This window comes from Sceloporus occidentalis, unplaced genomic scaffold (genome assembly GCF_023333645.1).
Source record: "Sceloporus occidentalis isolate IW3139 unplaced genomic scaffold, rSceOcc1.0.p SCAF_124, whole genome shotgun sequence".
In the NCBI taxonomy this organism is placed as follows: domain Eukaryota; kingdom Metazoa; phylum Chordata; class Lepidosauria; order Squamata; family Phrynosomatidae; genus Sceloporus; species Sceloporus occidentalis.
Window position 1 is genome coordinate 2,091,356 of NW_028317104.1, and position 144,179 is coordinate 2,235,534.

Sequence of the window (144,179 nt, forward strand, 5' to 3'; positions counted from 1 at the left end):
CTCAAACTGGTTTCTGGAACATGACAATGAGTTCACTGTGCTCCAATGGCCTCCAGTCACCAGATCTCAATGCAATAGAGCACTTTTGGGATTTGGTGGAACGGGAGATTTGCATCATGGGCAGCCGACAAATCTGCAGCAACTGCGTGATGCCATCATGTCCATATGGACCAAAATATCTGAGGAATGTTTCCAGAACCTTGTAGAAAGTATGCCAGGAAGAATGAAGGCCGTTCTGAAGGCAAAAGGGAGTCCAACCCGGTACTAGCAAGGTGTACCTAATAAAGTGGCCAGTGAGTGCATATAAAATATACACATTGGCTATAGCACTTTATATACATACTGTAACTCTACAGTACAGTACACATATACAAACACACCACTGCCTCTCAGCTCACATATACAAACACACCACTTGTCTCAACAAGACATACTGTTGGGACCCCCAAGCTCCTCCCACACACACATGATTTAACAAACTTATACACACTCACTAACAAATGTACACATGCACAGTTAAATACTGACATACTTACACACATACTAACATACACACACTATCATGCTTGCACACACTAACACACTTCTACACACATACTAACATACATACATACAGTAACATACTAACACACACTGCGCCTTGTCTGTTGCCTTGGCCATGGTCTTTGGTACTTTCTTGTGATTAAAGATTTTCTTATTCCAAATGCAAACATTTTTTTACAAAAAACGATAGTTGCGCCAGCCGACACCAGTATCACACCAGGAAGTCCATGCATGTATAAAAAACATACATTTATTGGTCGTCCGTGGACAATAAAATCCTTGTTCCGCTTATTTACGGTATCTTTGTTTACCTCTCCTTTTTACAGTTTGTACGCATTAATGCCAGTTATCTGATGTCTGCATGTGCTGGGAGCACCCTCAGATTTTTTTGTACTGCCCCAACCCCACAAATAAAAGTATATCACAATTTTAAAGAACTGAGGTCCCAATACACTTAAACCAGAAAGAATTATAAGATACGTATTTTTACCCTAGACACCTACTCTGTGATTCCCCAGTTCTGTTTATATGGTTTCGTAGATGGCAATATGTATGACTAAGGGCTTTGAAAATGAGGGAGCCCATGTAGCCATGGGTTAGGAATCAACAAGTGACATACCTTGTGTTGTTATGTGTGTCTTAATCTTGTTGACATAAGTGTATTTTATTTTGTTTATGTTTTTATCAGGGTACGAGCAGATCTTTATGTATGTCCTATTAAACTAGAGTAAATCGTTTTTGTATTAAGTAGAAAGCCATCTCATTGATCATTATTTACCACAAGTGACATTATACATCACCAACTATATATATATATATATATATAATATACCGTATTTGCCCAAATGCTCTGAAAAATACCCCTCGTCTTGTAATCGGGGTCTGACTATGAGACTAAGATCCAGATCCCCCGCAGCGATGCAGGGGACCTGGATCCTCCTGTGTTATGCCCCCCCACCAACTTACCGGTGCTTCTGAGTCCCCGGTGCTTAGTCCGGGCAGCGTGTAGAGCTCTACGCGATTCACGTAGACAACTTCCGCTCAAGCAGAAGTTGTCTACGCGAATCGCGTAGAGCTCTACACGCTGCCCGGACTAAGCACGGGGGACTCAGAAGCACCGGTAAATTTGGAGGAAGGAGGGGGAGGGAGTGTTAAATGGGGGGGCATAAGGCATTTCTGGAGGCAGAGGGCTCTGTGAAATGCCTTTTAACCCCCTTAATGCCACTCTGCCTCCAGAAATGCCTTTTAACCCTCTATACGCCACTCTGCCTCCTGAAATGCCTTATACCTCCCTATAAGCTAATATGCCTTTTAACCCTCTAAATGCCAGAGTGGCATATAGGGGTATAAGGCAATTCTGGAGGCAGAGTGGCACATAGGGGGTCAAAAGGCATATCATGGGGCACAGTGGCATATAGAGGGTTAAAAGGCGTATCATGGGGCACAGTGGCATTTAGAGGGTATAAGGCATTTCTGGGGCAGAGTGGCAAGCCTGGGGGCAGATGTGCATAACTGGGGGGGCAGGTTGAAAAAAAGAAAATAAAAACAAAATATTTTTCTCAATCTTAGCTTTTATTAACAAACAATTGTTCACATAGTTTACATGAATTAACATTTACTGGTAAAACCTTTTTCCTATAGGGTCGTCTTATATTCAGGCTTTTTCTTTTTTTCATAAATTAATATTCAGATTTTGGGGGGTCATCTTATAATCAACTATGGTATATATTTGGAGTCTCCATCTTTCCACAATGGAAGGACACTCACTGTCCAGTAGGAGGCATGAATGAGACCACTGGGTTTCCTTTACACTGATGACTTAGTTTCACAAGGAAGGGGACACCATTGAACTTGTAATGTGCACCAAATACAAACACTTTTTTTTTCTTTATCTTACCTTCTAGAATTAAATAGAATGTGCCTTACACAGTGCTCTGCAAAGTTATTGCAAATGTGTTGATTGTCTACATTTTTTTCTCTACTAAAAGTAAAATTATGCTTTTCAGTAAATTAGTTTTCCTTTTTACGGGTATTACTTTTTATTTCATATGTTTACATGCTTGTGTGGAACACATATGGTTCATAGAGTCCTAGTGGCTACATATGGAGCTGATAGGGAAAGTCTAGGGGCAATTATTACTTTGCCTCCATTATTATTATCCTCTATTACTAAAAATGTGCACGTATGCACAGATGTACTTGGTCATCTCCAGCATGAAATCACTAGAAACATAAATTCCCAAAGAACCATAAAAGCAAACATATCCTAAAATTTGCTGCTTTTCATTCACCATGGCATGATGCTGCTTTAGAACAGATGTATTATTACTTAACTATCGTTCATGGCATGTAGTCGTTTTGTACCTACAACTAAGGCTTTTCTGCTACCTAGGGTAGATCTTCTGAATTAGACCAATGTCATTAGATCAGTTCATGAGCTACATGAGATTCACCCACCAAACTAATTTGGCAGTAATTTTTACTCCAAAGACAGTGATTCATTATTTTAAAACTGTATATAATACCGTATATCCTATTATCATCAGTTGTATCGCCATTTTGGAGGTTGTGACAATAAATAAAACAGCCAACATGCAGTTTATCATTTGCACTGCAGTTTCCAACAATACAGCATTCATTCATACAAGAGATGGTTTATTTATAGTACAGCACCAAATGAAAACTGAATTAATTCAGTGTTCTGCTTGTAACATGCTGTCAAATTATGTCTGGGCTTTCTGCAAACCAGAAGACAATCTGAAAGCCTTGATTGTTTTGTTCTTTCTTTTGGTGAATGTGCTTACTCAGAGGAATCCTCAGGCAGCAAGGGTTCTTCGAGGAAATTATAAGACAGAAGAGACATCTGTGGGTAATTCAGAGGAAATATTAAACTGACACAAAATGACAAGGAGACAAGTAGCATAAAAACATATTTTAATCACTATGGGCAATGGTTAATATGCCGTGCCCTTTTTTCAAAAATAAAAATAGAAATTTAAAAGCAACATCCCCCTTAAGTTTTAGACTATGCTATGTTTACCGACCGCTTCTCTTTTAGGTCAAAATCCTGTTTAAAAAGAAAAAATATGTAAGCCATTACATAAAAAATACATTCATAACCACCAATCAAAATCTCACAAGATATGTTTTCATAGGGAAACAGAACTTCTAAGTCTGTTTTTGGTATTATAGACACATTTTAGTTGTCAGGTGATATCTTACAAAAGTGTTTAGTTCTGGGATCTTCTTTGCACTTGCCTGCTCTGTTAATCTAAATTAAACTTCAAACAGGGGAAAACCAGAATGTCTCTAAAAGTATGTTGTATGCTGGGCTATGTAAAGCATATACTTTATCCCAAGACACAGAGCCGGCCTTAGGTGTTCTGGCGCCCTGTGCGGACTACTCCTCTGGCGCCCCCCCATCCCAAAAAAAGAAAGGAATAAAAACTTGTAACAAAACTTGTAACAAAACCCCAATCACTATATACTACGCCAAACATTGATGTGGTCTAGGCCTACCACTTAATTGTCTGGCTTAGTAGTAGGGATGCACCGAAACGAATTCTGGACTGAAACCGAAAGTGCAGCATTTACCTGGCCAAAACCGAATATGACCCCCCCCAACAACATGAAAAATCTAACACTTTTATTTAAAGTAAGTAACACACCAAAATAGGAGAAAACAATTAAATAATATTATATATATAGTCCAAAAATAGTTACCGGCACTCCAGGGACTTTCCAAATAACCACACAAACAACTTCGGTTTTCAAGTCTATATATATCATATATATATATGATTAACAGCAATCACATTCCTATCATGCCCAGGCATACCCAGATTCCAGGATTTACTCGCAGACTTGGCATGATAGGAGTATGATTGCCCTATCTACCCCTTCTCACTCTCTTCTGCCGTATCTACCCCTTCTCACTCCCTTCTCCCTATCTACCCCCTTTCCCCTGTCTCACTCCCTTCTCCCTATATACGCCCTCCTAACTATCTACCCTTTCCCTCTTTGAAGATCACTTACCTTTCAGGAGTCCTGCGGTGGGGGTGCAAGGCCTCTGCCTCCCAGCTCTGCCACTGTATGGAACAGTATAGAATGATGGGAGTTATGATGTACTTTTAGAGCATAATTAGATCATGAAAAAGACATTGGAAATGGTACAGCATAACACCCATCACTCTCACACACTTACCAATCCACACACATACTAATCCACACGCATACCAATCCACACGTATACCAATCCACACGTATACACTAATCCACACGTATACACTAATCCACACTTACCAATCCACACATATATACCAATCTAGACGTATACCAATCCACACGTATACCAATCCACACGTATACCAATCCACACGTATACCAATCCACACGTATACCAATCCACACGTATACCAATCCACACATATATACCAATCCACACATATATACCAATCCACACATATATACCAATCCACACACATATACCAATCCACTCTCACTGAATGCTTTCCTACCTTTCCTCTTTTCTCCTTACAGCTCCTTTTCCTCCTCTTCGTTCTTCTTCTTCTTCAGTTCTTCTTCCGGGTCAGAGGGCACGGACAGCGGTGGGCGCGGCTTCAGTGTTGTGCGCCGGGATCTGACAACAAACCCCGGCGCACAGCAGCTGTTGCCGCGCGGATCACAAGGGAGCGGTATCGGAGGTCTTTAACAGACCTCCGGCTCCCTTGAGTGATGTTAAGCCGGGTTCAAGGGAGATCCTTGAACCGGCTTAAAATCACTCAAGGGAGCCGGAGGTCTGTTAAAGACCTCCGATACCGCTCCCTTGCGAGCCTGCTCCTCCAGCGGCGGACATTACTGTCCGTCTCTGGAGGGGTGCCGGGTGCCCCCCTGATGAGCGGTACCGGGTGCCGCTCGCCCCCCCGCTAGGTACGCTGCTGACGGCAGCGGTACGCTACGGTGGCGGCGGCGCCCCCTGGAGTGTGGCGCCCTGTGCGGTCGCACAGGTCGCACACCCCAAAGGCCGGCCCTGCCAAGACATAAGGGCATTGTAACACAGCGTTTGTTGTTATAGAAGTTATTATCATCTTTTTAAGAATTATGAGAAACTCAAGCCTTTGGATGGAAACAAACTGCTTCCTAGCACATTACATTTGTTGCTCTTTTTATAAAACACATTTTCAATGTTTGCAATGGAACAGCAACTACAATAAAGTCCCAAATGTGACCCATTATGATTATGATGCTTTTTACTTCACTCAAGTTTATTCTTCTAGAGTCTGAAAGAGCATATTGACCTATATATGTTGTTTTATACATGATGTACTAGTAGTGTTTATAACTTAGTAAGTTGCATTAAAGTTAACAGGAAAAAATGTGATGTATAGCAAAAAGGTTTACTACTGTGCTTAAGGTATTCTAACACAATTCATACTACTAAATTACTTTCGGACCCAAACCCATATGTGCTGTTTCCTTCCTTGATGACTAAAGAGACCTTGATGATCCCTTTACTAGAAAAGCAGAATAGTTAAGCGAGTATAAAAGCATCAGTGCCCTGCAACCTTAAATGTCATGATAATATGTATGTAAGTAACATAAAATACATTTATACGTGTCCTTGATTACATCAATAGTTTTGCAGTCTAGTAATTCTACATTACATACCCAACAATCAGTTTGAAATATTGAGAGGTCCGACAGTTCAAGAGAAAGTGGTATCTTGTAGAATTGTTAACAATATCAGGGCAAGCCTATATTAGCTCTTAATTGGGAATTAAAATTATTGTTTTATCATCCATACAAAGCCTATCTTACAAAGATATACTGTGACACAAATGAAATCAATTACTGAAGTATTTGCAGACTTACATTGAGAAACACTGCTCAGTTACTCATTCCTGTTTGCCTTCTGACATTGGTCATCATACAGCAGCAGTTATCTGCACATCCATGTGTGCCTGTACGGACACTGGGGGCACATAATAATGATGGCCCACTCTTCTCACCTTGCAGTGAATTCACCAAGCTAGATAGGTTAGAGTGCCATTGCATTGAAACATGGGCTTAAGAACAAAGGATAACTTCTTATATAAATGCAATGCTTGCTATATGGAAAGGTAGGGACATTTTATATTTTATTTAAACATAGACATAACTGTTTAAATTGTCTTCATGTATGCCTCCTCTTGCCTTGCCCCTTACATTGTTTGGTTCTGTCCCATTCGTTCAGTTCTGACTCAATGTTTTCCCATATCTCTCTTTTTTAATTTGCTACCATCTCTAACCATCTGTCAACCACCTTGCTTAGCCATCAAATAACATTTAATTTCTTTGAGATCCATTTCACTTTTTTCCTTTACATTGAGTTGATAAAGAGAACTGACCTATACAGGAGGTTGTTAAGAAAATAAGCCATTACTCAAAAGTACAATGTGACAGTACATCTGGAGATTGCCACAAAGAATGAGAGTGCTCCAGGTGCAGTGTGTAAAAAGGGGTTTGAACAGGGGTATACCTACAGCATCTGTGTCCCTATCTCCTTTTCTGCAGGTCCACTTTTTCTCTTCTCCCCGTGTCTTTCTTTGTCTGCTATGTGAATCAAGCCTCCCAGTGAACTTCTGCAAACGGGCAAAGCCTCTGGGCACACCCTCTTCCCCGAATGGAGGCATAGGTGTTATGCTGACACAGGCAACACAGGTTTGGACCCACTAAGCAGGTATGGTGATGTACATGCCAGGTAGTAGTACAACAGGTAGGCAGATCGGGGCCAGAGGCAGAGAAGCGTAAACAGGGACAGGCCGAGGTCGGGGTAGTCAGCGCAGGTGCAGGGTCAGGATACAAAGCCGAGGTCGGGTCTAGGAGGTTTAAATAGAGCCCAAAGGCGGGGAGAGGGGAGGTTGTGTGCACGCATTGCACAGATGTTTACCAGCTGCCAGAGAGGAGGATCCAGGTCTCCTGCAGCGCTGCGGGGAATCCTCCTCTCTGGCAGCCAGTGAATGCTATGAATTTTCATCTGAAGTTTGCTGGCTTTTTTACCCCCACTCTTTCACACTCTCTAAATATCTCCCTACCTTCTCTATTGACCACTTCCTTTCACGACTTGCATCTCTGCTTCCCCATGTCGCATCGTATTTTTATTCATCTTCTTGTTCTTGTCTGTTCTCTATTCTCTCTTCTTTCTTTGTCCGCATCTACGCAGACATAACTTCCTGGGGAAAGGGAGAACTTCCACCAAAATGGCAGTGGACATTGGGGGAGAGGACTTCAATGGAAGCACCGCCATTTGGGCAGAAGTTCACCAGGAGGTTATGTCCGTAGAGATGCAGACAAAGACAGAAGAAATAAGGAAGAAAAGAAAACACAAAAGTGAGGAGAAAGAAAGTGGTCAGCAGAGAAGGTGGGGAGAAAACAGAATTCTTTGTCTGAAAAGGAATGGGTCAAAAACAAACCAAAAATTTTTTTATTGTATTTGCCCCATTTGCACATGTCTACCATTTGGGGAGAAAACTGTCCATTGATAAGCCCCAGAACTAAGGAAATGTTGGTTCTTATCACCTTCATTGTTTCCCTTTATTTTTCTTTGCTGCTTCTAACATATGGTTGTAACAATTTTAGTAGTTGCAAACTTATATTATTAATTGGAAGATAGGAGTTCTACCATTAATAAATAATTAATACATATTGTAATAATGCTGTGGTGCTAATACTAGCCAACACAGACATTTTACATATTTTAGATAACTGCGTTTAAATAACCTCTTAACGCAGAATCTCACAGAATCTCAGATGTACCAGGATATTCAAGGGAACGATCTGTCAGTATAACAAACTTAACCAACTGTTAGTTCTGAAAGTGTATTGGATAATTTGTTAATGAACCAGGTTTGCCTGTTACCAAAAGACAATGAGTAAAGCAGTGCCCTTTAAACTCTTTATGGAGATGTTCATTGTAAACAAGTATACTCCCCAGGTTGTGTTTCGCACTAAATCCCAAACTGATCCTGAGTCTGACATGATGTCTTTATAATGTTACTTTTCTGTAAACTATACTTAAATTTAATTGTATTAAATGTAGTATTTTACATACCAAACAATACAATAAACATAGCTACTACATTAATGTGCAAATTCTTATGGACCTTTAAATTGGTTGTAACTCTGCAAGTGAACCAAGGGGGAAAAAACAGTATGCTACAGAGTAACACAATGAAGATTGACAACAACATATCATATATGTGTGATGGAACCAGGCACTTAGTTTGTTTAGTAGTTTTCACCAAGATTTGGCCTCAATTAAGTGGCAGAATTTGATGGGTTTAGATATTGGACAAAAATTGCTGTTCATGAAGTGGGACCTGGTTTCTGTATTCATTTTTATGGGGCTAGTGAGGAAACAGGAATATAAAGGAACAGATCAACACAGAATATAAGTAATTTCAGTCGAGTCACAGCTTCTCATACTGTTACCCTAATAAACCAGGTCCTATTAAATAGGTGACTGACTCAGACATTAGACCTGTTTTAAAATTAACACCCAATGAGGTTTAACTTAGTGTTATTACATCATCTGTTTCGGGGTACCAAACTTGGTCTTTTTAGACTAAAATAGCAAGCAGCTGGTTAATAGAGTTACATTTATTTCTCTGGTGTCAATAAGATTAGACTATAATAAAATAATGTGTTGCCATAACAATTGCAAATTTCAGATTCAGTGCCTTGTGTTCAGACACCTGGAACTTTAAGAAAAGAAGTTGTAGTACCGTGCTGCATGCTGCTCTTTTTGTCCTAGTAAATCTATTAAATCCTTGCTATTGTGTGAAATAAAAGCCAACCCTGGTGAGGAATTTCATCTTTCATGGACCTGTATAAAGTAAACTGACAGAAAAAGTCTTGGGGGAGAGATCAATGTGGAAAGTGTGTTAAGTAAACTGTTTTTATTGTCAGGCTGGTGGAAGTCACACTCTATTACCTGTTAAATCCAGCCTGGGATTATACCAGACAGCTGTAACCCACTGAGTAGAGTTTGAGAGTGTAATGTGTGTACCTAGAGTATTTGGCACCTGGGGCGGATCCTGTATGTGGCACCCCCCCCCCCCCCACACACACACAAAAAATAATAATGTTGGGAAAAATATTTATTTCACAAACTTGTAAACTGAATGTCAACTGGAAAAAACTAGATTAATTACTCATTTATAAATAAATAAAATATGTTTAAATAAATAACATTTACTGAACAGATATGGAACTCTATATACTGAATCGAACATTGATGGTGGTACGGCGTAACTCCCATCACTATACACTGAGCTAGACAATGACGGTAATGCAGCATAACCCTAACACTATACATTAAGACAGAGGTAGGCCTCTGCCCCCAAAACATCCTGTCTGTGCCACCTCTGCCCCTGAAGCAGCCTGCCTGTGCCACCTCTGCCCCTGAAATAGCCTGCCTGTGCCATATCTGCCCCTTTAGAAGCCTGCCTGTGCCACCTCGTTACCTGAAGCCAGGGCCGGCCTTTGGGGTGTGCGACCTGTGCGACCGCACAGGGCGCCACACTCCAGGGGGCACCGCCGCGGGGTCCGCCGCCGCTGCGCGGTCCGCCGCCGCCGCAGGGTCCGACGGCACCGTAGCGTACCGCTGCCGCCAGCTCATCAGGGGGGTACCCGGCACCCCTCCAGAGACAGACAGTAATGTCCGCCGCTGGAGGAGCAGGCTCGCAAAGGGAGCAAGGACCGGTTCAAGGATCTCCCTTGAACCCGGCTTAAAATCACTCAAGGGAGCCAGAGGTCTGTTAAAGACCTCCGATACTGCTCCCTTGTGATCCGCGCGGCAACAGCTGCTGTGCGCCGGGGTTTGTTGTCAGATCCCGGCGCACAACACTGAAGCCGCGCCCACCAGTGTCCGTGCCCTCTGACCCGGAAGAAGACAGAAGAACTGAAGAAGAGGAGCGAAGAGAAGGAAAAGGAGTTGTAAGGAGAAAAGAGGAAAGGTAGGAAAGCATTCAGTGAGAGTGAGAGTGGATTGGTATATGTGTGGATTGGTGTATGTGTGGATTAGTGTATGTGTGGATTAGTATATGTGTGGATTAGTATATGTGTGGATTAGTATATGTGTGGATTAGTATATGTGTGGATTGGTATATGTGTGGATTGGTATATGTGTGGATTGGTATGTGTGTGGATTGGTATGCGTGTGGATTGGTAAATGTGGATTGGTATATATGTGTGGATTAGTGTATATGTGTGGATTGGTATATGTGTGGATTGGTATGCGTGTGGATTGGTATGCGTGTGGATTGGTATACGTGTGGATTGGTATACGTGTGGATTGGTATACGTGTGGATTGGTATATGTGTGGATTAGTATATGTGTGGATTGGTAAGTGTGTGAGAGTGATGGGTGTTATGCTGTACCATTTCCAATGTCTTTTTCATGATCTAATTATGCTCTAAAAGTACATCATAACTCCCATCATTCTATACTGTTCCATACAGTGGCAGAGCTGGGAGGCAGAGGCCTTGCACCCCCACCGCAGGACTCCTGAAAGGTAAGTGAACTTCAAAGAGGGAAAGGGTAGATAGTTAGGAGGGGGTAGATAGGGAGAAGGGAGTGAGACAGGGGAAAGGGGGTAGATAGGGAGAAGGGAGTGAGAAGGGGTAGATAGGGCACAAGAGAGTCTGCGAGTACATCCTGGAATCTGGATATGCCTGGGCATGATAGGAATGTGATTGCTGTTAATCATATATATACATATATATATATATATAATATTGTTATTTAATTGTTTTGTCCTATTTTGGTGTGTTACTTACTTTAAATAAAAGTGTTAGATTTTTTTATGGTGTGGAGGTGTCATATTCGGTTTTGGCCAGGTAAATGCTGTACTTTCGGTTTCAGTCCAGAATTCGTTTCGGTGCGTCCCTACTACCAGGGCCGGCCCAATGCAAAATGCCTCCTGGGGCGAATTTTAAAATGCCGCCCCCCCTTTTCTACCCGAAAACAGCTATGAGGACATTTTTGGAGTGTTCCCTCTAAGATGAACCATTCAGCATTGACATTGAGAAAAGTACTTGTAAACACACTGTACATTTTCATAGCAACAACATCTGTTGTTTGTAACCCTCTAAAATGTGGTCTGCATAGTTTCTGTCCTACTTTCCTAGACAGAACACTAATTCCAATTGTTCTGTACATAATGACACCATTAGATGACAAGTGAGTCCGAGGGATGTTCATATTTATCTTCTAATATTTCAGAGACATTTGTTTTGGTTGGAGGCAGTGCTTTACATAGTTTGTGACACCGTGACCTGTGTGAGCAGCCTACTCTAAAGAAGTGAACACATCAAGGTCATTTAGATGGGAGGGACAGTCAGTGGGACCAATGCCACGACAGTCCATTTAGGAGAAGGATGATATATTCAACTGATGATGACAAGCTGAAGTTGAAAAATTGCGGTTGTGCAGCAGAGAAGAATTGCAGGAGGTTTAGGATACAATCAGTACACTCACACTGTATGAGGTACAGGTTGGTAAAGTGGACCCGGGATGACAACTAAACGTTTATGTAGTGGAATAGCCAGCCAGGTCCTGAGCCATTAGTCACCCCCCATCCATAAGTCTTGTGTGTAAAAAAAAAAATTATATCTGATTCATGCATATAGACAAGAGTCTGTCCATGGAGCAAGGTAGTCTATTATGGCTGCCTACTAACATGGCAGCAAGGAACAAAAAAAAGTAACAGCAGACAACCAGTCAATCTCTTGTGATGCCAGCTGGTCAACACTCAGGATAAAAAGTCTAATCTCTGTTAACATGAAGGGATCAGTAATTGTAACATTGCATGATGTGTCCTCCCTCTCTAAAAGTGCTCCTAAAAATAAACACCTGTGATATGTGGTTCTCCTACATTGGCTTTGCGTGCAATCACCTGTAAGTACAACAACATATGTTGGATACATTGCCTAAGGAGACAAGCCTAGTCAATAACAGACAAGCCTAGTTTTTGTTACCAGGGGCGTAACTAGATGCCTCAGGGCCCGGGTGCGAGAATCTGTTAAGGGCCTAGGTTCCAGCACTTACACATCCATCCAGTAAATGCTGGAACCTAGGCATTATGGGACTGTGATTGCTGTTAGCAATCACACTCCTATCATGCCAAGTCAGCCAGTACATGCTGGTACAGGGTGGCTGTAAGTGCAGACCCCATACTGCTGGCATTATCACTACACAAGGGGGGCAGCTGGCCAGGTTTCAGCATGTACTGGCTGACTTGGCATGATAGGAGTGTGATTGCTAACAGCAATCACAGTCCCATCATGCCTAGGTTCCAGCACTTACACATCCATGCTATCACACACACACACACACACACACACACATTTATTCATATAATCATTAATTCACAGATTCATTCCCTCAATCACACAAACTCATTCAAACACCCTCCCCACCCCCTTACCTGTACTGCAGCTCCCTCGATGCCGCTCACAGACTTCAGCAGGGGGCGCGGCCTCCCTCTGCTAAAGCACAGAGGAAGTAGGAAGTCACGTGAACTCCGCTTCCTCTGTGCTGTCCAGAAGACCCTCCCACAAGTAAGTAGCAGGGCTTGAGGTGCGGCTCGTGTAAGATCGGTTGCCCTGGCTGCCGATCTTACGCGGGCCGCACCTCGAGGTCTCGCGGGCCGCATTTGGCCCACGGGCCGCATGTTGGACGCCCCTGCCTTATTTAAAAAAAAAAAAAAAAAAAAACGTAAAAAAGATTTCGGGCGGCCCCTTGGCTTGGGCCCCCCTGCCGCCGGGGCCCGGTCGCAGTCGCGACCCCTGCGACCCCGGTAGATCCGCCACTGTTTGTTACATTTACTACTTGTTTTGGCAAATAATGGAAAAAGAATGTAGACTGTTTTCCACAGGATGCCCTAAACTAGGTATCTATGAACAGCTTAATCTTTTAAAAAAAAAAAATAGAGAGAGGTTTCCCTAGGTTAAGTGTAAGTTGTTTTATGGTGTTTATAAGGTTAGAATTTAAATTAAACTATGAAAATTGTCCTGGCCTCCCACATAAAGAAATGTGTCCTGACCTCAAGCACTCAAAGGCTTAACGGCAGCTCACACTTTGGTTAACCACACCATTTACATTCACATTTACATGCATTCATTAGGTCAAATACCCAGAGGTCATATTAACATATTTCGGTCAACTCTTTTTTTAAAGGTAGATTAAGGTGTAATACCACAGGCTAGTTGTCAACACATCCCATACATTCCTCTGTTCCATTCCTGTAATACTTGATCTTTGTAAATATTTCTATTCTCTCTCCTTTTTATGTATTCTGTCCAGCTGAAAAGTGGTTAGGTAAATAATAAATGCATGTAAATATATTAATAATTTGTTTCATATTCCTGGTTTGTAATTCACATGTATATTTATCTTTCAATATAAGTGAAACATCGCCAGGGTGATGTAGGTGGTGGGTAAACCAGAACCGCAGCCCTCACCTCCTGCAGGAGTAAGAGATACACTGCCACCACCACCATCACACCAGACTCCTTCTTTGTGTACTACAAAGATTGCATAGGGTTCCTCGCCACCCTCAGCATTAGCTGAGGACACCTGAACACCACATATTGACTAGATAGAGTTTTCTTTGAGAATAGCCTGACGTCAGGCAACAATTCTGACATGAAAGACATTTAGAAGATTTTGTCCCAATTGAACAAGAACCAACTGTCATGATTTCCATGCCCCCACCCATTGCAACATTTGGCCACTGTAAACACAAGCATGCTCGGAAGATACCTTGATCTTTTCACTGAACAGAACATATTAATACAGTTAATCATGGAATGGCTACATGACATCTGTCCTTCATCACTTAAAATGTAAAACTCACACACAAAGGTTTGAGATGGCATTGTTTTACTTGTTAGAGGCAATGTGCACAAATGTAGTTAGTACTATACTATTACTATTCATATGCTCAGTTTAGAATTGTTTCATTGTCTTATGTACGGTATTTAAACTTGCGAACTGGTAACCAAGCCTATTAAATTGGTATGAAATATATCTCCTGTGTTTCTATGGACATGTTTTTAGTGTGGCCACGGTCTGGATTAAGCAGCTGCTAAATGGACAAGCCTATGAATACCAAACCATCCAGTTTTTTATAACTTGATTTTATTTCTTTAATGGAGGCCATTGAATTGGGCTTTAAATGGGCTCCAATATTTGCCAATTATATACTTGCATAAGGTCCTGTCTGTCAGCACTGACAGCTGCAGGAACAGTATAAATGGAGCATACTTGATCTGACTTTCTTCTTCTTTGTGTACTAAAGATACAGTTACAACGCTAGACGTAGCTATTAGTTGCATTAAATGTTTTTGTTTTAACATCATTTTTCACATGTTTTACCTGTAACACAGTACAATTAATCACACACACTCCTGAACCTATTTGTGCGGGAATAGAGGAGGGCAGGTGACATTTGGGCCATAAGGCAAGGCAAGCCCAGCCTAGGGCCCCTGTAACATAGTTGTGCTTAAAACACCTTCAGAGGAATCTAATCCTTATTTGTGTTTTGTTATCTTAGAAATTATTTGTAAGAGCAATTATAGTGTTAAACCTTATAGTAAATACTACAAAATTACATTTTCATTAAAAAAAACTGCTTAGAAAAAAATAAACAGTAAAATAATGTTATATATGTGTACAGTTCATCATACAGGATTCCTATTGTGTCACAAAGTATCTTAGCTGGCATGTGATGCCATCTTCAGGATTCCTCCTGTGTTAGAAAGCAAATGCTTGTCCTGACAGGTATATGTCAAATAAACAACACATGCAAACCCAACATTGCATTCACGGGATCTGCCTAGCACCCAGACTGGACACATAGGAGATGCCATCTTTCTCCCCAAACAGCCTCCCTGTGTTATTTTTGCCACAAGCAGCCTTCCTGTGCCATGCTTGCTCCAAACAGCCTCCCTGTGCCATGCTTGCCCCAAACAGCCTCCCCTTGCTACAAACAACCTGCATATGTCATCTTTGCTTTTAAAAGCCTGCTTGTTCCATGTTTGCCCCTCACTTACACAATACATGCTATCACACACAACTCATCCGTTCACTCATTCACAAATACTCATCCATTCACTAATTAAAACAAAAACTGTTCATGTGCCAAATCTTACATACACATGTAGACGGTTTTATTTAATTTTTCACAGGGCCAAATGTACATACAGGCATGTCTCTTTTATGTGCCCATCAGCCTGGCTGTAGTCGTGCAATCTTTTCTTCCTTAAAATAAAATATAAGCACTACTTAATAGTTGTAGGCTATTGTAGGGCCAATGGGAATGCTGTTTGTTATAGTTATTTTAATTTAGTCTTTTCTAGCAGGATATAATTTGATCAACACAATGTCACAATGGCTAATGTTTAGTTATATAACTTATTTAGAGTCGTGACTAAAGAACAACTTAATGTCAGCTCTCAAAACTGCAGCTATACCTATAGCGTAAATAATGCAATGACTATCCTTTTAAAATACCATCCATTTTTAGGATGATTGAGTTACTGGAGATATATTTGCTATGAGGTCTGTGTCTCCTGCATCAGGAATTTAAAAGCAGGAGATGCCAGAAGATCCACCCTATATAAGGCAAACCACCATGACAGGTGAAACATCTCAATACACAAATTAAGCTTGATTGTTAGTAATAAGAACTTACTAAACAATTTGCTCATTCATTCAGAAAAATGTGCACAGCCTATGTTATTTAGGACTAATATACTAAAATGTATTTAGTATGCGGGGCATAGGGTCTGTGAGAGAAACATGTTAAGTAACATTACCATGCTGTGGAGCAGTGGCAGCCAAAAGCTGATGGGTTCTTTTTCTTGAACTAGCTTTTGACCTACTTACATTTGTTTAGTATGTTAAACATATGCAATATACACAAATGTATCATTACCTCCATTTCTTGAGTTGTGTGGTGTTGTCAGTCGAATTGAGTTGCTCAGGCTAACTGAAACTGAGAACATTGCGAATTCATTAAAGTGAACTCAACTGTCACCTCCAACACATGCTCAAACCCACTTGACTCAAGCCAACTGAAGTCACACCTTGCCACTGTTGAAAAAGTGCTTTGAATTGACATTAAGGTACTGTATCTAGGGATGTACCGAAATGTACCGAAATGAAAAGCCCAGGTCTCGGGGTAGCAGGGTTGTTGCACGCTCCACTTCCCGTCCACTTCCTATAATTTGTGTGTGTCTGGTGACATCGGCGTGACTGTCCACTGATGTTAGTGGCACCGCACCAGACATCAGCAGTATCTCCTACCCACATATAGCTAACAAATGAGCACGTCCTGTGGCCATAATGCAGCGTTAAGCACTACAACAGGAATAGCTAAAGTCCTCCTGTGGTAAGTTTGTTGGTATACAAAAAACAAAAACTGTCTGCGCTTCTTATCCTAATAAAGTTGGCAACAAATATATAAACATAATATAAATGAGAGGTTTTGGTTATATGAATTGGCCAAAGCATAATTAAGCTCACCCGTAAGTTTGCTAGGTGCAGGATCTGCACACAAAAGGTTGTTAGTTCAAATTCAAGCAGATGCTTTCCAATGGTGTCACAGCCAGCTGGCTAAGTATATTTTAGTTAGACTAAAGCAAAAGCATAGCCTGGGACAGGGTCTTTCAATGGTAAGAACTCACCCTACAAGTGGGGGGGATCTGTTTTTAAAAAAGACATTATGGAGCTTTAAAAACTGTACATGTGAGCTACAAAATTAGTAAGATGAATGGAATACTCTAGTTATGAAGAAAGGCTGGAGAAGTTTAATTTGTTTACACTAGAAAAAGGCATCTTAGAAGAGATGGGACATTATTAAACCATTCATACAGAAACAATGCCAGCTGTTCCCTACACACAGACACAGCCTTGAAATATGGGCTTGATGGGTTTTTGATCCAGTGAGAAATCAGATTGGCATTTGGGAGTCAACAAGGAATTCTTCCCTTCTCAAGGTACAATTAGCACAATTACTTCAATGAGGGTTTTTTTGCCTTCGTCTGGGTCAGCATAAAGGTCTTTGTGTCTTTTTTCCTCTTTTTTCAATCGAAATTACTATTTTTTAATTATCCACCACACCTTCTCACTCTATGCTTCCAGACTGCTGACCACATAGTAATTCAGAGACAGTGCTCTGTAGTCCTGATCATAATACGGGTGATCAGAGACAGGGGACCATCCATACCTGAAACCCCTGAAATCTCAGGGGAGGGTAGAATGTCTGTTGATAGCCTTTTCCCTGCTCTTGCAGCTGCACAGATAAAATCACTCTAAGAACAGGCGATTATATGAACTGATTTAGAGCTCCAGGACCTGGGTGCAATGGTCTGCTGAAACCTGCAGATGTATTCACACTTGCTCTTTTATAGGAAGAAATATTATTCCTGGTTTGTATGTGTGCAGAAACAATACTACTTTAATGCTCCAATGTAAGGTGATCGCATGTCCCTGTTTTCAAGAAATATTACCCTGATTGTCCCCGGTTACTATGTATGTCCCTAGGAAACCTCTTAATCTGGCAGGCATGTTATGAATACAGATTAATTTGTATTTTTTTAATTAAAATATATTCTAAAAATATTTTTTTTCTAAATATATTCAATAAAGCTGGGGATCTAAAATATTTCCTGGTTGATTTCCTTAATAGAATGCCCTATTTAATAGCATATCAATGACATGGAATGTGAGAATTACATATTTACATATAAGTTACAATTATATTGTAATTATATATATCAGAAAACAACTTACTGTTTACCTATTTATATCTGTTAACATTTTAGTATCATATATATACAAATACAGTGTGCAGCTCTGTAAACATACTTTTTTTTAATGTTTCATCCTTGAATAGAACTTTCAACTCATTAACACTTTATTATTGATATATTTCTTTTTAATAATACCAAATGCGGTGTACAGTTCTGTTATCATAACATTATTTGTTTTAATGTTCCTAGATTTTATATTAAACATCTGCTCTGCCTTCGCTAATATGATTTATGTTGCCATGTAACCCTTAAAACTCTTGAATAGTACTTTGGTGAATGTTTTTTTGGGGGGGAGGGGACACAAATTGCCAATTAGCCTATTGTTGAACCTGATTCTGTGTACATTAGTTAGTACAACAGCTCTCGCTAATATTAGGTCATAAGTGATGTCACCACCCACTGCTTCTTACAGCAAGAGGTAAAACAGATTTAAGTGGAATATGAATAACAACAGCTAAAACAATGTGAAAGCAAATTACTGTCATAAACATATTTATGTGAAATAATACATTTAATGAAAAAGCATATAATGTAGACATTTGTGTGTAAAGATTGTTTTTTTAAAAAAATCTAATTTAAAATGATGCAGATTACATTTAAAAATGTTTAGTTATGATTGCAGACAGAGGTTAGTGTAATTATTGTCCTTGTCACTAGACAGATCTATTACATTGTCTAAGGCAGGGGTCCCCAACCACCGGGCTGTGGACTGGTACCGGTCCATAGCCCATGAGCAGCAGGGCCACACGATGTGACCACATGTCCCAGAATCAGTGGCTTCAAACGCCGTCGTTTTTTTTGATGCAGAGGAGAGAGAGGGGCACTGAGTGGTCCCTCATGAAGTTTTTAGCAACCGCTCGGCACCTCTCAGTCTCTTCCGCGAGGCCTCCAGCTCGGTCGCTCAGCAGTGAAGCAGCGTGCACCGCGGCAGAGTAGGGGGACAGAGGGCTCGCGATCCCACCTTAGGACTTCTGGACGGGGTACCCTTTTCTCACTATCTACACCCTCTCCCCCGTTTCTCACTATCTACCCCCTCTCCCCCTTTGAAGTTCACTTACCGTCCAGGAGTCCTATGGTGGGATTGCGAGCCCTCTGTCTCCCTACTCTGCCGCGGTGCACGCTGCTTCACTGCTGAGCGCCGGAATATGAAATGAATAAGGAGTAAGAATGAGTGAGAGAATGAAAGTGGAGTGTTATAAATAATAATAAATATATTATTAATAATAATAGATAATAATAAATATATTATTAATAATAATAATAATAATAGAAGTAAAATGCACACGAAATGTAATGCATTTGAATCAAACCCAAAACACCCAGCCCCCGGTCCGTGGAAAAATTGTCTTCCACAAAACCGGTCCCTGGTACCAAAAAGGTTGGGGACCGCTGGTCTAAGGTACTGTCCAATTATCTGTAGCATATTGAAGCCAGGGCAGTACCACTAGCTGTCCCTCCATGCCACCATCATTCTTCTTTTATAGTTTACTTCTGCCACAGCACAGGGCAGAAGTAAACTATCCACTGTGCTGACTTGGCACATCCTCCATAGTGTCGGCCGGGAAGTGGCATCCAATAAGGCGATCGGCACCCTGTTATATTGCAGAGGGACATCTGCCCCCTGGACCTGCCACAACCTTTTGGAGATTGATCCAGGAAAAAAAATGGCAAATGTGGGCTTTATTTGGCAATTTACCTTTGAAAAAATAATCCCGAATTGCTATGGCTAATAAAAAATTACTATTGATTTACTGTCACAACAAAAAAGTCATCTTATCTCAGTGGAATTAGTGAAAAAAGCCATGAATGTGTAACTATACTTCAAGGTGTTGCAAGGTAAGAGGCGCACTTGAGCTGCCAGTCATCATGCGCCAACTTGTGCTTCCCTCTATCTCTGGAACCGGATGCAACCTGACCTGCAACCTCTGACCTCACACCAAGTACCAACATCCCTGTACTTTTCCTAAATTTATATTTTACTGCCATTAAAACACCAGCTAAGTAGCATTATTATCTATGTCCTGTCCTACCATACATGTATGCTACTTAGTCTGAATAATCTACCATTTGATTTTGACACTATAACATGTGTTTAGGCATTTGTCTTCCTAGCGATGACACATGCCTGTATCATAGCCTCGTAATGTGAAAGTCACTTTAGTTCATACCTCGGAAGCTTAGTGACATGCTTAAACTTGATCGCCTTCCTCAGATGTTAACAAGGCTGGGTAATTATAGCATGGTGCCAAACTGTGATTTCATCGTGCCAGGCCTTCTCTGGCAATGAGAGAGCAGCGACAGATTTGCAGTCATAACTCCCTTTTAGAATCCTAGCTCTATGCTGCTTTCATTGTTGTTGCATTTGAACTAAAATATTATTGTACACAGATCTGCAAGATATCCCCACTGCTGTTGTAAAACACAGCCATGATGCAAACAATTACACAGACACGCACTCCTTCCCACATGGATGTTAGGTAACCTATGGTAACTATAGAAAGGTTTTCTGTTGGTTTCTGACTATAGAGATTTATGGTCACTTAAATGTGTTGTTCAACTTAGAGAAAATATTAAACCTTTAAGGAGGAAGGCTATTGTAGACTTCCAGGGCCATTGCTGTTTTTCAAATTCCCCTCTTTTTTATTAGGTGTATCCAGATAAATGTACATTAAAATAATATGTAATTTATAATAATAAAATATTTTTAAAAAGGGCAAAAATTGGGAGAGAAACATATGTTTTTGATTGTCACGGTAACCCTCTAAGGCTGAGAACTCATGGGGGTATGTTTGAGTTTGGGAGGGGGGCACTCGTGGATTCCTAGGACTCCTTACCTGCCTGCCCAGTTCCCTCTTATGTCTAAGTAACCCTGTGCTGACTGGGGGGCAACACTCGGTGGTGGTTAAAGAGAGGGAGCTTGTTTGGGAAGCCGGCCCAAGGCAAAATGCCGCCTGGGGCGAATTTTAAAATGCCGCCCCCCCCTTATCTACCCTTCCTCTCTCTCCGTCCCTGCCGCCCCCACCCCCATTATCTACCCTTCCTCTCCCTCCGCCCCCCCCCCTTGTACTTACCTTTCAGCAGTCCTGCGGCGAGTCTCCCTGTTCGGTCTCGGTGCCGGCTTGTAATGCTGAGCGCCGGAAATCTTCCGGCACTCAGCATTACAAGCCGGCACCGAGACCGAACGGGGAGACTCGCCGCAGAGGAGAGAGCGAGGGGCTCTTTCTCTCTTTCGCTTTTAAAAAAAAAAAAAAGGGCTTGGGGTGGCAAAGTGCCGCCCCTTCAAAAGTGCCGCCTGGAGCGGTTGCCCCACTCGGCTCCATTGTCGGGCCGGCCCTGTATCTGTGCTGTCCTCAATAATGATAGTTCTGTTCACCCCTACACTAAGTCTCGGCTAGTGCTTGGGGAATATGAAGGGTTAATCCTTTAGTGCAATTAAGCTTTCAAGGGCAAGGAAGATTTCTATGGTGGAGCCACTTGACCGAGTACGGGTCTCCGTCACAGTGATATCACTTTGTTTTTTTTCCTCGGGATAGGTGGCTCTGCTACAAATAAACCCAGGTTATGTCAACGCAATATCCTCCCAAGGGATCTCTCTAGTAACTTTTTTTGTGGGGTACCTGGTATGTCACCATTCAGAAATGGGTTAATTGCACTCTTTAGCATGTTAAGCAAATATTACCTAAAACAGCACATGAACATATATGTTTCTATGGCAACAACCATCATTATCTGCTTTTATGTCACATGACACATACATTCTTTATGGGAAAGATTAAGGGTTAGGAATGATGTTTCTGATACTGCACTAAGTTACCAAAATGTTAAACACAGCAGTTGAAACGGCATATTTAATGACATTTTGAAATATGCAATGCAAAGGGTTACAGGATTTTAAAAAATCACATATAAAGTTAAAATAACTGTAACTGTGAATTTATGGGGCAGTAGAAGTATTGTTAAACACTCATCTACACACACCAGACAAGCCAGAAGGCTTGCTTTTCCCTCAGATATCTCATGGTGCTTTCACAACCACAAGGGATTCTGGTTAGGCACATGCAAACAAGGTTAACAATTATCACCTTTGCCTCTATATCCACTTTATACATGGATTCCTTGAAAGTAATTGCCCGCTGTACAAGACAGCCTTTAGACAAAACTCAGGAAGAGGTACAATAGCCAGATCACCACTCATGGACAGCTGTTTCGTCCTTCATGGGACTCGTCAGCATGAGGTTGTGATACTGGCTTAATAGTATGAGGCTTGGGGTAACTAAGAAATATCATTACATAAGTTGTGGTGGGTAAAAGGTAACAGAAACTGTCCATGAGTGGTGATCTGGCTATTGTACCTCTTCCTGAGTTTTGTCTAAAGGCTGTCTTGTACAGCGGGCAATTACTTTCAAGGAATCCATGTATAAAGTGGATATAGAGGCAAAGGTGATAATTGTTAACCTTGTTTGCATGTGCCTACCCAGAATCCCTTGTGGTTGTAAAAAGCACCATGAGATATCTGAGGGAAAAGCAAGCCTTCTGGCTTGTCTGGTGTGTGTAGATGAGTGTTTAACAATACTTCTACTGCCCCTTAAATTTAAGTGGAAGGGTTTCCGTTACCTTTTACCCACCACAACTTATGTAATGATATACTGTGAATTTATGTCACCAACATAAAAATTATGTTCCTAACATATGGTGTAAAATCACCTGTGTGATTGCAGGGTTATTGGGTTAAAAGAAGGACACAGTCTACCAAGTGGCTGCATTCCCCAAGGAATTGTCTCATGAGTAACCCCTCGCCTGCTATGGCCCTTTTGTTTTCTAATTGCTTCCAGCTATTTCCATAGAAATCTCACTGGAATCTGGGGAATCTAATTCTGCACACCAGGCATGTAATGGAAAGAAAAGAAAAAAAAAGAAATTAAATCTGCATCAGCTACTATATAATTCAAAATATAACATTATACATTATGTTCTAACAGCTAATCCCAACAGTAAGTAACATTCTGCTTTTATTGATTCGTCTTTCTAAATTACGTGTTAAATAGTTTTAACGAAGTACAAGGTATTTACTGGGCACTTACGTTTAGTTATTATCAGAAGGTCTGAAGGCCATTAAATTCGGTCATAAATAAGCATGTTTTGTATTAAGTCTAAGGGGTGGCCCACATGAGCTGGCGTAGGGTAAACCAGAATATTAAACTGAAAAATGACAACTCAACCTACTCATATATCTATTACATTGGGCTAACTTGTGATGAGAGATGAAGATTTATTCCAGTGTCCAAAGTGTACCAAGGCTACTTTCTCAACATGGCCACAAAGTAGAAGTAAAGACTCGGACAAGCCCTGCTCCAGTAAAACATTGATGTTTTATTGTCTTCATAAGGAATCAAAATACTATCAAGGAGATTGGGACAGACAGATGAAGGGGAGGACTGAGGTTTGGAAGGGGGAATGAGGGTCCTAGAGAGAGGGAAAGGATTAGAAAAATGTTGCGGGGGACAGACTTTTAGGAGACTTGTCTTAACTATGTAATGTACCATAACTAAGTGTATTACTACTTCTATGTTTGACTGTGTTATTCTGTTATTTCTAAAGGCAAGTCTATATAAACAATGTAATGTAAACATTTTAAACAAAAGTATCAAGGTCAGGAATGTCTTTTCCAGGAATGTCTTTTCTAGGATCGTCTAAACCATTTCCAGGAGAATGGAGAAGAGCAGGAAGTGGAGGAATACAGGAGAGAGAGAATGATAGGTAAAAGGATGACTGTAAAGACAGTGAAGGATATAAGGAAAGAGAAATGGGCTGGGATGGAAGAAAGAACAAAAAAAGCCTTTATTGGTCTTTAGTATGCAGATCCCTTAGTGAAGACTAATGAAGTCCTTGTATCTTGTTGATTTCAGGTCTTAGACCCATTTTTTGCATATTATGCCAACTGTGATATCTCATGCAAAGTAAAATAGTCTTAGATGTTTAATATCTGTAGTATTATGTGTGCCTTCTTTTCACCTGTTGGTGAATATGGCTTGGGTGTAGGAAATATCCCACAGACCAGTGACAGCAGGACAGCATCAGATGTAGCCGTTAGTCCAAAGGTTAAGACAGAGGGCTTAGGATAAAACCCCAAATAAATGCCAGATGTCAGTACACATGCAGTAAATTAAGGTAGAAAACAGAAGACAAGGTAATGAATAGAGGACAAGTTTTCACAAGGAGAAACATCGCCTCTGTGTCAGAAATGGGTGAGGATGATGCACTGCCCATGCGACTCATACATAGGAATTAGATCCAGTTTTAGCGTTTATGTGAGCGATTCATGGCTCTGTTGCGTTTAGTAGTTCTCTTACACACAGTAGAACATAGCAGTGCTTCCCCTACAAGCTCAGTGCCCTAGACCAGTCATATAGTTCATCTATATGATAAGGCCAGCTCTGATAGAGACTACAAAATCAAATTCAGACTTTCAGACACAGTACACGGAATGTAGAGTATAATAAAGCAATTCCTGGTCAACAATCAGTACAATTGTGGATATCTTATAAGGGTTGAACTTGATTGATGTATGCATTTTTTAACATTTAATATGTGAAAGTATATTTTGGTATCCCAATTTATTATTTTATAGAGAATTTACAGCATCCCACATTCTAATTTAAAAAGCAGCAAAACCCAGGGCCGGCCCAAGACAAAATGCCGCCTGGGGTCACGGGCGTAGGAACCGGGGGGGACGGGGGGGACAGATCCCCCCAGGAAATCATAAGGGGGGGCCGATAATATAGAAATCCCCCCCAGGGCTGTACGTGAGTCGAGTGCACTCACAGCTGCCCGATCAGCAGCTGCAGCCTGCAGGACTGGTTAGGGAAATCCGTGATCTCCCCAACCAGTCCTGCAGGCTGCAGCTGCATTAAGGTCACACTCACCAGCGTGCTGTCTGTAACTGAGCGCCGGGGCGACGGGATATGACGTTTATATCCAGCCCCGGCTCTCAGCATAAACAGCTGTGCGCAGCCGCACAGACTGCGAGCGGCAAAAAGGAAAGTTGGAAGAGAAATCAGAAAGGAGGAAGAGAAATCAGAAAGGAGGAAGAGAAAGCAGAAAGGAGGAAGAGAAAGGAGGAAGAGAAAGGTAAGAGATGTGGAAGGTGGGGGGGGTATGATGTAGAAAACGAAGGTGGGTCAGGTGGGTAGGTGGGTACAGGGCCGGCCCAAGACTTAATGCTGCCTGGGGCGAAGTTTAAAATGCCGCCCCCCCCAGCCGACGCCGGGGGGGGCGGCATTTTAAACTTCGCCAACGCCATTATCTACCCTCCCCCTTTGTACTTACCGTTAAACAGTCCAGCGGCGAGTCTCCCTGCTCTGCCACGGTGCCGGCTTGTAATGCTGAGCGCCGGAAATTGACGTCACTTCCGGAGCTCAGCATTACAAGCCGGCACCGAGACCGAGCTAGAGGGCACACAGAGGAGAGAGAGGGGCGCCGAACGGGTAAGCGAAAACCACTCGGCGCCCCTCTCCTCCGCTTAAAAAAAAAACCGCGCGGGGCGGCAAAGTGCCGCCCCTTCAAAAGTGCCGCCTGGGGCAATTGCCCCACTCGGCTCCATTGTAGGGCCGGCCCTGGGTGGGTAGGTAGGTAGGTAGGTGGGTGGGGGGGTATGATGTGGAAAACGAAGGTGGGTGGGGGGTTATGATGTGGAAAACGAAGGTGGGTGGGTATGATGTGGAAAACGAAGGTGGGTAGGTGGGTGGGTGGGTGTGTTGGGTATGATGTGGAAAACGAAGGTGGGTGGGTGGGGGGGATATGATGTGGAAAACGAAGGTGGGTGGGTGGGGGGGTTATGATGTGGAAAACGAAGGTGGGTGGGGAGGTATGATGTGGAAAACGGGTGGGGGGTCTGATGTGGAGAACAAAGGTTGTGGAGGGGGGTCTGATGTGGAGAACAAAGGTTTGGGGGGGTCTGATGTGGAGAACAAAGGTTTGGGGGGGTCTGATGTGGAGAACGAAGGTGGGGGTCTGATGGTAGATTTGTGTGTGCATATACATATGGTGAGGCATGTGTATGGGTACTTGGGCAGGCATATGTGTTTGTGTATAGGGCAGCTGTGTATATGTCCATGTATGTGCATACGCGTATATGTGTACGTCTGTATGGGCAGTATATATGTGTACGTCTGTATGGGCAGTGTATATGTGTACGTCTGTATGGGCAGTGTATATGTGTACGTCTGTATGGGCAGTGTATATGTGTACGTCTGTATGGGCAGTGTATATGTGTACGTCTGTATGGGCAGTGTATATGTGTACGTCTGTATGGGCAGTGTATACGTGTACGTCTGTATGGGCAGTGTATACATGTACGTCTGTATGGGCAGTGTATACGTGTACGTCTGTATGGGCATTGTATACGTGTACGTCTGTATGGGCATTGTATACGTGTACGTCTGTATGGGCAGTGTATATGTGTGTATATAAGGAGTGTATTTGTCTTATAGTGTATACGTCTGTGTAAGTATGTGCAAGGGCAGTGTATATTTATGGGGAGGCGTGTGTGAGCAGTTTATGTATGTTTGGGCAGGCGTGTATAAGGGTAGTGCATTTGTGTGAGTACTGGCAAGTGTGTATCTGCAGGCAATTGCAGCGTATATGTGTGTTTTTGTGGGCAGGCATGTGTAAGAGCAGTGCATATGTGTGTGTATGAGCAGGCATGTCATACTTAAAGGGAAGATAATGATTCCCTGTAACACATGTTTAACCCATTGTGTGTGTGTATGTTAGTGTGTGCATGTGTGTGTATGTTATTCAAGTGTTTAAGCGTGTGGATATGTTCCTGTGTGCATGACGTGTTAGGAGTCTTAGATTGTTCCTTCAGTACATCATAGTAGTCTCTGTGGCCGTGTCCAGTGGGGTCCATCTGTGGTTGTAAGATTTTTCTTTTTTTGTGAGTTTCTGTGGGAATTTTCTCCCATTCATCTAGTAGAACGTTTTATGAGCTGAAGGTGATATACCAAGACATTTTGGACAACACTATGCTTTTAACTTTGTGAGAACAGTTTTGGGGATGGTCCTTTTCTATTCCATCATGACTGTGCCCCAGTGTACAAAACAAGGTCCATAAAGGCATGGTTTGCAAAAATTCCCCACAGAAACTCTCCAAAATCTTGTGGAAGCCGTTATAGCTGCAAAGGGGGACCAACTACATATTAATGTCTATGTATTTAGAATGCAATGTCATAAAAGTCCCTGTTGGTGAAATGGTCAGGTATACCCTACCAGTAAAAAAGCTACCCCCCCAGATTTTTAGGGGTTCCTACGCCCATGCCTGGGGTGAAGTTTAAAATGCCGCCCCCCCCCATTATCTACCCTTCCTCCCCCTGTACTTACCTTTCAGCAGTCCTGCGGTGAGTCTCCCTGCTCGGTCTCGGTGACGGCTTGTAATGCTGAGCGCCAGAAATGACGTCATCTTCCGGCGCTCAGCATTACAAGCCGGCACCAAGACCGAGCTAGAGAGCTCGCAGAGGAGAGAGAGGGGGGCGCTGAGCAGGTACTGACAACTTGGTAAGTGAAAACCACTCGGCGCCCCTCTCTCTCTCTCTTCCGCTTTTAAAAAAAAAGGGGCTTGAAAAGTGCCGCCTGGAGCAGTTGCCCCACTCGGCTCCATTGTCGGGCCGGCCCTGGCAAAACCATTGAACACAGTCAACCCTAATAAAGGAAATTCTTAAGTACTGGCATGGTAAAGATTATAAAACACATTCCTAACCTGCGAAAGCTTAGTGATTGGAATCACCTATGTTCAAGCAGGGGTACTATTATGACTGCTGTATTGTGTATATTCTTGGTTACGTAACAAGTGTTCCCTCTAAGCTGTGCGCTTGTGCGCGCGCACATAGCTTTTTAAGAGAGCGCACACGTCCAAAAATTGTGCGCACAACAGTTTTTCCCCAAAAAAGAAAAAAATAATATTTTTTTTTAAACTTTATTCAGCGCGGATATTGTGCGCACAAAATGTTTGCTCTGTGAAAATTTTTGCACAAGAGAAATTTTCTGCGCACGACAACTAAGAAAAATTAGATGGAACATTGTACGTAACCCATGTTTATGCATAATCATTAGGGGTCCTCTGGATTTGATTATTTTAATGAGTGATATCAATAGATGAGAACACGGAGTTATCACACACCGGTATCCCACTGTACAGCACCAGCTCCTGTCCTTTACATGTGCATCCGGTTGCAGCAGCAAGTCTAGAATGCTTGTAGTTCTCATAGCATCCTGTAGGGGGTGTTGTGTTTCTTCTGTGATTGGCTCCCGAGTGAGTCCTGTCCGATTATAGGCTGCAGTAAAGTCGGAGTCTCGGTACTCGGCTGCAGACACGAGTAGCACCGGTACGAGGCCGGCAGATGCGGGACGGAGGAATCCACGCCGCGTACAGCTTCATTTGTATTTAAATAAGCATTGCGGGTTTATCCATAAGAAGCTAATGGATGATTTGGAAATGAAGCGCAATCCAATACATTCAGAAACCATATAGTGTTTTTTTCTTTTTAACATCTTTAAGGACATTTCTAGTACGAGGGAAAGGAGCTTTTTTTAGAAAATGTTTTTATAGAAAAGATTTTTCTGGTTGTGCAGATCATTCATTTAGCGATTTGTTAAAATCCCCGTGAAGACCATTGTTTGTTATTCTGGACTCGGGAATTAGGCATGATGGATACAAGCTGCCTGATCCCTCACACGCAGACCCTACTGAGAACCGACCCCTTCTCCGAAAACTACAGCACTGTGGGGAGAGAGCTGGGCAGGTAAGCGGGGCGCCGCCGTATTCCATCGCGCAGTACAAAGCTGAACCGTTAACATGATGAGGCGTGGGATCGGCAATGGGCAGCACAAGGGACGGCAGTATTGGTCGTATGTGCAGTGACCAGATTTTAATACACTGCCGTTCAAAAGTTTGGGGTCACTTGTATTTGAAACGACCTAAATTGTTCCATTAAAATAACACGAAATGGATCGGAAATACAGGGCAGATGTTGTTAATGTTGTAAATGGCTACTGGAAACGGCCGATTATAATCCAATATATATATAAGTATTCCAAACATATGATGGTCCAAGCGAATGGGAATGAATGACAGATACATTATTTGACCAGTGGATGCCACTAGATAAAGTGTTAAAATTCCATTTTTTTTTCAACAAAACCCACATTTGTTGTCCTATCAATTACAGCAGCTCCTGGTTATGTTCTGTGTACTGTCTAGACAAGTAGCCATGGCACATTAATTGCATTGAAAGGTATAAAATATGTGTTTCCCAGCAGATCATTAGCAACCTTTATTATATATTTACTTATCCTCTCTGTCTGATTATACCCTTTGTTCAAATGGGTTAACATAACAATGATCATTCCTCATTAAGCATTCTTCTGGAGTTGCAAGCCTGGTGAGGCTGTTTGTAGGTTATACTAATAGTGATTTAGAAATATTAAGACACATCAAACGCTCTATGGAAAACTATTTTGACCAAGTAGTTTCTGTCTGTATTGATATACTGTATACGTTTGTTTACATTAGCCACATTTCAGTATCACCTTAAATCTTTTATTTTCATTTAATAATCAATCTGTAATTCAGTTATCTTTCAAGTACCTTTCTATAGATCTGCATTTTCACAGTTTTGTTCTAGAATCAAACTTTTTTGATTGAGTTTGCAGTTCTAGTCTCTCCAATTGCAACTCCATTCGCCAGTCAAAGGCAACCGTAGGGGTATATTGTAAACACACAAAAGTCAATATTGTTTTTAAAACACCTTGTTCTTTATATCTGTCTTAAACCTCAGAGCACCTTGCTGGTAAGTTCACAGCTTTTAGATACCTGCAGCATGTGTGTTATTTTAGTCAAGGTGATTGTTTTGAAGATATTTGGCTTATAATTGGGGGCTTTTTACTGCAAGGATGCAATCAGAAGCTAAATGTGGTAAAACTAAGAAAACAATTTCTGGTCTGAAGCGTTCTTCTTTATCGTCACATGGACTGCAAACAGGGCAGTTAAGATGTCTGCTCTTATAGTACACACAAGTTGTTTTCTAATGCATACATATTGCTTCTTTTAATCTCTAAAACCATTGTCTAGATTTATTAAGTGTACTAAACTGTAAACTGAGATACAAGAGTATCTGTTGATTTCCCAAACTCCACATTTAATAGTGCAGCCAGCGACTGGTTCATAGAGCCAGAACACAAGATAAGCCGTTTCCACTCAGCAGACGCTCACACCTGGCCAGATGGACACTTCAAAGACCTTCTGTTAGATTTTGACTGGTTCCGGCTCCTGCTTTTTCCCCAAGTTCAGTAAGGTAGCTGTCGCAACCTGTGCCCCGGCCCACTCAGTTCTTTACGATACTGCCTCCTAAATGTTGCAAATATTAACCGAAACTAGGCATTATATTCTTACCTATAATGTGGAATTCTACTTTCTATTTTAAGAGCTTGAAATAATGTGTAACAAAGACACTGGTATTTTAAAAGCATTTGGAGCTACAGAAAACCAAAATACAAATAGAAAATCCACCCTTAACCTTTCTGTATTTTATGTGCTAGACTTTTTGAGGATAAAATAATATTTGCGATATACCAGTGTTTCTTTGCTTAACTTTCCAGGATATTGAATATTCTGTCTAAATGGGAAACACCTTTAATAGGTTTCAGGTACCCAGGAACACCTTGATTTCCCATCTCGGGCAGTTCTGAACACCATATCATATCGAACAGCCCAACAGTATTTCACATATGGTTTCACATGGCTTTATAAGTAACACCAATGTTAGAAATCCAGACCCAGCATTTAGTTGGGACACAAGGATGTGTTAATTGGTGTCTGTCCACCCATGTGGCCACCCAACACGTTCCATAAACCCACATGTTAAATACCACATTTACTTCGTTACAAACAAACACTTAGAAGCACATTGACAAGTCTAATGCTTGGTAAACAATACTTATTTTACTAAACAAATAAGAGACAACGTTCGTCCACCACAGTCTGATTCTCTGGAGTACAATAGTGTACATCAGATTTTTTTGTATTTTCTACTTTAAAAGCAAGCATTTATTACGAATGCTTTTTGTAGTGAAATGCTACTTCCAGACCAGAATTATATGTTGGAAACACTTTTTTTGCCTTAGTCCTTGAACAACTTATGAAAACATTTTTCTTTAATCTTTTATACATTTCATATCTATTCTTTCTACATATTCCAAGCTACTGTTTGGAATGTGCTTAGAAAAGTGAGGAAACATGACAAAATGTAAGGTTTTCATTCATATTTCATGAACTCGGCAGAAGGTCCTGTGTGTTTACGGAAGTGTTGCTGTTTACCTAAAATGGTTAATCTTTATGACGTGTTTACAAGCCATTGAGGATGTTAAGGTACTATTTTCAACTAGATGGGTCAGCATTTAGTATATGTGAGTTTAGACATCCGGGTCAAATTTTATGGCCCAAAAGATTTAGAAAAACCATGGCATTGTAAATAAAGCCACATAACACTTTATACAAGCTCAGTATGAAACAGCTTAGTTGTGATAAATTAATCTATTTATGACCAGATCAACCACTGATGATCTTTTCTGTGAGGCTTAGAGTTTTCCTCTACTAGAGGGGACATCCTGCAGCATATCACATATAGTGCATCGCCAAACATAACAGGTCAGGTAAGTAAGAACCTGCTCACAAGCAAAGATGTTTTTTTCTGTATCCTTACCCAGTAAGTCGATAGAGAACTTCCTGCGTTTGAGGTCCCTGTGGTTTTGCTGGAGCCACACTGATTTTATTAGCACAGCACACAATAAGAAAATGTAACAGAGCGTCTGGGAATGCTAGCATGGGATCTGAGCAGGGTCAGGTACTTCGATGGTGCCTGAAGCCATTCAGCTATACATTTACAGAAGAAATTGTATCCTGCCTTGTTTATAACACAACTCTGTGAGCTGATGGATTGGAATTCCAAGAAGCTTCCACCAGGTCAGGAGACAATGACTGTTTGACCTATCATCTCGTCATTTACTGTCAAAACTGGTCTTCCATGTTCTCTAAAGTATCTGTTCCCATGGTTGTAGAAAAAACTGTCCTTCAGTACAGGCATACCCCACTTTAACACAACGGGCCCAAAACCTGTATGTAAACCAAAAATGTACTTAAATTGATGCACTCCCTTTTTCAGTGCATTATTGCACTGCAATGGTCTGATAATTTCCACCACAAAACACGAAACGGCCAAAAGACACCTAAAAAACGAACAGACGTGCTGGTGTCATGCCTTTATGTGTCATGCCATTCTCGTGAAGCGTGCGAACATGGGTTACTCGGTAACTATGTCCTTACTTGGGAGTGTCCTTGAAGTGAAAGTTCTTAAAGCGAGGTATACCTGTATCTTTCAAGTGCATCTGGTTACAAAAGTAATCAAGATCTACAGATCTACTTGATTGCCACTATGTTGCCATTGTTTTTCATCAACTTTTCTGTTTTGTGTCTCTACCACTGCTTTATAAAATGACAGCATTTTATTTCACACATCCCCTTAATTGTTATTCATACCTTGGCACCCCATACTTTTGCATAGTATCATATCTGATATTATTACTTTGATTCAAGAGTGTCTATCCATTCTGTCTTTATCATACCCCTTTAATATATATATATATATATATATATATATATATATTAGAAAAGCTGCATACATTGTTAGTTCTAAATAAATAAGATAACAATAATCCAGAAATCAATGAGGATGAAAATATACATACAGGGCATTCACTCCCCTTTTTGCTTTCTATGTTACATGCCTAGTATTCTGCTTTCTAATACTCATGACCTTTCCTCCCCATGGAAATCTAGAATGTTACCCTGACAGAATTACCCTGACAGACCATCTTAGGCTGGGGCCTCTTTTCATGTTCAGCATTTTTCATTGTCTCTGGGGATCTGGTTGCAAAACAGATCTTCCCTTTTAATTTTCAATACTTATGCTAAAGCTTATTCTTATCATTTTTCATTAAACAATTTTTAAATTGTTATATTTATTTGATTACTATGTTTACCAAAAAACTTTTTCTTTTTCATTTTTCTTTCATCTCCATCATCCCATTTTTGTGACTACCTTGCAAAAGTGCGCCTTTACCTTCACTGAAATGAACCATTTATTTCTTTACCCCCCCCCCCACACACTCTATCTACCTGGTAAACTTTCTTAATTACAGAAAAATGTAACAAAAAACAAAGATAACTCCAGCTCACCATTTAGATGTTTTGCAGAGACGCTTCAAATTGCAGGGAGCACGGGATAGAAGGCCGAGCCATATCCTCGGTTAATCCAAATGACAGTTTAGATAGAAGATCCAGCTCCACAAATAAGGGTTAAAAATTCAAAATTTAATTAGACCAGTTAAAACATGATAGACAAAAAAAGAGAAAAAAAGAGAGATGTGCTCAAGTGATTGAGAAAAAATACGCCAACGCGTTTCAAACCTTACGGTTCTTAATCATGGCCAAGGTTTGAAACGCGTTGGCGTATTTTTTCTCAATCACTTGAGCACATCTCTCTTTTTTTCTCTTTTTTTGTCTATCATGTTTTAACTGGTCTAATTAAATTTTGAATTTTTAACCCTTATTTGTGGAGCTGGATCTTCTATCTAAACTGTCATTTTTCTTAATTACACCTTTGAGTCATTCCCAAGCTTACTTAAGCCAGTGCAGGCCCAAACAATACTCATCTCTTTCTCGAGATCCTTCACTGACATCATATCTCCTTCCAAAGCACAAGCCAGTGTTATTTGGTAAAGGCAGTAGGTGCACATTGCTTCATTAATGCTGGAATACCAACTTTGAGAGACCTTTGGACTTATTGAAGTTGTGGGACAAGTGTTTTTCTTACAGCACTACAGTATTAATTTCCAAGAAACATGCAAAAAGGAGAAATCGGGCATTTTCTACATCCCAAAACATTGTCATCTACTTCTACATAAACCTCTACAATTTGCTGCCTTGGATGACTGCGCTGTAGTGATTGTAGGAAGCATAGATCCTCATTCTTTCCGAGGGGCATTATAGGGTGTTGTTCTATTTTGTAATGGGAAAAAGGACCATACATGATTTTACCTTAAATCTCAATCCAGTTTTACCCAGCTTTAACTGTGACTCTCTCTAAATCCCAAACGTTTGCAGTCCTTTCTATAACCTAATGTCCCCCATCAATACAATTGTCTTTTCCTATCTTTACATTCTTTACAAGTCTATTCTGCCCTCATTAATCATATTTCCTTACTCCCTCCTCATTGAAATGATCCAAACTTTTCCTGCCCTCATATGACCCTTTGTCCCACATATGTCCCATATCATCATTATTCTTCCTTGTTCCCATACCCCATGTATTTATCCTTCCACACTCCCGTTATCCGTCTCCAACTGTAATGTGGGATTGACTGTGGTTCTTTGTCAAAAATTATACACATTTCCTACATTGCAGGAAAGTATTCCTCTTACAGTAAACTATATCCCCATGCCTTTAGAGTTACATTGCTGGGGCTTTAGTGAAGTTCCAAAATAGTGGAATCCAAAATATTTATTAAAAGTTTAATTTTAAGAGAATGACTGCTGGATTCAATCATTGGACGGCTGTGATTCACTGTCAGCAGAAGCTATTTTGAGAGAGTAGACCGATGCTTTTAAAAAGAGGCATTTAGTGTTATAAAAATTGTATTTGGGGCAGTTACATTGATACAGGAAAATTCTGACTACTGAGACAAGCTGAAGTTGTTAGTGAAGTTTTAGATTTTCTTCTTGTTTAAAGAATCAGTTGTCATTTGTTTTATACGTAAATGAGCCTTACTCTTACTCTAATTCAGAATTTCTACATGAAATACATTGCAAAGCAACTTGGTTCTGCCCCCCTTTCATCACCAGGCTAATGTGCCATTGACAGTATTAGTATTATAATCTTTATTTATATAGCGCCAACAGTTTACGCAGCGCTTAATACAATACATAAATTCAAGGGGTATGACAAGACGAGAATTGACAGACTAAGACAAACCGATACATTAGGTGGAGAGAACCCTGCTAGCCAGCTTACATAGATCGCTTCTGCCAACGTTCACTTCTAAATCACGTGGCTTAGTAACAGGACTGGAACCTGGGGAGGAATAAGAGGCCTTGGTACTTTTTAGCCAGCAGCCAGCAAATGATGTATGTGGGACCAACAGCTGGATACGTGCACGTTTTTTTTTATACTCCTGCAGCATGTGTCTGCGTGATCTATTGCTGGGGCTGCAGTTTGTGGCCCTACATGCCACCAGCCCATCAGATTCTGGGCCTGCTTGGTAAGAACACATTGTTTCCAAGTAAAATGCTGCTTTACTGATCCCTCTCTAACAGCTGAGAGCAACCACTCCTTGGTTCACTGGTCCAGTGTATAGTGCCCTTTACATACATTTTACATAATAATCAAGTAAATCCACTTATTTGTCCCATACAGCCCCCAGCAACGTGTAGGCTCCCTTTGTACGGGACACATTGATGGTTCAGAAAAACTCAGACGTCAATGTGATCTTGGCAACAACAATTTCATTCATAAGCTCCTAGTTTACTCGCTCAAACAAACATCTCTGTTCTGATAAAGATTAAAAACAACAAAGGGGTGTATTAAGGATAACACATCGTCTGTTGTTATTATCAGGACAGTAGGGTGGAGGAGGTTTGAGATATGTGAGCTAAACCTTTCCTGACCCAGAGCACTAATTTATCAAGAATTGGAGGAATCTGTATACAGAGAGTAAAGCCTGCTGCTTGTGCATCAAAGAAAGTAGAGGCATGCCGTATATCAACACGGAACGCGCATGTTATGTGGGTTATGCCCCAGAGACTGTCCTGGCTAGAAGGGTAAAAAAGCAGTTTCACTGTAGAAGAAGATTTACCTTTTTTATAACCTATTTATCCAGGCGTCTCAATTGTCCCTTTTGTATAACTGAAACTCAAATTCTTTGGCCTTACTTTACTACCCTAGTGTCCCTGTTGTCAGGACAGGCAGGGGTATCACAATGCTTGCTAAACCTATCTAGAATGTTTGTTTAAGCTTCAGAAATTACACTGCAGTATAAAGTTTGGGTCAATAAAATAACTTTTCTTGGTAATACAGCTTTCAACAGATTATGGGACAGCTAGATATTTTCGCCAGTGCCCTCCACCTAATCATGGCGCTAAGGGACGTGTCCCTAAAAGGTAATTTCAAATTTGGGGAGATATGGTAATCAAAAGAAAATGTAAAGGCTTTGAGTTAACATGAATACAAAATATAGTGTACTGTTGTATGCCAAGTAAGGACTGTCTAAATAGATGTATTATTTTGGAAAATGTGGAATTCATTTAATTTTACATGCTGGGCAGTCAAGGTGACCATGAGTGGTGCCTAGCAGTCCTTCCTGGTCAGAGACGGCGATGGGGAGGCCACTACGGCTTCTAATTCCTAATGAGTAAGTCAGACAGACAAACTGTGTACATGACTATAAAATGGAACTGAGCATCTTCATGTAGTCGAAACTTTACCAACCTCATTGTTAACGTCTAACTAGCATATTTCACACTTAAAAAGACACAAAGCAGGCTTCAGAAATGCAGATGGTTTGCAAAGATTTGTGTTTACGATCTCATCAATCTGCTCATATCAGAATCATTTTAACCTGACGTAAGTGAACAATTATTGTTTTCTCACAAATTATTAACATATGTCTTCAGTTTCTCAATAGATCCTGACGGGCCAGAGAAAAAGTGTTGTATATATATATATTTATATATACATGTATATACATGTATGTATGTGTGTATATATATATATATATATACACATATATATACATACACACAAGTACAGGACATATATATATATATATATATATATATATATATATATATAGAACATTTGGTTACCTATTTGTTCAGTATTTTCAAGAGTCTGCTGATGAAACATTCTTTGTCAAATTACTTTCCACTGAAGCGACTGTTTCTTTTGTCGATGTTCTTTTCCTATCTTTTTAAGTATTATATATTCTTTTATTTTATTGCATCCAAATCTAAAGTGCATTATGTACAGAAACAACTTTGGATTGCGACATAGACAGGTTGCTAACTGCTTCTGTCAGCAGCTTGTGGTTAACTGAGAAACATATAAATCTTTCAAACAGGGCAGGACCTGGAGTATCCTGGGACTGTACACTCTGTTATTGTCTATGATGTATTAAATAATAATACAAATGAACACATCACTCTTACATAACTAATGTTCCAGACACAAACGTGCTTGAGAACACCTTAATAGTCAACAGTATTAGTATTTTTATATTTAAAAAAGAATTAGATTAACACCGTAACATTTTACTCTGAATGCAGAAATATTTCTGTGGAGGGCGTACGTAACAACTTCACTGAGATGTAAAAAATCGACATTCCTCCCAACCTCCCCAGGTCTTCTAGAGGTCTTCTCGTAGATTGCTTGAAAGAGAGTTGTTGAAAGATGAGAAATCAGTCCTTCCCACAGGAGAAATGTATCAGGATTAACAGCAAAGGTTCCAATTTAGAAATTGTGACGACTAGAGAGAGTCCCACTAAAAGTTTACTTTTTCAAGGTTTTAAAAACACTCTTATCTTCTCCAGTGCATTAGTATGAGCAAACACGATATACTCTGCAATTGCAAACATCACAAAGAATATGACCTTCTAACCTGCTGTCTCGATAAAGAGCTCAGTCACCACCGCTACAGACTTTCCCATTAAAGCAGTCTTAACCAGATTCCTAATGTTCATTAGTATTGCTTCTTGTATCTATCTTAGGAAAATGTAAGATGCTGACTAGGCACAAACCTCCATGGCGTAAATGGGGTGGCTACAAAGGAGAGCTCTGATCTCGCCAACAGATCTGCCCCTGGCTTTGTGATCGAGCGTCTGGTGCTGCCTTAGGTCAGTACGCTGACTACAGACAAACACGGTAAAGAAATTCAAGAAAGCCTGGGTTATACATAATACCACCTTAAACTCTGCAATGTGATGACATTTACTAAGTATCAATCAATGGAAAAGTGTAGAAAGGTTGCCGGCATTCACTAAACTGCAGTGCAGGTCTTATGGATGCATGCCTTGCTCCATTGGTTTGCAAAACCTGTTCTGAAGCTTGTGTATTCTGAAAGGCTTCACTTGCAACGCAGGATAATTATATTAAAACGAAGTCTATATTACTGGCAAACTTACTGGCGAGGTTTTAGCCTGCTCTTTTAGATAGAAAGACTGTATTCCAAATTGCCTCCGTGTCCGGTGAGGGGACTAGTGTCGCCTAAGCATGGGGTATTTACCTTTAGCACTGCCTTAGGCCCTACGCGCCCAGTTTCCGCATTCTGGGCATTGGGATTGGAAGTCATATCCCGGCACTCCACAATGTAAACACAGCTCAGAAAAAAACTACGGAGAGCTGCACTGACCGTGCATAGCCCTCCATAGAGATAATGGCTGCTTGGCAAGATCAGCGATCCCACTTTTAACTGCCCAATTGATTAGTGGCATTGTAGGGAACCTGAGACTCTATGATATACGGCACAGGGGCTGCCATCCCCCTTGACCTTCCACAATAGGCCAATCCAGCCTAGGCCAGGCTACATCATAGTGACAGAGCAGGGCAGTACGAGGGGAATGCATGATTGACAGCAGAAATAAGATGATTAGTTAGAAAGTAAAATAGGTAGGCAAGGTGGGTAAAGAAAAACCCTTGTGTTTCCATGAAAATCAGTAAGAAGAAGAGAGTCTGGTTTGTTAGTCTAAATATATATTTTTGCATAACTAAATCCTGAAATCGCACAAAACACTTGTGCCTTTGACATCAAGGGCATTATTACTGGTATTTCACAACTTCATTTTGCATGAAATGTGTAATTTGTTATAGAAAGAATTTTTGATGAATCTACTTTCTTATTACTTTTCTTTCTTGACCTTGATGATTTCAGTGTTTCTGTCCCAAAGGCGCTACTTGAAAACATTTACTTTTCAAGCGTAATTTGCATTCATGTGGGAATCTACACATGGCTACATTTAACCTATAAGGTTCATTTCTATTATTTCATGCCACGACAAGAGAGAAAAATATACTCATTGTTTTTTTACATTGTTTTTATTTGTTTGTACAGGGAAAAAAGAAAGAAAAAATATGGAATGATTGCATTCCAAATAAAAAGATTTTATATAAGGGTTTTTTATAACTGCATCCATAAATCTGATTCCTTTTCACTGCCCTTATGGTCTATCTTTTAATCTAAAATAGAAATGCAATCATGCGTCATAATAGGGAAGAATTAATTTGAGGCATATTATTTTTATTATTATTATATTTTATATAGCGCCAACAATTTATGCAGCGCTTAATACAATACATATATTCAAGGGGTATGACAAGACGAGAATTGACAGATAAGACAAATATCACACATTTTAACTATGTGGAACCTTATCTGTTACAAGCACGGCTCATCAGGCGGGGTTCCTGTTGGCTCCATCCTGTAACATGGATTTTAAAATAATGATATAAATTGCTGAATAGAATTACGTAATGGTGAGATTTGCGTCTGCGATGGGGTTCTGGCACATTATCCGTGTTGCCTATATTCTCTATAGACATACGAGTTAATGTGCCTCATGATTGGGACAGGGTTCAAACGCACCACAACCATTCTTTTAAGAACTGGGTTTGTTTAATTAGTGATACAAATGGATTGCTGGGCCACTCGGTTGATCATTTGTCATTTCCGCAAGCCACAAAGTTCTTATTGCAAGCACCTCGTCCACGTGGTTTTCACTTTGTCCCTTCGTATAATTGATGTTAACAAGAATAATGGTGATAAGAAGGAACGTGCTTCATTGCGAAGATCTTTTGCCACCTAGCAGCACCTGTATCAGTTCCCAAATGGATTTGGCAGTTTTAGCAAACAGGTTGCAATCTGCCTGGCTCCGTTCTTGAGATAAGGTCTGTCCTTTTTAACTATGAAGACAGACTCGTGGCGTCTGAGAATCTCAAGGTTACCTGAATGTATACAGCACCTGGACTAGGTCGAGTGGCTAAAGAGCACAGATAATCTCTTTGACATGTGGGATTATTGGTAGAAAATCAGGTTGGGTAAGAGAGAGATTTAATGAGTGTAATCTAACTATACGGCTACGTGGGTTACAAAGAATCTTTCCCAAACACTGTATGTTTGGCTGCTCTGATCTGTTGGATAAACAGAGTTTAAAGAACAATGTAGGAGAACAAGGCCGTATATTTACCCTTATTACACGTAAGGGTAAAGAGTAAGACATGTGTCATTTATAGTCCCGATTAACAAAAATTAAACATAATTATAGGATAAATTCTGCACGCATTTAAAAACTGTAGCTGATCCCCCTTCTCCCATTGCATACAAACAATGCTTTGTATCATACCTTGAAAACATACAGAGCGTAACTCAAAAACCATTGTAATAGGATACAGTGAAGTGCTTTACAACAGAAATGTAATTTGGGGTCCCTTTACCGGTTTCGTTATCACATTGGGAAACCTGTCTGCCAAGCTATTCTGCAAAGAAGTGTCCTTTTCCCTTTTTGTCACTTTTTTTGTTCTGTACATATCAGACCCGTAAGATGTATATGATACATCAATTTTAAACCCAAATCAATTACCATAATAATCTGTGATATACCTTAGATAATACCGTTCCTCTCCAAATAACTTTGTTTCATCCTTTGTCATGTAACCTAAATAATTCCGTAACATGCAGTCTCATACATGGCATACAAAGTCACCTAATGTGGTCAGAAAACTGGATTTTGTTTAAAAAAACAGGGCTCTAGACGGTCCCATTGGGATGTTTGGGCCCTGGGGAGCTGCCCCTATTGCCCTGTAGTATAGGTGGCCCTGCGTACAATGATATTGGAACATGTAGTGAAAGATTCACATGCCAGAAACCCACAGGCACAAATACTACCCCACACTAAATTCTACGGTAGCGGGAAATGTCAATGGCCTCTTTATGATGTAGCATAAAGCACTAGATGGGCCGAATGGTTCTCACCTGCCACCGACTTCTATGTTTCTATGTCAGATTCAGGCCCTGTGTTTATCCCTTGTACAGACTTGTGATCCCATCGGCTCGGAGATCAAAAGGCTGCCGGAGGCAAACACATTTTTTTTAAGGAAAACCGGTTGCTGCGTTTCTTGGTTGCATTTTTTTATACAGTGGAAAATAAATTTCAGCAGACCTACTAGAGACGTCCTCCCATTTGGCTTTCATTTCCTTAAATCATCCGACTATTCAAACCAAACTTGAAACGTTGGCTCTCATAATAAAACGACCAAAGCATGTTTTGTGTGATTTTTTTTTTTGCCTTCTGATCAGTTTATGGTGAGTTAGCGTATTAATACACTCGCACGATAAGCATGTCTCTCTGTATTACATAGAGGTACCGTGTATGAATTTAATTACTTTAACGGGCAACATACTTTGAGCAGATAAATAAACATCTTCTCCTCGTTTGTTGTTACAGCAGTTGGGTAATACTTCCATACGCGTTCTTAATGCATGCGCACTAACCTGGGTCTTTGGACTCACCAGGCTCATTCAGTGAACCTGTAACATCCCAGGAGAGCCTGAAGGCAAGCACTAAAGCCGTTTCCTATGGAAATGTGGCACCTCCGAATACTAAAACGACAAGAAATGCATCATTTGCTTCACTGATCTCTGCTAAAATAAAAATAATGATGAATAAGTCGACTTACACCCAGGGGCGGGGGGGGGCAGGGGGGCAATTACCCCCCAGGCCGCCCGAAATCTAATCTAAACGGCCGCTGGGTGCTGATGCCGCCGGCCGGCGCTACTTTAATACTTTTTTTTAAAATTTAATATGGCAAGCCGGACCGGCTATTAAATGGAAAAAAAAAATAGTATTAAAGCAGCGCCGGCCAGCGGCATCAGCACCCAGCGGCCGTATGCGATGGCCGCCAAGTGATGGGAGCAGCGTGAGGGGTGAAAGCTCCGTCCCCTCGCACTCACCTTTCACCCCTCACGCTGCTCCCATCACTATGCGGCCATCAGATTGTTGGAAATCGAATCTAAACGGCCGCTGGGTGCTGATGCTGCCGGCCGGAGCTACTTTAATACTTTATTTATTTATTTTTAATATGGCAAGCCGATCCGGCATATTAAATAAATAAAAAAAAGGATTAAAGTAGCTCCGGCCAGTGGCATCAGCACCCAGCGGCCGTTTAGATAAGTTTTCCAGCAGTCTGACGGCCGCATAGTGATGGGACCAGCGTGAGGGGTGAAAGGTGAGTGTGAGGGGGCGGAGCCACTTCCCTTGACTTGCCCCCCAGGCCTTAGGCTGCCAGCCCTCCCCTGCTTACACCCCATTTTTTGTTATTATTGGCATTGCATTAAACTAAATGTGATTTTTCTAAAATATTGTGTTTTTTTAAGCAGCACTAGTATTTGCATAATATTTTCAGACTTCATTTTAGTTATTGTGTTATCTTAATCTGATCTACAAACACAATAAATCCTTATCATACTGCCTCAGTTGTAATCGCGTAGACACTCGCTCTCTGGCTAATGGAAGTCTAAGGAGAAGATGATTTAATTGTACAAGAAAGACTTCATTAGCATTGTCATAAAATATCAACTCAGAGTAGGGAAAAGTCATCGAAAATATCACAACATAACAATGGTAGCCTCCAGGACTACATATAAAGTCAATTTCTTGAAGCAAAAACTGTTTAATTCAGAGCAAAACGACATTATTGTCTATAGCATTTTTTTTTAAAGCTCAAGGGTATTTGTTTTTCCGTTCGATTTTACCTTTTAAACTAACTAAATATGAAGCAGTACATGCATAATTAAGAATTATTACAGATACATCCTGGTGTAAGGTCAGAAACACATTTGTCAAGTATGGTTCACAACTTTACACATGTACTTATATGAGTGTGTGTTCTGTCTGTGCATTCGTGATGTAGATCTACTCGTTCTATGGTTGAATTTGTATATTTATTGTATGATTTGCCATATTGCACTTTTTGCTCAGATATAATAGTGCATTAAATACAATTTCAGGACCATGAGCAATTTGTGTGACTGGGAATGACTTATAGGGCTAGAAATGAGTGTTTGATTCTTATTTTAAATATGTATACTGCTGTAATATATTCCTTTAATATTTACTTCTTATTATAATGTTTTTGGGGGTTTTAACAAGGGATTGTCTTACTAAAAACCCATAAGTTAGTTAAAGGATACAAAATAAAGTAGAAATAAAGATGTATTAAAGATGCAATGCTTGATTTTAGTGAAAATAAGTTTTTCTTTTGTTATTGTGGTAAACACCTCTTTGTCAGCAAATTACTTTAGTGACTACTAATTGAACAAGTCTGAATCATATTCAAGGAAATTTGTATTACTTTTTTTTCTGAGTGAATCACAGAGTTATGTTTTAAAGAGCCATTCACCCGACTACACCGAGAATGCTACTGCCTGGCATCCCGATGAGTGTTTATTAACTTTGTGTATTTAATAATGAACATGCCTTTCAAAATGTTAGATAAATAGACCTTAAAAACCACATTAAACCAAGATTTAAAGATATCATTTTACCCCAAATGCTATAAACTATTGAGTCTTCTTACCTTCCTAATATGTAATAGAATGATGTCTCCAAAGGTTTGTGAGGGATATATATATTTTATTGACTTAGTTCTTTGGCTTTTAAAAAATGATGTGCATTTACACAATATAAAAATCATTTGTTGTTCTTTTTTCCTAGGGGAAAGTTTGCCGTAGTCAAAAAGTGCGTGGAACTAGAAACCGGCAAAGAATATGCTGCCAAGTTCCTGAGAAAACGCAGAAAAGGCCAAGACTGTCGTGGCGAGGTTGTCAATGAGATTGCCATCTTGGAAATGGCCAGGTTCTCTCCCTATGTGGTGGATCTCCATGAGGTGTACGAGACGAATAATGAGATTGTTCTAGTGATGGAATAGTAAGTTAAAATGTATATTGCTCTCCACTACGATCTATAAAACAAGACGAGTTTTTATTGCAATTTATAGATAATTGTTTGCTCATGCCAGTGGTGACTAAACAATTCCTCCGTTAAAGGGACATTCCAGCCATTATCTGCAATGTAATTTCTGTGGTGTCCCTCTATTTTCTAAGAATGCGTGTTAAAGTACTCACAGAATATGTATTCTTCAGTGGCGTTGTCAGGGGCAGTAAAGAGCCCCTTTAAGTAGATGATGTAAATACATACCGATGCTGATGTTTCATTCGATTTTGTAAAAGTCAAAATGAAACATTATGTGTGCTCAGGAAGGCCACCAGTGTTCATTCTGGCACTCCAGCCTGATATGCACTTATTTTATTTACATACAAATGCATAGAGGAATGCAGCAGAATTGTCTCCAACGTCTTGGTTTGCAGGAGATGGTTTCGGTCAAACACATTGGGGTCTAATGAGCCCCTGCGCACGTCAGAAAAGGCTCCCATTGATTTGAGTGGGATCACTATTTGTGGAATTGTACTTCATGTTAATCTGACCAGACTGCAGCACTTTCTACCCACAGCTGTAGAAATTGGACTCAATATGCTTTATGCCTGTTTAGCAACCCTAATGTGATTAACATTGGTCATAGATGGAATTTTTTTTCAGAAATAAAATGGTTGGGACAAATACTTCAACTTAGAGCCATCCAGGGAGTAAATGTTCCCTGCAAATCTTATTGAAACCCCAATTCCTGCATTTCTGAGTTTTCTTCAGCACATCAGAAGTTTGATACATGGTTATCAAGTTTTTAGTGGAGTTTTCATTGAACCTGCCAGGGTTTGAAGAACCCTAGTTGATCAGTATTCATTATCATAAATGCAAACTCAGGGTTTGACCCTAAGTCTCCTAGTTTTTGCTCCAATCTCAGGGTGTCAGTAGGCAAAATCTCAGGGTCACAGGTTGATATCCCTGTTTGAATCCAAGTGTTTATTAAAATAATGACAAGCTAAGGTTTCAATGAGGACAGATATTAGAGTCATTTGGTAAGTTGCTAGATAGAATCTGCATAATGGGTAATGAAAGGGTTAATGTTTAAAAAGTTTCAAGCTCAGCTCATACAGAAAGTTCTCAGGTATTATTATAATAGATGTGGGCTCAACCTCTGTGAAATGCATAGTCAAACATCAGACTAGATTTGCATTGGTGTCTCTTGTTCCTTAAATTTAGGAAATGGTCTCGCCAAATCGTAAGACTTATTCGCAGAAATTCAAACCAAACCAGCTGCACAGAGTAAGCCACATCCTGCCCAATTTATACACTCTGCCTACATGACAGTTTTTTCTATACCTTATAAGAACATGAAAATGATCAAACCCAGCAACTCGGGTACAGAAGGGGCCTTTAAACGTGAGGTTTGTGTCTAGAACTACAAAGTTTTTTGCTGACACTAATCATGTATGCAAAATTCCCTTTTAATAAGAATTATAGCTAGATGGATTTATTATAAAATATTTTTGTGTTTGGCATTCATTGATGCTATAAAATGTGCGCGTTTTATGCAGGCCTGTAAATTCTTGTGTGTGTAATGAGAGGACATTGAACATTTTGCCAATGGCACAATTCATGTTTTCTAATTCAAAAATCTTTCTCTTTTGATGAAATTAATAAAACATCAAATAACACTGTTGCAAAGATCAACCATATTTAAACATAACTTGGCTTAGTCATTCAGTGAGGGGTCTGTCAGAATAAGACCCCGCGCTGCTCAATGAAGTAGGCCCAGCACCCTCTGCCTGGCGGAGACCCTAAACAGCTGATGCTCGAACTTCTCAAGGCCTGTGATACTTACTTCTCAAGAACCTGTTATACTTACAGTCCAAAAAGACTTAATTCAATCAAGTTCAACACAAAATAAGAATTAACATAATAAGGGCATAAGTACAGTGGGAGTTGCAGAAATTAAATGCCTTAATGCCACATTAAATGTGGCACAAATTAAATGCCTATCCCCCTTGTCCTGCGTAGTCTAATTTCCTCCCATGACTATTGTCCAAAATGAATTACCAGACTGTGCTAAACTCATGTGAATGCTGTGTTTCTGCCTAGCCTTGCTTATAACCCGCTGTAGATAAGCTATATGTAATTTTTTCCGTAATGACAGCGGGCGAAAGAAGAAATGCAAATAGCTGTATGAATATAATGCTTTAATCATTTACTTGTCAGACGATCTAATGGCGTAGACTTCTTTAGCAGCACATACTGGAGGTGGATAGAACTCGCACACGTGTGCAAAGAATGCATTAGAACAAAGAATCGAAATATCTTACCAACATTCTGTTATACAAAGCCACATGTAACCAGGGACTTTCATTTTTAGTGTGGGCTAGTGGGTCAGGTAATTTTTAAAAAGCAGGCCTTTCAGACAAATGCTGCTATAGCAAGCACATGTCTTAGTCTGAAGATGACACCTGCAGGTGGATTTGCTGCACTGCCTGTAACTAATTGTCAGTTCCTGTCATTTTCACGGTTGTCATAGTGGAATGCACAAGTGTGGTTCCAAACGCATTACATCTCACAGAATTGGTAGGTATGCTTTACCATACGTGTGCAATACGCAAACTCATATTGGAGCTACTGAATAGCCACCAGCAAAATATATTAAACTGCCAGCACAACCTAGTGGCCGTTTAAGGTAATGCAGCAGTCCAAATATTGAAAAGAGAGTGGCGCTTTCACATAGTTCTCACAGCACACACTATGACCAAAGTGCCAAAAGAAGGAAGGTATTTTAGCTGGGTCAACTACGGCCCACATAAGATGAATAAATATGTTTGGTTTTGTTAAAGGAATATTATTCTCACAATACAAGCACTGCAAACCTCTAGTTTAAAATGTTTACCCCCTTGGAAGCTTCTACAACAACAATCAGCAACTTCACCATCAAGAGGTAACATGATAGGAAGGAGAAATCATGCAGATCCGGAGAAGACGAAGTTTCCTTTCCTATGGTATACTCATTAGGTGTATATATTGCTGTAAACACAATTACTGTTGACACTTGTCAGTGAATGGGATGCATTATGCAATGGTACAGGGCTCTTATTTGTTTACGTACTGATGTAAATGACATCTTTAGTAAACATAGTTTCAAACATAATTACCTTTGATATATATTTCAAGTATTGCCTTAAACTAAGACTTTCTAAGGTTTTTCTACGTAGGAATGCATATTTATAATACTAGTACAGCCCCGCTGAACAGCTGCCTCCAGCTATCACGCAGTTTCACATAATACCTAAACGGGACAGAAACTCAGTAATTGAACCTTTTCACTGCAGGCATAGGACATTATGGTTGATCAGTAACCTCGTAAATGGCAGAGGGCAGTTAAACTTTAGAGCCTAAGGGTATTTCTTGCATTCTCTCAATGCTGACAAAAAACCACCACCTTTTTATATAACCTTCACATCCTTCTCCATGACCAACCAATAATGTGAAAATATGAGACCTGCCTTTTCACTCAATACACTTTGAAATACAATATGGCACTGACGTGCGACAATTCAGTGCCTCCTTTGTCCATAGTGTGCTGATGGCTTTGTTTTGGACCTGGCATATAATTTAGCATTATTTTATTTACTTAGATTGCTCATTAATTGTGTTTGTTTCCGGGTTTTATTGGCTATTTGGGTTGCAAACAACATGTGAGCTAAACCAGCATAACTTTGAATTGAGTTGTCACCTCTACATTACCTTTCATTTTAAGTACGGTTTTCCACAAATTCCACGAATGGGATGGAGTAATGAATAATTAAAAAGGATAAATACTCATTGAATTTGATGGTTTAAATGTTCTACATGTTTGTAAATTACCCATTCACATATCACTTAATGCTGTTTGAAATCTCTCCACTTTACTGTGATTTTTCTACATTTTAACACAGGTTGCTAACTGAGCACACAAGGGATCACAAAGGGTATCGTGTGTTAATATCAATATATTAATACACAATACCCTTTGTGATTGTTGATCATACCCTTTGTAAGTTGTTGATCATCATTAACTCCTTAACTACCTTTGGACATACTATTCCAGACCACTTAGGTCCATAAAGACCCCAAAAGGATTTCAAGAAAGAGAAAAGTAAAACCTTTGTAGTTACAAGCTGCAAATGGTGTTGATTGTAAGCGATCAGGTCCTAATAAGACATTCATGATACGGTGGTCATACGTTTAATACACGAATTCTATGGCGGGATACAAATCAGACATACAGACTGTTCTGGCTCTCTTAACACCTGTATATTATTTACACCATAATAGCCATAGAATATATAGGAATCACAAGATTGAAGCTCTTCTTACTATTGATTACCTGGATACCATGTACACTAACGGCATCACATTCACTGAGAGGCTGACGCTCCAGCTGTTAATGGACTATGAGTTCCAGATAACTGCAAGATTGACTTATTCTAATTCTGCAGTTTCAGAGCATGTCAGAGCTTTGTCATAACTCTTCAGCTGCTTGATGACCTTTATTGATTTAAAATCAAATTTAAAAAGTACATTTAAACAAAATGTCCTCTTATTTACACGTGCTTTGTCATTTTCTCGCAGTGCTGCGGGTGGAGAAATATTCAATCAGTGTGTTGCAGACCAAGATGAAGCTTTTACAGAGAAGGATGTCATCCGACTCATACGCCAGATTTTACATGGAATTTTATACCTCCACAGAAACAATGTTGTCCACCTGGACTTAAAGGTATATGTCTTTTAATTTAAAGGAAAATCTTAACATAGACTGTATCATTTGTTTTCAAGTTACTTAGTTTGCCGAGTCCTTTTAAAGTACAACTCCCACAAATCCATTGTTCCAACACAGCTGTCCAATAAGTTGTTGATCATATTTAACTCCTTAACTACCTTTGGACATACTATTCCAGACTGATCACTTAGGTCCATAAAGACCCCAAAGGGATTTCAAGAAAGAGAAAAGTAAAACCTCTTATAATAGTAAACCCTATAATAATAATAATATAAGCCCTGCCTATGTCTCTGTTTTCTGCTTTTCACCTTTTCACTGTGCTAATGGCTTGGAGGGAGACAGAAAACAGCAGGAAAAGTGATTTATTAGGTCCCAATATGCAGGTTTAAATATATATATATAATTAGTGGGGAATTAGTTAGATGGGGTTAGTGTTACGTCTAGGGTTCTAAAACCTAAAATATAGGATGGTTTTGAAATCAGGGATGGATATATGTTTTGTATTTTTCACATTTATACTAGCCATGGACAATTTATATACCTATGTGTTAAAATAAAATCTCTACTTGTCCCGAAAAAAATATGTTTACAATTTGTGTGGGTGCCCTAAATGAGAAAGGGAAAGAAAAAGACATGGCAAAAACACAAGAAAATTGCAGTGGTCCTACAGCATAAAAAATCCCTGCTACTAAATTGGCTAAATAACAATAGAAATATTAAAAGCACAAAGAAATACTGCATTCCTCTTCGTATTGTTCATGTCCCTTTCCCCTGTGTTCTTGTTTTCATACAGCCCCAAAATATTTTGCTCACAAGCAGTAACCCTCTGGGGGATATTCGGATTGTTGACTTTGGACTATCCAGACAAGTGGACAGTATTAAAGAAGTGAGGGAGATACTGGGAACACCAGAGTATGTAGGTGAGTGAGTGGAGTTTAAGGGATTTTGCTGGCCCACGCATCTTCTCAGTAGCAAGAGGGACCAAAGACATTTAAACAAAAGATCATTTCTCTGTTTAATTGTTATTTTTTGCAGCCTGCATGAAATTGTGGAAATTATATATATATATATATATATATATATATATATATAGAGAGAGAGAGAGATAACCATACCATTGTTATCTTCTTTTTGAAAACTACTATAATATATATACCGTATTTGTTCGATTATAAGACGACCCTGCCCTTACGAAAAAATTACTGCAGTTTTTCTGAAGTAATACTGCAGTTTTTTGGACATGAAAAAACTGCAATAGTGCACTTTTATTGCAGTATTACTGCACATTTACTGCAGTTTTACTGCATTTGTACTTCACTGTACTGCAGTTTTACTGCAGTTATTTTTGTACGGAAGTACAAATGCAATAAAGCTGCGGTACATTGAAGCACAACTGTAGGTTTGCAATATAAAAAAAAAAGTGCAGTAAAACTGCAGTACAGTGAAGTACAAATGCAGTAAAAGTGCAGTATTGCAGTTTTTTCATGTCCAAAAAACTGCAGTATTACTTCAGAAAAAACTGCAGTAATTTTTCGTAAGGGTGATTATAAGACGACCCCCCAAATCTGAATATTAATTTAGGAAAAAAAGAAAAAGCCTGAATATAAGACGACCCTATAGGAAAAAAGTTTTACCAGTAAATGTTAATTCATCTAAACTATTTTTTTTAAATAAAAGACATCTACACGCTGCCCCAGCTACACACCGGGGACTCAGAAGTACCGGTAAGTGGGGCGGGGGGCAGGGACAGGAGGATCCAGGTCCCCTGCAGCTGCGGGGGATATGGATCTTAGTCGACTCATAGTCAGACCTATTTGAGGTCTGATTATAAGACGACCCCGATTATAAGACGAGGGGTATTTTTCAGAGCATTTGCTCTGAAAAAAACCTCGTCTTATAATCGAGCAAATACGGTAGTTTTGAACAAGAAGCTAACATATTGCTTCAATAAGGGCCCTCAGAAATCTAGACAACACACATATTCATAATACTTCTTGCTTTATTCTAAAAAAGCAACACATATAGAAACAATCTCTTAAAAAAGGAGTTTGCAGGAGAATTGTGGTTTCAAATATGTCACATAAAGTATGCCTGACCAACCCTGGCAAGATTCTACTGCAAGAAGTGATGAGGTAATCTGCAGAATATTAGGCTATTTAATCAAACACAAAATAGATTCACCAAAGGATTAACAAATCTCTCAAATATTTGTGAAAACTGCACATTTTTATTTATTTAATTTTTGCTTTCTTGTTTGGTTTTCTCTTGACATTTTTTAAAGATATTTTTCTATATATGTTCTAAATATAGACCTGAATTGTCTTTAAAATCTAGCTCCTGAGGTGTTGAACTATGAACCAATCAGCACTGCAACAGATATGTGGTAAGTTTCTTTTTTTTTCCATGGGAAAATAAATCAGAATTTAGTTTTGGGGATGATGGTGAGGTTAAAAATAACATAGAATATAACAATATAAAATACTACTAAAGGTCGAGTCAATCAGCTTAAAAACATCAAAGGATGTGTCCCCAAAGTGGCCCAAATTTGAAAAGATATCTAGGAATAGTGTTGTAAAAATGAAATAATAAAACAAGTTTAAACATATGAAAACTGACAGAAAATGTACACGTGGTTATGGCATTGTGCACTTAAAAGGTAAAGAAAAACCTCTTGATTGTTTGTTATTTTTAAATCAAAGGAGCATTGGAGTGTTGACCTATGTTATGCTGACTGGCGAGTCGCCGTTTCTTGGAGAAACTAAACAGGAGACTTTCCTGAATATCTCCCAAGTGAATGTAGAATACTCACAAGAGGAATTTGAAGGCATCTCTGAGCTGGCAATAGATTTCATCAAGTTGCTTCTTGTTAAGAACCCCAGGTAACAAGCTAAAACAAAGACTTTACAAATATCATGTTTCCATGCAGGTCACAACCAGTTCATCAAGATCATTTGCATTAAACAATCTTCTGAAGGGGAAGAAGAGAGAATCAGGGGAGAGAGAGAGAGAAGGCTGGGTTGGCGATGAGGAGGGGAGGGGGGAAAAGAAGCTAGGGAGAGAGAAGGAGGGTAAAAAAGAAGACATGGAGAAAGTGGAGAGGGGAGAGAGTAAAAATGAGAGAGAGAGGGAAAGAATGAAAAGACAGAGGGGGAGAGAGAAGGAGTGTGGGGGGGGATAATGGGGGAGAGAGAGAGAGATAAGAGAAAGAGAGGACAGGGAAACAGGGAGTGGGAAGGGAGAGCAGATTGGATAGAGAGGTGGAATAATTTCTATATCAGGTGCATACTCTAGTATTGAAATACTAGCCAAACTTCGTTTGAGCATGGTCCTTCTCACCTGTTGTTTCTGTAAGTCTGAATTGTTATGTGGTGCACTACTTTTAATAGTGTACAATGCTGCAGAATATGATGGCATTACATAAACAACTAGCTGATAATAATAATGAGATATACATCAGAATAATGGCCAGATCCATAACTATTATGTATGTAGTATAATTCCATCAGATTCCGAATAAAGGAATACTTAACATGCATGCTCTTTTGATAAATGTTTTATGTTGCCAGCAGTTTCTGTCATAATGACCATGTTTTTTTCATAGATTTCCATTTTTTTTATATTTAAAATTCAAAAAAATTCAAAAAAAATTAAATAAGTTACCATCTGTTCACATCTACAGTAATCGAACTCGCGCAGATCAGTGTCTCACACACCCGTGGCTCTCACCTCACCCAGAGTCAAAGCCTTTAAAAGACAAGACCTTCGAGCTGAATGAAAATGATCTGAAGAGCTCTGATACCACTGAGGAAATTGTTCTCTTGGCATCATATACCGTGCACTGCCCATGCCGGGAAACCATAGACACTGAAATCAAGGGTGTGAGGAAACCCTTTACAGGTCTTCAGGAGATACAACAAGAAGTTCTGTGTTGAAGGTCCTTAGATCATGGATTTAAACCAAAGCAGGTTCGATGCCAGTAATGGTCAGATTTAAAGCTGTTTTTATTTACTTTCACCAGGAATAACAAGAATTGAATGTTTTTTTCATGACATATAAAATAGTTGTATTTCAACATGAACATGGCTGCTTCATTAATGTGGTGTAGTTGTCTATAGACCTTTCACCTTGGCATATGTGGCATTATGTTGACACTTTGCCTTTTTAATGAATCAGGCTTGTTGGAATGTTTTTGAATCATTTTTTGGCTTTGTCCTAAAGATTATGGTCCGTTACCTATGGAAGAATCTTGAAGATTTTAAAATACAGAACATCCTTAGCCTATTTTAAATTTTAAGCTTTCGAAGCAGGAACAATTTAATGCTTATATTTGGGAGCATGTGCAAAATTGTAAGCTAAGGATAGAGAGGAATTGTTCATCACTTGTCTGTTTAGGGCTGTTTAGAGGTTCCATGAAGTCAAATAGCTTATTTATTAAAAAAAAATGACGTGGGATATCCTATTAATAGATCAACTTTGTGTTTTTGTCTTGGTAACAATAAAATGTAGACGTCCCCAAGAAGTATTTACTGCGCAATTCGGTAGAAACCTTGGTTTGTCTCATTCTGCCCAAACATCTTCACATTGTGCTATTGTGCTTTATTCACGAAAGTGATGGAGTAAAGGTGAATTGGTGGTTCATTGTGTGTTTTTGAAAGTCCTTCTGCGGGATGTGTTGATTCTGTTAAATGCATAGTTAATGTGAAAAAGAGTATATTGCTATATTAGCCCAAGAGAAAATGGAGTATCTGGTCGAAGTTGATACGTTTTATTAGGCCGGCATAGAAAAAGATTCAACGTTACGTAAACTTTTGTAACGTCAGAGATCTCTTAATCGGATGGAACGATACTTATTCAAAAAATAAGGACTTCATGTTAACAAGATACATCTGTGGCACCAAAAACTATCTAGCTTTACATCTTTTTCTACCTCAAAAGTCTCCATAGTTAATATATGGACAATGCTTGAAAACTTATGTCACAGATTTAACTATCCATTATGTGGGGCCTACTTAGCACTTCTTTCACGAGAGTTGATCCTTCATAATACATAGTATAGTTGAAATGTTTGGCATTCATGCAGACTCGAGGAGTATAGTTACCACCGTCACACTTATATTTTTATATTGTCCCCTAAAGTGATACTATTGTCATATTGCAATATATCATAAGTGGGTGATATGTTTACACATTTCAATATATATGAAAAATTTCAGAGTAATAAAGTCCTAAAGATATTTGGATTACTTATGCCTGATGGATGAATTAAAGAGTGTAAATGAACATAACTTTAAATGGCTAACTAAAATACAAACAGCAACTGCTGCTGAAATCTCTGATTTGTTCTTTGGAGACGAGATGTGTAGCAGTCCACCGGCTCTCCATTTCACCCACTGTGACTACTCTTATAGTCAGTTCTGATCATGCACACCTAATGTAAATACATTCCAGGAGTACTGTTATATACACACATTTACGGACATCACATGGAATCTTGAAAACTTTTTACATACAAGGGACTATTATAAGCCACTCATTCATGTAACACGAATGCTACATGCTACTTTTTAAATTGGTTCTCCTTGAACTTGTAGCACATGCCTGGAGTTAAAATGCCTGAAAAGTTATTTTGGAATGCAGTGAAGTTATCAATTGTACATTAAGTTTCGAAAAGTTTTCTAATCTGTTCATTTGTTTCATCCCATTCTATATGGAAAAATAAATCAGAAAGTGTAAAAATGAACTGGTGGTGACCTTCGAAAGGGCTTGGCTATGTTTATATAAGAATTCTATTTGCTGTTGTGTCACTTTGTTAATGTGGACTTTTGTAAATAAACACAGTTATATATTTAAATCTTTCTGGTTTCTTGATAAGTAAAGCTTACATTTTTGTCTCTAATCATTTGTGTGCAAGTCCCTAATGTTGGGGGGAAAGGATACCATCAAGAAATATCATTGGGGTGCAAGAACTGACAAAACATAATAAAGACGATTCGGTGAAATAGAGGGTATACATTGGTTGGCATCCGGGGTCCACTTGGTCGACCACTTATACCATAAGAACCGGTAATTCTGGTTGGTGTTCAGCGTGGATGATTTAGATAAACAGCAAATCCCATTATACAGCACTGCAGAATATGATGGCACTATATAAATTAGGGATGCACCGATATATTGGTGGATGAAATATATTGGCCACAAAGGGCATTATTGGCAAAGCACTGAAAAACAAAAAAAAGCGGCCAAAAATAATCGTCCGCAGGGGCTGGGCTGCTTACCTGTGCGTTGGTTGTACAGTATCCAGATAGCATCTCTGCCAGGAAAAGCAGGAACCCAGCGGAGTCACGTGAATGCACATCACAAGGCTCTGTTCCTTCTTCCCCTTGGGGTGGTGCCAGAGAAGTTGTTTGAGAGGAAGCAGCAGGGCCCCTGCAGTAGTCTGCGAGTGAGAGATCTGCAGTTCAGGTAAGGGGGTGGGGGAGGGTGTATGCGCAAGTATGGGAATGAATATCTGTAAATGAATGAGTATATGAGTGTGGGTGGGAATGGCATGGCATAGGGAGCCTGTAATCACACTCCTATCATGCCCAGGTTCTAGCATGTGCTGGTTGCCTGGGCATGATAGGAGTGTGATTACTGTTAGACATATATATATATAAAATATTTATTTTTTTTTGGCGTGTTAACCATTTTTATTAAAAGTAACACCAAAATTGGACAAAAAATGCAATAACAATATTATCATATATACATATGATTAACAGCAATCACGCACCTATCATGCCCAAGCATACCTAGACTCTAGACCATGTACTGGCTGACTTTGCATGTTAGGAATGTTATTGCTGCTAACAATCATATAAGTAATATTGTTATTGAAATCACCCCCCCCTTAAAAAAAATTAAAACATAACCACACTTTGATCAAAAGTAATTAACACACCAAAATGGGACAAAAAAATGCTATATATAGTGGACTTTTTAGATTTGAGCATTTATGTAGAGAATTTTAGATTGAAAACTAGAACATTTTTTAAACAAGTAGATGTTAATAGCTACATTTTTTCAGATAGCTGTCACTACACCCCTTGGCTTAAGAATATCCCTAAAAGTCAATTTACAAGAATAAGAAGGAACTGTACAGATCAAGAACAATACATTACACAAGCCACAATAGTTAGGGATTCTTTTATTGAGAAGAAATATGATCCACAACATCTGAATCATGTAATGAATGAGGTGGCCATAAGAGAACAAAAAGATATCCTATACCCCACATATAAAAGGAAAAGCCAACAAATGTCAAATAAGGTGCCTCTTATTTTGGATTATAACGGAGCAGGAGGGAAATTAAAGAAAATCATCAAACGACATTGGAACCTGCTACAAAAAGCTCATGATTTAAGAGGTATATTAGAGGAACACCCTAATATAGTATTCAGGGGAGCACCTAAAATAAAGGATAAATTGGTGAAGAGTTACTTTAAGGAGAAAAAACAAATAGTTAATAAAGATAATTTTTTAACTAGCACTAATGGTTTTTTCAAATGTGGACTTTGTTTGGCCTGCAGAACTGCAAAGAAGGGCAACAATAAGATAACCGAGTTTAAATCAAATAGCACAAACTATAAATATAATATTAAAAAACAAATTAGCCCGACACAAGCAGCTTCTTGATAACTCTCTACTGCATGACATAGTTCGGACGAGGGGAGAATTGAACCTTCTATTGAGCCAAGATGTTTTATATTCCCTGAACCTTACCAAACAAAATTTTTTCGAAAAGGCAAATAAGCCGGATTCCATGTTGGCCAGGCGCCTGAGAGCGCAACGGAAAATTCAGAATATCTCCAGGATCATTGACTCCAACAAGAACAGCTGGATACATCCAAAAGATATAGCTGACCAATTTGCTACCTTCTATCAGGTTTTATATGACGGCAACAAGGCTCCTCAGAATCTCCATGACCAACGCCCTATACGCCGCTTTCTGGACTCAATTGCGCTAACGCGTCTTTCGCAAGCTCAGCTGGAGTCCCTTAATAGCCCTGTCACAGAGGAGGAAATCAGTGCGCTGCTCCCCACACTCAAGTCCTCCAAAGCTCCTGGCCCCGACGGTCTTCCAGGTTCATATTATAAAAAATTCCAGTCTCTGCTTACTGCTCGTCTGCTGGCTCTTTTTCAATGCTTCCTCAAAGGTGACCCTCCATCCAGTGAAATTTTGAAGGCTAAAATTGTTGTCATACATAAGGAAAGTAAAGACCCTTCTGCTTGCGGGAGTTATCGCCCCATTTCACTTATTAATTCGGACATTAAACTTTATGCTAAATTACTATCAGCCCGTTTAAGTTCAGTTATCTCATCCCTAATACCAAGTCGGCTTTATCCCTAACAGATTCGGCGCACGATTGATTTGCTTGAGGCAGCCAAGGCTTCTACTCAGAGATCTATGCTATTGGCTTTAGACGCAGAGAAAGCCTTTGATAGAATCTACTGGACATATATGTGGGAGGTGATGAACCGGTTTGGCTTTTAAGGCAGCTTTCTGAACGGGGTTCGAGCACTGTACAGTTGTCCGACGGCGACGGTGGCCCTGATGGGTTGTGAGTCTTCGGCACTGGACATTGAAAATGGCATGCGTCAGGGTTGCCTCCTTTCTCCACTCCTGTTCGCCTTATGTTTGGAACCTCTCGCAGCATCTGTTAGGGCCAGTCCGAACATACAGGGGATTGCGGTACACAGAGTGCACTACAAATTAAGTTTGTTTGCCGATGACATTCTGCTCACCCTGACGAACCCCCTAATCTCACTTCCTAACCTTTTTCGCCTCCTGATGGATTTCTCCCGAATCTCCGGTTATAAGATAAATGACTCCAAGTGTGAGGCGCTAGATGTTAACCTGGAGCCACATGTCCAACAACTCATTGCGATTAATTTTAAATTCGCCTGGCAACCTTTCTCTATCACGTACTTGGGCATACACCTCACCAGAGACTTTGCAACACTGTATCAAGCCAATTATCCGCCTCATGGGGACTTTACGCTCGGAGCTGCGACACTGGACCCGCTACAACATATCGTGGCTAGGGGCGTATATTTGCTGTCAAGATGAATTTATTGCCCAGGAACTTATATCTCTTTCGAGCGCTACCCATACCAGTCAAGAAAGACGATATTGCGGCCTTTTAATCAACTGTCTTCAACTATGTGTGGGCCAACAGGAGAGCGCGGGTCAAAAAGTCTACTATGTATAAACCGAAGCACTCAGGGGGTCTAGCTGTTCCGGATTTCTTCTTATATTATGTGGCGGCTCGAGTATCTCAATTGGAGGCTTGGTCCTACCCAGCCAACACCCTTCCGTGGGTAGATATAGAACAAATGTACTTTCCGCACCAGACCCTTGCGCAGATCCTGTGGCTGGATAACCCGACGCTCCTCGGTCCTTCCTCCTCCACAGCTGTATCAGCTGCACTCCTTCTCTGGCGGGCTTGGCGCTCCAGATTACGTTTAGCAGGTCCACTTTCTCCACTCACACCGTTGTTGTCCAATCCTCTTTTCCCTGAAGGCATGCATACGTCGACATTCCGGTGGTGGTCGGATGCTGGCTTAACCACTCTTGGCGACCTAGTTCAAGACGGACAGATGTTTTCTTTTGCCACACTCCGGGAATCCAAGCATATACCTCCAAATGAAACGTTCCGCTACCTACAAGTTAGTCATTTTATACGCTCCTTATTGACTAGAGGCGAGATGTCTACTCTAACGATTTTTGAACGACGCTTCATGGCTCGAAAAAGGCTTAAGGGATCAATCTCGGTGCATTACTCCAGCTTTATTTCTGTTACGTCTGCTTATCCTCCTCTGTATCGATCCCAATGGCACACAGACTTACTCTCTACTTACCCCAACGACGACTGGGATTCGGCGGTGAAGACACTACACAAAATCACGATCAACACGCTGGTTAAGGAAAGGGCTTATAAGGTGGTCGCAAGGTGGTATACTTCTCCCGTGCAATTGTCACATATGGTCAGGGGTTCTAGTGATTGCTGTTTCCGAGGATGCGGGGAACGGGTCACCTACCTCCACGCGTGGTGGACATGTGGCTTAGTTCAGCCTATTTGGTCCTCTTTTTCAGCCCAGTTGTCAAGAGCGTTAGACACCAACATACGCCTATCCCCAGAAGTGGCACTCCTCATGATGGACGTGCCAGGCAGCACCTTGTCCACACCAAATCAGCAACTTATTCACAGGATATGCGCTGCGATCAAACAGGCTATTGCTAAAGGTGGAAGGGAGCCCCTCCAACCCTCAGTGAAATCCAGTCTAACAAATCGCATCTCATCAGTATGGAGAAGATTACCGCCTTGGGAGCCTTGGCTTTCTACATACCCCGGCTCTAGGCCTGTTCATTCACTGCTCCGCCTGTAAATTGGCGAAGAAGGATTTTCTTTCCTTCTTTCTCTCTCTTCTTTTCTTTTCGTTTCTCCTTTCTTTTTCTCTTCTCCCCTCCTACCCCTTTTCCCTTCCCCTCCACTTGTGAAGTGACAGTTGATTGTCTACTTACCATGCACGATTTCTGTAGACACTCGCAGTACCCATTAGGGCTATGATGTCTGTGACTTTATTCACTGCTGCGCCCTTGTTGCAATTACTTCCCACAGTCTACAGTTTTGTATTGTCTAGGATGTGGTATGTATTCATGTCTATGTATCGTGATATGTACTGATGGAACACTTTGGAAGTGGCAACGGTTGCTTTCTCTATGTCAAAATGCAAATAAAACACTTTAAAAAAAAATAAAAAAATTACTTGTCACTCTAAAAACGTGATATATTTACTGAGTTGTCCCTGTGGGCTACAATATGTGGGGCGCACGACGAAAGCCCTACACATTAGAGTAGGAGAACATCAGAGAAACATCAGAAATGGATACGATAAACATAGTGTTCCTATTCACTTTTTAACCCACCATAACCAAGATCCAAAAGATCTTGAATTTATTGGCATAACACAGGTTGGCAAATTTTGGAGAGGGGAGGATTTTATTAAGAAGTTGGGACAACAGGAGATGGAATGGATGTTTAGACTTAAGACCTTGACTCCTAATGGGTTAAACAGTGATTTTGAATTGTGTAATTTTTTGTAATATGTATTCTTATCTATTTATTTATATTTATTCAGAACATTGTGGAGTTGAGAGGTGGAATTTTTGAATATCGATAGTAACATAGTAACATAGTTCATAAGGTTGAAAAAAGACCAAAGTCCATCAAGTTCAACCTATATACATATTGTGTCCCTACTGTGTTGATCCAGAGGAAGGCAAAAAAAACCTTATGAAGCAGATGCCAATTGCCCCATACCAGGGGGAAAATTCCTTCCTGACTCCAAATATGGCAATCAGAATAAATCCCTGGATCAACGTTCTGTCCCTATTAATCTAATATCCATAACTTGTAATATTATTGCTTTCAAGAAACACGTCCAGGCTCCTTTTGAACTCTTTTATTGAGTTTACCATTACCACTTCCTCTGGCAGAGAGTTCCATAATCTCACCGATCTTACTGTAAAGAACCCCCGTCTGTGCTGGTGTAGAAACCTTCTTTCCTCCAACCGTAGAGGATGTCCCCTTGTTATAGATACAGTCCTGGGTATAAATAGGTCCTGGGAGTGATCTCTGTACTGTCCCCTTATATATTTATACATAGTTATTAAATCCCCCCTAAGCCGTCTTTTTTCCAAACTAAATAACCCTAATTCTGATAATCTTTCTGGGTACTGTAGTCCTCCCATTCCCCTTATTACTCTGGTTGCCCGTCTTTGAACCCTCTCCAGCTCCACTATATCTTTCTTGTACACTGGTGCCCAGTACTGTACACAGTATTCCATGTGTGGTCTGACTAGTGACTTGTACAGTGGTAGAATTATTTCCTTGTCGTGGGCATCTATGCCCCTTTTGATGCACCCCATGATTTTATTTGCCTTAGCAGCAGCTGCCTGACACTGGTCGCTACAGGTAAATTTACTGTTAACTAAAACTCCTAAGTCCTTTTCCATGTCAGTCGTCCCCAGTGTTTTCCCATTTAATACATATTCCCAGCCTGGATTTTTCTTCCCCATGTGCATAACCTTACATTTATCTGTGTTGAACCTCATCTGCCACATCCCAGCCCAAGCCTCCAACCTATGCAGATCCATTTGTAATCGTGCACTGTCCTCTATTGTGTTAACCACGTTACAGAGCTTAGTATCGTCTGCAAAGATTGATACTTTACTATACAATCCCTCTACAAGGTCATTAATAAATATATTAAAAAGAATAGGACCCAAAACTGACCCCTGTGGTACCCCACTAGCAACAGTAACCCACTCAGAGTATGTACCATTAATAACCACCCTCTGTTTCCTATCACTGAGCCAGTTACTTACCCACATACACACATTCTCCCCCAGCCCAAGCATTCTCATTTTATGTACCAGACTTTTATGTGGCACCGTATCAAATGCTTTGGAAAAATCAAGATATACGACATCCAGCGATTCACCCCGATCCAGTCTTGAGCTCACCTCCTCATAAAAGCTGATCAGGTTAGTTTGACAGGACCGATCCCTTGTAAACCCATGCTGATATGGAGTCATACACTTATTTTCATTGAGATACTCCAAAATAGCATCTCTTAGGAAACCCTCAAACAGCTTACACACAACAGAAGTTAAACTAACAGGCCTATAATTCCCCGGGTCACTTTTTGTCCCCTTTTTGAATATTGGCACAACATTTGCTATGCGCCAGTCCTGGGGAACAGACCCTGTCACTATAGAGTCCTTGAATATTAGAAATAGGGGTCTGTCTATTACATTACTTAACTCCCTTAGAACGCGGGGGTGAATGCCATCTGGACCTGGTGATTTGTCTATTTTGATTTTTTTTAGGCGGCACTGCACTTCTTCCTGGGTTAGACAGGCGACATGTACTGGGGCAGTTATCTCATCCTGCTGTATATTACCTGGCATTTCATTTTCCTCTGTGAATACAGCAGAGAAGAATATATTTAATAGATTAGCTTTTTCCTGATCCCCGTCTATAACTTCTCCCTCATTACTTTTTAAGGGGCCAACGCTTTCATTTTTAACCTTTTTACTATTTATATAGTTAAAGAACATTTTGGGGTTTGTTTTACTCTCTTTGGCAATGAGTCTTTCTGTCTCCACTTTTGCTGCTTTTATCTGATTTTTACATATTTTATTTTTTTCCCGATAGCTTTTTAGTGCTTCCTCACTGCCTTCCTGTTTTAGTAGCTTAAATGCCTTTTTTTGCCATTTATTACCCCCTTTACATTTTTATTTATCCACATTGGTTTTCTCTTGTTCCTGACTCTTTTATTCCCATACGGTACGTACCTTTCACAGTGAGAATTTAAGATATCCTTAAAAATCTCCCATTGAGTGGCTGTACTCTTGTTTTTGAGGACATTTTCCCAATTTACAGTGTTAAGGGCTTCTCTTAGTTGATCAAACTTTGCCTTCCTAAAGTTCATGGTTCTTGTGGCTCCTCTAAGAGTTCCCTTATTGAAGGACAAGTTATAATGTATCATATTGTGATCACTATTTCCTAGATGCCCCCTGACCTGCACATTAGTTACTCTGTCAGGTCTGTTGGTTAATATTAAGTCCAGTAGGGCGCCCCCTCTGGTCGGGTCCTGTACCATTTGGGACAGATAATTATCCTTACTTATAGTGAGAAACCGGTTTCCTTTATGAGATTCACAGGTCTCTGTTTCCCAGTTTATGTCAGGATAGTTAAAGTCCCCCATAATAACCACCTCATTGTGATTTGCTGCCTTGTTTATTTGCTTTAATAATTGATCTTCTGCTGCTTCCATTATATTTAGTGGCTTATAGCAAACCCCGATCAGTATTTTATTATTTTTCTTTCCATATATTTCTACCCATAATGACTCCACATTATCATTTCCCTCACATATATTCTCCCGCAGTGTGGCCTTTAGGCTGGACTTTACATAAAGGCAAACTCCTCCCCCTTTTTGTTTTTTTCGATCCTTCCTGAATAGACTATAACCCTGTATGTTAACCGCCCAGTCATAGCTATCATCCAACCATGTCTCTGTTATACCCACTATGTCATAGTTTTCTTCAGACATTATTAACTCCAGTTCGTCAGTTTTATTGGTCAGACTTCTGGCATTAGTAAGCATACAATTTAGAGGTGTATGGTTTTTTTCCCTATGAAGCCTATCCCTATTGACTATTCTAACCCCTCCCTCCGCTCCACCCCCAGGTACATTTATAAGCCCCAGCTTTCTATCTACACTATCTTCCCCTTCTATATTGTAGTTTCCCTCCCCCCTTTACCTAGTTTAAACACTCCTCCACCCTTCTGGCCATCTTCTCCCTGAGCACAGCTGCACCCTCCCCATTGAGGTGCAGCCCGTCCCTACCGTAGAGCCTGTATCCGACAGAGAAGTCGGCCCAGTTCTCCATGAACCCAAACCCCTCCTTCCTACACCAGCTTCTGAGCCACTTGTTTAGCTCCCTAATCTCCCGCTTCCTCTCTGGTGTGGCACGTGGTACAGGTAATATTTCAGAAAATACTACCTTGGAGGTCCTTGCCTTAAGCTTGCTACCTAAGTCCCTGAAATCATTTTTAAGGACACTCCGCCTACCTCTCACTTTGTCATTGGTGCCAATGTGCACCATGACTGCTGGGTCTTCTCCAGCCCCCCCCAGTAATCTGTCAACCCGATCCGCAATGTGCCGAACGCGAGCGCCAGGCAGACAACACACTGTTCGGCGATCCCGGTCTTTGTGACAGATCGCCCTGTCTGTCCCCCTAATAATTGAGTCCCCCGCTACCAGCACCTGTCTGGCCTGCCCTGCGCTCCTCCTTCCCTCCTTACTGGAGCAGACACCCCTCTGGTGGTCAGAGGCAGTGACTTGCTGCAGTACTGCTAACTCTGAACTAACATCCCCCTCATCTGCCAACCGGGCAAACTTGTTGGGGTGTGCTAGATCAGGACTAGCCTCCCTGGCGCTTTTCCCCCTACCCCGCCTTCTAACTGTAACCCAGCTAGCTGCCCGACTGTCCTGTACCTCCATCCCGCTATCCTCCCCCACCTCTACCCCCGAGAGAGCTTGCTCAGTGAGCAGCAGACTCCTCTCCAAGTTGTCAATAGATCTCAGTGTTGCCAGTTGCTCCTCTAGACTCAGGATTTGTGCTTCCAAATGAGCAACCCGCACACATCTCGCACAGCAATATGCACCCTCGAAGCGCTGATCAAGGATTGCATACATTGAGCAAGATGTACACCTGACCGCATTGTCAAACATGGAGGACATCTTGGCAATGGGGATAGCTCAAATAACTGGCAAAAACAGACAGTAAGGTGCAATATATATATATATATATATATATATATATATAAATATATGGAATCACAAGGATTTATACTTTACCCTCCTTCTTGCTTTTTAACTCCTTCTTTGCTTGTAACTCCTCACTTAGAGATGTCACTTAGGAGATTCGCCCCAGCTCAGGATTCGCTTGTGTGTCCAAGCTAAATGCAACTGCAAAAGCCAAGCAGAACTTGTCGGATTTCTATATGTATTTTTAAATATTTTATATTTTATAAACATAAGTATACTTGTATCTATTTTATATTTATTTTATGATTCCTGAAAACCCTGTATATATAACTATATGGATTAACCTATGTGGGGGTTTCATATGCATTTATTGTATGTCATTTTTATATATATTTTTAAAGAGAATTTGTATATGCATACAGGACATATACATAGGGGTTAAATTAAACGAACCATAGTGAATACTCACCTGAAACAAATTATTGGCATCAGCTGTTTGATTTCCTCAGCAGCCTTACACCAATTAGGATAGACCGGCTGCTTTATAAACCAGTAGGCAGAGCGTCAAGCGCATGCACCAGATGAAGCGATAAGCGAAACGCGTAGTGCGTGTTGACGACATTGGGAGGAGGAGGAGTAGCATTACGGAAGTGGATCAGAGGACTAAGACGGCGTCTCTTTGTGGTAGCGCTGCTACGAAGTTTGAAGCCTGGACTCTGTAACATCCGAAACGGAGGACAACAAGTTTGCCTTTCTTTTATACATAAAAATTATCGTTTTTACCTACTCCCCTCCGCTGCCTACCTTCTTTATCTACAAGTACCAGTGTGGGATAAAGAAACTCCTAAGGAGACCATTACACTCTATGTATGGGCATATTTATGCCCTTTAAATTGTAAGGGTCCGATTTGCTTAACCCCTTCATTCCCCTATAGACGTACCGGGACGTCCAAAAAACGCCCACAAAGAAACCCCTATGGACGTCCCAGTACGTCCAGCCCTTCGTGCAGCGTCAGGGACACATCCCTGCCGCTGCACGGGAGACCAGGCATCGCCGGCTTTCTGCTGCCCGATCTCCCGTAACAGCTTCCGGCATGAAAGCTGGTAAGCTGTTACAGTTGAAAGTGCCCGATCGCGCGATCGCGCAGTTGCAAAGGCGCGATCGGGTATTCCCTTCTGGGGATATCCTGCCCTCCAATGAGGCACAGAGACGCTGCGATCACAGTGTGATCGGTGCAGGGGGATCGTGGGGAGGGGAGTGAGAAACCATCTCTCTTACTCCCCCTCCCGTCCTGAAAGAGAAAAGCAGGAAAAAAAAAGTTAATTCATTTAAAAAATAATATTAAATAAATCATTAAAATAATAATACATATAATACAAAAAAAAAATTATAATGTGAGCTGTGATGTCATTGTGACATCACTGGCATGTTCAGGAGGTCCCTAGGAGGACCTCTAACCATTTCTGTGTAAAAATAATATATAAAAAATAAAAAAAAGTAAAAAAATTAAAATTATATAAAAAAAGATAATAAAAAAATTATTCAAAAACCTTACTTCCCATTGCCCTAGCATAACATCTAGCCAGTATAACCCTTCTGCCTCCGTTCACAACCCCCAAACCCATTAAGCCATAGGCATAAAAATTATACAAAATTATACACCTTATAGTATGCTCCCTGGTGTTGGGAAAGTCTGGAAAATCTATATAAATTAGGTATTTCTGAAATCAGGACACCTGAGTTAATAAACTTGGAGGGGATTTTCCATCACTTTACCTAATTTTGTGAGGATTCAGAGGGAAAATGTAAAAAAAAATTAGGTTTTTTTTCTAATCTTCGCTAGTTTTTACTAAATTTCTCATTCTAAATTTTCAGCTAATCATCCAACTATGGTATCAAACGAAAGCTCTATCTCTCCTTGAAAAAACAATATATAGTTTATATGGGTACACTATTCACAGGAAAAGAGAATCATCGCTAAACCGACATACCCCAAAAATGGCAAAATTGCTCTGGGCTTTGAGGTACCAAAAACCCCTGGGATTGAAGGGGTTAATAGCGTTTTTTTAAGACGAACTTTGATATACTACACCATAATTTTTTTCTTTCTTTTTTCTCTTCCTTTTATATACGAACCTTTTGGATACTGTGTGTGGGAACTCTCGCTGGAAGGGTATCTTTGTACATATTATTTTTGTGTTGCACATATAATTTATTCACGTATTATTTGGGTGCGCAGACACTTGTGTGGTTTTGATTGTATTTAATTTGGAACATTTTGGGGAGTTTGTTCCTGTGTTTTTGCAGCACCACTTCACCAGAAGGTGTAATACTTATGTTTAATTAGAATATTGCGCTTCACTTTTTTGTATTTTGAGTATTTGATCAAAGTGTGGTTATGTTTTTATTTCTTTATATATATATAGCATTTTTTTGTCCCATTTTGGTGTGTTAATTACTTTTGATCAAAGTGTGGTTATGTTTTTATTTTTTTTAAGGGGGGGTTATTTTCGGTTCGGTTTCGTCCAAGTGAATACTGAAGTTTCTGTCCAGAATTTACATTTCGGTGCATCCCAATAGGGACAAAGAAACAGTTGGGTGTGATCTGCCATGAAAAGGTTGGATAAGGATACATCTGTCTGTTATTTTTACAAAAACGTGTGTATTCAGTTCAGGTAAAGTAATTGTAACGTACTATCTCTTCCGCTCTCTCCCGCAGGAGAAGTGATGTGGGTAGTACCGCAAACGTCAGCTACTTTGCTCCTAAATATCTTAATTGTCAGCTGTGTTTAAAACATTTCTACAACTTCTACTACTTTTGCTGAATACACAGGATTTGTTTTATGAATAAATACAAAATCAAAGGCCGGAGTTTACTTTTGAGCTTCTGCTTTGGAAGACATCAAAACAGTGTTTTTCTTCCCTTCTGCATAATGCCTCTCTTCATCCAAATTCTCAGCTGGTGAAGTGTGTGTTGCAGATCGGTGGCTTAATTGCTGGGGCTAAATTCTGTGGTAGCCTTCAAGTTCACCTTCATGCTGTTATTGTCTTTTAAAGCTGAATGTCTTGGGCTTTTCCCACTATCTACCCCTTTTTTATTTACCCACTTCGGCAAAGAGAAAGAACAGTCAAGGGGTGAAACGTGAAGATCTGTTAACTTTTTGGAAGTGGAACTAATCAAAGAATATACTTTCAAGTAGCATTTTTGGGGGGGTTAAATTTGCACTATGAATAACATTTAGGGGGCATTCAGGTTACATTTGTAGCATGGGATCAGAGAAGCATGTGGAGTTTTCGTCACTGATACTTGCCTTACCTCAAAGAGGGTAATATCCCACCTATTAACGGCACACCTTTCCAGCACAGTACTTTCTCAGTGGCAGTTTCCTGAATCTTTAACAGTCTAATTTCACTGGCACCCAACTATTGAAGAATGCATATTAAAGTACTCTGAGTACTTCAATATGTATTCTTCCAAAATGAAAAATAAACTTCTTACCTAACACAGAATTTGCACCCATTTTTTTTTTTTTTTTTTCTCTTGGGTGTGCTCAAAATCATCATTGTCAATCATTGGCAGGAAAGTACTTCCCTCGAAATCAATTCATGGGGTCTGTAGAATCCAAGTTACCGCTCAGTTATGGTGTGCTTAAAAGTGCAAAGTTTCCTACTTCATAAGAATGAACATTGCAGCTCTTCACAGTCTTGGGCAGTGACAGATAAATTAAACAAGGTACTGAAAGTAATCAAGTAATTTGGGGAATAGACTAACTTGATATAATGAAGCTTAAAGGGTGTGTACAGAAATACGGCCTCTAGAGGTCTCTATGATATTTAAAGTTAATGCTAAACGCTGCATTGTCCCTTGAATGAGAGTAAAACTCAGATTTGCCTATCATGCTCTAATTTTAAATTGTGCTCTGTATTAGAAAAAGAGCTGGTTTTGTCACTCACTGTAAATTGCATTAGGACACCATTCGGTAGGGTAAGCAGATGGTTAAATGAGTCACATATGAAAAAATATGTAGTCTTTGAGTACTGGAGGTCTGAGAAGCTAGGCAAGCTTTCATTCCTTTGGGAATTCTTTGAGTCTAATTCAATCATAAACCACATCTATGTGGCTAATGTGTTGGTTTCTATATACAATATTTTTGTACGAATAGCAAGCTTTTAGGGTTATTGTTAAAAACATATAAGCACCAATTGCTAATAAGTAGGTTGGTTTTATTTGGCATTGAGAGGTAATAGGCAGTAGGAAGTGCTGGAAGGGTCCCACCTGCCGCCTTCGGCAAAACGGTTGAAATAGATTTTATGCATGCCTCCTAATTGCCGGAATTTCCACAGGACAGTTTTTAATCACTTTCCTCTTCAGCGATCCCTTTATCCTGCTTTTGCTGGCGGTGGAGATCATGGGACAGATCAGAACACTTCCCTTGACTGGCCCACCAAGCTGTAAATTTGATTGCGGTCTGTATTTTTGCTAGTGGTGCACTGAAATACCAATGGTGAGATACATATCCCGGCATTCTGCCTTAATGTAACACAAGGAACTAAGATAAATCCAACCACATATAATCCCCTACCCCAGGACCTGTCCGTAACGCTGCCCCCACCCACCTCCAACTATGTGCTCCAAAAATGGTGTCCCATTTACGCACGTTCAATGTTGGTTGTTTTGATTTGTCTAGAAGTATGAATTACCGTATTTGCTCGATTATAAGACGACCCCCCCAAATCTGAATATTAATTTAGGAAAAAAAAAAAGAAAAGGCCTGAATATAAGATGACCCTATAGGAAAAAAGTTTTACCAGTAAATGTTAATTCATGTAAACTATTTTTTTTTTTTTAATAAAATCTATGATTGAGAAAATATTTTGGTTTTATTTCCTTCCATTTTCCAACCTGCCCCCCAGTTATGCACATCTGCCCCAGAAATGCCTTATACCCCCTATATGCCACTGTGCCCCATGATATGCCTTTTAACCCTCTAAATGCCACTGTGCCCCATGACATGCCTTTTAACCCTCTATATGCCACTGTGCCCCATGATATGCCTTTTAACCCTCTAAATGCCACTGTGCCCCATGACATGCCTTTTAACCCTCTATATGCCACTGTGCCCCATGACATGCCTTTTAACCCTCTATATGCCACTGTGCCCCATATGCCTTTTGACCCCCTATGTGCCACTCTGCCTCCAGAAATGCCTTATACCCCTATATGACACTCTGGCATTTAAAGGGTTAAAAGGCCTTGTGCCCTCATTTAACACTCCTCCGCCCCCCCCCCCCCCCAAACTTACCGGTGCTTCTGACTCCCGTCATGTAGCCGGGGCAGCATGTAGATGTCTACGCGATTCGCGAAGACAACTTACGCTGCAGCCAGAAGGAGGTGCGGTTAGCAGCGGAGGTTGTCTGCGTCCAACGCGCAGACCTTCCCCGACTGTCAGAAAGAATTCCCCGCACGCTGCAGATCATCTGGATCTTAGTCTCATGGTCAGACCTATTGGAGGTCTGATTATAAGACGAGGGGTATTTTTCAGAAAAAAACCTTGTCTTATAATCGAGCAAATACAGTAGTTTTATGAATATATTTATTGTCCTAATAATGAATGCTGTTTTAAAATGTACACAATTTAATTTTGTGGATACAGCAAATGCAGAGTATGGCTGCCAAATATATATATATTTTTTCATACTGGTTACAGCTTAACGCAAAGATCCAAAGAATTCCCGTGGTGGCAAACTTCTTATACAGTTAAGAGATATCAGAACAAATTGTTTGAGGATACCTAATTATCATATGGTTAAACATACACTGGGTTATTTCACTTTCTATCCATTAAAGTGTACCCGACAGCCTCACAGTTCGGTATATTTACAATTAAAAGAAGTAAAACAAAATTTCCAGACTTCATAAATACGAGGTTTAATTTCACAAGGGAAACTTCATCGGCGGAGTCACAGCAATGTTAGGGTTACAGAAATTTGTATAATCAGTTGTGTAAACATACCGAAACAGTGACCATTTCTGGTTACAATGTGTGGAGACCATTTTCAATCTATAAACTCTTCCGTGGTAAGGATCTGCTGTATTAAAACATGAATTCCTATGGTGACTCGTTCCTTTTTAAAAATAGTATTTATCTGCAATTCTCTTTTAGTAGTGTCCTGCTGGTATCTTAAATGCACATACTTTAAAGGCTTCGCCTGTGTCAATTATATGTAATAACCCAACTAAAAACAGAGGATTGTTTATCTCAGTGTAAAATGACGTTTGCATAAAGACTAAGATGGATCAAACAAATGCCAATTCAGAGCTTGAACAACCATTCCTTTTTGCATTATTATCACAAAAGTACTCTCCTGAGATGCAAATTTGTTTCACTGCACAAGGCTTAGTTCTCCAATAAAATACATTTCATTAACCATTAAAAAAAGTGTCTGATAAAGAGCTGCATAAATAAAATGTCATAACCAAAGAGCGCTCACTCTCCAGATAACTATCACCCATTCAGTCAGCTCCCTGTACACCATGGATGATGGGAGACGTAGTATAACACTGAAGGGTTATGGGTTTGCAATTACTGCTAAAAGTCACAATGACTGCACAAAAAAATGAGGTAGAAAACCAGGGTGTGACAAAGAAAAATTAATACAGTGATAAAGCTGAAACTAGGATTGCCAAGACAGTGGAGATGAGCGGTAGGAGAGTCAAAAGGATGGGTCGTAGAGAAAGACCAGGCCAAGTATGTCAAAAAAATACATTTGAGCGCCACACTACTAATGGGCCCTTATGATTACTTTAACATAACACAATTAACATTTTGTTTTACTGAGTGATGTGCCAAGTGATATATAAGTTGTTGAAAACGTGGTTTGTAGGAGACATTCAAACAGTGGACTGGGACAGACCTGAGATAGCCCAACATCTTGCCGATTTCCGAAATAAATATTTGAATTTTTAACATATTTCCTGACTTGGCAGAGCTGGTATGCGCCAAACGGCAGCAAATCTGGTATTTTCTTAGATGTGATGACCACACAAAATGGCTCCTATTTAACACCAAGCATCACAGTGGTTCTGTGAAGCACTACAGACAGCATGTTTTCACTAATAAACAATGCACAAATTACTGGAGTACAATATTACAGGAAGGTAAAGGAGATCCAGTTGAGACGAATTCAGTCATCGAATTTGCCTTCTCGGATGTTCTCAAAAGAAAACGGCAGGAATTTGAAACCTGTCCCAGAGTAAAATTTGTTCTGAAATTCCACCCTGCAAGAGAACATAATTATTTATTATAATATATACAAATGCGATTTAACTCTCATCCTCACACAGAAAGGGAACAAACCTTACACATTCTCTACAACCTTGATTTCCTGATTTGATGTGAGGGGAGAATTTCAGATGGTAGCGAAATAAAAACCACACAGCTGTGGGGTCACTATCAAGCCAGGGAATAATCCTAACTTTAAAAAGTTTACAGGAAGCACACCAAATCCCACAATCTGAGTTCTTCCGCTATGCCTATATTTGACACTTTGTTTCTTCCATCCATACAAAATGGGTCTCCCTCGAATTGACTTTCAATCGAACTTTCAGTTGGCACAACACAGTCAAGAAGGTACGTTCTCATGGCATCCGCCAAACCCAGACTCGCTCATCAGACTGCCAGAGAAGTACGATTTGTGTTGCTGCTGTCCCTAAACACTTCTACTTCCCAATAACATCACTTACAGTTGACCTTGGAATATCTGACAGGAATTGACTTATTGCAAAAGTGGCACCCTATAACACGCCTGAATTCACTGAGCTCTTCAGAATGAACCATTTTTATACAGATGTTTGTAAATGCAGACTGCGTGGCTGGGTGCTAGATTTTATACACCTGTAGCAATGGGTTTGATTGACAAACCTGAATTCAATAATTATCAGTTGTATCCCAATACATTTGTTCATATAATGTATCTGCTTGCCACTGGAAGGGTGCCATGCCTGCTAAGCAGGACATTTTACAGAATATATGGAAAAATGGGAAAAATAACTGCCAGAATACGATACAAAATGTTCAAGCCATTTGGGAGCCATGACTGGCACCATAGGGACATTTCCACATCTGTACAACTCTAGAGGACCCATCCCATCTTTCTTCTTTATAAGTTTTACTTTTCTTTCAAGTTTACATGAATATAAAATTGTGCAAGGTAGAGAGAGCTGCCAAATGTTATGATAGTATATTTCAAGCACACACATGAATATTGTTTACGCTCTCCATTTAAAAATAATTGCTATCATACAGCCATCCATGTTGCTCACACTTCATCACAAGCTGCAGACATCTTTACTTGTGTCTGGAATGTATCTGTAACCATACGAACATGTCACTGTTGAAGAGAGATGTTAAAACTAGAGATGCCTTTGTGCCTTAATCTGCATTTCTTCTAGGTCATCTGTCTAATTATTTGACACTAAGGTTTGGTCAAGTGAGTAATACTTGTAATAAATGCACAATGGGAAACTCAAAGTAGAAACAAATTCCTCAAATAGGAGTGATCTTTTGCAAAGTATACTCGTATATCTACTTTGTGTAACAATCCTTAAAATGCCAGTATTGCTGCTAAACACAATCATTTTAGGTGCACCACTACGGGGCGGGGGTAAGGTGTATAAAAGTGATTCTTGTACAGTGGTCTTATCATTGGTTAATTTTGAAATAAGACCATATTTCAAATTTCACTCCAGAACCTCTCTGTGTAAAAAAGAGAAAGCAGCCACTTCTATAACATTCTAGAACAATAATAATACTAGTACTATCAAGGGTACTGGTATTTATATTATTTATTTAACCAAGTGCTAGATGTATACAATACAGAGGTACAACAAACTGTGAGAATTGACCCGTAGGTGATTAAGATACTGGAAGATCCAGTCCCGTGTACAGACTCCTCTTGGGTCTCTGATGACCCTGCCCTGTCACATATCACACAGAAAGAAAAGAACAAATACTTACCAATGCAGACGGAGGGCATGGAGAAAAGCAGAGAGGCCCTCCATAACCAGAAGGATAGCTATAGTCAGTGTGGAGAATGCAGCAAACACAAAGACCAGTAGAATACCGCCCCCCAAATTGCCGACATGTAGGCCGACATGCATTACCATTGTCCACAGCACCTCCGACAATTCTGCAGAAATAGAAAAATCACACAATTGCAAAAAGCAACAAGCAGTATCATTATAACATCATCAATCTTTAATTTTAGGCATCATATTACAATACAGCCTTCCCTCCTAGTTAACTTCTTCCCACAGTTGGTATTTTTAAAAATTGTATTCAATCCCAACTTTCTACAAACTGTAAGAGGTCTTCAGCCTAACCTCACTTGAAGAATGACTTATATTTGCCTTACCAATGATCTAAAAACATAGTTAGAACATAGCTTTGCCAATAACTATTTTTTTTACTCACGGGCATGTGCCAAACTCAAGGCCCAGAGCCGGAGATAGGAGGCAGTGTTGGAAATGCATCCCAGACAGTATTCAATGGTGTGAATGGCCTGGTGGACCACTGTGTCTCCAAAACTGAACTGCAGAAGAAGCAAAGTGGGTGAGGCAAATGTAAAACTGGCCTATAGCCAGACATGGGGTTCCTGTAAGGATACCATACGCGGAGGTAAGTGTTGCCCCATGTCACCTATCTACGCCAACAATCTTTAAAAAAAATAAAATACACGTAAAAAATATTTACAAGCCGTAAAATCAACAAAAGCCACAAAACCAAGTCTATTAAGCAGTACTAGCCACCTTTATAAACTCTGTAGAAAACAACAACATTCAAGGTTCCCGAGACATGGAATTAAATGTATAATTTATTATTTAAAAAAAATAAATAATAATAATTCCCTTTATGAAATATGTTTGCAACAGTAAGTGTTTGATAAACTGCTCATGAACTCATCCAGCAGGCTCCCAGGAAGTAAAATATGTACATAGATTTGAATGTAAATGTTATGAATGCTTCTATAAAACTGCCCTTTTTTCTATGGTTTCTCTTATTTTAGGTCATGCAAATAATTGGAAGAAAGATCAGCTTGGGATGTGGGGTTTTTCCTACGTGCTCAATAACGAGACATGGTTGAGAGCCATTTTTTTCCATCTATATGTTTGCAGTGCACTTGCTATACACTATATTATTTTGTGCTTATATATGTGCGACCCTCCCTCTGTCTTGCCATGTAATATCTTTTGGACACTTACATGAGCTTTGTGTTGCTGTATAGAAGTGAATGATAATCACATACAAAACTACATCAATAAAATACTGATTTTACTCACAAATTAACAAAAATGAATAAAATAAACACCACCGGATTAACGTGACATATACACACTCAAAGCCAATTACACAGAAGCATTTTTATATATATATATATATATATATATATATATATATATATATATATATATATTTTACACACACATTCTCATGTGTATACATTTATGCTTTTGCTTATAAATGAATTTATAGTTTATGAGAAATTATTTAAAAATGCTGTTTCCGCCACTGCTATAATTTATATTTTCAATGTAATTTGTTTATATTTTTTCTTCTTATATTTTTACATTTAAGCCAGAACGATTGTCAATAAGGCATTTACCCTCAGGTGAAGCGGTTATCGATGAGAATGTGGCAACATTTGGACAAGATTTAGTAAAATGGCATCGCTTTGGAAACCGCAGTTTTAAAAATGTATGCATATATTCCTGCTAGAGAAGCCATGGCAAAGCATTTATGTGAATTAATGGGAAACAAATCATAAATATGGATTGTGAGCAACCTCTTGAGCTTCTTGCAAAGCATGGCAGGCAGATGTTATAAATCAGATACAATGGCAACCTGTAACGGCTAAAATAAAATTATTAGGGGTATGCAAAAAGAAAAAAAAAATCTGGGTTATCTGCATAATCTGATGTGATTGTGAGCATGCACAACGGACTGTGCTCTTACCACTTCTTCCACGGCAGGCTTGGAATAACATAAATCCAGATTAAACATTGGAAAAGAAGAACAAGAATAAAAATCAGGTTATCCAGAACATATATCTGCTTTAAAGCTTCAGTCCCTCTAAAAAATGTGTTTATATACATCCGTAATCAGATTTTAAAGACTTTTAATACAGGAAGAAATTTAAGCAAATATTTTGCTGACAAATGTAAAAAGTTATTTAATCAGGTGATATAATTGTAAAAGAGTTGTGACAGTACAGTTTTAACCATTGGTAGACACTGAGTATTTTCACAAGTCACATATTTTTATATATTTTTAAAGGATCCTTGGATTCACGCATAAAGGGAAGATACCCTGCAATACTCCCAATGATTAAAAACTAATGCTTCTGCCACCGTATTTTACACCATTATTCAAAAAACATATGGTACTAAAACGGGTTACCTCCATCTTAAAGGGGGGGGGGGGTTTAAAATTCCTCCATGGGTACCAGCTACAGTAATACCCATATGGATATGGTTCAATTGTTTAATAAAACAGCTTTTTATAAGCATTGATGAATACAATTTGTAGGACACTTTCCTTTGATTGGCTTATAAACTCAAAACCCATATTGAGATATATGCCTTTGAGGGACTGATATTTCAAAGCAATATTGATTATAATGAATAAGGGAACCCTTTGTATCACTGGCATTTAATGAGAACGCAATACAGTGTGATGCATTGCTAAATCCCATCTGCAGCCAGTGCTCTTAAGGACCAATATTTAGGGGAATTACCTCTTCGCCTTCTTCCGAGTGCATGGATAGCTGGTCGTGCTGAATTATTTCGGCATCTTCCTCTGTGGGCCCGTTCCCAATGCGAATGCCTCCGAAGTTATGCGTACCCTAGGTAAGTGGGTGGGGGAGGGGATTTATAAATCAGGGTTGTAACCCTACGCCAATCAGCACACTCCATTTACCCTTAGAGCAATCAACCTATATTGATATCATCAGAATGCCACCCGCCACAATATACACATAAAAGCTGAGAAGACACACTATTCGTGGCTCATCTTGATGCCATGGAGAGTTATATGCCCTAGTTGGAGAGCCCTATTTGCACAACACATGGGCAACTCATCCTAATATTCCTCTATAAAAAAATGATTTTAAAGCGATACCCTGATTTATAATCTAATAGCGTTACGGACACCAGCTTCTTATGCGATAAATGCAGTATGCGTATATAAAATATGTCAGCATATTTTATTGTTATCTCATAAGAAGGTAGCGTTAACCTTATGCATTTATAGAGATGTGGAAAAGCTATTTCATCCTATTTCTGGGGGGAAAAAACATACTGGGACATATTTTGTCACAAACTGTCTGAGGGTATGAACCAGTTTTAAGGGAATCTATCATTAAAATAAAGTATAATCACAATCAAACTTTCACAGACGTGATTTTGGAATCAATGGTCCCTATAGGTGCCCATCTGTGTACCATAATTCTCAGAAAAACTATATGTTGGATCAACTAAACCAGACGTATCAATGTATAAAGCCCACTGGTGCTGTGCTTTAAATTAGAAAAAAATATATATAACAGCCATAAATCTGAAATCTATAAAGTCTTTACACATATTTTAACCTAAGACTTAATATTTGCACCTAATATGCAAAGTATTAAGTATATTTAATTCAAATAACACATCAAAATCAAGGAGAGTATTTTTTCATTCATGGATAGATTCCCTTAAATGTATGTGCATATATTTTAATATAAACATAAATATCAACTAGTGTAAACAATGAACAAGCATATGTATTTATAGAATTCTTGGGTACATAACATAACTCTTTGTGCTATATTTAAATATGAATTTTTTAATTGTTAAGGGATTAAGTTAAGTTTTATTATTATGGATGGGGCGTTACAGCACTCTATTGCTTTTTTTCCTGGTTAGTAATTACGCATTTTAATTTCTGCAATTACCTTTCAAAATTAAGGAATATTAGGATAAAAAGGAGCTAGATTGAATATTACCCTTATTGCTACATGGCACCAATATCTTGCAAAAAAACCAAAAGCAAAATCTATTTTTTTATCTAATTTGGAGAAAAAGTATTCTTCTTTTAATCAAATAACCTCAAATATAGAATTTAGATTTATTTGCTTCATATGGTGCTTTACCTGGTTTTATTCAGAGAATTATATTTTATGATCAGATGCCCAGGGATCAATGGCCATCAACAGCCCACAACTGGCATTTTTCCTACCGATTGTCAGGCAGAAATGGAGTTTAAAGACAGCAAGCTAATTATCTTGCAATCGTGTACAAGAAAGATATAGTGGAGCTGGAGAGGGTTCAAAGACGGGCAACCAGAGTAATAAGGGGAATGGGAGGACTACAGTACCCAGAAAGATTATCAGAATTGGGGTTATTTAGTTTGGAAAAAAGACGGCTTAGGGGCGACTTAATAACTATGTATAAATATATAAGGGGACAGTACAGAGATCACTCCCAGGACCTATTTATACCCAGGACTGTATCTATAACAAGGGGACATCCTCTACGGCTGGAGGAAAGAAGGTTTCTACACCAGCACAGACGGGGGTTCTTTACAGTAAGAGCGGTGAGATTATGGAACTCTCTGCCAGAGGAAGTGGTGATGGTAAACTCAATAAAAGAGTTCAAAAGGAGCCTGGTCGTGTTTCTTGAAAGCAATAATATTACAAGTTATGGATATTAGATTAATAGGGACAGAACGTTGATCCAGGGATTTATTCTCCATATTTGGAGTCGGGAAGGAATTTTCCCCCTGGTATGGGGCAATTGGCATCTGCTTCATAAGGGTTTTTTGCCTTCCTCTGGATCAACACAGTAGGGACACAATATGTATATAGGTTGAACTTGATGGACTTTGGTCTTTTTTCAACCTTATGAACTGTGTTACTATGTTTATTCGTGGACCCTCCAGTTGAACTTGGAGATCACCCACTACTTTATTCACCACAATCTGTAACTGTTACCAAGCTGATACCCATCCGACAATTGTAAAAAAAGCTTGGTATATTTGAAGACGTTTACAAAAGCTAATTTGGTGAAGATTTCAGACCGGCAACTGATCTCTTGAAACTTGTGATCCTTGTTCTTTTACATACTTTATTTCTAGTTATTACTCGTACACTCACGTTAGCCTGCTCTCTCTCCCTCTGCCACTTCCGCCACAATTGTTAACTGTAGCCTTTTTCATAAAGAAGGGGTTTCTAAAAGCATATATAAATGACCAAACAGACTATACATTACGCAGTGCCACATGACCCTTCTTCAAGAGGTTTCTGGTGGGAGTGTGAAATGAGGGGTATAAAGCTGGTATAGGATTGTGTAGGCCCTAGAAATTCCCCATCCACTTTGTATAAGACATGTATTGTGTTTGAGTGTTATGTTTATATTGTTTAATATATGCACATTCAAACAACAAAACATTTACTCGTACATCAGCACAATTGAAATACTTTTCTTTTACTTTTATCAACAATGTTATTTCCACATATCTGTACGTCTATACCCTCAGCTGCACAATGAAATTATTCCATATGCACCTTGGTGCAGGCAAATGTGTATATTACACAAAAAAAAAAATCTACACGTGAATAAATAAGAGCAAATCAAAAACAAATTTGACTATATGTATAACAGATCCAATCGATATGTGGAATATATCATTGTCAACAAAAGTAAACATAGCAAGTCTAAAGTAATATTACCCACAATACATTATTTTCTTGTATGCCCATAAGAATAGTGCATAGTTTCGACCAGATAACTACAGGTTTTAATGGGTCTATGCACAGAATATTATCATTGATTTAATTTAAAAAAAAATGATTAAAAGAAACAACGGATTAGTCTTAAAACAAAAAAATGTTGGACCCTGGAGAAAATAACAATAATGTATTTGTGGGCAAAAAATGGTCTCTAAGAGTCCTATAGATGAGAGGGAAGGAGCTACTAAGACACTACCATATGGAGAACGCTGTAGTCTGAACTAGCTCTTGCTGGGCCAGAATTTTCAAATTCAGTAAAACTATGAATTACTAATTCAGACACCTAGAAAGGAAAGCATAAAATCTCTGACTCCTATTCCAATAGACTTGAGACAGAGACTTTCAGATTGGTTAGAGTAAATTTCTCTTCTATGTAATATCTGCACATTGGAACAAATGACCCAGTCTGAGAATACCAAGTGTTATGCCTCTCAGTAAGTCTTAATATCCAGGCTACCAAAGAACATATCTGAAGAAGAAAAAAAGCTAAAACGTGAATGCTAGTAACAGAAAGCTGCCTGTCTTTTCAAAATGTTAAAAGAAGAATATTTTCTAATTTGGTCCACTAGGCAGTGGAGGGTCTAACCCTAGGCAGTGGGGCAATCTCTTTCTTGCGTTAACGCTACACCACAATGACAGACACCAATCACAGTTGCATGGATCACTATTTCTTACTCTTCTCCAATTGTTTTAGCTTCCACCTGACAAAAATGCTACCTTGCTTGGGCTTGTTTTCTGCTAAGTCAGTCTACAAATTCATCAATTGAAGCATATTTGTTGGGGAAGCTTACTTAAGTTAGCCCTTACAATGCACAAAGAGTCAAGAGTTTATACGGCAACTCCCCTGTAAACTTTAGTAAACAAAGTCCTTTTTGTCTTCACCTGTCTTTTTCATAGAAGAGTAGAACTGGTATCCAGACTAAATAATGTTCATCTAAATTCACTTGGAGTATTTTCACTAAAACATTGTTCTCCATTGGCAGTGCTCTTTCAGCTCTTGGGCACATAGGTACACCGGATTATAGGCCTCTTAGATGAAATGGAACTTATATATTTAAATACTTCGGAATATGTACATCATCCCTTGTACTGGCACTCTTTCAGTAGACTACAAACCCTTGTAGCAAAACAAGGGTTGATGCATAGAACATATCTGGGATGTGCAAGTGCAAGGGTTAACGTAAAAAAAAAATAAAAAAATCAGTATTTGTGAAGCGTTTTACTTACTAAGTGTTTTCTCCTCAGGTACTGTCTGCGGAGGATAAGAGGTTTGAGAGCCAGCATCCAGGGCACACACAGCAGTGCACACACCACAAGGAAAATCTGCAACCCTTTCTGGAAGATGCAGGGAAAGGCCAATGAATTATACTGGATTAAAGGTATCAGAATCTTATTCATATATTACCCTTGTAAATGTCACATTCTCCCATATAACTTCAAAATATTTTTACTGCAACAATTAAACATTTAGTAAACATTGATAAAATTCACACTGAACATTCTTCCTGTTGAAATTGTAGACATTTTCTATAGTAGTATCTGTCAATTTGATAACAAGTAGCATATGGGTGACTCTGCATATAATATATATATATATATATATATATATATATATATATATATATATATATATATATGTTTGGGGTAGAATTGTCTATTACTTACCTGGCCGCTGTATAGTTCAGGTGGAGCCGTTTCACCATAGTTAAAGAGGAACATGTTGATGAAGTGAATGAGGATGCTCGGGGCTTCCTTAGAGGTAGCCGCATCGAACGCACACCACTTGTACACCACGAGGATCACCAAGTATCCAAAAAGAGTGCTCATAAATATCATCTCTGGGATGAAACCCAGGTATATGTTCAGGGGCTTCTTGAAGTAACTGACAAGAAACATGAATAATGATTAAATTCACAATACAACAAACTTCCAATTGTGATGGAATCTCTGCAGCACGCGTTTGGCAACACAAAGCACCAAAACATGAATTAAATGAAGTAGTAGAACTCTGGGGTTGTTCCTAAGTACACACAGTTTCTATTTTTAAATGATTTGCTTAGATCATCTTGAATTAAGAGCCCTCCATATTCCTACCAAGCATTAATACAATAATACACTTAAAGAAGGCTTTTTGAGTTTAATCAAACTCTCTGTAAGTACAATGACAAAACTGTGTCTCATCTGAATGTAGTCAGAAAACATTAAGACTACAGCCTCCTATAAGAAATTATACATTATATGCATGCTGAAATAATCATATTACTTACAGATGCTGATAAATTAGTTTAGTGCAGATCAAACGTTTCAATTTCATACAAAGAGAATGCACAAATTATCCTGTTTTATTGCCAAATAATAATATAAGGCACATTTCAATGCTTCAGAAACTCTTAGTTATCATAGGAAATCAGAAAATACTTACATATGATTTAGGAGGCTGAGAGTTACTCCAAAAAGCATGTGTGTTATGCCAAGAACCACTGACATTTTCATTTTAAAAGAATTCAAAAAGGTCAGCTTGTTGGTAGCTATGCTCCAGATCTGTAAAAGAAATATAGGTTTGCAGTGTTAGATGCATTAAAGCTCCGGGAGACCCTACTACTAGAGAAATAGGACAGAGAAGCAAAATACATAATTATCCCCTTTACTAAAAATTGACCAGGTTAACGTTGATCACAATTAATACATTTCTTACTAATACATCTCGTGTTAAGCAGAACATCCCCATAGATCCATATAAATTAATGCTAGCATTGCCACAAGACACTGTTACAGAACAATTAAAAAAATAGCGGAAGCCTGACAATGCCTTACTGGATCAATTCCAAATGGGTATGGCCCATTAAATACTCCAGTAACATTTGGATCCAACTGTAGAACAGACACATGCTTAAGAAGGTCCTCTCTGTGAAGGGGAAAAAAAGTTTAATACAATTATAAAATAAACACTCCACAATTACATAATACAATATACAACTTAACCCAATACTCACGTCCAGTTACCAAGACGCTTTTCAAACATTGGTCTAACGCTCCATGATGAACCAAACAGATTTAGAGCCTTGGAGAAACAGTCATTGTAGATGAGACCAGTGTAGACCGAGAACAGACCCATCAGGAGAATGATGTACCGGCCGCTAAAAATGGTGTTGAAAAGCTGTGTGTACAAAGGGAAGGTTAGAAAGCTTGATTTACAGCATACAGAAGTACCACTGAAGTTTATTCACTTCACTCCAAGGATGTTTCCTTAGTGAGACCACAAGAATTATCACATGAACTACTCCGTAAAAAACATTATTCAGACCTACAACGCTTAGAACACTGTTGAGGTCAATGTTAACATAAAAATAAAGGAAATTCTACACCAATTCAGAGACTGTTTCTTAAATGTGACTCCTAAGACCCCACTAATGACACAAGTTAGGGGAACCCATTTAAAATAAGAGCTATTTTAATTGGTTCTTGGTAGCTGCAACTGAGTTCAGAGTATACAAATCTGTACAAATGAAGTGAAATACAATTTCTGGACATAACATTTGGAAGACAACTTTTGACCTCAGACTTTACTTGATCCTACAGGGGCAAGATTAAGTAAGTGAACCTTTTGGAATTACCAGCATTTACACTAAAAGACAAATTATTGTATTTTTCTTGTCCATACTGAATACATCATTTGAATATTCACAGCTTGGGTTGGAAAAAGTATGTGAACCCCAAGGCTAATCACTTCAACAAAAATAAATTGGAGTCAGGAGTTAGCAAACCTGGAGTACAATCAATGAAACAGGGTTGGATATTTGTTTTATGGCTACTTTGACACAGAAACACTCAGACATTTTGAGTTTTCTATTCTCAAGAAGCATCTGGTGATGAACTATGCCTCACAAAAATGAAATCTGAGATGACCTACAATCAATTGTTGATTTGCATAAATCTAGAAAGGGTTACAAAGTAATCTTCAAGAGTTTACATATACTGTGGCTACTCTTCCTAGAAGTGGGCGCCCAGCCAAGATGACTCCAAGTGCACAATGCAGAATGCGCAATAACATGAAAAACAGCTAAAGTCTTGAAGGAATCATTGGAACTGGTTAGCATCTCTGTTCATGAGTCTGCCATATGCAAAACATTGAACAGGCTTGGAGTCCGTAGCAGGACATCATGGAAGAAGCCGCTGGTCTGGAATTTAACATTGCTCTTTGCCTGAAGTTTGCCAAAGAGCATCTTGACACTCCAAAAGGCTACTGGGAAAATGTTTTGTGGACTGATGAAACTAAGGTTGAATTGTTCGCGAAGAACATACAGCACTATGCATAATGTAAAAAGGGCACCGCATATCCACGTGAAAACATTATCCCAAAGGTGAAGGAAGCATTAAAATTTTGGGCTGCTTTGCTGCCTCAGAGTCTGGACAGTTTATCATCAAATTTATCAAGGTATCACACAGGATAATGTCAGGGTGGCTGTCTGCCAGCTGAAGCTTAGTAGTAGTAAACATCCCCGTAAATCTATTACAGAACGGTTTAACAAACAAAACAAAAAAAAAGAAAATCCGCCTTTTGGAGTTGCCAATTCGAGATGCTGTGGAATGACCTCAAGAGAGCTGTTCACTTCGGACATCCTAGGATTATGGCTGATCTTAAGCAGTTCTGGAAGGAAGAATGGTCTAAAATTTCATCCTGAACATTGTGAAGGTCTGATCCGCAGCTACCGGAAGCGACTGTTTGAGGTTACTGCTGCCAAAGGAGGTACGACCAGTTATTAAATTCAAAGGTTCCACCAGCACTGTGAGTGTTTAATGTGCGTCTTCAATAAAGACATAAAAGATTATCATAGTTTGTGTTATTAGCTTAAACACTTGTTGTTGTCTATATTTGTGACTTAGATACAGATACGGTCACATTTTATAAACAAAAAATAAAAACCAGGTAATTCCTAAAGGTTTGCCTACTTTTTTCTTGCCACTATATTTGTAGCCTTATGCATTTATGTTTATCTATAGATATATAACTAGAATTAACTCAATCTAAAGATCCCTTCTATTCAATACAGTGAGCACAGACACATTCCTCCTTAGTGAAGTCTCACTCTTGTCAACGAACCTCGTTGTCACTTTTCTGGGAAAGAATCCGGCTCTCCTTCACAACCAACCAAACTGCAAACAAAGTCATCAGGATCCCATGACCAAAATCTCCAAACATCACAGCAAACAGGAAAGGAAACGTGATTATGGTATAAGGAGCTGGAGGAAGAAAAAGATGACATTAAAAAGAGTTCTTAAATAACGCCTACCAAATTTCTTCATTGTTGTGTGTCAATTCTTGTATATCTAACCTGGATTTATTTCACGATAACTGCCAATGCCATAAGCATCCACTAGGTTCTGAAACCCACTAGTAAACTTGTTAGTCTTGTTGTAAGTTGGAGGAGTCTGGTTAGTCTGCATTCTGTTCAGAATGGAAGGAACAGTTGATCCGCTATGTTCCTAAAAGAGAAAAGATGTACAATTGAAGTGCATAACCATGTGTTGAAGATGTTGTGATATAATGGCCATGCATTGAGACATTTCAAAGAAAATAACCTAAAATGTCATAGTCTATATATATATATATATGCTTAGGCATGAAAATAACAGACGCTAAGACTTATAAGAGCCCTCCATAACACTACCCCTCCATACACTTCTGCCCTCAAAACCAAATATTCCCCTATTTGATCCTTACATTCTTCCTATTGGCTAAGGCTCTCTTCCACAATTATCACCTTTTCCCTTTCCCGTCTACAAGATTTCACTCGGACTGCCCCATATCTCTGGAATCTACTTCCACCGGACCTTCAGCATTCACCCTCCCTCCCAACATTCAAGAAATATCTCAAAACCCACTTCTTCAGAGAAGCCGCACCATCTTAGCTGCTAGAAGGTCCCTGTTACTGATAAAACCACCACACTACCTCTCACCCTTCCTCTGTGCCTTATGTTTGTCACCCCATTCCCTCAAGATTGTAAGCAGGGTTCTCTCCAGCTAATGTATCGGTTTGTCTTAGTCTGTCAATTCTAGTCTTGTCATACCCCTTTAATATATGTATTGTATGAAGCGCTGTGTAAATTGTTGGTGCTATAAAAATAAAAGATAATAAAAATAGGCATGCTGACAAAAAGACATATTTGTAGTAGCTTAATGAGTGATAAGCTGTAGGTTCCCATCTCCTCCGATTCTTTCAAGAAAGTGGCAGGAAAGCATGAGCATGCAACGTTCGCTGAGACAGCACTGGGGCTGACTGTAAGTATCATGTGCCAGAAGATGTGTTTGAACACCTCTCCTGCACAGAAAATATCTGGGGGCTAGGCAAATACAAATCGGGGAATTCTACAGAATCCCTCCAATTCCAAGGGGAACTCCAAGTACATTAAATTTGACTTTTCAGTTATTATATACATTAAAGTGAATATGATGGCCAGAATGTCTCTTTAACCCATATCTAGGAGACTACCTGTAGCTTTGAACACAAACCCAAAACCAAATTCCCTTTCAAATATCCACTAGCCACCTACGTGTATGCAGTAAAGAATGCCATTTGAGGAATAGTATAAAGTTAGTTAAAGGCTATAAAAACTTAAAAAAATGATATGTCTTTATAACATGACACAAAATAATAATACTCACAGTTCCCCTCCTAAGGGCAAATTGGATAGAATCAAGATCGGCCACCGGGCACCAGACTTCAGCAATCAGACACTTCTGGGTCACATCAATGTTGCAGAGGTTCAGCGTATGGTAGATAGCCTTCATTTTCCTCACTTTGATGAACCAAACACGAATAGTCTTGGCAGCAGCTTGGAGCACACGTTGGCGATGGTCCTCGGTTTGGTTGAGGACCTAAATGACAGCATGTGTAGATGTTGTGCAAGGCATTAAAGAGGTTTCACTCAGCACATTAAAAGTTCTTACCTAGGGTGATTGTTTGAAACATACTGTATGCAGAGTCCAGGTTAAACCGAGACAAAGCTCAAACCAAGGAGGTGATGAAACCAGTAATGAGTGCAAACGGACTCTCCTAACAATCTACAAGTTTTTAAAGCAGTTGCCAAATCAACATAAAACCAATGCAAAGATGTAAGCCCAATGCATTTAAATATTATATATATTCTTGAAAAATAATACTACATTGTAGGCATATAGGTATGCATGCATATAGTTATACAAAAATACATGTATTTTTACATGATACATGATAAGTGGTAGAGGATAAAAGCTTAAATAATTTAGGAGCTGCAAGCTAAATGGAGTAAGAATGTTATACAGAACACAAACATGATAATAATGATTATTATTTAAGGTTCACTAGAGTAACTGGGGTCCTGGATCAAGACAATCAAGGTTTACTTGCCAAAAAAGAAAACATGGGTGTCTAACAGTTTAGTCTAACAGTATTCATTTATTATATTTACTTTTTGACAAAACAAAACAAAGCAAACAAACCATTTGTAGGTCATCAATACGCGTGTTCACCCCAGCTGCCATTTCTTTTCGCTCCTGAGGAGTTTCTGGACAAGGGTAGAGAGAGGCACGGAACCTGTTTATGAAACACAAAACGGAAGCTATGAAATGAGAGGCACCGGGATGCATTCATCCACTTACAACAGATCAATATTTTACTTTTGTACTTTTTTTTTTTTTTTCCTAAAACTTTTCTGGATAGTGGTTAGCTGATTAAGCTATTGGAATTTAGGCCAAACTTTAAACAGTTTTAAATTATTGAACACTGATACACATTTTTGTCACATTTTTTTTTTTGACATGTCTTACAAACAACTCTGTTGTAGCAGTATAGTTTTTTTCCTCTGGTGGCTACCTTAAGAATCACACTGGCTAACTAAGAAATATTAAAAATCACAAGACACAAAAACAAAGAAAACAAAAGAGAAAACTTGAAATAAAAAGAAGTTTAAAAAAAAATAAAAAATCACAAGACACCCCATTGTCCTAACTACATAGACTATACTTAATTAACACACTGATGGGGATGAGATCTTTTTCTAGGAGTCTGAAAAATCTCCATAGTAAGTTGAGCCAGATATAGTAAAGGAAAAACAAATGTAAAATACACTAAGCTCTAGGGTTAGCAGAAATGAAGGCCAGATCTTTCCAATTTCAGGAAATTGGAAATCTGATAATATGCAACTATTCGGGACTGCTTAAAGAGTTCAAAAAATCTTTCACATAATAGAACAATTTGGAATTGTCTTAGTGGGGAAGGGTTGAAACTGAGAAAGCCTACATATGTGTAAGCTCCCGTGCCTTTTAATAGTCCTGTACCTTGATATGAACTTGGAGGGATGGATAAGTAAGGGGAATGTCCATCTTTCATATATTATGGATTCCACAAAATGAATGCCCCTTAGCCAAATCCAGGAGCTCTTTATTTTGTCTCCTAGAGAAACTTATGTATCTTAGAATAAAAAAAAAAATAATAAGTAAAAAACTATTTGAATTTGAAACACATAATATCATTGACTTCCTGAATATGCATAGGGAAGAGAAGCAAGCGGTCCAATCTTTATGACTGGTGCGATCTCTCGTTGATGGGAAAGAAACTCCTATATTGAAATGGGAAGAAGATCTGAACATGACATTTAGTCAAAAAGATTGGATGAGGGGAAAAGGACTAGTAAAGCAAAGTGTTCAATGCATAAACATGATTAAATTGCCCATTCTCCTCTATGTTGGAGATATGGAGAAGGGATTTTTTTAATACCAGATAAATCATTAAGTAGTTCAGATGAAAAGCCCAGATGTGAGTGTGCAGCTTGTCCTTTGTGGTAGCGTCCCCTCCTGAATTAAGTATAGAATGAATAGTCTATGATTGTTGATAAGGTTTTGTCTTTTGTTTTTAAAGTATATTTAAGAATATCTGTATAATTTTGGGCAAATAATGCATTTTCACGGTTATATTATTTGTTTCAACTTGTGAAAAGAAAAAAAAAAAATGAAGACTACATCTTACCCTTCACAAATCTTCTTAACCCGGTTCTTGAGCTGGTCTCCTTGGAAGAATATTATGAAAACAGACTTGTGAACACTGTCCCCCTGAAATGTGGTAAAACATAGTGAGATACACTTACTTTCACAACTATATTCCCAAAAAAGGCAAGCCCGATAGAACTATGGGAGTTTTCAACGAAGCAGAGGCTTGCAGATGACTGTGTTGGAGGCTTACAGTTTCAATGTATAGACTTCACCCGAACGTTTAAGCAAGCAGGAGATGTCTTTGGCAGACAGATCTCCTGCAACCCTAGGAGCTAAGAGAGTCAAATGCATATTGTGTTATTCTGAGGAACACCTCTAAGCATTTGCAAGGGGGACTAAATGATAATTAATAAGAGGCACTTGCATTAAACTGTATGTGATGACGGGAGTGTCCCTTTAAGTGAATAGTGAATATATTCAAGAAAAGATAATAAATTTTTTTCCCCATCTGTTGCTGGACTACAATTTATATTGCCAAAATGAAACAGACAATCAAGAATTGCATGAGCAAGTATGTGTGATTAAGGGGATTAATATCTGTGAATGAATGAGTGAATGAATGTTTGTGAATGAGTAAATGAATGAGTGTGTGATAGCATAGATGTGTAAGTGGGGGGGGCATGGCAAAGGGAGCTTGTAATCACACTCCTATCATGCTCAGGTTCTAGAATGTACTGGCTGCCTGGGCATGATAGGAGTGTGATTGCTGTTATTTCGGTGCATCCAGATTTAAAAACTCATTAACCCTCATATTCTTTGTAATGAACATCATAGCCTACCCAGCATCAACAATGAACCAATTTGAAGAACTGGTAATATCATTTTGGGACATACAGACAATTTTAATAGTAAACTACAAACACTCTCAGTTTGCAATGGCATAACCTTATATCTGCCAAGAAGTACCTTGGGAAACTGCCACAAAGTTTCTTATCATGCAATTCAGTGCATGCTGGATAGAGCTTTGATGTGGAAGGGCTGGGGGCACTAACCACTGGATGTTCTATGTAGATAAGCCTAAAAACAATGACTCACACACTGAATATTAGTGTTACCACCCCTAGCTACTTTTTTCTTAACACTTTAGACTCAAAAAGCTGTCCTGACAACTTTAACATGAAGCCAGTTTTTTCAAAATAAAAACCTTTCACCTAAAATTTGAGATTTAACATACATGAATGTAACACATTGGAATGGGTTAAAAAGGTCATCCTCTGAAATTAAAGTGTCAGGTCAAAGAAAATATGGGCAGAAGTAACCTATTGAAAATGGTTGTACATTCATGAAAACAGTCATCACAGCTAACAGAAAAGGTAGAGGTCAATTTATCGAGTAATTCTATAACGTAACTCTTGGCTCAACCAGACCTCAGGTACCAGGGCAGCATGGCGACTAAGAATTGTCCTCAGGAGCCTTGACTTTCACATGCCCAAGGGCAGTTCTTGCGGGGCGACTGTCCCCTTGAGTGCTGCATTTTCTGCTCATGTTTTTTTTTACTGGGTCTATTGAATGGGTCTTTTAGACATCAAGCCATATACTAGTGCCCTGCAGAGACCATGCGAAAGGGAAGGTGACATCTATAGGAGAGGCAGTAGAGTGTGGAAGACTCCGTTTGCTTTGGCTATGGAGAAAGTGGGAAGCATAGATACATATTTCCCCATATGTATCTGCTAGAACTGTTAGATAACTTGTCCAGGTGAACCAGGTAAGTTACACTAAGAAAGGGGCTTAGTACAAACTCATGACAATTTGAGATAAGCGTAAATGCAGCATGTATCTTGCTAAATTAAAATAACTAAATGTAACAAAAGCCAGAATGCTTGCTGTACTATACATTTATGACAAAACATGAGGAAAGAAAAATACCGAACAGAATTTTACGAGGGAGTGCCGGATATTAATTAAAAGTTGGTAGCTTTTCCAACAATCTAACTTACTGTTTAATTATAGACTGTGATTAACTTGCTTTTAGTGGACATTTATGTGAAATCTTTAATGATTGTCTTACTTGTAATCCAGTTGTAACAATATATCTTTAAAAGAGCAGTCCAGCCCCAAAACGGATTTTTATTTTTTTAAGGCACAGAATTTGATCAGCCCATCTAATCTGCCCATTTTTTCCTGATGTAATGCATATAGATTTTGAATCCATTTTGCTTAAACTCCGATGTATTTTACTGTATGCATAGTTATTTAGGATAGAAAATTCTCCCAGAGTTCCACAAGAGCTGAGACCCCACTGAAAGCAGCCGCTTATCACATATATGCCAGAAAACTACAGCGCCCAGCTTTATGAAAACTCGACGGTTAAAAACCTGCTTCCCATATTTTTTGTCTGTCTCCTTGATCCAAAGGTGTAACTGGCAGCAGAATTAAATTAAAGAGGCCAGGTGAACGTTGAAGCTACATGCTTTAACCATGCACGGTTACATTTGGGAAGGGTATATAACATGACATACTTTGTTTTTTGTCATGAATGTATCAAACTAATTAGAGTAGATCGGGCCAGGAGTGTGCAATTTTGGTATGGTTGCCAACATTCTGACAGATAAAGAGATCTTCCTGTGTTTGCGTTTTGGATATTGTGATATGAATAAGGAAGAGTTCTATAATCACAAATTACTGACCTCACCCTACAAACGCTTCCTTGAAAATACAATGAAGGCTCTTTAAACGCAGTGGAACAATGACCCAAAAAGGGAGCGATTCACTAAGTGGTTGAATGTTTATTGTAATATCTCTTGATGAACATCTCAAAAACTATCTTTACAGATTATTTTGATTATCAATATGTCATTTACATTACAGCTCTGTACAATGGTGAGCTATAAATATTAATGTCATATCTAGACAGAAAGTGTGAGGGCCTTGCTCTCTAGAGCCACCAACATAAAGTCAACGTTACGCTTCATTGTGAGCTGAGGACCTGCTATTAGAAGACTCTAATACGTGTAAAACCTTTAAGGCTCCTAGGGATCTATATTAATCAGTGCCTACCTTCTACAAGACAGGCATGAACTATAAGAACCTGCTAACAGAAATACACTTCACTAAGCTCTACTGTAAATAAGAGTGTCCAGAACTACACAGATGTTAGAACTATACCTTATAACTTATATGTAGATCTTTTAATGGCTCCTAAAAAACAGTATTAGAATAATACCTGTGATTTGTTGTTAATGTATATACATATAATGTAAAACTAGAGTTTCAGAGGTTTAGAAATAAAGTCAAGTTGAACTTTACCGAGAGGGTGGTAGATAAATGGAACAGCCTCCCCTTAAAAGTTGTAGAGGCTAATACTGGAAGGGAATTTAACCAACGACTGGTCCAAGGTCCGAGTCTAAACATCAGGAAAAATGGGCAAGCTAGATGGACCAAATGGCTCTTATCTGCTGTCAAATTCTATGTTTCAATGTAAGATGTTCACCCAATCCACATTAGTGAATTACAGGATACACGTAAAGGCATTCAACTACACATAGGGATCACTCTACCAAACGCAACAAAATGAGTACACTCATATTCTTAAACAGTAAGCAAACCTAACTAATACAGCATCACAAGAATAGCTCGATTTCCCCTAATTCACATAACAGCGACCTTAGGGGCCCAACAAAGTAAAATGGAATACACTGCTGAACCCCAAAGAAATGCAAGCTCAAAAAAACAAACATGCAAAATATATGCGGAATGCTATTAACTTACTGTTACAGGATCTTCCAGGGGGTTTTCAATCTCTGCCTGGCGCAGGAAGACATTTCCTCTGCAAACTCGCCAAAGCATTCTCTCAAACGTCGGTATCCTCTCACGGTTAATAACGCCAGCCACAAATCTGAAAAGGCATCACGGTAACGAAAATTATGTGAAGTTTATATTTGGGATATATGAAAGATACAGGTTTATAAATATTAAGAGGACAGGGAAACTATTTCGCATCATTGTATCTGGGTGAGGCTTTCAGTACGACTGAAACAGACTTTGCCCTGGAAGATTCCAGGCTGAAATTGATTTCTTGATCATACATTTTCAGCAATGAGTAGAATGTAACGTTATCGTCAATGCACAAGGGAAATATGAGTTGTGTGCCGCCTGTCTGTATATATTAGAAAGATGATGGTTGTACAGGTTAATTACGATTAAAACAATGTAACTGTTATACATACCCAAGTCTTAAAGGGGTTCCTCTTCCAAGCTCGCTTGGTTCCAAAAGAGAGGATGATTCTTCCAGGAGATCTGGATCCGCCATCTGCTGATGATGATGCAATTGAGCCTGAATTCACAAACCAATTAATAACTAATCAAAACAGTTAGTGGCATGCAGGGGCCTTGTGGTGCAGTGAGAGAACCGGGCCGAGAGGACACTGGGAGTTTGGGAGACATAAGGATCTATGTATCAAGGTAATTACGGTGTGCTCTTTGACATTTGTAAACTAACTCGCTGATATTCCTCGTCCATTGGTTCCAGGTTCTAATGTGTAAAAATTATCATTTTGTTTCATCTAACACATTAATCTAAAAAGCCTCGTCAATAAACACTTTAACCCCTTAATGACAAAGCCCGTACATTGTTTTCAATGGGTTTTGGGACCGCCCATTGTCCTTAAGGGGTTAATATACATCACTATTTGAATCTGCTGTCTCTGTGAATGTGTCCTAGGAATTATTTTGCAACCTTGAATTAAAGATTGTGTGTTAAGTATACAAATATAAGGTGAACAAACATTCTAAAATACTTAATACATAGATTCCAGAAAAAGGAAAACGGTGCGACAGCAAAGGATTCTGGGTGCACAATTGTCAATGAATATTGCTTCTGGGGTCCTTCTAGCTGCAAACCTTAAGTATTTTGCAGTAAGAAGCAGGTTTCCCCCCCCCCAAAAGAATTTCATCTTGAGACAAGCCACAACATTTACAGTCAGCCCTAACACACACGAATCAAGTGGAAATTGATTTTCTCCTGCTTGAATCTCATTATATATTAAAAACATGTGTAGTTAAAACAGAGTTTAAAATTAAGGAATCCAGGATTGATTATAACACTCACATACTGACAACATTAACGTAACATTTTATGTAAGTTTGTTACAAAGCCCATCCCTTAGAGCAGGGGTAGGCAACCTTCGGCTCTCCAGATGTTGTGAACTACATTTCCCTTGATGCTTTGCTAGCAGTATTACTGTAAGAGCATTATGGGAGATGTAGTCCACGACATCAGGAGAGCCACAGATTGCCTACCCCTGCCTTGGAGTATTGAACTAGTTTCATTAAGCTATGTTTCTGGGTGATTCATCACTAAAAAATATATATTATTTTATTGACTTCACTTAGTATTGCAAAGAAACCAATAAAAACCCTTAAATAAGTAGTTAGGAAGGGTAGATTTGTTTTCTTTACTGGAAACATCTAACATCACCATGGACCGTGAATATCAAGAGACTCGGTCGTGATGTCCTTTCTTGGAGATACTTCTCCCCACCGAATGTAAAATGGCTGCCAATATTTTTAATCTCAGAAGCTGTTAAAAATAATGGCCCTGCATAATATGGGTCTTAGATAAAAAAAAATGTAATCAATATGCCTGGAAACCTTAATAATAACTGTTTGGGAGCGGTCCAAACCATACAAAAATGCCAGATTAGGCCAAACACTAAAAAATGAAAATAATCCAAATAAGAGAAATGTTAAAAATGAAGAGATGTGGAGACATGCAAATAACTCAATGTTATTAGAATAAAACCAAAAGTGGAAAGATTGCGTGTTTATTGTAATTATATCAACCAATTCATGGTAATTCAACAAAAAGAAAAGGGTATAAGGTAGTTTGGAATAAAACACAAATTTGATTCCTATCAAAGAATTGATAAATTGGTTCAAGTGTAATGTTAAAAAGTATCTATTTTAACAAAACATGCAAATTTTAAGTGAAAACTCAAACACAAAGAAAATTAAAGCATCAATATATCCCTATAGGGTGTTCATTACAAATGATAAGCCACAAATCGCTATTACTCTGACAAGGTAAGAAGGTTGTATCCTCCTTTAACAGTAGATGAGAAAATCTCTTTGGCTCGAAATTAGGGGAACGTTTCAGACAAACAAAATGCCTTCATCCAGTAATTTATCTTGAGCTGCATTAATTTAAATATTATTTATATAGCTAAAAAGAAACAATCAAGATGAAGTGAGAATAAACATTTACTGCCTATTCTTATCCATGGAACAGTAAAACCGTATAGGCTTTAATCATTTGAAACACATCATCTTAAAGTTGTTCTACTGGTTCTGTTGAGTATTTGTAAGACTCCATGCCCTCCCCCTGAACGTATAAACTGTGGTCTTCAAGATGAGAAAGGCAACAACGACCAACAACAAATGTAGCCAGGTTGTCTGCATTGCATTAATGGCTTAAGGTTTGTGTGATTGCAAAGTTAGTAAGTTTATTTAGCTAAGCACAGAAAATGCCCATCAAACATGTTAGAAGGATACAGCCTGCCCGTTAGGTGGAAAGATTTAGAGCAGCAGAGAGGAAAATCAAGGGAATAGTAGAAAAAGTCAGGGCACCACCTGCATGCCATTAACCTCTTTCTTTAAATAAAAAAAAATAAAAAAACATATTCTGATTGGATGATTCACACAAGCCTGCTCACCAATCAGAATAGTTATTGATCTAATTCAGTAAACAACATGATTTTATGTTCAGCATAGCAAACTCAAAAAGGAACCTGTACCCCATTTATTTAAACTGACTATATATGCCAGCAAACGAGCAAAGGTGCTCCTTCTGCACTTACCTTTGGAAGCTTGATTTGTATGAATTAACTAAACACCCATCGTAAACCTCCCTACACCACTGATTTCTGTGGCAAAACATTAAGCCCCAAGAACAAGCGGCATGTAAGTAATTGCTTCTAAGCAGTTAAAATATTTGAACATTATCTGCATATCAAGCATGTTGCTACTTCATACATCATCGTATGCTGTATATTAACACTATTTTCTGAACTCTGACGTGCATTCTGCACAAATCACCAATCCATCTTTATTTTGGTAATCATATATCCAAAAGACCGGTGCCTGCAGAGAAGCAATTTTACCAGGTAGGACACATTCAGTAGTGGTGTCAATATGATTGATTAGTTAGTTGCATTACCAAAGGCAAGCAAATTATTGAAGGGGGGGGGGTGGAATAACAGGTTGAGTGTGAAGAAAGTTGTTGTCAATCCCACAAATACATTGGGAGAACATCATTAGACAGTGAAACCAAGACATATTTATGTTACAACGAAATACAAATGTAAACAAAAGGTTGTTAGTAACAGTATTCTTTGTGACTGTATATTTTGATTTCAGTTCTGCTTTAAGGCAATTTGGTAAAAAGCATCACACGCTGTGACAGTCGCTACATAGTTAGTAATTATTGTGTAGTATTTTGACACTAGGGTTTGTAATGCAGTCTGGTCCAATAATACAATTATTTTAATAAAGCAGCGTTTTAACAACGCTCCGAGTGAGTCTCGGGATTCTGAAATCAAGAAGCATAGAAACTCTGACCTCATCAAAAAATTGTTGGGTTTTGCGCAGAATGTATTTTAGTTCAGTCAGCTCAAGAAAGTTTCTCTTCAGAGCCTCCTGATTGGTGTTAATCTCTTTCAATTCATTTTCAATCTTCTCAAAATTTGCCTGTTAAGAAAAGATATGCATAATTAAAGAGCCAGCGATGACCAAGCAATCAGTTACTGATTCAGTGATGTAACACAATGCTGCGGGTGCCCCTACAAGCTGTGTTGAGAACCTGTCTCTTCATCGACTTTTCCTGGTTTCCAAGTACTGTGCTGTACCGTACTGTGAAATCAGTACACTTGTGGTTTTCAGAGGTATATTCTAGCCTGACAGTTTGCCCCATTTGTCATCAGGCTCCACGTCCTGGTTGGGGAAATCAGAGGTATCCCTCGTAACCAGCCCAATTACCACATGGAGGTCAGCACAGTCATCGTAGCAATGGTGCCCTGCATCATTAAGACGCGAGGATCAGGGATACAATATGATATCCAGGTGTTCATTACAGTGGATGGCGGCCGCTATACTGAGATAGTTGCTGGAGCAGCTAGTGAGCTGTCCTAGGCCAGGCCAGCCTAAATACAACACTGGTGTTTATATTATGGAGCAAATATGCTGCACGTAAATAAACCAGTGATATCATGGTACTCATGAGGAAAGAAATAATTAAAATGATCTACACGAAAAAGCCTTGGGGGGCCAAAAGCAACAAGTCTGAAAATGAAACAACTCTACACCATGTGTGGCTGGAATGGAGAAAACTAAAGCATTCGCTATAACACAGGAAACCAATTCATCTTGGTAAAAACTATATATTTCCAATGCAATCAACACATGTTATAGCCCTATGAGTGTAGTTTTGAAGTGAGCTCTATATATCTATATATGCAGATATGATATATGTCTACAACTTGTAATTCACTATAATGTAAAAATGACCTCCAATCTTACCTCAAGGTCAATCATGTCCCTAGGGAAGGGAACTTCTGGGTTTTCCCCTGTGTCAAGGATTGGGATATTAGCTTTTTTAATCTCCTTTTCCACAAAACCTGTAGCAAAGTAAAATATGTTATACTATGCGCATGGAAGAGGCCCCATAAAGGCCCCAAAATACCAACATGTTCTAACAGCGTGTGAATACTAGAAGTGTCAAGAACACATACGCAGTTTCCGGTCCATCTCTTCGCACCGTCGCACCTCATTGACAAATTTTCTTTGGAAAACGTTGATATCTGGATTTAACTGGAAAAAAGTAATTACATATATTATGTAAAGTAGTAACAAATGTAATAATCGAGATGGAAGGGTAGCTGTCATGTACTCCTGAATAAATAAATACAGACTGCAGCATGCATAAACGTTTTAGAAGCCTCGGTTACTTGTATTTTTTCTTAATGTTTTTTTTGTCTTATGGACACAAACTTCCTCATATACCTTCTTCTTGGATGAGTTACAAATGTCATCTATCTGGCCTGCAGTAATTCTGCTTTTTTGATATGTAGATGCGTATATATATTTTTGTTACTTTTTCAAAATACTAATTCTACAGGGATTTATCCAGCCACGTTGTATCAGATTACTTCATTTACACAAATACTGAATTCTTGCTCATTTTGCTTTTGCCAAGAAGATGTCTATGGCTTTCACGCAACTCAGTACTCCGTAAAATCTCAATTTGGGAAATGTGTAAATTCAATACATACTGAAATCCACGGAGAGAGAAAACTTGTAACTCGCTAGTCTGAGTAAAATATTTTTCCTGGGATATTGCCCCTTTAAGCAGCTGCCACTAACTACTCAGGTAATATTTGTTCTGTGGATCTTACACTCACTGCATTTTTCTCTTGTACTAATGTTTGGTAGGTATAAAAAAAGAACTACAGTGCGTATGAACTTTAATGGTCCGTCTGTCAATACCAAAACAAATCTTCACATAATGCAGGTGTATACATTGGCCTTCTGTGATCCATACACTTACATCTCGAAACTGCACTTTTCCCAGCTCCCCCAGCTCACTGACACAGCAGTATGCAGCTTCCGACTGGAGGAAAAGCTGCGCCAGGGTCATCTCCTCACTTCGGAATAGTTCCCCCATTTTTTGGTTGTTGTTTGTGCTGAAGCTTAACCTAAAAAAGACAACAAGTGAGTCCTAGAAACTTCTCTAGAGCATCAGTTAACCACAGAGGGAGAAGTAAACAGTGAAGAGGCACAGATTCCTGTGCCGACTAATGCTGATGCCCTTTCTAATACATCCCTGCCTCAACTCCCTATTCTCTGATTTTCCATTCCAGAGTTTTCTTGTTGTGTGCATGGCATGCATAATCGTGAAAAGATTACAAAAGTGACAAATCCGTAGGAAGATACTAAGGATAACTTCAAACTATGACTTTCATTACCAGAGCTAAATGGCATTGGCTGCAAAGCAAATTGAAAATGTATCAAAACAGCAGACACATTAAGGATAGGTAAGGACAACAGATGGAAAGAAAGGGGGGGGGGGGGGGAGAGGGTCCCTCATCCGTCTCTCACATCCTCCCCTGGCGTACAGTTTAAAGGGACACTCCAGCCATCATATGCACTTTAATGCATACTGAATTATTTGCTGTTGAGGCTGCTTTTAAAAGGTGTATGCAGCAGAAGAGTTTAGGGTTGCAAACATTGTTCCATCATGGACCATTTTCAAGATTAGGGTTTCTACCAGCTGTTGCCTACTGTGTAGTCTGTCCTTAAGCGCTGCTAAAACTGTAGGTTTTCTGTTCAAGTCTCAGGGAGGATGCATGGCTCCAGCTGTGCTCATGTGAAGAAAAGCCAAGGCTCCTTTGGTTTTAGATTTCTTGAACTGTTTTATATTGATTTTTATAAGTGTACAGCCCAGGGCCATCCTTAGGGGTGTGCGACCTGTGCGGCTGTACAGGGCGCCATGGCAGCAGGGGCGCCTGCCCAGGACTGAAACATTGTCTTTTTTTAACATTATTTAACACGGAGGAGACACAGGGGCGCCGAGCAGTCGCTCATGAAGCTTTCAGCAACCGCTCGGCGCCCCTCACTCTCCTCTGCGAGGCATCTAGCTCGGTCGCGGTGCCGGCGTTTCATACGGACACAGCAGAGTGGGTAGACTGACGCCTCGCGCTCCCACCGCAGGACTTTGGCAACAAGGTAAGTAAGGATTAATGAGAAGTAGGGAGAGGGGTAGAGGGGGGGCAGTGAGAAGGGGCACATATTGAGAAGGGGGTACATAGTGAGAAGGGGAGGGGTAGATAGTGAGAAAGGGGCAAGAGGGCGTAGATAGTGAGAAAGGGTTGGCACATGAAGGGTGGGTTGTTTGCCAACAAAGATGTCTTACACTGGGCTGTTTGGGGACAAAGTTGGCTCAGGCTGGGCTGTAATATGTGTGTAATCTGGGTGCTGCCAAAAAAGAAAGTGATGAAAACCCAGTAAGAAATGGGGTATTTAGAGAGAAAATTATGTTACAATACTTTCCTTCTTTTGCTGACCGGATACCCAGCTGCAGCCCGTAAAAACACTCTCCGGGTGTTTGAAATATGCAAGAAAAACCACTAGGGGGCGCTTGTGCGTCTTGACCACCAACATGCAGGATGACGGACACCATACGCATAGACGACAGACGCACGCACGTTAAGAAGCACGGACGTCGGCAAACAAAGATGGCGCCCCGCAGGGTTTAAAAGGACCGCATACCGGCACCGAAGATACTCCTGATGAAGCCACAAACCTGGCGAAACGCGTTGAGGACTATTCTTAGAGCTCTTTTTACTATCTTTTATCAAACCTTTTATTGTTTTTTAGTATACCTGGGCATATAGCCCTGAATAAAGTTTTTATACCATCACATTTTGGAATTTTATTTTATTTTACTGGATGCACTAAAAGCTGGGAAATATCCTGGAAATCCGGAGGCAAGCAGAAGGGAAACATCTGAGATAAATGGGCTTTTTATCTCCACACAAAGTGTAAGTGTACATCCACTCTGGCGTGTTCCAGAATTCTTTGATACCACACCATTGTGTTCCTAAATGTTTCTGCTTCCTTTTATATATACTCCACACTCCACACTTCCACCCGGAGGATTTGATACACAGGAGGCTTGAATATCAGTATACACATTGTGAGTGCATACAATAGATATACAGTGTGATCATCTGTGCATACTATTACACTATTAGTGTTTTCTTGTTTTAGTTTCTTTACCGGTATACTCGAGCGCCCCCTAGTGGTTTTTCTTGCATAATCTGGGTGCTGGTCAGGTTCTATGTGGGCAATGTGGACACCAGGGCTGGCTTTAGGTTGTGCAACCTGTGATCTATGCCTGTAATTTAGGGGGTTATCTATACCTTTAATGCTGTGAATTTCAATTGATTTATACCTGCAAAGCTGGGTGTGTGTTATTCTGTTGATCTGTATCTGGTATGCTCTCTTTCCATACATTATTATTGTATACCTACAAATAGAGGGTTTGTTTGTCTGATTCTGTTTATTTGATCTATACCTTCAATGCTGAGTTATATGTGATTTTCAATTGATCTATACCTGCAAAGCTTGTTTTTTGTGTTGATTCTGTTGATCTATATCTGATATGCTATGTTTCCATACATCATTTATGCATACCTGCAAATATAGGGTTTGTATGTGATCTATACATGCAAGTGCTGTTTATATTTGTTTGATCTATAGTTCACAGGGAGGAAGGAAAAGAGAGGTATGGCTTAGTGAATGAGGGACAAAGGGACTGGGAATGATTTCAGGGGAGAGGACCTCTCAAAGTCATGGTCAGGGTGAGAAGGAGGGAAGACTGCACTGTTCCCATAAACTGCAGTCAGTGGGGCCATTTTTTTTTTTTTTTTGTTGTGGTAGCGGATGGAGTGATTGCATGCTAGGGAGCGTGGAGCGGGCCCAAGGAAATGCTTTCTGGGGTCCAATTTTTTCAATATTTAAAAAAAAATTTTTGTTACAGCAGATTAGCTGTTTTTTCCTTGCATTTAATGTATATTATTGTTTCCAGTTATATATTACTGTACTTGTTTGCACTTGCACATAAACTGTCTTTAATGAAAGCTAGTTGTTTGTTACAAGATTGGATACTAACTTCTACACGCATTTGTCAAGCCATGTCTTAGAGGCTCTTGAAGATTTACAGATTACTGTTGCTTTTCTGGTTAATGAGTCAGTATAACTGGACAGACCAGAATGAATTAAAATTCTAAGCATAGTTCATAAAAAGTGGAAAAGAGCAAGCTGGAGTCGGCCTTGTAAAAATGCTTCCTCCCCTCATGCATTTTGGTCCTCCTGCCCATCCAGATACTTGCAAGGACTTCTAGTATCCAGCAGGCAGGTATGGCTCAGCTTGCATGTGGTTCGATGAGCTGAGCCCGGGGCCACTCATACTGCTACAGTCTACTGTTGGGTTTAAGCAGAATGTAAAATAAAATGTTGAAGATCTTTGAGAATCCTGAACATGCATTTCATCACAGCACTTGATCCCACAAAAGTCAAACCATGTAGTTTTTGTCTCTTCAGGTATCAGCGATATATGGCACACAGCAACAGTAGGTACCCTGCACATGCTCCTGTAAATCCAGGTTCAGATTGAGCCCTCCCTCTACATTACATTTACATAGCGCCAGCAGATTCCGTAACTCTTTACAATCAGTAGGGTAAATGTAAAATCACACACTATAACAAACCAGCACAAAAGAAGAAGAGGGCCCTGCTCTTGTGAGTTTATAATCTAGCCAGTGGTTGAGGGGGAAGTGAAACAGTAGGAGAGGACTACTTGGATAGGCATGAGTTGGTTGAGTCAGGATGATCTGTCGAGGTTGTTGGTTGTTCAGATGGCTTAGACAGGATGCTGGCTGAGAGTGTTATGAAGAAAGGTTGTATGTTCGAAAGCGGTAGGTTTTCTGAGAGCTTTTTACATTTGCATATGAGGGAGAAAATCTGGCAGAACAGGGTAGGGAATTACAGCACGAGTGAAATGCAGGAGTGGGAAGAGGTAATGATGGTAAAGAGAGATGCAGGTCGTTAGAGGAATGAATTATGTCTTGTGGGAGATATGTCCCTGACCAAGCTATTGGAGAGCTGGCCTGCTGAATAGCATGTCAGATCATAAAATGAGGAGCCACCAAATGGCTCTGCATAGTAGTTTTTTTTTTGCTTGAAGTTGATCAATTATTACTTAATATGTGAGGGGATTGAACGCTATTAATGAAAGTTAAACATAAAAATTGAGGGGACTATGCTTAAAAAAAGCAACTTATTTGCAAATAAGCAAAGTAAACACACTCACTGCAAGACTAAATGTTTTCCCACAAACATTACATTTAATAACACAAAGGTATAAGAGATTAACAGATCATTTGAATGTAACATTTACAAGAATCCTTTTTGTCTGGAATTCCCACATGCTCTGCTACTGATCATTAATAAGCAGAGGCGTTACAATGATTCCAAGTCTCCAGACTTATCACATGCTGAACAGCTGATCCGCCCAGCAAACAGAAAAGTGCTATCTACTTGATCATTCGTTTGGTAAATTTTAAACGGTGTTTTTTTAACTTGAATAATCACACAGATGCATTCCATTTAATCATCTAACATTCATTTATCTCATCGTGATAAAGGAGATATGTATTTATGCATGACATTTTACATGTTATACATATTAGCTAAATTAAAAGAAGAAATGTTCATTTTAGGTTTGGCAGGAAGCTGATCTTATGGTGGACATTACAGTTCATGTATTAAAACCGACACTAAAGTCATTATATGTACATGGCAGCTAATAGGTCCCTTTAAAATGTATTTGCAAGGGGGGAACACATCTGTTTACATGATATCCTTACCACCTCTCAGCTCCAACTCAAATGCCGGTGGGAGGTCTCACAAGAATCAACGGACCCTGAAGGAGGGGGGAGCTGCAGCATCTCCATGCATTTTAAACATATTTCTAAAGTGTTTTAATATGGTTTCTTTGCAGAAGCTCATATAACATATGTTGTAGTGCGGTTAAGGTATTGGAAGACCGCTCCACTTAAAATTAAGGGGGCATTCTTAAACACTTGTCCACATCCACCAAGAAAGCCAGGAGACCTGCTTTTCCCACAGAAATCTTGTAGTGCTACCACCACAGCAAGGGATCCGGGCTACGTATATGTAAATAAGGCCAACAAATGCAAAAGCTGTCAGACATTTTCATTGTACTAGCTGCCTGTTGACTTTAGAACATAAACGAACATTATGGTTGTTTCCATAAAGCAGTCGGATCCTTACTTAACAGTGAGGACCCTATTGCTTCATATGGACACAGATGGCTCCAGCTCTCTTCTGCAAAGGGAAATGAGAAGCCGCAATAATATCTCAAGGGTGCAAGCGCGCAAACATTACTTTTAATATAAAGTAAGTTTGCTTAAGCGTTCTGTTAAAGAGTGAAAAAATGGCACGTTATGAAAAGTGGAAAAAAAAAAAAACTAAGAAAAAAAATTATGATCAAAAAGAACAAGATAAATGTAAAAATACATTTTTTTTTACAAATATCAAGTACTGTGACACTACCAAAATATAAAAATAGAAATATCATTTAGAAATACCATACAAGAAAAAAAAAAAGTTAGCCATGTGTAAATGCGCAAACCATACATCTAAGTATTTTAGGTCAATTCATCCAGTTTACCCATATATAGAACAAATCGACAACACATAGTACTTACTGCATCACAAACTGTATATGTCTATGACAAAATAATCAAGAAGGTAAAGCAGAAAAAGGCTTGCCTTCTCACTGGCAGGAAATGCTCCCAATAAACCCAACGGGGGTGGAAAGAGTGCATGAACGCAGGGGTCTTAGTAGACCCCTGGAAATCTTGCCTAAGCCAGAGCTGCTGAGCAGAAGATTTGTTCAGCCAAATGCATTTTCTGCAACAGCAAATTGTCATATATATATAAAGAGGATTCTGATGAATCACTCAAAGTTAGTTATAAGGTAAAGCATAAAGTGTGGCTGTCATGTACCTTTAAACCACCTTACTCTATAAAAACACGAAGCGTATCGGCGCTGTCTATACAGCAGTCAGCTACAGTTGCACTCCGCTGCTCAGCAGCGGACCCAGTCAATGCTATGTAAATTCACATGGAGCTGTTTGCGCAATCCAGTCAAGGGTTGTTACAGGGTCACCGTACCCAAGGCTGGGTACCCCTGTTTGAGGTCTGAGGAATCACCAGTCAGTCCCTCATACGGATAGCACTCAGCTATCCACGGATCATCCAGACCACCATTCGTAGCAAACCAAGAAGAACTCTCTTTATTACAAACACACAGAATTTATATACAATCTCAATGCAATGTGTACCGAACCCAACCCCCAATCCCATCAGCCACATCCCATCACAAATCCCATCAGTATACAGCTGATGTATCAGGTGAGGGGATTACAGAATACAATGGGTTCCCCCACCTGTGTTATCCCCCCTGTAGTGCGGGTGCCGTCTGGGCAGACAGGGCTGTGTTGGCTGATTAAGAGCCCCAGCCAGATTATAGGATTGTCTCTTTGAAGGCTGGGGCTGAATCCACATCAGTCTCTGGGCCGGTTACACAATAAACACAATATAATATATTACCGGGTCACAGTATACAGAACCGGACACAAAAGTGCTCCGTGACCCGGCTAAACTTCATATGACATATGAGCCAGCTAGCCTGGCCCTGTCACAAGGGTTTATCAGGAATATGAAAAGCGGCAGAGTTGCTCTTTTGCCCAGGGAACTAGGCACTTGGCTCTGCAATACGAGTATATTATGGAAAACACAGCATCATTAATGAACTGTTGTTTTTTTTTATGTAGTAGTTTTGGATTAGCAATTAATTTCTAAAAGAGAGCGCATTTGCGGTGTTTTAACAAAGAGCAGTGGAAGGGGACAGACCAAGAGTGCAGATCCACCCTTTAGACAGTATGATCTCGCACGAATCAGCACTAAGATCTCTTGGCCGGCTTTAGTGTTGATAGATGGGAGATCATACTTTATGTAATATTATCAGCCTTTAAGCGGCCATCCTTTATTAATTTAAGCATACTTCCTATTAATGAAAACAGCAAAAAAGGGACACTTGTTTTAAGAGGATCGGTTAAAAACGGGGCTAAAGGCAGGTATTTCATGTAAGCCGTTTAATTCATAAGCACATTTCCGCTGATTAAATAGACATTACTGTGACTCCCTGGCTTTATAATACGCACAACACAGCATTCTGCGCTCCTAGAAAAAGGAGCATTAGCAGGGAAGAGAGAGAAATATAGCTGGACATTGGAACCACTGGAGGACGGTACTAATGGCGCTACATGCACTGTCAAGCCTTAAGAGCAAACACGTCTATGTCTTAATAAAACAGAATAAGAGGTTGCACTACTGTCTGGAATTAGAAAGCTTCCTGTGGAAATGATTCACAACCTAAAGAGCAGAACAATTTCAAACAGAACGCAAATGCCGAGTAACATGAGCAAGCATAAAGCTGCCAAGCAATGCTATTACATTCATTTCCCTATGCAGTCAGAACATCTAGCCTTTGCGTTAGGTATGTAGGGTTATGATTATGCTTTCAAGGTAATTTACTAACAAATCATAAAAAATATTAATACAGAGACCTCTTCTGTTTTCAGACCCTGACCCTTTCATCACATACTCAAAGCCAGGACCATCCTAATGTTAAACCGCTTGAAATACTGAAAACTAATAATAATTTAGCCAATTTTTTATATGAAAGGTGCCAAGTACCCTTATTTTGGGTTGTAATATAACACCCCCCAGCCGGTCATTTATTATCCATACAACCCTCGCCCAGATTGGATTTTAATTTCTCAGACAAAATGTAAGGGGGAAAAAAATAAAAAAATAATAAAATAAATAAATATATATATATATATATATATATATATATATATATATATATATATATATATATATATATATATATAATGTAAAAGGGTGAAGCCGTATTAGTCCAGTAGACACGATGTCAAAAAATAGAGTATTGCAGAGTATGCGGTGATACCTTTTTTTATTGGACTAACATAATATTAAAAAGACAAGCTTTCGAGAGTTATCCTCCCTTCATCAGGTCTGAAGCAATACTCTTTTGCTTAAGACCTGATGAAGGGAGGATAACTCTCGAAAGCTTGTCTTTTTAATATTATGTTAGTCCAATAAAAAAAGGTATCACCGCATACTCTGCAATACTCTATTTTTTGACATCGTGTATATATATATATATATATATATATTTATAACACACATTTACATACACACCAAGGTATCAATCCGCAATGTCTTAATCTGTCAGTTCTAGAGGAAGATCTACGTACATTGCTGGTGCTATATAAATAAAATAAAAGAAGAAGATATTGAATCGGCTGGGTTGTGTATGGGTTGCTAGACAAAGTCAGCCAACGACATCAAAGCACAATAATGGTGGAAAAGGCTTGCCGGTGTGTTGTATTCAGCATTTACACAATACAGCAGAAAACGCACAGGTGACATATTAGTCGCCAACACAAAAACGTCTTAAATCGTCTAAGACCGTGAAACACTCTTGTGACTGCCTGGCGTGTCGCATTCCATACACCTCGCAATACTTCATGATCACAATATAATTGTACAGAGGAATGAAACGGCACAATCGGCACACAATGAACCCGAGCTACAGATCCCAGGAACACCCAATTCCTTGTTTATAAACAGACCCAGTTAAAACATTTACAATAATAATATTAATAACAATAACAATACCCTTACCTCAAAGATCACTACACAGCATCAGCACCCCCTTCCTTCTCTCCCGTCTGTGGCTTTGCACAGCACGTCGCTGACACGTTCTGACACCGCCCACCCGCCATTTTTAGTGAGGGCAAACATATTCTTTCAAAGCTAAAAGGTTATTTTCTCAGCAGATTGTACCTGCCGAAGTCTTTTCAAGTACGTCATGTCATAGCTATTTGTATTTGTGCCGACATTTAATCTCAGTATTCATAAATCTCTACTACAATGTATTCAGTGGCGCAGGATTATTACCCCCCCCTCTGTAATCTAAATGTGTTTATGTACTTTATTTCCAATGTTTGCATTGCTTCTCTTGTTTATATTTACGGTTACAGTATTTGCTCATACCTGTGAGCGACAGGAGCGTCACAGCAAGTCACGTGATTTTACTTATCCCTATGGACTGGGGGAAGGGAATGCCGCATTGAAGGGAGGAGTCACAGGATCGGCGCTGTGACGGTGATGTCACTATATGCTGGAGCTTGCTGAAGGGAGTTTGTAGGCAGCTGTATCATACTGTTCGCATATTTATATCTATCTATCTATAGATAGATAGATATATATCTCTATAGATATATATATATATATAGAGAGAGAGATCTATATATATATTCACCCAGCCTATTCATTTTATTATACAACTAGCTTCTTATCAAATGTTATATTAGAGGGACACTCCGGCCATCATATGCACCTTAATGCCCTTACATAAACATTTGTATTTCCTCTGCACAAATGAATGAAGGTATTCTTTATAATGATCTAGCAAATCTTTTTAAAGGTCAGTTAGACAAGCTATAGTAGATGTTTATGGTAAGTATAATATCGTTTTTCCAGTCGACGTTCTAAAGTATTGTGGCAGGACACCCGTTCAAATGACGCCTGTTTTTTAGGGAATTTTGTATCGAATAGCCTTTCTGATTTGTGGTAGTCATGCTATACTGATGGCCAGAATAATCAAGTGGTACCTAGATCAAAAAACACATTTTGTTCAAAAAACACTTTTTGTTGGGGAGGACCCAACAGTGACTTTACAGGATCCAGATCATTAGGTGGGGCAAAAACTCACTCAAACCTTTAGCAGCCATGCTCAATAAACACTCCCCTAGACACAATATTACACAACACTGGGCAATTCTATTGATGACAAGTTCTTATTACGCTATAATGCTCTCTCGATGTTCCCCAAACTGGCATCAACTGCTTGCTGTGCATCATCCTGTTAACAATGACTTGTTGCTGGGGGAGCAACCAGACAGTTAAGTGCATGAAGTGACTCAATTACCGAAGAGGAAGTTACATACTATAAAAGTAATATCTGGCCTCAAAAGCCCAAGGTTCCACTGGCTTTACAGCTATCACCCCAACTATCCCTGTGTAATGTAGTACTTTGTGATAATATTCTGATACAATTAATAAGAGCTAAAATGCTTACTCCCCAAACCATAGAAGCACCTGTAACTGGCACCAGGGGGTCTAGTGGGACGTCCCTGGCCATACCACCTTCCTCAGAGAGTGAAAGCTGCTCCAGATATCAGGGTAAAGGTGCTCCTCCAGGGAAAATAGGTTTCCCAAATAACCGAACCACCAGTCACAACACAACAAACCAGTTGGGGTGCAATAGAACACTTTATCGGGACTGGGCATAGTTTGTATGGCCAATTTACCAGGGGAAGGGAAACTGACAAACATTGGAATCAGAGAAGGTTTACCTTAAGTAACTCATATCTAGCAAGGCATTATGCAAAAAACACAGGAACCAGACAAATCTCATAGATTCAACAATGGCGAATACACAACAGAGATAAAGGGATTTGGCAAGTAACACTTAAACATAGACTAGACGGTGAGTCATTCTTAATTATCATAGAAATGGAAACAAGAGGTGAACATACAAAATATTACAATGAAACCCCTGTAAATCAATGTAAACTTGTAGTCCCAATAATTTTCAGGACAACTGCATTGATGTGACACTCAACACCAATTGAGTCGCCATGCTTTGGGAAGCATATTTGAAAATAATATTTTTTGACATTGGTCTTCAAGTCGACGTTCGTAAATTTCACTACGCCGTAAGTCAACAGCAGTCTACTTTATGTCCTGATGCAAATGATTCCATGACTTTATAAAAATACCCTCAAGTACTGCTGTTAGTTGCTTTTTCAATGAGCCAGTTTGCCTTTTTCACCTCTCTGTGTTGACTTTGGCATCCTAAATCTTAAGAATTTTGCTCCTTTGTTATCCAGTTTATCAGCACTCTGCCATATACCTTAAGGCTCCCTCTGTTCCAAAAAGTCTCAGTCTTGCATACATTTTTCTTTAGAAACTCTTCAACATGAAATATTTGGCATTGCATAAGCCAGGCAAGGGAACAAACACATGGCTTTGTTATTACGCAATTTATACATCTCTGAATTATTTTAATCTAATGCAATGGGGAAATAAGAAAAGTGGAAATCACTATACAAGGGAACAAATTAGGAGGAAGTGAAAAGCAAAAAATGAAAATAAGAGAAATAATTAAAGGCAATGTAACATTTGGGAATTGTTGCTTAGAACCTTAATGTCTGCATACGGCTCTAATTCAGTAACCAAGCACACCTAACCTTACCAACTAAATAATCAGCGAAAATGCTTACCACGGCCTCTCAGATACTCTAAAAAGGCTCTGCACATTACAGCAATTGTAGAATTTTGGATAATGGTCAATAAACAAGTCTATTGATTTACATGTATGCTAGCATTTTGTACTTTTATTTTAAATGTAAGATTAAAGGGCAACATATTTCTTGTGCATGTATGCAATATACTGAGTGCCCATATGGATTTCAGTTTATTTACAGTCATTATGCCGTGAAATAACACAGCATATTTGTTACCAAAATCTAGTTGTAATGCATACACTGTAATGCCTCAGGTAGTTCAGAGTGTTCTGGAAAAAACTCTTTAACACCTCTGCTTAAACCTTAGAGCTATTATGCAAAATTTGGCATCCCTGTTCTACATACTGCCTGAAAATATTAATTTTTGATTAGATAATAGCTGTAGGTAGAAGATTAATGGAAAGGACTCCTTGTTATAAAAATGTATTCTATGTCTGGCCGTATTACTATATTGGCAACTAACGTGGTAGAGGTTGATACAGTGAGGGGATATAAACATGTATGGGATAGACATAAAGCTATCCTGAATCTTAGATAAGACCAAGGACTGATTATGGTCTGAGTCTTTACATTAGGAAAAAAGTAGATGAGCCTTCAAAAAAGGATGAAGTAAAGGATACTAGTCAGATTAATTATTTATTTATCTGATTTTATTGTCAACATACATATAAACCCTAAAGAATTGAAACAACCCATAAAGCAAAATGAAGAACTGCGTGGTTATTACCAAAGACAAAGTGTTCTGACTTTTACCAACTTTAACTTTTACTTTATGGGCTACTATATAATTAAGATGGTAAACATGAACCAAACCATACATATGGCATGTGCGAGCCCACCATAAAAACACAAGATTTATTATTTATTTTGCCTTCGGCCAAATACAACTATATTAGCTCATAGCACCCATCTCAGAGACTGAACAATAGCAGTGTGTGTGTAAGCTTTTAACACTGGCCTGTTAAATATTTTATTTGCTGTCACCGGCTCCCTGCACCCAGGCTCATTACGTTACACAATAGCAATTAAAATAAGTGAAACTGGAAAGAGGTGAACTGTATGTGCTAGGAAACAGCAAGCAAAGGATCCTTGCATACAAAACTCACACACATATATTAGTCAGACATCCCTGATCCTAAAAATATTACATTATCAAATATACATATATGAAAAATAGTATATGTCTAATCCATGCAATTGCATAAAAAACTTCAATAATGGAACAGTCCTGCAAAGTCCAATTTTGTGCTGAATATTAGCAGCTTCCAATTCAAAGGGAATAGATCACAAAATGGTCTCAGAAGTCTTCTTACAACAGTTGCTGTTCAGTTAATTATTGAGTCTGCTAAGAAGATAGTGTGTGAGTCAGCAGTCTAGTGGGGCAGCTCCATTGAAAGTAATGGTGTTTTGAGCCAAATCACATGATGCTAAATTCCGAGTTCTGTGAATATACAAGTTCCTATGGTTTTTGATTTAACTCACTGATGGTTGTTGGGCTAACTTGTGTCAATTTGACTTTTACTGTAGACATGTTGGAAGTTGAATTTGCTTTAGTGGATAAACAAAAAGCCAATTTCAGCCAACTTAATTGAGTTGCGTTGAACAACTGGGCAGAACTGTCAATGTGACCCAGGTCAAGGGTTTATGAGTAGACAAAGGAGAATAGACAAAAGCACAAACCTTTCTGCTGAGGAAGATTACATTGGTAGTGTGTGAACCTCTCTAATAACTTTTAGCTAAACAGTATATTTAAATTAAATTGTCAATGAAAGAGACAGCTCAAGCAATGGCAGACACGTATTAGACACAGAGGTGCTTCCAATCGGGAGACCAGCATCAGCCACTGGAAAAGTAAGCAAGCAGCTTAAGTGACAGCTGCTCGTTTTACTGGAAAATGGACATCTCTATTTGCTTCACTGGAGCATGAGGAAAGACTAACGATTGCTCCTTTATGCCACTAAATGCCATTATATGCTATCTGTAAAGGCTGATAATGGAAATAGTAGTTGATGCTTTTTGCCATATATACAGTTAAATAAAATTTTCATGTTTTGGGACAATATTTTATGTTAAAAATGTCTCAGATTGGAGCACATGCTTAGAAAAAGGCAACACACCGGTAATAGGTACCACTTCTATTACTTCTACTAACAAGCAGTCAATGCATTTAGGGATAATAATACAGTATATTAACCCCTTAAGGACCAGGCTGTTTTTTATTTTTTGTACCGTTTGTGATCAAGGCTGTTTTAGCACTTTTTGCGGTGCTCGCGTTTAGCTGTAATTTTCTCCTCTCCCATTTAGTGCACCAGAGCAAATACTCTGAAAAAGACCCCTCGTCTTATAATCAGGGTCGTCTTATTATCAGACCTTATGAGACTAAGATCCAGATCCCCTGCAGAGCTGCAGGGGACCTGGATACTCCTCTCTTATGCCCCCCCCAAACTTACCGGTGCTGCGGACTCCCCAGTGAGAAAAATATTTTGTTTCTGATTCCCCCGTGTAGTCGGGGCAGTGTGTAGACGTCTACATGATTTGCATAGACAACTTCCGCTGCAGCCGGAAGGAGGTGCGGTTAGCAGCGGGGGTTGTCTGTGTCCATCACACAGACCTGCCCCGGCTGTCAGTGAGGAGAGTTCCCCGCACCGGTGTCAGAGATCAGAGTTCCCCGCACCGGTGCAGGGTATTCTCTCTGACAGTCCGGGAAGGTCTGCGTGATGGACGCAGACAACCCCCGCTGCTAACCGCACCTCCTTCCGGCTGCAGCGGAAGTTGTCTATGCAAATCATGTAGACGTCTACACACTGCCCCGACTACACGGGGGAATCAGAAGCAGAGTGGCAAGCCTGGAGGCAGATGTGCATAACTGGGGGGGCAGGTTGTAAAATAAAAGGAAATAAAAACAAAATATTTTTCTCAATCATAGCTTTTATTTAAAAAAAAAATAGTTTACATGAATTAACTATTCATTAAATATTCAGGCTTTTTCTTTTTTCCTAAATTAATATTCAGATTTTGGGGGGTCGTCTTATAATCGAGCAAATATGGTATATTGGTTTTTCGGGACAAGAAGGACTTTCTTCAGATAATATTTTGCTATAAATTTCCTATAAAAAAAATATGATGAAAATTAAAAAAAACACTTTTTGTCACTTTTATTTGAAAAATCTTTCTACTCATCTAAAAACCTGCTAAATAGATACTACTATTTGTCCTGAGTTTAGAAATACCCAATGTTTTTTTCCTTTTTTCTGCAAGTTATTGTGCGTTTTGCTATTTCAAAACCATTTTTTTCCAAATCTGGTCATTCTGCCCCCATGTGCTATTTTGAGTACCTTTGAAGCCAGCCAATGCAATTTACCCTATCAAACCATATACTTTTGAAAACTTCAGGTATTTCTTATGCTGGTATTTTAACCCTTTTCATTCTACTACCAGCTTTGTCAAACTTTGTGGTAGTACTTTATTTTGTGTTTTTTATAACACAAATTGTACAGCAACATGTTACTGTCACACAACACCCCAATATGTGTTCAGCAACATCCCCCAAGGACAGTGATACAACCCATGCATGGGTTTGTTTAGTTGTTTGGGAGGTAACAGACCAATTTGTGGTGTTATTTTACTTCAGGTATGAATTTGCTGGTATATGTCACTGTCAAACAACACCCCAATATGTGTTCAGCAACATCTCTTGAGTACAGTGATAACACCCAATGCTGCTTTTTTCTACATGTCTGTACCGCATCCAGAATATTTTTGTTCAAATTCAATAAAAACATGACATATTTGTCATAAACAAAAAAGCATGCTTATTTTTAGAATAATCTAACAAGGTGTCAAGGGTGTAGTAAGCATTCAAATACTGTTAAGCAGATATGATAGCAAAAGTCCACTACCATTATTTCAAGATCACTGCCCTTTTCATTTTCTGAATTGGCAGGCTGATATTCATTAATAAATGAACAATTATTTCCATTGCTTTGTAGAGCTGCAGAATTTTATACCCCAGACAACTTTCCATTGCTGAAAAAAGTCATTTATTTCTACCACTAGGAGGCAGATTTTTAATTGTTCTGTTTTTAATCACATTTTCCAAAACATTGTCCAACTGCATTTCTGTGAGTTATAGATCAAATTAATTCAAAGAACCCACAATTCTTAGGTTCCATCAAAAAATGCAAGAATGGTGGTCAATATATTAATTCCCAGAATGACCAGATAACTCTAGGAACCAAGGTTGTCTAAACCATATGTAAGTTATTCAGCAAGGTCCACATGGATAAAAATAGATGTATTCTAAATTGTAAATGTCCACATGGGAAGTCCCATGGAAAAATAAGAAACATGATGCAAAATTGTATTAAAACAGAACACACAATATTTTTTTTTAAATGTCGGCAGTTCCCCTTAACATACCCTTTTTCCTCTTTTGAACTTTAACATTCCAGAAAATTCTTACCCTAGTAAAATGAATAAAGAAAATAAATGTTTTGCTTTTATTTTCACATATCAATATAGAAATACCACTCATATGTCCTTTTTGTTGCTGTATCAGATGTTCAAAACCTGTAATGAACATCACATTAGATTTATAAATGAACTACATGTTCGTAGGTGGATACCAGAGCTGGGATTACATTCCAGACATGAAAGTTTTCTTTTAAAGAAGTAATTATGCCCATTTTATGGCCTTTTGTTGAGAAATTCCATTTGTTTATGTTCCTACCATGTAACATTAGTCAAGTAGGACAACTAGGTTGATGTGCATACATACATTCATGCTCTATAAAAGCATTTTCTACTTAAAATTGAAGACAATCGAATGTGCCAAGTCATAGAAATATAGGGGAGAGCAGCTCTTCACATACTAACACTGCAGGTTGCTTGGAGACTGGGGGGCTTCAAACAATTTTTCATATTCAGGCATTCGGTGCCTTTAAGGAAGTGCAGACTCCGACCACTTCCCATAAGCATACCAACTAAGATGACATCATATCCTAGTGCCCAGGACTAAACAGGGAGACAGGGGCCTGCAGGAACTGACCTCAGATTGCAGGAAAGGTAAGTGAAGAGCTAGATAATGAGAAAAAGGGACACTAATGAGATATAGAGAGAAAGAGGAAAGAGATAGATAATGAGAAGTGTTCTGATGTTTGTTTCTATCTGTTTATCTTTCTGTTAAATTACATTACATTACATTTATTTATAAAGCGCCGGCAGATTCCGCAGCGTTGTTACAGTCAAAAGGACAATTTAGAAACACATACAATAACACATACAATAACAAACTGGTGCAAAAGGAGAAGAGGGGTTAGAAAGTGATAAGGGAATGAGAGGGGGTAGATAGTGAGAAAGGGTAGATATTGAGGAAGAGGGTAGTAGGGAAAGGGGAAGGAAAGGGGTTAGAAAGTGACAAGGGAGGGAGAGGGGGTAGATATAAGTAAAGAGTGTGAATTAATATGTGAATGAATTGTCTGAATGAGGGAGAGCATGAGTTGTCTGGATGAGGGAGAACATGAGTTAATGTGTGGATGAATTGTCTGAATGAGGGAGAGCATGAGTTAATCTGTGGAAGAGTACTCTGAATGAAAGTGTGAATTAGTGAGTGACTGTAAAACTGTTTATAGATGTGTGTATCATAGATGTATAATTGTGGAAGGGCAAAGATGGCACTAACAGGAGGTTTGAGCCTTGGGGACAAAGATGGCACAGGCCGGACTGTTTGGGGACAAAGTTGACTTGTGCTGGGCTATTTGGGGACAAAGATGGCAAATCTTATGTGTGTTATCTGGGTGCTGGTCAGGTTCTATGTGGGCAGTGTGGATGCCAGGGCTGGCTTTGGGGTGTGCAACCTGTGATCTATGCCTGTAGTTTAGGGGGTTTTAAATTTACCTTTTAATGCCGTGTTTTTATGTGAATTCCAATTGATCGATACCTGTTTTTTTGTGTTATTCTGTAGATCCATATCTGCTATGCTATGTTTCCATACATTATTTATGTATACCTGCAAATACAGGGTTAATATGTTTTATTCAGTTGATTAATACCTGCAATGCTGTTTCCATGTATTTATTTGATCTATACCTGCAATGCTACGTTTCATATATTATTATTGTATACCTGCAAATACAGGATTTGTATGTCTGATTCAGTTTATTTGATATATACCGTCAGTGCTGAGATCACAAGTGAATTTCAATTGATCTGGGTTTGTGTGTTGATCTATACCTGCTATCGGCAGCAGGGTCTAATATTTATATATATATCGGCAGCAGGGACTAATATTTATATATATATATATATATATATATATATATATATATGGGCAGCAGGGGCTAATAAATGGGTTTTAGATATTTGGACAAGGGCGCAATTTCAGTGCTTGCCATAGGTGCTATTTTCAGTAGATACGCCTCTGGTAATACAGTATAAGGTCAAAATGCTCTACTAGAAAAGCCCACTGATGCTTTAGAAACAGAAGACAAAGGATGGTAAATTCATTTTAAGTATAATCAAGGTCACGGCTTCTGTGAATGTCATTGTTTTCTTTATGTTGCAGTTCCTGTGACATTCACACAATAGCTTACATGACTTTATACAAAGAAAAACAGGATGGCTTTTGGTGTGTGACATTAACCCAGTCGCTGCTATTAGACCTATTCATTCAGTCACGCCCAAGAAAACGTATTCCTTTGAATGTGATCCCCTTCTGTCAACATACATTTATTCATCAGGTTACCATGCTTAGCATATCAGAGGAGACGCTGGTGCAGGGCAGGACACTGTCTCCTCACAAGAGAATGTCGGTCGGTTTCAGAAGAGCCCCCCCCCCTCGAACAGGTTCCCCCTCTTGTTAAGCCTTTTGTGGTTTGGCGACCACGGGAGTTTCTGGTGATCCTCCAAGACCGAGGAGAAAAACTCTAAGGGTGTACAGGACAAGCCATAGTCAGGGAGCCAGGGTCAAACACAGGAACAATAGTAATAAAATGTGCTAGGACAATACAGTATATGCTATGGCTATCATAGATAGACTGTCATAAAACTATAGTAAGGACTAAGGAGGAGAAAAATTCAAAAGGAGTGAGGTCACTCCATTCTAGCTGTACGCCTGTGGCCATCTTGTGTGTGGAGGGGCTGCACACAAGGCCACAGCCGACCACTGTACTAAGAAGCAGAAGAGGAGCCCATCAGTGCAGCTGGTGGAGGATCCCTCGAGCAGCGTGAGACACTGATGGTGCACATCGACAGCGGATAAGGACCGTGGACCACAGAGCAACAGTGGGAGGCTTACCCCAATGGCAGACCAGTGGGTACGTGACACAGGTACAGTATATTTGACTTACATCATCCACAGCCCTGTCTATTTCCAGTGTGCTCTATTCATTGGCCCCTTAATTCACAAACCCTTATTGCACAGAGGCTCTGGTCCTCTTAAACACAGCCACTGAAGACAATGCATTTCTATTGTTTGCCCTGCAACCCATTCATCCTACAATGGAGAACCTGAATTTGCTGCAGTTATTACTGGACCCACCTCAATTAAGATTCCTCCATAAATCCTAACATAAATGACCTCTCTCGATACCCCACCGGAATCATCTAATGCTACCTTCCTTTTGATTATGTGACTTTGCCTCGTCCTACATCCGGGCCACTTAAGCTCACATCTAGATTATAAACTTGCGAATAGGGCCATCTTTACCTAATATGTCTGTGTGTCTTGGTCTGTCAATTCTAGTTTTGTCATACCTCTTTAATACCACACTTGCTTGATTATAACACGACCCCCCCCCCCCAAATCTGAATATTAATTTAGGAAAAAAAGAAAAATCCTGAATATAAGACAAGGTAGTCTTATATTCAGGATTTTTCTTTTTTTCCTAAATTAATAGGAAAACAGTTTTACTAATAAGTATTAATTCACATTTGTTTTATATTTAATAAAAACTATGTTTATTGTATAGTCATTGTACTTATATACTCTAATTTATGTACTTCCTTTTTTCCCCTCAACAAGATAACACTTTGTTTAGAAGCGAGGATTGGATGTGTTTGATGTCTGATGTATTGTATTTTACTATTTATGTTTAGTCTTAAAAATATCTAAAATAAAGGTTTAAAAAAAAATTAACCAGCACGTTCACAATTCATTGAATACTTTCCGTTCAGTAATTCGTATATTTAAAGCTATTGTCAATTGTCATTTTTACCTAAATAACTATTAAAAGGCTTTGGTTAATTGAAAAAAAACAACAAAAAAAACCTATGATTGAGAAAAATGCATTTCTTGTTTTTATTTCATTTTATTTGCCAACCTGCCCCCCAGTTATGCATATCTGCCTGCCGTTATGCACATTTGCCCCCCTATATGCCACTTGTCCTCTGTGCTTCAGACTCCCTGGTGTCTATTGGAGGCAGCCAGCGAACGTCTGCGCGATGTGCGTAGAGAACCTCCGCAGCTATCCGGAACTTCCGCTGGGGTTTCTGTGATTGAGCACCGGAATGTCATGTCACGCTGGCACTCCGTCATAAAAGCCCCAGCGGAAGTTCCGTAATTAATTTCAAGGAGAGAAGATGGATGAGAGGAGTAGCTTCCATTATGTAGCACAGAGCCTGGTTGGATGAGGGAACCAGGTCAATATACACTATGGACACAAACGCATAAGGGCACCTGACCATTATACCAACAGGGGCTTTTATGAGATTGCATTCTATATACATAGACATTAATATGTAGTTGGTCCTCCCTTTTGCTGCTACAACAGCTCCCGCTATTCTGGGAAGCCTTTCCACAAGATTTTGGAGTGTTTCTGTGGGAATGTTTGCCTATTCATCCAGTAGAGCATTTGTGAGGTCAGGCACTGATGTTCGATGAGAAGGCCTGGCTCGCAATCTCCATTCCAGTAAACCCCAAAGGTGTTCGATGGGATTGAGGTCAGAGCTCTGTCCGTGCCAGTCAAGTTCTTTCACGCCAAACTTCTCGTTCAACATCTGCATCTGACCTCACAAATCCTCTACTGCAGGGGTTCTCAAACTGTGGCCCTCCAGCTGCTGCAGGACTACATCTCCCATACTCCTCAGCCAGCCCCTTAGCTGAAGGAGCATTATGGGAGATGTAGTCCTGCAGCAGCTGGAGGGCCGCAGTTTGAGAACCCCTGCTATACTGGATGAATGGAAAATGATATACCCCGTTGAGAACATTTTACGCACTCTTATACCTTGTGAAAGACAATGCCCTATTCCGAAGATAAACATTGTGGTAGCTTGGTTACATATTCTTTAAACATCAGTTGATATTTGCTCTAATCTAAGTGCCCCTCTTTGATTATTCACAGTGTTAAAAGGAGTGGTTCAAGAAGAAAAAAATGAGGAAAGGAATGTGTAGGATGCACAGGGCCTTTCCACATACCTAAGAAAAGGCTTTTTATGGGAGCCCAATAAATGAATAAACACTGTCATTAACATAATACTTTATTTTCTTCCATTTCATTTACAGTGGACATGCCATTTAGAACTGTCAAAACTAGAATCAAATTTACCTAAGGAGGAGTAACTTAATAAGTAATTTAAGGAAGAATATTCTCAATGTTAAAAGAGGCAGGTATGGCAAATGCACCCACGTAAGGTGGAATTCTAACATATATATAAATGTATAAATGTCATTGCAAGTGTTTATCCAGTACACAGATAATATTGGATAAATTGTTCATTTTTTAAAGGGTGCCAAAGCTGTCCAAACCCACCAACTGGCTGAAGCAAAATGGCCACACTTTTAATAAAACTAACAACTTGAACTCCAATGAAGAAAAAGGAGGAGACCTTATGGTCGCTCTTATGGACTGAAAGTTCAGAGAAGGACTACTAAAATGGCTCATGGATTACAGGATAAAGCTTACCAGGAATGGTTAAAGGATCTTAAAATATACAGCCTGGAAGATAGACGTGACAGGGGGGATATGATATAAACATTTAAATGCAATCAACACGATAAAGGAAGAGAGTTTATTTTTTTTTAAAAAAGGAGAAATACTACCACAACATAGTCTTAAGCCAGATGGGCAAGGGTTTAAAGGTAACATCAGGAAATTTTACTTTACTGAAAGGGTGGTAGATGCATGGAATAGCCTTCCAGCAGAAGTGGTAGATGTTAATACAGTGAAGACACTTAATCAAGCATGGGATACTATAAGGCTCAGCTAGATATAAGATAAGGCTAGGGACTAAGGAAAGTATTCAGAGGTTGGGCAGACTGGATGAGCCGAATGGTTCTTATCTGCCGTGACTTTCTATGTTTCTATGTAAGCTGGGTCAATACCAGAAGATGATGAATAAGAACCAAAACAAGAGAAAGGTCAGGACAAGCCTGGTCAAAACAGGTAGAATCCAACAGGGAACTGCACTCCGCAGCGCAGTACAATGTGTGATATATATCGCCATCATAGTCCGCAGCGCAGTACAGTGTTTTACAGGGAACTTGAAGGGACAGGGTCTCATGAGATCCCCATTTGTGCAAAGCAATCTCATTAAGTCCAGGGAGACAGGGGAAGAAGGGGGAACTGGACAAGCTAAAAAGAGACAGCTGGTAGGTAAGAACTCAGCACATGGAGGTCTTGGACCAATTTCTCAGTCTCCCGCTGACCCCTAAATCCACGCTTTGACAAATGAACCGCGCCGGGTGCTCGAAGCCGCCACCAAGTGGCGCTATATACACATCTCTATATGGAGAGAGAGAGCGAGAGAGAGAAATAGCTTCCTCGCCCTCTCTCTCCATATAGAGAAATGTGTATAGCGCCACTTGGTGGCGGCTTCGTGCACCGGCGCGACCATTCCTTGTTCCGCCCGGACCATACCAAGTCCGTTTAACTCTTCGAACTGTGATCTAAATTATCACGGAAACGGACCAGACGGGTTGTTGTCGGTGATTTCTGCCTTCAGAGAAGCGGACAGTGCGGCTGGTGGCGGTATTTGGATAGACTCGTGTGGTTACAGAAACCCGACCGGCGGTTGGTTCATTCCCAAGATGGCGGCCACCATGAAGAAAGCGGTAAGAGGGCTCGAGCTGGCGGTTTTTGGGGAAAAGTCGGTATTTCGGGTCATTTCTCTAAGCGTGGATTTAGGGGTCAGCGGGAGACTGAGAAATTGGTCCAAGACCTCCATGTGCTGAGTGCTTACCTACCAGCTGTCTCTTTTTAGCTTGCCCAGTCCCTCCTTCTTCCCCTGTCTCCCTGGACTCAATGAGATTGCTTTGCACAAATGAGGATCTCATGAGACCCTCTCCCTTCAAGTTCCCTGTAAAACACTGTACTGCGCTGCGGAGTATGATGGCGATATATATCACACATTGTACTGCGCTGCGGATTATGACGGTGATATATGACACATTGTACTTCGCTGCGGAGTATGATGGCGATATGACACATTGCACTGCGCTGCGGAGTATGATGGCGATATGAATAATAACACATTGTACAGCGCTGCGGAGTATGGCGGTGATATATAAATAATAACACATTGTACAGCGCTGTGGAGTATGGCGGTGATATATAAATAACACATTGTACAGCGCTGCAGAGTATGACGGCGATATATATACACACGTGCGTTTGGCTGGAGTAACGAATACGTTGTGAGTGAAGCTTCTCGTTCATGTTCCGGGTTATCAGGTAGCGGAGGACGTTAACGTCACATTCGAAGACCAGCAAAAAATCAACGTGTTTGCGAGAAGCACCAGCAGAGCGACGGAGCTGAAGGATGAGATTGAGGTTAAGAAGGTGAGCTTTTACCAAAATGCTGAGAAACAGAAAAAACTAAAATATGTCTGCAGATTAGTCCCCGAGCCCCGGAGCGTGGAGCTGGTTTACCCTCTTGGGTGATCGGGACCCCTGCCAGCCCGTTTACATTATGGGGGCAGGGAGAGCTGCGTGGCGCTCTGCAGTGGGGCTGACGGCTGGGAGTGCTGCTCTGCGCCTCGGGATGTGCTTGGCAGCGGTTGCCTCTCGGTGTCTGTTCTGTGACGGTCATTTTCTTGGTCTACTCGCGGCTGTATCGATCCAAGCGCCGATCGTTATCTGCCGACATGAAATCGCTCACTCGTCGCGCAGGTTCCATGTCGTTGAAAGTGTGACACACGTCGGCCGGGAGACTTCATGCTTTTCTGTGTTTCATCTGTTTTCCAGAAGCAGCTTCGTAACTTGGAGGATGCCTGCGATGACCTCATGATGTTGGACGACGCGCTTCTCGTTCCGTATCAGATCGGAGATGTCTTTATAAGTCATTCCCAGGAGGAAACGCAGGAGATGCTGGAAGCCGCAAAGGTCTGAAACACTGCTAAGAAGGAGCAAGTAGCCGAGAGACGCACCATTTAGTTTGCGCAAGTACAGACATGTAGGGGGCTGTAATGCTCAGAGCCGGGCCGAGGGCCCCAAACCTCTGACTTCAGCTTTCCAGTTAGGAAAAATAGGATTTTAGACCCAAAATGTAAATCTTTCTAATGGGAGGAGAATTGTTATTAAGACGCATGCACAGTGCTGTACGGTGCGCTCCGTTACTCAGGCTGCGTGAAACACTAGGTTGTCCTTTTAACTTGTGAGCGGGAGCCTTATGTGCAGAATCTAAATCGTATAAATCGTAGTAACTGCTGAGCCCCCGTCTGCTGAACTCGTTTCCTGAAGTCTTTCTTTTTCCCCAGCGAGCTCTAGAAGAGGAGATCGAGGGGTTACAGTCTCAGGTGGGATCCATCCATCAAGTTCTTGCCGATCTCAAGGTCCAGCTTTATGCCAAGTTCGGAAACAACATCAATTTAGAAGCGGATGAAAGTTAAATAATAATATAAATCCCCCCCCCCCCCCGTTGTCTTTTTATTTTATTGTTTGCAAAAATAAAACCTGAAATCTCTGTGGCTGTTTGTTGTCACTCGGTGAACCCCTTCGGTTGACTTTTATTGCGTTTTTTAAACCTCGATGCCTTTTGCTGTCCCACGTGCACTTGGCGCTCTGAGTAACTGATGGTTCTCGAAGGGTTAATGTTGGCATCCTTCTGAGGGGTATTTTGTATCTAGTTCTATGGACGTGCAGCCGGTCTGCAGCGTATTGGACTGCAGTTCCCATCACCCCCCCCCAGGGAGTAGGCCACTGCATACTAGCAATGACCTTTGCGTATATTTACCGCGGCTCTGTGGGGTCCAGCACAGACGAGAAAGGATAAGTTGGAGCGACTGCTGCCGTCTGTTCCGTTGATTGCTTGAGTTTTGCCCCAGTCCCGGCGTATTTGGCTGCTCCGTAAATCCTGTGCAGAATCTGTATTGTGCATGCACGATGTGAGTCCTTTTGAGGACTAAGACCAGAGCTGACGCGCGGCCCCACGTGTGCTGACGCGCGGCTCGGGGCCCCGCTGTCTCTACACAACAAAACACGAAACAACAAAACAAAAGTCTGGCATGTGTGTTTTTCTTGGTCTGGGCTCAGTAGCCGCTGGTGAATCGCTAATTGCTTGGCATCAGGTGTCAGCCGGGAAACACCGCATCCTTCAAGGGTGATGCACCCTACACCAGTGCCTGAGCGTCCGGGGCACGCCGAGCGGATTACTCTCCTGTATGACACAGGATGAGAGGAGAGCAATTTCAATAGCGGGAAAAAAAGACCATAAAACATGGCCTATTTTACTCAAAACTTGCAGACTACTGTTGGCTTGTCCCGCTGTGATGGGAGTTGTAGTAATGTATAGTTGGGCTGCATGTGTTTAGTACATTCTGCTTCCTGGCCGAGTGAAGAACCCTGGGGGGGGTGATTGGTGTTATCCCTACAGGCCGGTACAGCAGTGCATTGGTTGCTATGGCAATATGCTTGTTTTTTTATTTAATTTAATGTATACGGGCAAATGTTTGAATATCTTTGCTGAAGGTTAAGACACTTTTTAAGGAACAGGATCGCGCCCCGGGCCATGCATTAATGTTTGCTTTCTAGGTTCCAGATGCATATAGACTGATTGAATACGTGGACCGCATTCATGCCGCTGCGGGAGCGCAGACCCTCCATCCGAACTATCAGAACCCCAATCCCACCCCCCCATCCGACCCTCTATCAGACCCCCATCATCCTCATCTTCAGCTGTCTGTGATCTGCATTCTCAGCCGGTAAGATGGAGTCTGGAATGAGCTCTATATTAAGGAGCAGACATTCCTGGCGATCGGCGTGAAGTCCGTCCTGCCGCTATTTAAGGAGCAGAGAGATCCTGGGACGACTTAGGGCCGCAGCTCGGCCCGCGTTTTATTAAAACAAATACTTGCGACACGAGTCCCCCGACATCGGAGGGGCAGACACTCGCAGGAGCTCCTGGAAATCCTGCGCCCCGACGCTGCGTGACTCATAATATTAAATAAGATTTTACTGCCCTGGAATAAGATAAGTCCAGAGTTTGTCTTTGGAAATAAAAGATGGGATCGCGTGACGCTTTATGTCGCTCCGATCAGAAATAATGTTCCAAATCTGAGGTTTTTGTACAGAAAGGCCGGTTCGTTATTTTCAGAGCCTCCTTTTCCTGCTCGAGAAACACGCTCCGTGTTTCTCGAGCAGGAAAAGGAGGCTCTGAAAATAGCCTCCTTTGTTGGGACAAAAGGCTTTGTCCCAACACGGGACAAAGGTGACCTGCAACGTGCACCAAAATCAGGACAGCGAAACACCAAGACTGGCTTTTATTGGTCCGAACTTTATCGCTTATCAGCAGCTTATTGATTATGGTTCAGCGCAGAGAGTGGAATGAGAAAGTATTTCCCCAAGTTAACGGCGAATTTACGGGCTCTGGGTCATTCAATGAAATATTCCACCCCCCAAACTGCTCCCGTTCTATATATCCAGCCTCGTTCTTTAATCCTGCAGATCGGCTAAACAATAATAAAATATATTTAATAGATTATTAATTTATCTCCCCGAGATTCAGCAACCAACACAATCAACATACGGAACGAGCGCCATCCTCACGCTGTACGTTATTCACCCCTTCGGCACTGAGAGGGTTAATGTCTGCTGGACCTGCCAGCAGATTGGCCCCATTCGGCCCCCGTCTAGTCTCCCGTTTCTCCTGCTGTAACGACTTGAACCTTAATCAGTCGTTGGTCTCGTCTTAGATTCAGGAGCCGTATGTCTATCCCATGCATGTTTAATACCCTCACTGTATTACCCTCTACCACTTCTGCTGGGTGGCTGTTCCACTTATCTACCACCCTCTCCGTTCCATCTCAGCCTCTGATCCTCTAGTGTTAGATTCTTTTCTGGTCCTTTGAAATATATTCCCTCCCGTCCTTTACCCCTTTATGTATTTAAATGCTTCTCCTCGATCCCTTGGTGTGGGTACCACGGTGGGAAGTGTCTCTCCTGCCTCCCGTGATTATCCGCCTGTCAGCTGACGCTCTCTGAGCTCGTCTTTCTCTACAGAGTGGATTTAAATAAAGCGCAGCTTAGAGCGAGTCTCCTGGAGGAGCTGAGGAGCCTCCCGTGGCCTCTTTCTTAAAAATCTCCATCCAGCCCATCGCCTCCGGCTTCTCCTCCCGGCCGGGAATGGGCTCCGGTTTCAGTGATGTTGTGAAGCAGGGCTACGTCAGGATCCGAAGCAGACGACTCGGGGTGAGTTTATTCTGTATATTTTTTCCCATTTCTTTCCTCCTCACAAATGAACTCACTGCTCAAGGGAGTTAAAGGGTCAAAACCCTCCTCATAGCGGATGACGGGACTAATTCCAGCGCCGGTAGCTTCCATTATTATATTAAGTCCCACCTCACACTTTTATCCCGATTAATGCGATATCTATTACGGGCAGACGCGTGTCGAGCCTCGCTCTTTGTAATGGATCATTCCTCATTCGCCCTTTCTACCTGGATTCTATTAGGTCGTATCTGGCCTGGCACTAACGCAGGCAGCTTGTGCCACAGGTAAAACTTTACTTCCCCAACAGCGAAGGGGCAGATCCTGGGGGTCAAACAGTCTAGTCTTCCTAGTCTTCCCCCTGCTGGGATCATATATAAGACTCCCAGTTGGTGCTTTTGCCCCAGCATGTTATGGGTGATTTCCCTGCTTGAATGCAGGTGATTCCATTATATGTATCTTTAAATAATGACAAGTCAAGGTTTCCATGACGACCGGTATTACAACCATAAAGCTGCATACATTCCCATAGTGTCCCTTTTATAAGGCTGTATACATTCCCATACTCTACCCTTCTATAAGGCTGCATACATTCCCATAGTCTCCCCTTCTATAAGGCTGTATACATTCCCATGGTCTCCCCTTCTATAAGGCTGTATACATTCCCATACTCTCCCCTTCTATAAGGCTGTATACATTCCCATAGTCTCCCCGTAGCGGCATGTTCATTTGTGTCTTGCGCACTCCAGGTTTGTACTAGAAACACATGCAGCCCCTCATTTGATGCGCCAAGGGATGTCGTTTTTGCAAATGTGTACTTTTTGTGCCATAATTTAACTTCCTACCTGAGCAGTAATGCCACGTCAAGGCTTCAACCCTAATTACTGATCATTCACACGCCTTTCATATCTCCATTCACTCGCAGAAGCACACACCATACTATCCGTACATTCACTCACAGAAGCACACACCATTCTTTCCATACATTCACTCACAGAAGCACACACCATTCTTTCCATACAGTCACTCACAGAAGCACACACCATACTTTCCATACATTCACTCACAGAAGCACACACCATTCTTTCCATACATTCACTCACAGAAGCACACACCATTCTTTCCATACAGTCACTCATAGAAGCACACACCATTCTTTCCATACAGTCACTCACAGAAGCACACACCATTCTTTCCCCATACAATGCCAAAGAAATGATGGTAAAGGGAGAAAAAAAAATCACTTTTACAGCAAAAATAAATTTTGCAGTAAAAATGCAAGGCGCTGCAGGGATGATATGGTTACTCACGTACCACACAGGCTAAATGGCTGATTTTAATAATATTTGCAGTTCATCAGGATTTCAAAAATTGCCTCCCTCTACCGTTGGCTAAGGGATCATGGGATTAAAAATTAGGATCAGCCATTTTTAAAAAGGGAATGTGACTTTTTATAGCTATATGATCGCTGTGGTAACATTGGCTACCACAGTGATCATTTAGCTAGAATACTTAAACTTTTTTTTTTTTTTAAAGTTTAACTACTTTATGTTTAAATCATTTTTTTTACATTTTTTTTAATGTAATTTTTTTAAATTCTTTTCCAAGCTATATACCGTTGGAAAGGTGAGATAATTACCTTTCCAACGGTATATGTTGGGGGTCTGTAGCTGCTTAGATGCCTGAGATACAGGCATCTAAGCAGCATGCCCCCATACCCCTTTAACTGACAATTGTCAGTTATTAATAAAGTTGCGCGGTCACCGGCCGGATCGGGTGGCCCCGGTGATGCCCTTCAGTGATTTTAATAACATTTGCAGTTCATCAGGATTTCAAAAATTGCCTCCCTCTACCGTTGGCTAAATTTAACCCCATGAACAAAGGGATCATAGGATTAAAAATTTGTATCGGCCATTTTTAAAAAAGGAATGTGACTTTTTATAGCTATATGATCGCTGTGGTAACATTGGCTACCACAGTGATTATTTAGCTAGAATACTTAAACTTTTTTTTTTTTTTTTTTAAAGTTACACTACTTTATGTTTAAATAATTTAATTTGGGGCTCTCTAGGCAATTTTGATCATTTTTTATCTGCCTTTAGAGACCCCCAAATAATTTTTTTTAAATTGTTATTTTTTTAACTTAATATTTTTTATTATTTTTACAATCTATATACCGTTGGAAAGGTGAGGCGATTACCTTTCCAACAGTATATGTAGGGGGTCTGTAGCTGCTTAGATGCCTGAGATAAAGTTGCGCGGTGACGTAATCGCGTCATTGCGCGAGACGTCACCAGACAGATCGGGTGGCCCCGGTGATGCCTTCTGTGCGGCGGGGGGGCAAGGAATAACCTAGGGGGGGCAATTGCCCCCCCTTGCCCCCCTGTAGCGACACCACTGCCCACCACTACGCCAAAGTACTCCAATATTCGGTGGGTCCTAACGCTAAAGCCTGCCTACTGAATTACTAATAAACTGAAACTAAACATTGAATCTAAACACAAAACCAAGGAGGACATACCTTTAGACTGCAGACTGAGACAAACATAACAAACAGATGGGGCAGACCATATAAAGGAAACAGGAGCTGAAGCAAAGAGCAGGACTGGAATCCAGGAAGCAGAGGTTCAGGACAGATCATACGGAAATGCAGGAACAGATTACAGTAAAAAATAGGAACTGAGGCAAGGCAGGGAAAACCAGAGATATGCAGCTCCGCAGCCTGGATGGACCCTGACATGTTCCTTCTATAGGCTGTATACATTCCCATAGTCCTCCCCTTCTATAAGGCTGCATACATTCCCATAGTGTTCCTTCTACAGGCTGTATACATTCTAGTAGTCTCCCCTTCTATAAGGCTGCATACATTCCCATAGCCCCCCTTCTATAAGGCTGTATACATTTCCATAGTCCCCTTTCTATAAGGCTGCATAAATTCCCATAGTCCACCCTTCTATAAGGCTGCATACATTCCCACAGTGTTCCTCAGGGGATGGAAATAAATGCTTCCCATTCACCGGCCTCCCGCTCACTTCAGATTCCGTAAAGTGTATCCCAGGCCTTCAATGCCCCTCAGACCTTCCTGAGGCCAACATTATCGCAAGAACCTCTTTTACACAACAAAACACAGACCTGGAACCGACTGATCCACGAATGACCGATCACAGTAACTTCCTTTACAGAGGATCATTGTGATAGGGCTCGACGCCTTGCTTCCAATTTCCAGCTTTTCATCTCTATCTGTTTCTCATATAATTTTTTTATTGTTATTATTGTTATTATTTGTATTTTCTTTGTGCTTTTTAGATTTATCGGCGCTATTGGTTAGTATTTAAGAAGCCATCGAGCAAAGGACCGAATCGTCTGGAAAAGTTTGCGGATGAGCGGGCAGCTTACTTCCGCTTCTACCACAAGGTGCGTGGGGTAAACACAGCAGTGGCTCCTTAGCTCTTCTACTGCCTCGCTTGGTGTTCTTGCCCAGGCATCTCCCTTAACGCACCAAATCAGTTTAATGTGAGACTTGGGGATAAAACCCCAAAGGCGCCGCCGCCTGTTCTCTCTCTCCTCACCTTCTCCCTGCTCTCTCCCCTCACCTTCTCCCTGCTCTCTCTCTCCCCACCCTCTCCCTGTTCTCTCTCCCCACCCTCTCCCAGTTCTCTCTCCCCACCATCTCCCAGTTCTTTCTCTCACCACCCTCTCCCTGCTCTCGCTCTCTTTCTTTTCTCTCTCCCCACCCTCTCCCTACTCTCTCCCCACCCTCTCCCTGCTCTCTCCCCACCCTCTCCCTGTTCTCTCTCCTCACCCTCTCCCTGTTCTCTCCCCCACCCTCTCCCTGCTCTCTCTCTCCCCACCCTCTCCTTGCTCTCTCCCCCCCTCTCCCTGTTCTCTCTCTCTCCCCACCATCTCCCTGTTCTCTCTCTCCCCGTCATCTCCCTGTTCTTTCTCTCACCACCCTCTCCCTGCTCTCTCTCCCCGTCATCTCCCTGTTCTTTCTCTCACCACCCTCTCCCTGCTCTCTCTCCCCGTCATCTCCCTGTTCTTTCTCTCACCACCCTCTCCCTGCTCTCTCTCTTTCTTTTCTCTCTCCACACCCTTTCCCTACTCTCTCCCCACCCTCTCCATGATCTCTCCCCACCATCTCCCTGCGCTCTCTCCCCCTCTCCCTGCTCTCTCTCCCCACTATCTCTCTGTTCTCTCTCTTCACTCTCTCCCTGATCTCTTTCTTTCTTCTCTCTCTCCCCACCCTCTCCCTGGTCTCTCCCTGCTCTCTCCCCCGTCTTCTCTCCCTGCTCTCCGGCCAATAGAAAATCCATTAATTACCACAATATCCTCTCGCTATCTGAATGAATGGCAATGAATCACATTTCCCCAAACATGGCTGCTGCTTAGTGTTTATATCACAGGGTCCAAAAATACTGTGAGTTTAAAAACATTTAAAGATCTTTAAGATTGTAAAATTGTGACCTTTTAGACTGAGAATAGCGGGTATTCTGCAAAACCTGAAAAATCTGCTATTTTTTGATAATAGGGGAAGTGCAGAAGATTAATTGGAATTTATTCACTGGGCCCGCAATAAAATCATAAATATGTGAAACCGAATACGGCCAGTCTGCCGCTTAATCCCCTGAAATCTAAATAAGAAAATATTGAATAACTAGCCTTGAATGTTACTATGGCAACCGATCCCCCCACCCAGGTCATGCTTAATGTGAGAGGGTGGGAAAGAATGAGGAGCCTGGATGGTTAGGATTAGTGGGGCCGTTAAAAAAAATTCCTTGTTTATATATAACTCTTACTCTCTGTATCTCTGTATAAGTATATCAATATATAACTTTATAGATTTAAAGCACCTGGCAGTCCCTGTATTGCGGTGTTCTTTTTTTTCTTGTTCGGTGGTTATTTGGGGGAAGTTACTGGGGTACTGTGCCATTTTGCTATGCTATTTGTTTCTTATCATGTTGTACCCTGGTTTTCTTTGTTTTTGTTTTTATCTTTGAAAACTCAATGAAAATGTTCAAACGTAAAACACATGGCAGTTATGCCACACTCCCAGCCTGTAACTGCCCCCTCCCCGATAGATGCCCCAGACACCTTAGTAGGGGCCCCATGGAAGGCGTATAGTTGGGGTATTGTGCATCCCATATCTTTACTTCCCTCCACCAATGTATAAGCGTATACCTTAGAGTACAGTGCCGGTTGCATTAGAGATAATTTACCGATTCTCCACGTGGTTAACACATTTACAAGAAACATCCTTTTTTGGTCCAGGTCACAGAGCTCCGTAATGTGAAGGAGGTTCTTAGGCTTCCCAAAACCACCAAAAAACATGCGGTGGGGATCATTTTCTCAGATGACACCTCAAAAACATTTGCCTGTGAATCCGGTGAGCTGATACATCGACTCTAGGTTCTTAAATAAATGTACAAGACCCACGTCAAACTGCTTGGTGGAGCCAAGGCTCAGCAGGGGAGGAGTCAGCCAGAGACTCCGCAGGGGAGGAGTCAGCCAGAGACTCCACAGGGGAGAAGACAGCAAAATACTCTGCAGGGAGAGACGGCTTAAGATGGCACTTGCAGTTAATCTCTTTATCGTCTATCTTTATGTCTATATGTCGGTCTGTCTATTTGTCTGTCTGCGTCGAAGCTCTATCTTTCTGTCTATATTCATCTACCCATCACCCACATCTGTAAAGACAAGCAAAACATAATAATATATTACTTCTAATAATAATATTTGAATGATTCATTTCTATTTGCCCAGAACTGGAGGCTGATGAATGGTGTAAAGTTCTGCACAGCGAGTGCCTGGGAACCCAGATTAACCACATCAGCCTGGGGGAGCCTGATCTTTTAGCCAGCGGGGCAGAGCAGGAACACAATGGTGGGTGACGCTGTACTGTGTGCCGCTAGCGGAACCCGGGGCCCTTTATTTTCGAAATCCCATCCTCGTTACGTCTTTAAACGCATTTGGCCCAAATATTCACGCTGGGTTTCCCAAACCTCATCACCGAGTTCATCCCTGCTGACACTGATAAAGATATATCCTGCAGCAAATGTTGTCTTTATTGTTTATTGGTCTGTGTATTTGAATATTTTAGAGGGATATTTGGGTATTTTGTACTTAGACACTGGATATATTAAATCTGCTGTGTTTGGCCAATAACAGTAGGAAGGTCTTTGGTGGGTGCCTCCAATTGGCTGAAACAATTCTGAATTAGAGACAGTTGGATTTTGTTTGTTTTTTATGTATTTTTGTGCTGCTCATATAAAAGACTTAAGACTAATATTGTGTTTCTCCCCCAGAAAGATTCAATGTGTATTTGGTGCCATCCCCTACTTTAGATGTCCATGGGGAATGCACCCTGCAGATAACCTCTGAGCACATCAGCCTTTGGGATATCCAGAACCCTAGGGCCAGGCTGGTCTCTTGGCCGCTGAGCTCCCTGCGCAGGTACGGGAGGGACCCGGCGTGGTTCACGTTTGAAGCTGGCAGGTAGGTGGCCTGAAAAAAAAACGTAAGTTTCAGACAGTGACCTCTAGGCGTAGATATGGTAACCGGCATCGTGTCTGTTGGCAGGATGTGCGACACCGGCGAGGGGCTGTTTATCTTCCAAACCAAAGAAGGTGATGCCATTTATCACAAGGTCCATTCTGCCGCTTTGACAATGGCTGAACAACACGAACGCTTCTTGGAGAGCACAAAGAATACAATGGTACATGCGCGACTTCTATCTGACATCATTTAAAGGATCGTCTGACCCCCCCACATGCAGATGGGTCATGAGATATCGAAAAGATGTGCCAGGCGCATGTTCTCCGACACTGATACCCCTCAACTATATCACAGCAAAGTGGGCATTAGTTAAGGCCCCCAGGAAAAAATAAAACCAACCAAATTGCAATAAAAAGACTCCATTTTCCTTTAATGTTTTATTGTCTGCTGCTGGCATGATTCTGGTGAGGGTCTCCGCTCTGTGATCTGGTCGGTTTGAGCTTCAGAAGCCATTTTGTGCGTCTCTTCCTTCCGTTGTAATTAAAATCCTAGAAAACACGTGTTTGAAGTACATTTTTAAATCATTTGGTTTGATGTGAGGGACTGAAAGGAAACTCAGGAGGTTTGGCAGACAGTCCGATCCTCGCTTGTGATCAGGGCCCTCCAATGATTTTTTTGTCGTTTTCACCTCCTTTGAGTATTAACAGACTTCCTAAGAGACCCTCAGGGAATTTTCTAATTATTATTCGTAAATGAGACAGTTTAATGTCCGCATGAAATAACCTCGGAGGCTTGGAGGAGTAAAAGGCCCCGGGAAGGAAAAATGGCTGCATTTTATAGAGAATGCGATTTCATCTACAGGTCACATTAGCCAAATGGTAAGGAAATGAATGGCCCTCCTCTGGGGCCGGCGTCCGCGTGGAGATTGGGGACCAACAACTAATGCTGTTAATACTCTTCATCTCAAATTATTTGCGGGAATATTTAGCCGTGCAATGGATGCCCTGACCTCGACGTCTCTTCTGAGTTTTATAATCCTCCTGTGATTTTTAGTAATTAGTAAATTGGGTGAAATTTCTGTTTTATACGGACATCTCGCGGGGGAAAAGAACTCTCGTTCCTTTGCTGATGTTTGTTGGAAAACTAGCGGGAGACGTTAATTATCCTAAAGGAAATAGGATTTGCCGCCCTTTTAGAATAAGTTATTACATAAAAACGAATCCAGAATATCTTACAGAACAGACGATCTGTAGGAATTTTTACTAATTTGTTTTCTGCCTAATATCAGAATTCCAGACACAAAATGACTTACTACGTGATTAGGTAACACTAGACGCCAAATTTAACGAGGCTAATTATGTTCACGCGGTAAAAGCTACCGTTTTATCCTTTCTCTCCCCAAACTTCTCCCGGATCCACAGAAACTCCAGAGGACGGGCGAATTTCCAGCTTACAGGTCCGAGCGCTGATCTCCCCGTCAGACGCTTTCGCCACCGGTGTAACAGTTTTGGGAATTGTGTGAAAACCCCAAAAACTGAACACAACTTTCCCTCTACAGCACAATGTTTTACCTTCCCGCGCTGTTTATATATTTAATGAGTTTCTGTTTCATATTCTGATGCAGAAAAGTGGAAAATGACATTTCTGCCGTCTGGCCTCTGATGTGTATCCGTTGGCTGTGACATCATTGTAGGGGAGGTTTGGTGTCTGTGTGAGGTCACTGACACAGCCCCATCTGTAACTGGTGAACCTATCAGAAAAAGAGGGGTTATGGATGCCTGTGATGGGCAAACTTGTTGAGAGTGATTTAAAGTCCTTCCAACCTATGAGCAGAGCAGGAGGAGGAGACACCAACTATCAGTTATATGTTCACATGTTCATAACTTGTCTGAAGCCATGAGAGGTGGAATTAAAGTTTTTATTTCTGATAAATTTGTTTGTTTAGACGATCACACCATGGCATCAAGTTGACTGTAGTAGCCTCTACTCCCGGGCTAGGCCCCCTGCAAGAACACACAAACCTTTCCCCCAATAAAGACACGACAACCAAGAGCCCATCCCTTGAAACCTTAAGCTGGATGGGCTCCCCCACCAAGAAGAAATAAGGCCTTTTCTACACCCTCAACCACTGCCAGATTGAAAAAATCATATCCAAGATCTGACAAATGCACCCCATCACCACGAAACAGACCAACTCCAAAACCTTCCAGGGCCACATGTCGCACCACCACGCCCCTACATCCACGAATAAAGCTCGCCATGAGCTTATTCACCTTTTTCCTACTACGGTCCATCGCCTCCACATCCCTAGCATGTCGCCAGCGCAACCTCGGGATACACTCTGACCACACAACCTTAACCTTAGGAACCAGCACCAAGATACGCTCGACATCCCACCTCATCCGACAAACCAACTCACGCTGAGGCGTGACCCCGAAATCGTTGCTCCCAGCATGAATGACCAGCACATCGGGACTAACACCCAAACGCAGATACCGAGAAAACAATGACAGAACCCCCTCCCACAACATACCCCGCACACCAAACCACCTCACGTCGACTTGGTCCCTAGGAAAACCCAGCTGCAGACCGCTGTCTCTAACTGCGGCTCGCCTCCGGGCCCAATACACGTGAGAATGGCCGATGATCCATAAGACGAACCGGGACCCTGCAATGAAAACAAAAACAGGAAAAAAGGAGGGAGGGTAGGCATGACCAAAACCCCAACCAACGACTAGTCAAAACCAATCAGTCTCCCAGACCTAACCTATGCGGCCTGATATATCTCCAAAAACACCCAGACTCCCAACGCCCGATGAGCCGCACCACCTCATCCCCCAAACCAAGCCGTGCCGCCTCCGTAGCTGCCCCGATGCGAAAAGAGTGCGTGCCAAAATCGGCCGCCCCCGCACCAAGTCTTCCGAGCCCCAACTTCATCACTCGAGAAAATTGAAACCGAGACACCGGCGTGAAATCCGCGTGAACAAGAAAGGACAACCCCCCAGCCGGCCTGACCCGCAAAAACCGCTGCACACACCGCACCGGGCAAATTGAATCACCAGGAAGGGCGTAAAGCATAACTTGCCTACCCTTCCCGAACACGTCTGTTTTAGACGAACGCAACCACACCAACACCTGTCCATCACAGCACTCCACATCCTGAAACGCTAAACCACCCTGAACCGACTTCCGCGGACTGACCAATTCAGACACCCGAAACGCCCCGAAAAACGCCAACGCGAATGCCGCCTGAAACAGCACTACCTCGTAACCATCCTTACAAACGTCAACCAAAACCTGAAGCAACCGTCGCAAGAGACCAGCGGATAGAGGCCGCCTGTTATCCGCGCGCCGAGGGCCCTTCCTCATGCCCCGCAGCATCCGCCGAATCAAAAAGGACTTCGTAAGATCCCTCCAACCACGCAACTGAAGCATAAAAGCCAGAGCCGCCATACATTTGTCAACGCGGGAAGGTGAGGCGCCGCACAAAGCCAAATTGGCCACAAACCACAACAAAACCTTTAACCGAGCCCCGTACCCGTCAGCCTCACCAACCACCCTCGACAACACCTCCCAATCCTGCCAGACCCTCTCATAAGCTGCCCAAGTAGCCGGAGCCAAGGAAGACCTCACCCATCCCGCAAGCAAGCGGTCCCGAGACTCCACATCACCTCCGGGCAAGGCAAGCCCTCTGCTTCTGCCATAGGCGCCTCCCGCCGAAACCGCTCCCACTGCAAGCGAGAGAGAGAATCCGCAATTACATTCAAATAACCCGGCACATGCCTTGCCTTGAAGGACACATTCAATTCCATGCACAAGAGCACAAACCACCGAAGCAACCGAACCACCGGAGGAGAAGACGCTGACAACAGGTTAATAGAATGAACAACCGCCAAATTATCCATAAAGAAAACCACGCGACGATTGCGCATCTGCCAACCCCACAACGTTAGAGCCACCACCAACGGGAACAACTCCAGAAATGCCAAATTCCGGATCAGAGGACTCGCATGCCAATGACTCGGCCACCTCGCAGCACACCACTGACCGTCAAAATAAGCCCCAAACCCCACGCTACCAGACGCATCAGTGTAGAGCGACAACGAGTCAGCCGACACCGATGGCAACTGAAAAAACACCTTCCCGTTGAAACGCGAAAGAAAAACCTCCCAAACAGCCAAATCAGCCCGCATAGGCCAAGACACGCGCACCCGATGATGAGGGGACTGCACTCCCGCAGTAGCCCGAGACAAAGACCTAGAAAAAACACGCCCCACCGGGATAACCCTGCAAGCGAAATTTAAACGCCCCAGGAGCGACTGCAGCTGCTGCAGAGTGACCTTCCTAGCGGAACGCACCTGCGCAACCCCCACCCGCAGCGCTGCCAACTTATCCTCCGGAAGACGGCAGACCCCGGCTACCGAGTCAATCTCCAAACCTAAAAAACTGAGGCAGGTACTAGGACCCACTGTCTTGTCTGCTGCCAAGGGGACTCCAAAAGACCGTGCCACCAGCTGCAAGGAGCGCAACAGGTGCAGACATTGCCCCGAGCCAGCTGGGCCAACGCAAAAGAAGTCGTCCAAATAATGCACTAATGCCCGGCAACCCGCCTCCTCCCGCACAACCCACTCCAAAAAAGTACTGAACCTCTCAAAATAAGCGCACGAGATGGAGCAACCCATCGGAAGGCATAAGTCGACATAAAAGGCCCCATCAAACCAACACCCCAGCAGGTGATGGCAATCCGGATGTATCGGAAGCAAGCGAAAGGCGGACTCGATATCCGCCTTTGCCATAAGAGCCCCAGGGCCAGCATCGCGCACCAAATCAACCGCCTTATCAAACGAGGTATAAGAGACGGAACAAAGCTCCTTAGCAATGTCATCATTGACAGAAAAACCCTTAGGGTAAGACAGGTGATGTATCAACCTGAACTTACCCACCTCACGCTTCGGAACAACCCCAAGCGGCGAAACCCTAAAACCGGCCAACGGGGCCTCAACGAAAGGGCCAGCCATGCGGCCCAACTGCACCTCTTTAACTATCTTGTCGCGCACAACCTCATGAAAGGCTGCCACAGACTTCAAATTGCGTCGAGACAGCCTCGCTTCCCGAGGCAAAAAAGGAATACGGAAACCATGCGCGAACCCCGCATCCAGAAACGCCGCGTCATCCCGCCTACCGTAGCGGCTTAGCCACGGCAGCATCGCGCCGCGCTTCACCGGCGTTATCCCCTTTAGTCCCAGACTGGCCAGCGGAGCTGCCGGCCTTTGACCGCTTGAAACATTTGGACAAACTATGTCCACCGCCACATCCGGAGCATTCATGCCGGAACTTACAGGAGGCCCCCCACTTGCATTGGCTGTCGTTAAACTGCCAACAAGTGCCTTTTTTACCTACGGCCAGCGCGGTTCCCTGAGACCCCCCGCCGGCCCCCCCTTGAAAGGGCGACGCCTTCTGGGCCATCATTAACTTAAGCCAAATCGGAAGATCCATCTGATCCCACCGCATACCAGGGTTAGCCGCCAGGCGCTGACGAAATTGTTCATCATAACGCCACCAAGCCCAACCCCCGTACACGCGGTAAGCTTCCCAGATCCCGTCAACATAACAACGCCGAACATTTGTCCGGCGTCTTCTCGCCAATAACACTGGCCAAAATACAGAAAACGCGAAGCCAGTTCCCGAAAGTCTTCGGGATCTTCCGGTACCTACGCTTCTTTTCCTCTTCCTCCTTTTTCTTATCCTCCTTCTTATCATCCTCCTTAGGTTCAAACGACTCCTCGAGAGGAAGTAAGGAAAACAGCTCTACAAACTCTCCCTTCCAAATCTTCTCCTTCAACTCCAGCTTCAAATGAACCCCAAGAGGGCCCGAAAAAAGAGACATAAGCGGTCTGCCGCGCAGCCTCCGGCACACTGGCCAATACCACGTCCCCACTATCAGCTACCACCTCACCCCCGGACCCCCCAACCGTGGCGTCACCTGTAGCCTCACTACCGGATGGAGGAGCCGACCCTACAACCCCTTGTCCCCACCCGAACCTACCGACCCTGGAACCCAGGCACGCTGCACCCCTGACTGCGGACTGCCAACGCCCTCACCACTCCACGAAGCAACTAACGCCCGCAACCCATCCAGAATACCTGCCACCGAACCACCCTGACCCTGCGCAACAGCAATCGCCGGGCCACGCTGCGCCACACACTTACCAGCCTGGCCCCCAGCCGTTCCGGACCGCTGGGCCGTGCTGTCCTGAGGAGGTGTCACCAAACCCGTCGAGGAGGCTGCCTCCAAAGCCACACGCACGGGCTGCTCCACCGCTGCTCCCCGATTCCTGGCATCCGAGGGGGATCTGGAGGTAGATAAACGTCTGAACGGAGCTGTGGTTGAGCGACCCCTAACCTCCCGAACTCGAGACGGGCTCCTAACCCCTTCCCTCCCACGCTCCCTGCTAAGCTGACCCCTAGACCCCCTAGAACGCCTACAACCAATCCTCCCTAGCTGCCGACCCCTAACACCGACCCAGGACCCATCCGAAGACGAAGAACCCCGAGAGACAGAACGCCGAGACCTACCCCGGGGAGAACTACCAAGGAGCCCCCCAGAAGACTCACGACCCGACCTACCACTACCCCCAACACCCGCGCGGCCCCGACTACGTGAAAAACCACCCAGAGAACCCACCACCTCCACAGAGGAATGGGCCCCGACAACAGGAACCCGGGAGGAAGCCCTAGGGGAACGCCGACCAGAACGCCTAGACCCCCCACCACCGCGTACAGAGGAGCCCCTGGAGGATACCGGACTGACACCCCCAGACAAAGCCTCAACCTCACTACCCCCAAGAACACCACCCACACCTAAAGCCACCCCACCAGGAACCCCAGACACCACCCCCCCAGGCCCAAATCTGAAGCTGCAGAAACCACTACTGACCCTCTAAGCCCCCCACCCCTAGAGCCCAGAACGGCAGGGCCGAGACCAGCACCCCCCGCTGCCCCTTGCACTCGCCTGCCCCGTCCAGCGCTGCTCCTTCCTGACAGTAGCACCGCAGGCCGCTGTGCAGGCCGCACACGGCCGTCCCGGCGCCCACGCTTCCTCCGGACACCGCTCCCAGAAGAATCTTCACTGGGCGACAGCCCAGGCTCAACGCCGTCATCCCAGCTGGGAACCTCCGCCGCCGACATCAGGCCTTCCCGCTCCTCTCGGCCGGTCCCGGACACACTGCCGGCCCTGGAGCGGCCTGCCGCGCCCCACTGCCGACCGCTCCACGCAACTGCTCCCTCAACTCCAGCGGCACAGCCAGACGATCCTCCAGCACCGTCCTCGGCCCCCGAGGTCCCATCTTCAGTCAGGCGACGCGGCGGCCGGGTCTTCCGTGCGGGCCTCTGCTGTCCTCCGGTCTGGCCTAAAACTGGACCCAACTGTGCCTTCAGCCACTCTGGGCAGCGCTGCAACGCCGCCAGCCGGACTCCCTCCAGGATCTTCTCCACCTCCGGGTCCATGACGACCTGCAGGGAAGACAAGAGGGGAGAAAACACAGGCAACACAGAGAGGAAGAACAGGATAGACCAAGAAAAAAGGGGGACAGACAGAGAGACAAACAGTGAGTGGTAGGTGAGACAAAATGGAGACTGCTCCACTGGCGCCAAACCCCTAAATAGCCCACCATTAACCCCTCCCCCCACATTCCAAAAATGCCATCAGGACCTATCCCTGCTCGGCACACAGTCAACGGCCCACTAAGGCCCATTCTGAGCACCGTGGGCTTCATTCTGCTTTCATGGCTTTCACTCTCTTGATGTATTTATCTTTTAGGTTGCGAGGCCGCTGCCGCCTTCTGTCGTCTTGTGCCCCGGCTAATGTCTGCGCTCAGATAACATCTTAATATCGGATGTTGATTGAGCGGCAGATTCCTCCGTGTCGGCCTTTCTGCTCCTCAGTGAATTTTTTAGACTTATTTAGTTCTGTCTGAAAAGGCTTTTGATATAATGAAATATCTCATTCCACACTCTGACTTTTATATGGAGTCATCTCGGCTTCTTCTAATTTATGTTGTTATATTGAGAAGAAGTTCCTATGAATAGAATTAATTCTGTCTTATTTACAAAGAAAATAATTAATTCTGTTAGTGATTTGGACCAAGTATAGAAAGTTGTACCCCCTGGGTGGCTGCCCTGGGGGGGTTTAACCTCCAGAGATTAGGGCAGTTTTTGCCTCGTTCCACTCCATGCTCTGGATACTGAGTGGATTTAATGTCAGATGTCTCCAGCGCTTGGGCAGAGTTTGACGATGAGGGTGGATAGAAGCAGAGATCGGACATGGTTCCAACACGCGGGAAAAGGTTTCTGACAGCTGCAGGTGATCTCCCCGCTGATCTCACACGACAGTAAACATTTAAACCTTGTTTTCAGAAATGAACGAAAGCATCTTTGTTATATGAGGGTTACCAAAACATACAGTTCATGTTCACATAGTCCGCGCACGTATTTCCCCGCACACACGTGATATTGTGGCTCGTGATGTTACTAACCTCCAAAGTCTTCTGACGAAAGCCCCAACGTGCCGATAACATGGAAGGAGCTCCGAGACATCGAACTGACGCGACCTCCTGCTTTGGGTTAAATCATGGGGAAAAAGTTTCTCCTCAGCGCCGGGGATGTAATAGAACTGAAATAAACGAGTTACCGGAGAACACCTGGAGAAACGGCATCCATCATTTTCCAACCAGCGACACCACAAAGCAATATATGTGGCCTTCCGGGCATTTAACCACTTTACTACCCGCACGGTAATTCGATAACATCCGGTGTGCGCTGGGGATTATCCCGTTTATTGGCAGATTTTCGGGTTAATGCGCCTGTAGCAGCGACACCCAGTTCTTGAGGAGGCCGGTTTGTGGAATCTAAACTTCTTTCCACCGATGAGAGAAAAGGATAAGTTGGGACGGTATTTCGGAAACAACCTGATTTGGCGCAGAGAAAAGTCCAAACCGGAGTCCCGCATCTTTAGCGCCCAGGTCACAGGACCTTGTTAGGGTGAGAGTATGGTGGGGTAATAAATATCCAAGGGGGCCTTAGTACCACGACATCCTGGTGTGCAGTAATAACCCCCCAGCGTTGTATACAGTAATACGGACATTATAAGTGTCCCCCACTGAGGGAGAAAACCAAGCACGTAAATCCTGTTAAGGCAATGAAATTAACTCTCTTTAGTGAATAAACCCACGTAAGGCTTGAGAGGGAAAATCCTCCCACAAACCGGGAGACGCAGCAGCAACTTCTTAGAACTCAATGGCAGACCCCAAAATATGAAAATAGGACCGAAAAACAACACTTATTCCAAAGATGTTAATGGCAACATAATTCCACACTAGATAAAGAGAGCTGGACCTATACTGTTAAAGGCTGTCAATGATTAGAATTCACATAATAAATAAAAAGCAAATACCATATTGGCTCGAATATAGGCCGCTAGACTATATTCGGGGTCTGCAGTCCCCGCAGAATACAGCGGGGTTAGAATACAGATCCCCCGCAGCGGTGCAGGGGACCTGCATCCTACTCCCCGATACGCTTAGACAGCCTCCCCTGCCAGCACTTTCCACAGGGGGGGGGGGGGTGCAGGCACGAGAGGTTGTCTAAGCGCATCGTGCGGACGGTCACAGGCTGCGGAGGTTGTTTACCCCGCATCGCCGCAGCCGGTGTCCGCACGATGCGTTTTACCTCTGCCCCCAAGACTTACCAGAGCAGACTCCCGGGTGTCTTGCGGGGCCGGCGGGGGGCATCTACGCAATACGCGTATACAACTTCCGCTGAGTGCCGGCACCGGAAGTTGTATACGCGTATTGCGTAGATGTCACCCGCCGGCCCCGCAAGACACCCGAGAGTCTCCTCTGGAAAGTCGGGGGGGGCAGAGTGGCATCATATCTCGGGGGGGGGGAGGAGGAGGACAGTGGCAGCATATCTCAGGGGGGGGGAGGAGGAGGAGGACAGTGGCAGCATATCTCGGGGGGTGGGAGGAGGACAGTGGCAGCATATGTCGTGGGGGGGAGGACAGTGGCAGCATATCTCGGGGGGGGACAGAGTGGCAGCATGTTTTTTAGGGTGCGGCCTATATACGGGCGCGGCCTATATCCGAGCCAATACGGTAAATCGCAACTTAACGCAAACTGCTATAAAAAAGGGAATTACACCCCTCTGTTTAATATACGATTTGTCCACCAGGTGGCAGTCACATACTTTTATACCGGTGTCTGCGAGCGTCAAAGAGAGAAGTCGCTTACTTTATTATTTCATTCATATAGAGCCATCATATTCCTCAGCGCTGTGGCTATCATCAGATTATTATTTTTTGTTTGATTCCGTCTGTAAAGAGTCAATCCTTAATTAGGCCTTGTCTTGGATTCGGGAGCCATATGTCTATCCCATGCATGTTTAATACACTCACTGTATTACCCTCTACCACCTCTGCTGGGAGGCTGTTCCACTTATCTACCACCCTCCCAGTAAAGTAAAACTTCCTTCATTCTATTACTTCTGATTCTTGTAAATCACAGTAATCGGGGGGAAAGGTTATTCTGCTTATAATGAAAACCATTGTACCTCATTGACCCCAAACACTGACATCCGCCATCATAATAGCAACATTTTGTCAACCATTTATTTTCAGACCCACTTCTATAATCAGAACCTAATGAGTAACAATTAGCCGTGTAATAAATGCATTTTCATTTTACACCAAAATTTCTAAATCTTATTCACATAAATGGCGCAATGAGTAGTTTAGGAAAATCTTATTTTAAAATAAGTGTCTTTATAGAAATTTTAAAAAATAAGGAAATTAAAAGTTAATTGTATCGCAGATGATTATCCCACATTAAAAAGAGAGAATTTGCAGAAGAATAAAGAGGGGCGCCTACCTTTCGAATTTCTACACTGTTTTAAGTTACTTTATTTGATATTCCTGAGAAACCTGCTGTGTGTCATTAAAGGGCTATTTCCATGAAAAAGTTCATATTTCTGCAAACGCAATAAATAACAAAAACCTAAACCTACTAATAATGACACGTGTGACGAGGACTCCTTCCCACTAGATGGCACTAGCTGCTTCCAAAGCGGGATGAAGCCCACTTTCTGTTAACTCTTTTGGGGGGAGGCTTTGGAAGAAGCTGGCGGTGGCCGGAGGTTATGGGTTGGGTGCATCCTCTCCCTACACTTAAGCCACTTACAGTGCTCAGTCTGAAGTTTTCTGATGGATCAACTATTCGGTCAAGGTGGTAGCAGCATCTCTCCCACGCTATTGGTTTGCTCGGCTCTGACCATCAGGCTTTGGGTTTTTTTTTACCATCACAAATTGGGCCATTTTCTGCACTTATACACCAATCAGCCATAATATTCTACGCACAGGTGAAGTGAATAACGCTGATAATCTCGTTATCATGGCTCCTGTCAGTGGGTGGGATATATTAGGCAGCGAGTGAAGATTTCGTCCTCAAAGTCGACGTGTTAGAAGCAGGAAAAATTGGCAGCATAAGGAAGAAGGTGGCCAGGTACGTCGCTGACCTGGAGAACACGCGGCACCGGGAAGTATCCATGGGGGCCGCACTTTGCAACTTAAAGGGTCTTCTGCTAACATCTCAGTGCCAGACACCACAGCACAGCTTCAGAGATCTAGCGGACTCCATGCCTCGACGGGTCAGGGCTGTTTTGAGGGACCTAGAGAATATGAGGCTGAGGGTCATGGTGTTGGCTGATCGGTATAAATGTTTTGCTCCAGCAGTGCCCTCAAAAATAGGTTTAGCCTTCAGTTTATGACCAGATGATGATACAGTAGATTAATAACCATTAAGTTAACAATGACCTGACTTACAAAGTTTAATAAATGAGAGGTAAAGTATAAAAGATCAAGAAGTAGTAATAAAAGCTTTGTACAATATGTAATTTAAGTAAAATATACCAAAAGGGCGATTCCTTACAGCATCTGACCCCCTGCCCCGCATGGAAAGGGTTGAGTCAGTATGGTGGGAAAGCAAGGAGTTAACTCGGCATTGTGAAGCATTTTTGCTACATCTCTCGTGTCTCTCGGGGTCTTCGTTTTTACTGCAGATGAGAAAACGTTGGATCTGGAGAACTTTAATGGAGACTTCAGTGACCCTGGGGAAATCTGAAGTCTCCTGGACTGACTCTATGAAAGCTCAGTCCCTCGTGTCCTGGAGAAAGTATTTTTATTTTAATGAATATTATTCTGTCACAGAAAAGCCAAAGGCGGATTTTACTGACATTTTTTGCAAAAAAAAGTGAGCACCTTCCGAATTGTTATTTACTTTTAACTGGGCGAGTAAGTTCCCTGTTACAAGAACCTGAGACATGACTCTTAGCGGACGGTCCTCGGGGAACCGTCAGAAGCCCTGCCTGTCTGGAGGAGTCTGATCCTGTTGAATTAAATGAATTGTGAAGAGTACTGAACACTCTCTGATTGTTCTCGAGTAGCTTGAAGTGCCTAAAAC

The 144,179-nt window shown here is 41.0% G+C and overlaps 4 protein-coding genes across 18 annotated transcripts; 3 read left to right on the plus strand and 1 right to left on the minus strand.

Annotated features, from left to right (window-relative positions):
* Positions 1–41,974: 41,974 nt before the first annotated feature.
* LOC149282023 (serine/threonine-protein kinase 17A-like) lies at positions 41,975–57,642 on the plus strand (the record flags this gene model as incomplete). Its single annotated transcript, XM_089498690.1, has 8 exons — positions 41,975–42,009; positions 44,267–44,482; positions 49,106–49,250; positions 50,047–50,173; positions 51,588–51,636; positions 51,953–52,132; positions 52,933–53,131; positions 57,037–57,642. Coding segments are annotated over 8 exons (1,557 nt in total), but the record flags the coding sequence as incomplete, so codon positions are not given.
* A 14,182-nt stretch (positions 57,643–71,824) lies between these two features.
* Positions 71,825–98,148, minus strand: LOC149282024 (V-type proton ATPase 116 kDa subunit a 1). 15 transcript variants are annotated; one of them, XM_089498661.1, is made up of 21 exons: positions 98,032–98,148; positions 97,217–97,295; positions 97,005–97,102; positions 96,048–96,176; positions 92,660–92,742; positions 92,202–92,328; positions 88,471–88,553; positions 86,946–87,039; positions 86,130–86,342; positions 84,799–84,949; positions 84,567–84,706; positions 82,459–82,622; positions 82,280–82,370; positions 81,888–82,006; positions 81,131–81,347; positions 80,693–80,800; positions 76,433–76,540; positions 75,652–75,669; positions 74,113–74,230; positions 73,657–73,828; positions 71,825–71,918 (listed from the first exon to the last, which is right to left on the minus strand). In XM_089498661.1, the coding sequence occupies exons 1-21, from the start codon at positions 98,146–98,148 to the stop codon at positions 71,825–71,827; spliced, it is 2,523 nt and encodes an 840-aa protein (XP_089354787.1). The 15 variants fall into 15 exon arrangements, with proteins under 15 accessions (XP_089354787.1, XP_089354785.1, XP_089354793.1 ...); XM_089498659.1 differs by having other exon boundaries at positions 92,660–92,766; XM_089498667.1 differs by lacking the exon at positions 96,048–96,176.
* Positions 98,149–120,563: 22,415 nt separating this feature from the next.
* Positions 120,564–122,363, plus strand: LOC149282025 (prefoldin subunit 4-like). Its single transcript, XM_089498736.1, has 4 exons — positions 120,564–120,587; positions 121,207–121,314; positions 121,720–121,857; positions 122,232–122,363. Exons 1-4 carry the CDS (start codon positions 120,564–120,566, stop codon positions 122,361–122,363), a joined length of 402 nt encoding a protein of 133 aa, XP_089354862.1.
* A 2,731-nt stretch (positions 122,364–125,094) lies between these two features.
* LOC149282026 (docking protein 5-like) lies at positions 125,095–131,923 on the plus strand. The gene is made up of 6 exons (XM_089498691.1): positions 125,095–125,160; positions 128,485–128,592; positions 130,447–130,561; positions 130,939–131,058; positions 131,481–131,670; positions 131,755–131,923. Exons 1-6 carry the CDS (start codon positions 125,095–125,097, stop codon positions 131,921–131,923), a joined length of 768 nt encoding a protein of 255 aa, XP_089354817.1.
* The last annotated feature ends 12,256 nt before the right edge of the window (positions 131,924–144,179 follow it).

Excerpts from the sequence above, each read along its gene's own strand:
- LOC149282026 (XM_089498691.1), top strand. The coding sequence starts at position 125,095 with ATGGGCTCCGGTTTCAGTGATGTTGTGAAGCAGGGCTACGTCAGGATC. Across the intron at positions 125,161-128,484 it reads TCCGAAGCAGACGACTCGGG|ATTTATCGGCGCTATTGGTT; the intron begins GTGAGTTTATTC and ends TGTGCTTTTTAG. Across the intron at positions 128,593-130,446 it reads ACTTCCGCTTCTACCACAAG|GTCACAGAGCTCCGTAATGT; the intron begins GTGCGTGGGGTA and ends TTTTTGGTCCAG.
- LOC149282025 (XM_089498736.1), top strand. The coding sequence starts at position 120,564 with ATGGCGGCCACCATGAAGAAAGCG. Across the intron at positions 121,315-121,719 it reads ATGAGATTGAGGTTAAGAAG|AAGCAGCTTCGTAACTTGGA; the intron begins GTGAGCTTTTAC and ends TCTGTTTTCCAG. Across the intron at positions 121,858-122,231 it reads AGATGCTGGAAGCCGCAAAG|CGAGCTCTAGAAGAGGAGAT; the intron begins GTCTGAAACACT and ends CTTTTTCCCCAG.
- LOC149282024 (XM_089498659.1), bottom strand. The coding sequence starts at position 98,148 with ATGGGGGAACTATTCCGAAGTGAGGAGATGACCCTGGCGCAGCTTTTC. Across the intron at positions 86,343-86,945 it reads GTATTGATGACCTACAAATG|GTCCTCAACCAAACCGAGGA; the intron begins GTTTGTTTGCTT and ends GCTGTCATTTAG. Across the intron at positions 82,371-82,458 it reads AAGCGTCTTGGTAACTGGAC|AGAGGACCTTCTTAAGCATG; the intron begins GTGAGTATTGGG and ends TCCCCTTCACAG.